Below are 137,797 nucleotides of genomic sequence, written 5' to 3' on the forward strand. Positions count from 1 at the left end.
TAAACTGTCGGAGACACCTGCCTAGTCCACGAGAGTTCTCCCTACCAGCCCATATACCCGCATCCTCCTTCCTCAAATCCTCCTTCGCGATATTCAGAAGAGTCTCAAGTCCCACCTCAAGTTCATGTTCTGCGAGTACATGACGGAGCAACATGCTCTTAAGCACATCTTGCACGGCTTTGACTCCCACCGTCGCGAGTTTTACCACTGGCAGCCCCCAATGACTGAAATCCAGGGTACTATGACCGATAGCACTTGCAAGGGTTTGTGTCTCTTCCTCGATGTTTTTGTTTTCTGCGCTTCTGCTCGTGTGTGGTGAGAGAACATGGCGCTGTTTTTATATTGTTAGCAGAGTTCGATCTGTCAGGTAGGCTGGATATTGTGGTTCGAGATTTAAGATGTTCAACTAGGGGGTCTGTGGGAAGTAAATCAGATTAACGTTACCAGAGAATGCTTAGTTATGTGCAGAAGGATGTCTATGTAGACATTTTTGCTCAGTTCGTCGTCGGAGAAGGATAATGATGCCGTTTTCTAAAATCAGAACTGTGTTAGTAAACGTGTTGTAAAATGGTCAGAGGATCACATACCAAATTACTTATTACAGCAAGGACTTGCTTAGGTGTAACACTTTGAGGATCTATGGGACGTTTCTTTCCTTCCGCCGGTGAGAGTACTAGTGTGGGCTTAGATTGCATTTTGAGTTGGAAAACTGGTGCAATTGCACACTTCAGAACTTTTGCTGTCTGGGCTGAGGAACATGTAGATGGACTGGAAGTAGCTTGTACGTATTAAGTACTTACTATACGAATTTATCTATAATACTGAGTCATTATACAAACATAAGCCCAATTTAACTTTTCATTGCTAACTCTGCTACAGTTGTGGTTGACTGGCTCTCTGCTTTCATTTTAGTTTGTCTTTGCTAGCAAATCATTTCTCTACTGATAGGAAATAACACTCAATGCAGCAAAGCAGTGCAACGATTGCCCTTGGTGTTTTCGTTGACTCACTTCATATTCAATAAATCTAGTTTTCAGGATCCCATTATAGCCATCCCAAGCTCGGAATGACATTTAGATCTATGAAGAAACCACGAACCTATCAGTTTGCTGAAAGAAAAGAAAACCACGACCGCCACTAGAGAGATTGAATTGATCCAGCAATGTCAATGAGTTAGCTTCCGTTGAGAGAGTCAGTTCGGTGTTTTTTATCTTGGCCATACCCACCCTCTTCACCCGTTGAAGTAGCAGGTTCCCTTCGCAGCTTGTAGTTGATTACGAAGAAAGGCGCTCAAGCTTCGACGAATCGTGTCCGCGTCTTGCCTTGGAGGCCCTGGATCTGCACCCCATGCAGCTCTCTTTATACAACTGGAGACAATACCAAAGTTTGCTCCCTGCATACGATTTGAAAGGGCCTCCACAAGAGTTTCCAATTGTTGCAATTCACTGAAGACGACTTGGGTTCTGATATTGTTCTCGAGTGTGCTTCCGAGAGAGTAACAGCCGACCGTGATGGGTTGATGCAAAATCCGTTCTGTTTGGTCTTCATCGGTGTCGATTTTGTCGATATTGGAAAGGACTACCGAAGGGTCTCCGGTCTGATTGTCGTTTCGTATCATGGCTCGGTACCAAGCCATCACTTTCGCACAAATGATTGTAAGGACTAATAGCATCTGAAAGCTCGAAGAACAGTTGCATTTCAGCATGTCAGAGACCAGCCTGACAATGTCCTTGTTGGTTGCTAAAACAGAGTCTATCATTCGTGGTTGACGGGAACTCGGAATGGAGGCTTTGTCGCATGCCCACAAGCACGTTCGAGGAGGAATGTGTAGTGTTTGAAGGAGTCTAAGGGCTGAGCTCATGCAAGTCGTAGCGTTTTCTGAACAAGACGCACTGCCTGTGGACTTTTGTGGATGTTTGCCACTTAAAGGATCAGTCCGAAATGATGGATTGAACGTTGGGAAATAATCTCCCGAAGCAGTTGAATAATCTTCGCCCATATGAGTTGAAGCGGAAAGGTCCTGCTGTAACGCTGTATTGAGAAAATTATTCGGCACGGGTTCGACAACAGCAGGTGCCCAGAGATCCAAGTCGAGGTCGAAAGCGCTTTTACACTCATTTGCGATTTTTGTCGTGAGTTGAGGCCCCCGATCAAATGTAGCATGATCTGGAACCTCAAAATCAAAAGAGTACTCATTGTCATCTCTGAAAATCAGTGGTTTGGTGTCCGTGATGTATTGCTGAGCGACGCCATGTCCAAAGTAGGCCGAGTTCGCCTTTTGCTCTGCATCTGTATTTGCAGAGACTATTTGGGAATGGGCTTTCTCCGCAGGGTTGAATCCCATGTACTGAAATTCAGAATGACTTCTCACCGGGTAGCTGATGTCGAGAGGCGATACAGTGTCTTCCCGCGCGGATGATGAGAAAGCAAATAATCGAAGGGAAGATCCGGTGTGGTATTGGATCCCAAAACTTCTTCTCTAGAACAGTTAAAGTCATTTACAAAGGCTCCGCTGGAAGAGCTCTGCAACCCGTCGCTCTTTGGTTTGTAAACACCAGAAGTGCCACAATATTCCCTGGTCTTAGAAGGCCGTCGAAGGGGTGGTGATGCAGAAGGGGATCTTTTGATAGGTTGCATCTTGAATAATACTCCACAAAAAACGATATATTATCTGCGGAACTGAAGTCAAACAAATTGCCAGCACCATGAAATAGATATGTATTTGCACTATGTATTTATGTATAGAGTACTCGAGAAGGCACTTGCGAGATCGCTCCACCATAGCTGTATTGAAGAGTCCTTGAAAGTGTGCATATTCTGGTCACTCTGTTATATTGAGCCAATCATAAGCAATGATCGAATCGTCAAGAAAAAGCAAGATTGCAGGTTCATGCGAGGATTGCTTCTCGCTTTCTTCTACAACTCCGGCACTCCGAAGTGTTCTCACCAAATCGACGTTCCCTGACAAAGTACAAAGTAATACGCCCATACGAAGTTTGCCAAAAGCCACAAGTAATAGTTGCGTAGCTGAATATTCCAACATTTGTTGCGACTTTGATTTAGAAGATCCGAGGGATCTACCAAGTGATGGAATTCAGTGGGAAAAGCCGGCTGCTGAACTAGGCTCCGATCTTTCAAAAGCATGCATGTTGTCCCACCATAAGCGGTCGCGCTCGTAGATACCAATCTCCGCATATGCTCAATGGGATTTGCTCGTGTACGAAGCCCATCCCACTCGAGGAGAGCATGTTTTGCCTTGAACACTGCATTTCAACCCCAGGACTTCCCAAGCCTAATAAGCATTTCAGCTTGTCTAAGGCGTAATCCTCCTGCAGATGCGGGACAGGGGATAAAGCGAATAAACCTGTTTCATAATCATCGCATCACCAGTCACGTTACGTTCGTTCCAACCGTCTCAGTACTTTCGCATACGATTCAAACCGGCGTTCGTTCAACATGAACAGCGATCGTGGCATGCGTAACGGAAACAAAGACGTGGTTCGATCCCAGAAATTGAAGGAAGCCTGTGATGTGTGCTCAACGTCGAAAATAAAATGCAACAAGGCAAAGCCAATATGCGGCCGCTGCGACAAATTAGGTACCAAATGCAAGTACAGTCCAACCAGACGAATGGGAAGGCCTCACCCTCCGCGACACACGCAATCTCAAATCATGCCCAAAGTGATCAAGGAGCCAGTAAAACGCCTAGCCTCTCTTCAAAACAGACATGAGAGCTTCGAATCCGAGTCCGATACTTCTGTCAATGAGTTGCGTGGTCCACTCGGGGAGATCAGAGCAAAGAGAACGACGACACTTCGAGCAAATGGAACAGACTACAATGATGATTACATCCCTGATGCTCAGGGTTCTGTCATCCTACAAAGACAGCCAGTCAAGTCTCGACATAGAGACGAATACAAATTTAGGGAGTCGTCGAACACTAAACAGAAAGACATGATAGAAGAAGGAAGGATGTTCGATTTCAATGGCCAAGTCAGCACTGGCGAGTCAGATGGATTTTTCCAAAAGGCAGTGGCGAACGACGATATCAGTTTGCTTCATTCAAGCGTGTCGAGCCAGAGCAGACGAACTTCAAGCACGATCGACAAGCTGTCTAGGATGTCAAGCTATGGAGAGAGCTCAGCTTCCTCGAACGCTTGTGAGGAAGACTGTGCTACATTGGCCATAAATACGCTTGAGGACCTCAACAGAACTACTCCAGCCCTCAAACGAGCTGCAAGCGGCACCGTAATCGACGAAATGGAAACAGAAAGCCATGATAGTCCGATGAAAATTGTGTCGATGGCTATCAAGTGTATCTCAACAATCTTGGTATGCCCTTGCTCACAAAAGATGGATGTTTGCCTTTTAGCTGCGACTGTTTGCACCGCGATACTTGATACTTATGGGCTGCTCATTTGCAACTGTACACCTAGGCAGAGCCGGCAGGTGCTAGGAGAGCTCCCCAAAGTAGCAAGTTTAGTAATGCAGTTCAACAAGCGATGCAGCCAGGATGTCAAGGAAAACCCAGAGAATTTGCTTCCTGCACTTGGGGCTTCTCTAAAATCCAGACTTCAGTCTATGACCAACGAGTGTCTAACCAGAGATTGAACAGTGAAAAGGGGTTGGGAATCATAATTCGGCTACGGCGAAAAGCCATTCTATGTCAAGCAATCGAGAAGGCGGGATTGCGGAGATATTTACCATTGAGAACACATTCTTTTGACGGGTTCGAATACACTCAGACGAGGCCCTCCCAGGCAGCTGAGAAGAAGATTGGGGGAGGATAGCTGTGGATATGCGCGCAAAATTTCAGGGGGGAGTCGCCAGTCTACAGCATAGAAATAGCAAGAAGGTCAAATAAATTGGAATATATATAAAACGCGGGCCCCGCTTGCTCACGTGACTAAAAACTTGAGATTTGGACCCGTGAATATCGTGTAAACAAGTATTAGAGTGCAGGTAGGAAACCTCGTTTTTGAAATGGAACACTATGAATGCCGCAAACATGAACATCAATATTGAGCTTTGTTTGTGGAAGTTGATAATTCACCACTTCTACGTAATGCATTTCCGTAAATCTGCCGGTCTTCTGGTTTGAGCCGATCCACCTTGACATGAAACCTCAATCCAAAGTCCTCTGAACACTATACTTTACCATCCTCGATTACTCTCTTCTCTTACCATCCTAGAAAAGTCAGAATGTACCCAATGCAGAGCCTCCTCACTCATGACAAGATTACATTGAAGTACATAGACACTGGTGCCGATCATGGTAGCGAAGACGCGCGGAAGCCATGGATCATCTTGGTATGTATCAAGTTCTTATCACTTCTGCTACTATCTATTTGCACCATGCTTGGTCAATTTCACACAAATCACCGGCCAAGTGGCCTCATTGATGTTACCATTTGGCCAATATCTCAAAAAGAGGTGGCGGGCCAATTTCCGGTCCTGAATTGGTGATACTTCGTACATGACACGAAAGCTTCCCGTGGAATAACTTCAATCATGGTCTCATCCGTCTTTCCCTTACGCCAAGACCACTATCTGTCCAAGAAGGGCACCTGTCGCATTGCACAATCATGTACTTTACACAGTCCACCACGGTTTTCCTGTCAGGCGTTCCTTGCATTTTTCAACGACAGATTAGCACTGCATAATGCAGTGCGGTACCCGTCGTCGTTACAGCGTCTTCTCATCTAGAACCATACTTCAACCGAATAGAAACTCTACAATTTATTGATGCGTTTCATTATTAGACGCTGCGTTCTATCTCTCGGTGTTCTAAGTCGTATTCCATATTCAAGCCCTAACTTTCAAGTCAGCTCCATGGCTTCACAGGCTCTTCGGCAGTATGGAAACGCAATATTCCCGGTTTGGCAAAGACATATAGGGTCGTAGCTCCTGATCTTCGGGGGCATGGAGAAAGCGATAAGCCTAGGCACGGCTATCACGTCTTGAGGCTGGCCCAGGATCTGCACGAGCTGGTGAACTGGATAACTGCCAAAGAAGGAAGAGAATCTTGGGATGATGAGAAAGGACAGATGAGACGATGGAAGGCGATTGGAGGGAGTTTGGGTTGTTCGATTTTGTGGTGAGTACTATTGACCTTGCTACACCATGCATTCCAGCCTTCCTATCCATATCCCTCTCTGATCGTCGTTTCCAATCATGCCTATCCTTATCACATGAAAAACGTCGTCTTTCATTATTCCAAGTGGGAGATAGATTACTTTACCATTTCCATTTCAAATCCCAAATGCCAATCTCACATTCTAACTCATCCAACCACAGGGCGTATGCCTCTCTCTTCACCACTTATCCCTTCACTCACATGATCTTCATCGACCAATCGCCCCTCCAGAACAGCGATCTTTCTGGCTGGGACTCCCAATTCTGCAACCGAGGCATGAACTCAGCACCCGCAGTGTCCGCCCTGCAAGCCACGCTCGCCCTATCTCCCTCCACGGCGCACAAAGGCACCATATCCGCCTGTCTGTCCTACCGCTCGCACCCGCTAAGCTCCGACACCGTGTCAGCTGAAGAAGCCGCGTCTGACGAGGCCTTCTTTCTCGGAGAAGCAATGAAGGGCGACCCGTGGTGGTATGGGAAATTGATGGCTGATCACACGGCGCTTGATTGGCGAGATGATATACGTGCTACGTTTGGCAAGGAGAGCGACAGTACCACAAAGGTGTTGGTGCTGGCGAGTAGTAGAAGCGGATGTTTCCCTGCTGCCGGACCGATGGCGGTTGTCGATCTGGTGAATGGGGGGTCTGAGGAGAAGAGGGCGCAGGGTCTGATTGTTGAATGGGGAGGGCATTGGCTGTATTGGGAGAATCCAGTCAAGTTTGAAAAGATTGTTCTGGACTTTTTTGCGGATAAGGAAGTGATGGATGTTTAATTCAGATGTTTTGCAGCTATCAAGCCAATAATGGCGTGAGTGCTTATGTGATTTCGCAGCTTCTTACAGTATAGATGAACACTGTTGAGCCATCTCTACCTAAGCCTAACTCATCCTATTCACAATTCTATGTGTACAGTTTAAGTCAAGATGCGTAGATATATAGTATATCTGGCTCCCAGTGTATTAACATCGCACAGAAGTTTTCACGTCGCTATCCTTGCTCAACGTGGTATCGAAGCGAGCCGCTGTAACACGCTTGTAATGACAATACAAAAAGATCGTGTCGTTAGGTAAATATGTGAGTGGGTTGTGTATATGCACAGAAAGATTTATGAGTGCGAGCTCGACTTAAAAGTTAGATATCGAGATCCGTAGCTCGAGTACAATGTTGCAATTGGAGGCTAGCCCGCTTTACATGACCCTTCAAGATATGTCGTATTATCGACTAGCGTAGTACTATCGTTGTGGAATTCTACTCAAAGGCCTTGAGTGGGGTTCCTGAGCCACAGCTGTTCAGCTATGGCTAGAATCATGGTTCCAGATAGTTTCGTCTAGAAATGCGTCTGAGTCCGCTATTGCCTGTTGATTTGCGAAGTCATTGAGCTCATCTGGATCCATTCTCCAGTCGGTCGAAAAGAAGGCAGTGTTTCCCGTAGGCGGCCAAGGGACCTGAGGGGGAGCAGTTGTCTTACTACTATCAGTCTCAGATGGTCTATATGGGAACTGTGTGGTATTTGAACTCGAGGTGTTAGAAGATGGTGTATTTCTGGACGGAGGTGTCGCCCCTGAGTCGGAATTGGCCAGGGGAGACAGATCTTGAAATCCGTCATCGCCCTGAACAATCGGCGGGATGCGAGGAATAATATGAGCCCCACGTTTGTTTGTATTGTTGGCCTCAAGAGGCTGTCTCGAGAAATTCTCTACATATGTCGTGCTCCCAAAGTTTGTGTCCTCGGGGAATTTTATACTACCGAGTGCGGGTAAGTTATCAGCAAACACATTTTCGCCAACCGACGTTTGAGGCGCAACCCGCCGATCTTGTATAAAATTCTGGATTTCTGCTACCGTCATTGGGACACCCCTTCGTTCGGCGAGTATTCCATTCATAGGGGTGTTGGGAAATCCAGAAGAGAGCTTTTGGAGCGTTTCGGGTGTGCTGGAAAGCCCGGGCATAGGAATTCCGCCGGCTTCAATGTCGAGCTCCAGTTGGGCAACAAAATGTTTGGTGACTGGATGCCTTTTGGAGAGTGCCTTCATCGCGGCAACGAGGAATTCGAGATTCGCCAAAGTCTGAGGGCGAGGACTTCCAGTTTTATAGTCTTGGATGAAAACGCCGCCAGCAATGTCTAGATAATTTGCGAATCAGTACTCCTGTCCCAGATGATACTTATAATTGCTGTAAAACATCGAGAATTTTGCAGCTCTGAAACATGAGAGATAATGGAAGAGTATTCAGGTAGAAAGAAGTTCGGTTTGGGGAAGTCCGGTGATACTCACATAAACAGAAACCCCACCATGAATTCATCTGGGACAAATAAGCTTAGTCGTGATAGCATTGCACCGAGGACTTACTTTTGAAGCATCGACATGAGTGACAAGACGCATGATGTTTGAAATCTCATCTGCTGCCATCAAACTCCGGGTTCGACTCTGCCGAATAATAGTAGATCCTGTTTTGTGCCTTTCGGCAGTAAAGACAGCCGCGTTATGAAGGCATATGCTAGAAGCATGTATGTTCATATGCAGAAAAACCGTATTCATATCAGAAAGGCCAAATGGTAGTCTCAAATGGTCAGGAAGAAACATAAAAACATTGGAGAGGACGTTGTCCATCTTTCGATGTCTCTTCCAAAATTCGCCATTGGATATGTCTTCCGGGTTTTCGTCAGGACCTTTCCGGTGGAGGTGGTAATAGTTGTGTCCGTAGAGAGCGGCTGCTAGAACGACCCCACCAAAAGGACTTACATGGCTTGCACCTTCTGCGGCCAGCGCTTGTTCTAACGAGATGGTTTTCTGTTCGATCCCCTGCTCGAACGCTTCTTCCGATCCAGGGAGATTTGTCAAGATCTTTACCGTGTCAGAAAATGAGCATCCCAGCAGAATAATTGGAAACAAACCTCACTTTCATCGATCGTCATAGGCCAGCCTGTTCCCGAACTCGCCCAACGATCCCCGTAAAATGCTGCCCAGAAGGTCCTCCGTCGCTCTTCAAGCTCGATCCAGTCTCGAGACACTGGTAATATCTGCTTTACGTCCACTCTTTCTCCATCTAGTCGATGCAGTCCTAGCATATGAACCATACGAACGAACCGCCCAATGCTCATCCATGATCGTGAAAAGTACGTCTTTTTAGCTTCATAGTTTCCAATTAAACCCCAAGTTTGGGCGTGGTAGAGGCTCACAAACGCTTCGCCATGGCCCTATGTTAATTAGCAAGATAACTAAATGACCAAAATCAAATTCAAGCATAGAACAGAAAAAATTACCAACCTTCATCTCCGCTTCTTGTATATACCTTCTTGTGCGTTCATAGAAGAGATCTTCATAACAGGAGTACTCGTCGGACATCGATGCAGCGACTGTCCACATCGCATAAAGTAAGCATACAGGCGGTCGCATATGGGGAGCACGATCCAAGGATGCGAAGAATCGCACTTTGTGGATCATAGGCATAAATACATGGAACGTGTTGAAAAATATGGCGTACCTGCACCTGTTAGCGTAAGTGAAGAAAAGAAGTCATTAAGACCGAGAAAGGTTGGAACGCGGTTTATTTTATGGCTGCATAAATAGACTCATAATACAAATACGGAGGCCTTTTAGACTTAATGGCTGATTCTTTCTATACAACGCAAGGCAGACTTCTGAGAGCGTTCCGAGCAGGTACCCATCATAGAGAGGTAGCAAGAATTCGATGTTTTATGTATGAAATATGAAAGTTATCAGGGACGTACAAATCATTTATCAAATCTTCTGGGGGCAAAGGTTCTTGGACTCCAAGACTTATGAGCTCTTGGGAGAAAGGATCTTCTTCCGATGGGAGACCGGGGGCAAGGGCTTGAAATACAGTCCCGGAAGAACCGAGAATCAACGGTTCATTGAAAAACCCTCCATCTCCCAAACTCATATCCATGTTGTCTGCGAGATTGTCCCAGTCGGCTTCAAGATCTTGACCAGAAGTGTATTGAGTATTGCGTGCCATATTATTCCGTTCTGCAACGAGTCGGGTCTCAACCTGGGCTGTTCTATGTTATTCCAGGCACGTCTTGTAAATTGCTATAAGATGCTTCGTACCAAGTCTCTCTTCCAACTCTTTCATATTCCGCCGCTTTGAGCCCAAGTTTCTGCGGCGCTCTGGGTATTCGCATTGACGTCGTAGTCGCGAGCATGTCCCGCATTGTGGCTTGATCCGATCGCATTTCAGCTTCCTTCTCCTACACGACACACACGATATCGTCTTCTCTTGGCCTTTGGCTCCTGCTGCAGATGAGGCTTCAGATGGTTGTGGTTTTCCTGTTTGTGCTTCACTGGAGCTTGCCTGCGCAGCAGGCGCGGTATACGCGTCCGCGTCGCTGTCAAGGTCTTCAGGCATGGGAGAGGCCACAGATTTGGAAAAAGGGAAAAGGAAATTAATGGATCTTTGGGCGCTGAGGGCATAGAGAAGAAGAGAGCATGCATATATATTATTACTAGGTGGAGATAGTAGAAAGATAGGTATTTAGTCCACCCGGATCCCTCGATCGTCGCAAGATTGCGCTTCTCGCCAGCCGTAGTGTCAGCCTTATGCTAATGCCTGTTTGGGGATAGGTTTTATGTAAATAATGCTGGCCAATGAGAGGAGCTACTAAGCTACTGCACATTGAGAGGTCTCATCCACGGAGTAGACATCAATTACAAGTACAATACTATAGTAAGTACCTGAAGAGGCTGCCGAAGCTCAACTCCCATGACACAACACCAGCTCATGTTATCCTCCTCTGTGTGGATACAGTACTCGGGAATCTATTGGAACCAAGGGCTGCCAATCGAGGATGGGAAGCTCAACTGTCGAATGTCGAGATTCAGAGAACAAAGGAGACTCGACGACTTACTTGGAACGCTTTCCTTCCTTGATACGTGTTTCTCTCCCAGCTCTTCAAACTATGGTACTCCGTCTCCATGCTAGGTTGGCATACCTGTTGAACATTTCTATGCAAGAGCTGGGTAGCGGCTCATGGCATGCGGGTTCTCCGTTTGTACCACTCGTGTCACACGGAGACCTGTAAAAAAGGGGGATAAAAATGGATAGCAACATTCAGTATCCTGGAAATGTCTCGAACAAACGTTGTCTTCGGAACCCCAGACGCTGCTTCTGGAAGGTGCGTTGCACGGTTGAGGCACAATGCTCGAAAACATGATTGTTCTATGAAATTGAAGATACTAAGCTTAAACCTGAGGAACTTACTGGAATTTCATCCATAACCGCGCGGTTTGTCCCCAAGAATCCCCATCAGAGGGGAAAATCGCGCCAGGCGCCAGGTTCGTCGAATATGCCTACAGGCCCGGAAAGCTGCTCTGATTGTTGTTGCACCTCAGCCAATACAGCAAGAAGCTTCTGGGAGCTGCAACGCTCAAACGTTTCTCATAAGACTTTCGAAGGTCCTGGGGTATCCCACGACCACGAGAAGCGCAGAACGATCCTTTCCAAATCATCACACACATCTATGGCAGCCACCATCAGTGACTGTTCTGGGAAGGATTGTAACCATGGAGAAAGTTCTTGCCAGTTTGATAAGTTAGACCTGCCTTCACTATCTCTCAACAACAATGATTCCGATGATCAAAGCACAGGCACCCCGTTCATCAACGAAGCCGACCTCGACCACTCTATGTCTAATGTAAAGCACGTCATCGTAAGTGTGCAGGAAATGGACTGCATATCCTGTGAAGAGAAACTACGCCGAGCAGTCGTTTCTATTCCGGTGATCTCCAATATCAAAATCAGCTTGTTTCTTTCTCGGGCATAATTCCACCTACTTGAGACGCTTGCATACAATTGCGGCATTATCTCCAGACTAATCCACAACCGGACAGGATTTACATGCACAAGGATTCATCAAGCGGGTGCCGTGGTAAATCTGACCGTGGCAGGCGACCCACGGAGACTCATCCACGATTACCCTCATGGAGTCACACATGTGAGCATTGCCAAGGGAAAGGGCAACATTGTTCAGGTTTACTATCAACCTAGAATTATAGGTTCCAGGTACTCTTTACTCCTAAGTTAAACACCCTCTTTGGGTGGGACATTATACTTAGTCAATGATCATCCTGAATAAACAACACTGACTGCGAGTTACACATTCATGTAGGGCTCTTCTTTCCAATCCCTTCTTCCTCGGCAAAAACCTGGCCCCTCCATCTCAATCACAAGAAATTACTTCAAACAGGTCCCACTCAATAAGACCGCTGGCAAGACGCTCATTCCGGTATTTTTGACACTACCTGTACTCGTGCTGGCTTACGCCCCTTTACCAAAGCACCAATTGCTCTTTGGAGCCATTTCCCTATCATTAGCGGCAATCGTCCAGTTCACCATAGTGGGTTCCTTCTATCAGCATGCTTTCAAGACTTTGTTTTACTTCGGTATGATAAAGATGGACATGCTTGTTGTGTTTAGTACCAGTGCTGCCTACATTCACTCGGTCATTGCTTTCGCCTACCAAACAGCGGGACAACCTTTGGCGATTGGAGAATTCTTTGAGACCAGTACACTTCTCGTCACTCTCATAATGGTTGAAAAAACTGTGAGTGTCTTTGCCCACCAAAAGGCACTACAATCCATATCGATCGAGTCATTGCAAACGCATTTTGCGATTGTTGTCAATCCCACATCCGAACAAGAACAAAAGATTGATGTGAGTCTTCTCGAATCCGACGATGTCTTCCGAATATGATTACCGGCGAGAGAAATTGTGTTGCCAAGGAACCTAGAATGTCAGTTGTAGCAGGCTCACTTAATCACACCGGGACCCTTACTGCAAAAGTCACCCGCCTACCGTACGAGAATACTATCAAATTGATTGGATCGATGGTCGATGAAGCAAAATCAACGAAGCCAAAAATCCAAGAGATCGCAGATCGTGTTGCGGGATATTTCGTACCCGCCATACTCGGTATCACAGTTATAAGTTGCCCTCGAGGTATAAAATGTTGCTTTGCGACCTTTGATACCTACATACGACAGGAAGAGCTCGTTTTCACTTCGTTAAAAGTCAATAATAGTCGGATCGGTTCTTATCAATGAAAGATATTGTTTGTTACTTATAACGACGTGGATGTTTGGTTTGCTTCACACCTTCTCTTTCCAAGTTGGAAAGACAACTAGTTGGCTTGGCCGATAAACCGATCCGTTGCTCCTGTTCTCAATTGCTGATTTTAGACACAACAAGGTCAATCTACCATCTAACATTCCAAGGCTGATGGAGCTGTAGTAATGTACTTGTATGGAGTGCAATCTGCTGACACAAGATGGCGGCGGAGGATCGGACCATGGGTTATTGACCCCTGCAAAGCCTAACCAGTACGCCCTCTCATTGGCCTATTTGAAAAAAAGCTAACGGACAATGGAAATTATATCCGGGTCTCATCCTTCACAACATCACAAAGTGATTTTGTTGAAACCTCTCCTTGTCCTAATAAAGCACTTCTTTTGGGTTTCTTCTCCGATCCTCCATTGCTAGTTCTTCGGAAGTTCAAGATGTCCGCTACCCCACCAAACCAGACAGCTACTCCATCGTTAGAAAATGGGACCAAAGCTGCGGCTTCCGGTACTAGGCCTCTGGCGCCAAAAGCAAGTAGACAGAGATTCAAGCCGCAGCTCTCTTGTACGTTTTGCAGGACCGGGAAGTAAGTGGTTCTGATATTCATACGTTCCCCTAAATTTATGATTTTCTCGTCGTGTGCGCAAATCGGCTTAAATCCGGCTACGGAGATTGTGGACCATCACTAACAAGTCGCAGACTCCGCTGTGATAGAAATCTCCCATGCCAAAATTGCATCAAGAGGGACTTATCTGCGTCGTGTACTTATACCCATGCCAACGCCCGTCGTGATAGGGCGACGCCAACTCACAAATCCAGTGCAACTGGCAAATCCAAAGATGTTCAAAGCCAGATATCTCATCTCGAAGAGCTTGTCATTACTTTAATGAGCAAAACCAACCGCAATGGCAATGGCAATGGCAATATCAATAGCAATGCTTCACTGGAAAACAGCACTCCACTTTTGCAAGAGAAACCTAGAGCTTTGGAGGACCAGTGGACGGAGGTTCATGGCGTCAAGGAAGCCGAGAAATTTTTCGGTAGGATTAACATGGAAGATGACCAGCCAAACTATGTTGGGAGCACTCATTGGGCAGCTATTCTCGACAATGTCGGTCATTCTCTCCCAAGTTTTGTCAGCTTATGAGTCTGACTAAGGCGCTTCATGCTGACTAGATACGTTTATAGATCGCGTGCTTGAAGGATCAATTTGGAAACTTTGAGCCGTTTGTCGAGGAAGAGACACACCAGCAAAGCCCAGAGCCAATTTCAAAGGGTCCTGACTTATTAGTTGGCGGCTTGGCAAAGGCTACAAGAAGCGAGATACTGGCGTCTCTGCCCTCGAGGTCATTTGTCGACCATCTAGTGCGGGAATACTTCGAAAGTGCAGATATGGGAGCTGGTAATACTATCAACCCCATTTAGCTGCAAAGGCATATTTCTGATTCAACATACAGCAATGTTCCATGCACCAACATTTATGAAAGAGGTAAATATGTCCAAGATAAAGCATCCGACTAATTCACTTACTGGCAATGACAGTATGAAACTTTCTGGGCGAACCCTACCAACACACCTATAATGTGGATTGGGTTGCTATTTGCAATATTATCCCTGACAGCTTACTTCCAGATGATGACTGAAAGTAGCTCCTTCGGTGACTTTCCCGAAATGGCTCTAAGAAATCCGGTTGAAGCTATTGGTGTATTCAGAGAAAAGACTGTCCAATGCCTCATACTCGGCAACTACACCGAGCCTGGCCCTCACACGGTAGAAACTCTCTTGCTTTATTACATCATCGAGCACTTTCGGAGTCCCGATACACAATTCGGCGCTTGGCTAGTGTTTGGGCTCGTCATTCGAGCCGCCATGAGGTTGGGTCTTCATCGCGATGCTTCGCACTATCCAGCGATATCTGTGTTCCGAGGAGAAATGCAGCGCCGACTTTGGGCCAGCATAATCCACCTGGATCTTCACAATTCTTTGCAAGTTGGACTCCCCAGAATGATTAAAGACGGGATGTATGACACTAAAGCTCCCCAACCCCTTTCCGACGATGACTTCAACGACAATGCGAAGGTTCTGCCACCAACCAGACCAGAAGGCGATTCTACCCCTATGGCATTTTCTAACACCAAATACCAAATAACGCAAATTTTTGGGGAGATTGTGGACCAAGCCAACTCAACATACCAGATTTCTTACGATGCAGTCATGAGACTAGACACAATTTTGCACAAAACCCATGAAGAGACACCCGACATCCTCAAGATCCGCAGTATCGAAGACCTTGCGTTTGGAAGTCCGGACAATAGAGTCCGGAAATTCTCGATTGACCTGACCTTCCAGAAAGCTCGATGTATTCTTCATCGCAAATTCTTTATACTCTCAAAAGCGACGGGGACCTATCCGTACCCATATTCCACGAAAACATGCATCGAAGCATCTATGCGAATACTCGAGTGTCAAATTTATATGGACGGTGAGACGGGACCTGGTAGAATCTTGCATAAGCAAAGATGGAAAGCATCGTCACTGGTCACGCACGACTTCCTCCTCGCAGCAATGCTAATATGTCTTTACCTGGGACAAAGTATTGGACTAGCGCATGAGAACCAGATTGACCACTCTGGAATACGGTTGAAATGGACCCGGGAGAACATGCTACAAACAATCAATTCATCGCACCAGATATTCGAAGCACTTAGTGGTACCTCTAAAGAGGCGCTAAAAGCTTCAAAAGTTTTGAATAGCATGCTCACTAAAGTTGGAGCAGCTGGTTTGGTACCTTCTGGTAAGGGGCCCACAGTCGAGTCTTCTCGCCCAGTGCTCAACAGCGTCTATGTCACGTCAACACCGGGTGAGTCACTTGAGCTGTTCCGATAAGTGCCTGGATAACTGATGGGTCTATATTTAGGCTGGGGTGAAACCGGACAGACATCCCAGAATTATCAACTGCCAGAACCCTCGGTGCCTTGGTCGAACACACCTTATGCGAGCCAGGATGGCCCTGTTGACATGAGCACGATCCACCATTCTCCTGACATCAACGAGAATGCCCCTCCAACAACTGGAGAACTCAATTGGGTTAGTAAAGCCAGCGAATTTGAAAATACCTCATCAAATTATCCATCTATCAAAATACCCACTACCAAACCCATCAGCGATCACTTTCCGCTCTCGTACTAACAACGTATTTTTAGGAACTGTGGGATAACCATTTCTATAACAGCAGCGGCCTAGACCAAACACCACCTGACCTGTGGAATCTCGATTGGCAGAATCTATCATACACGGATCTTCCGGATCCCTCCAATGCACGTATGCAATAGAACCAGTGACTACAGATGACTCCGTGCAGTAGGTTGCTTCAGACCAGGTCAAGGATTGCTAGATTAAGGTGGTGGGGCGATATCTTGGCGAAAAGCTTGATTATTGGTGTATTATGGGGAAAGGCGGGGGGACAGGGGTGAAGCAGCGGGGCGGTCATGTACTTCCGGGAAGTCTTGGCGAGAGACCGGCAACGAACTGCCTTGCATATGCATGTGCATGTGCATGTACATGTACATGTATTCGTATGGTATGGGGGCGCAGCCATATAAAATTGACTACTTATGGCGAATTGGACACGAGATAAGAAGTTCACGTAATACTGTACCTGTAGGTAGGGAGTCCGGGAAGAAACTCTAACGAGTCGCAAGAAATTCCTAATCAAGCTTAAAGGATCTGCGAACATACGAATCTAAGGTTTTTGTGAGATCAGAAATTGCCGGAAGACTTGGCAGTATCGTGTAGGGGGTTATAATACCGGAGAGATCTCTTTGTTGAGTTTCCATTATCAAATTGTATACAATACATGAACAACCGATACATAAACCGCAGCGATTGAAATGTTGTTGGTATATAAATAGAGACCAAACGAAAAGCTCACGGGCAACATATAGACATGCCCTGCTGACGTCTTCCTGGGATACCCCACATTCACTAGCCATCACCATCCCAGTGAAAACAGCATTATCGAGAGCGAGAACAGGGTCAAGCTCTACATTGCCCGAACTATCACCGACTGTTACATTGCTGACTTCAAGAAGACGCATGAACTACAGCGATCTCACGCCCTTTTCCTCCACTTTTCAAGGGGGCCGACGGTGCCATGGCCGATGATAGGGACAGAATAGCCCACCCATAGCTTGAAAGAGGGGTACGGAGTACGAGAACGTACGGAGCTCGAATTTCCCATGTACCCGCAATACCTTCATTTCGGAAGAGCAAGGAAGCTGCTTGAAGATGGGGTTGGGGAGGGGAGGGCAGGAGGATATATATTAAAGCGATGGGATCCCACTGGTTGGTTTCAATCATCGCCCAAGTATTCAACGTTTCTGAAAGACAAGCAAGCTCCTGAAACTCTCCATTGACAACTACCTCCACAATGGCTCCTAAAGCCCTCCACACCCTGACAGCTCTGCTAGCTAGTGCAAGCTTCTCGCAGTATGCCTTTGGTGCCCCTACAGGGACGTCGACGGCGGCGGTACCAACTGCTCTTCTGGGTTATAACCCAGCCAACGTGGTGAAGAACGATGATACAGACGACATCAAATATACCCTTGTGCCTGGCCAAACAGATGCTGCAGTGGTGGGTACGTATCTTGACTTTACCAATGTCGAGAATCCCCAACCGGTAAGTCAAGAGTCGAATTTGTTTTGCCTCCGGAATTCTTGTAAAGCACGAGACCCACGTAGGTCTAAGATCTGTAGAGCACTGCGCTGACACATTATCAGATCCGAGGAAGCAAAGGTGGAACTGATCCAGGACCACAAACGGACGAATATTCTCAATTGAACCCCGATAAACTCGCACCGCCTGGGACAGACCATGGAAGCGTGGATAACGCTCAGTGGCCTTTAGGACTCAGCCACGCGAAGCTGGGGCTTAACAGGGGTGGGTGGTCAAGACAGCAGAACATTGATAATATTCCAGCAGCGACCGCCATGGCTGGTGTGGATATGAGGTTAGAGGAAGGGGCTTATCGAGAGCTCCATTGGCACAAAGCTGCAGAATGGTCGTATGTTTTGAATGGTAGCGTGAGAGTCCAGGCCGTGAATGAAAAAGGGGAGACTTTCATTGATGACTTGAATGCAGGCGACGTGTAAGTGGCCCGTCTGAGAAGCTTATGCATTGGCGATGCTGACGATTTGATGTGTAGTTGGTTCTTTCCCCCGTTCGTACAGGTCTTCTTTGAAATATTGACATAAGCTAACGAGGAGTAGTGGTGTTCCACATTCCTTGCAAGCCCTGGCAGGAGGCGTTGAGTTTCTTCTCGTTTTTGATGACGGCGAGTTTTCCGAGGATAATACATTCCTAGCCACAGAAGTTTTCACCCGTAATCCCGTCAGTAAAGCTCTTGCTCGATAATTCAAGCCATGCTAACTTCCATAATCAGAAAGAAATCTTGTCCAAGAACTTCGACGTTCCTCTCTCTGCTTGGGATAATATCCCATCAGGAGAACTCTTCATTTTCCCAGGAACCAAAGCACCCACAGATATATCCAAGCAAACCATTGTCGGCTCCGCGGGTATTCTGCCGAGACAAGACTCATACACCTATCATCTGTCCGAGCAGGGTGCAACATTTGACCTCGAAGGAGGCAACATCAAAATCCTCGACCCAACGATGTTTCCAATTGCATCCATGTTTTCCGTGGCGATTGTAACAGTCAAGCCAGGAGCGCTTCGCGAAGTTCACTGGCACACTGAAAGCGATGAGTGGAATTACTTTATCGCAGGTTCAGCGCGGATCGGCATATACGCCGCTGTTAACAATGCGCAGACTTTCGACTTCCATGCGGGAGATACGGGATACATCCCCAAGCAAATGACGCATTACGTTGAGAATGTTGGGAAGGATGACTTGATGTTTATTGAGGTGCTTCAGGCGGATCATTTCTCTGGTGATTATGCCCAATGTTTTTGGTTATTGAGTAAAGCTGACTGGAATAGACATGTCGCTGGGGCAATGGCTTGGGTCAACCCCGCCACAGATTGTTCAGGACACATTGAATTTGACCAATACAACGGTTTCAGCTTTCAAAAAGGAGAAGCAGTATATTGTCTCCGGGGATGTTGTTGAATAGCTCGATGCATGCTAGCGGGCAGTGAAAGCCGAGATTGTCTTCTTGGGTAGCCTTCGAAAAGCTACACCTCGACCCTAATCTAGCATCTAGCTGTCTTCTCAACGGTCTTATTAATCTATCCTCTCTGAATATTGGTGGCACAGCTAGTCCGTTAGAACTATCTTGAGAATATTTTGCGAGTAATTCTTACCAAGATTCAGTCTCAAGCCCCAATGTTCTCGTGTTGTTTTAATCGGCTAGAGCCCACGCTTCTGACGTGCCACTGAAAGAAGCTTCATGTGCAACGAGGACGACGACCAGACCTAATATGACAGCAGTGCGACAGTGTTGTATTGCTTTTAGTTCAGCTACTGCACTTCGGGAATTTTGCGATGTCCATGTTGCAAAACTCCAGATCTCCACCTAGAGCTGAACCGCCGCCAGAAATATGTCATAATTGTCACGCGAATCCTTGCTGGGCCTTACACTAAAAGCCCCATACTTCCCATTTCATTCCTGACCTTGCCCAGCTCGTCAAACATATCTTTTGCCCGGCCTTTCACATCTTCAGCTGCTGCCCGTGAAAGGGTGCCCTGGTCATCAATCCTCATGGAAAATGACTCGCCAATATCCTGACCCTGTACTTCGGTTGCAAGGTCTGCAGCATAGCTGGAAAGCTGAGAGGCAAAATGGACGAAGAGAAGCATCTGCATCGGGATAGCAGACGATGGTGGGGGCCTGTAAGATCCAACTCGGAGTTGAGGCACAGAAAATGTTGCCTGTATTTGTCCTGGGGTATGTGCAATGCCTTTCTGCTCCGCGCAGACTTTCATATGCTTGAACAAATGTTGATAGATACCTATGAGGCGTAAGTGACACGAGAGCATAAGCAGAATCGATGAATGGTCTGGAGGGGCTTTTCGGGAAATTCTGCTTGACTCTTGTGCTGGTTCATCGTTGGATCTCTGATTCTGTGGGGTCGAGGCATTTGTTCCAGTAGACCCACCGCTGCTTTCGGTCATTGAATCTGGACTTGAAGCCTGGGGTGATTGTGACCCAAAGAACGTATTCAAGAAACATGGGTATACATCGATGACTGATTGTGTCAATTGGAACAACTCATCGACGCTGTAGCTAGAATAGTCCTTCGTAGCGTCCGTAGGTCCAGGGTCATGGATTGATAGAGGAGGCATATGCTCACTGTGATCAAACAGACGAATACTCAAATCCGAAAGGTCTCGAATCAGATCGCTCTGTGTGGTTTAGAGATTCAGTGCCATGTCCTTCAAAATTTCGGCAAGATTACATATGAAAATGTTAAGTGAGACATTTGGAGTGATTATTTAGAACTCACTAAATATCTCTTACTAGATATGAAAGAGATGTTTGTTGTCGACTTACAGTGGATTCAGGTGTGTCTGTTGTCGCCGCGGAGTCCCAACCATGTGCTAGAACATGAGAAATGGATCGAGGGCCAGCTTGACCAACAATCCAGCTTATATTGGACACTGGCTGGGGTGGGGGCGACTCTTTTGGAAACTGAAGCAAATTACTTTCTTTAGGCTGCTGCCACTGAGGACTGTTCGATATGATGGGGTCCATATCAAGGGACATGGATGGATTTTGACTCCCAACATTGGTATCACCAAATGTGTAGTTAGAAGTAAAGTCTTGACCAGGCGTCAAAGACTCCAAGGGCCACTCATCGTTCATCATATTGTGTCCAGATTGCTCAAAATCGGGGAGCGAGCATCCAAACAATATATTTGGGTCAATATCTACCAACTAGATTAGCCAATGAGCAAACATATGAGTGTCATTTAAGTAAGAAGATCTGCGTTTAGGCATGACAAAGATCCACATTTAGACTCTTAGCGGTTCTTGATCATCCACATGCGAAGCAAGACCACAGTAACATGGTCCAAAGACTATGGAGAGATGTAAATCTTACCGATGTTCTCAAAGTTGCTGTTGACCCGCTTCCGCTTATTGCCGTTCGAGAAGCTCTCATAAACATTCTCGGTTGGAAATGTAGTGGCAGGGATCTGAGAGCTGACAGTAGCAGATGAAGGATCCTCTGGGGAAGGCTTCTTCTGTCTAAAAGGGCTGAAAATGCATGAAGTTCGAGCTTTGACGCATCTGTCACATGTAGCTTCACCTGGACGCCGAGGGCAACGCAGTTTTTGAGAGTGGCATCGGTCGCAGGCCGAACGCCTCCTAATGTCGTCGCCCATGGTTGGACTAGGCGGGCCTCAAATAAGAAGGAATTAATTGAGCAGCAATTTGGCTCTGCAATTGGGTCTTGAATTTTCGGAAAATATCAGTGGCCTATTGGTATTCCACCAATTCGGTGTGAGCGAAGTTGTATCAATGAGGAGCTTCATGTTGCAGCGTGTCCTGGACGTGTCGACAGTGAAGGATTCGGCGTTCGTTTCAACGAAATTCGGTCTTCGCTTGTGCCATTATACAAGCGTGGGAGTGAGAATACTAACGGCATTTCAGCTCTATTGGGTGGCACGTGAACAGAAAGTACTTTTATAGTAATGATTCACAGTTTTATAAATTCAAGTACTTCCTCGCTACCCAAATTTTGGGACTCGGCGTTCAAAGCATGCTGCTTCTTTTTGCATTGTCTTGCTCTCTCCAAATGCTACGATCGTGACCCAACTTTTGAGCTCACGGCATCCGTACGCAAATACTATATGCAGGTCCCAAGTTATTCAGGATCCTGGCCTAATCCTGACAGCCCATGTGGAGCTGTGTTCAATACCCCTCCGAAAGTTTTAAGGTAAAAATATGAACTTTCTTTTGAACATAGACTAGTGTGACCACTGCTTTACAAGAGAGAGGTTTTAGACACCAGTGACTGTATAGGTAACCTGGTCCTCGATGATGGCTCTGAGTCGGTCCAAAAAGCTCAACCCCTTCGAAAGTTTCCGAACTAACGTACATGATTTGTTCTTCGCCGCGGCATACTAATTGCTATGCTCTCAATACATGAACGAATAATCATTCGGCTTCACAAATCCCCTAGGTTACTCACGCCGACGAACATTCACAAGTATCCACGAAAGTATAATACAACAGTGTTGGGTGACCTCACGTATTACCTGAAGATACCTAGAACCTGCCCAACTAATTCATCATGGCTCCCGGGCCTAGCAAAGACAGCGAACCTTCGCGCCGACCGACCTTTTCATATCAGTTACCTCCACCGTCCGGAACTCGAAAAAGTCAAGCAGCGGGGTCTTCTGCGACAACAAACGGTACTGATGTTGATGATAGAGGAAAGAATAAGCAACGTGAAGTTCTTGGTTCACGTTCCCGTACGCAGACCAGCATCGCTCAGCTTCCAAGCATACTTCCTCTCTCCTCAACAAGCAGCATCCGTCCTTACTCAACAATCTCACGTCCCCAAACCGTCCTGCGCCGACCAACGGAGGACCACCCGTTAGGTGACAACAGCCGCACGTTCATCGAAGGCATGATCCCTAAAACAGTGTATAATCGCGATATCAGAACCCAAGCCGGCTTTTTCCCGGATCCAACCCAACATCTTAGCACAGATCAGCGAGACGCCGTTACAGCAAATAGGACAGCAACCCTAGCCCCGCCAGTCTCACGTGCTCCACCACATGTGAGGAGCATCCTCACCAGCCCCATGGATGAATACATGGCGCGCCTGCAGACTCGCTTGCCCACCCTCTCGGCACGCGCCCTCCAAGAGCAAGACATCTAGGCACGCACACAACTGCTGCGTTCAGGCGTCTGTCCGCAAGGCTACGCCTGGGACAAGTCAGATGACTTTGGTGGAGGCTATCTGTGTCAGGGGCACAAGCATTTTGTGAGTAACCAATTGCTGGCCGATGGGCAGGGTGGGGTCTTCTTGTGGGCGGGCTGGCCCGAACCAGAGGAGATATATGGTCCGTATTACAGGGATGAGGGAGATGCGGGGTATATGGTGTATGAAGGGGTGGAGCCGAGGGATGGGTATGCGCCGGAGATATTTCGCGCACTTGGAGGTGTGCAGGTGGAGAATAAGGGTGTGATTGGAACGGCGGAGCAGTTAAGAAGGATGGATATTGGTGGCGGCAGTCGTTCAGGGACGTCTGATTATGTGAGTCGATTACCGGGAGATGGGTAAAGACCGTTTCGGCTTCTTGATGAGTTTCATATCTCAACGCGACTTAGAAATAGCATCTGTATTTGTCAGCGAAGGTTTAATAGTATCTGAAATATGAGGAAGAGAGTATTGATAAGTTACTGCGTTAAAAACTGTCAAGTTGACGTAAATAGACGACGTGAAGGAATCTGGCAGTATGAACCCAACATGAAAATAATGATTAACGATCCTTTTCAGTTCGGATCTGTCCGATCTAAAGACAATAGACACGAGCCGATTTTACGTCCTCTGATCTGGAGTCTGATCTGGACTTGGCAGGATTTGACTAAACTTGGCAAAGCTTGGAACAACCCCGATTTGGCAGGTATTAACAGTGTGCCTCGATTTCCCTCCATCTACACTACGTGACCTGCCCAATACATAAGTGCGAGCCCACTATCAACTTCTCAACTTCTCCAGTGCCGGGCTTAGCATCTTGGCATTCGAGCTGGTGATATTCAAGCAGCTTCCTGAAGCAGAAGGCAAAGCGCGTTGACAAAGCTATTTGCTTCCTAGTAGAAGGACTTCCAAAGTGTATATATAATTGCAATAGACTGGTTTTCTGATCAATTCCCATGTTCACCGCCGGGCAATATGAAATTCTCATCTCTGTACTGTATCGCGGGCCTCGCGCCACTTTTGTCTTCGGCATGCCTCCTCCCCGAGGAGCAGGAGGGACTACCAAGGCTGGCACGCCGCCAATCATCCGGTAATGGTATCGCCATCGCAACTGGCGACCGCTACAGCTCTGGCACCATAGCGCCACGAGGGCTAGGGACACAAACCACGACGCTAACGTCGCTTTTGAACGTCAAGGAAATCGCAAGCGGCTTGAAAGGGCTCGCGAGTGTGTACGGCATCTCAACCTTCACGACTCCGTACACTACCTATAAAGGAGCAAGCATCGCTGGTGGCAAAGTCGGAGGAAATGGAACGTGCAACGACGCATACCGCGTGTACTTGAACTCCGCTATCCACGCGCGAGAGCGAGGAGCCTCGGATGGTCTCTTGTTCTTTATTGGCGACCTGCTGTACGCCAACAAGAACAATGTCGGCCTCAAGTATGGCTCTAAATCTTACACCCATGCTCAGGTAGTGTCAGCTCTGTCAACTGGGATAGTCTTTGTGCCGCTGAGCAATTCCGACGGCGTAGCGTATGATCAGTCTTCAAACAGCTGCTGGCGCAAGAACCGTAACCCCGCGTCATCCACAGGTTCTTCTGATTCCATTGGCGTGGATTTGAATCGTAACTTCGACTTTGTGTGGGACTTCACCAAAGAATTTGCTTCTAGCGCTAGGTCTAGCGTTGCCTCCACCGACCCTTCTGATGAGACTTATCATGGTACGCTGATGGCTCTAGAATTCTCCCAATTGAAGTGAATTGCAAGCTAATTTCCGACTCTCAGGTACCAGTGCCTTTTCTGAACCTGAGACGCAGAGCATCAAATGGATCACGGATACCTATAGCAAAATCCGCTGGTTCCTCGATCTGCACTCGTATGCCGGAGATGTCTTGTATAGCTGGGGTAGCGATGAAAACCAGTCGAAATATCCCACCATGAACTTCCTAAACTCTCAATACGACAGTGTTCGGGGTATTTTGACTGATACGCCAGGTTCTGGTAACGGATATGGCGAATACAGCCCAACTAATGAGAGCAGTGGTAACCTCAATGCCGCAACACGAATCGGTAGCGCCATGAGCACCGCCGCCGGGCGCGACTATTCCGTGTTCCCTGCTTCGAACCTATATCCGACTTCAGGAGCGAGTGATGACTACCATTACTCACGCCATTTTGCTGATACTTCATTGAATCTCGTTCATGCCTATACGGTCGAGTTTGGATTCGGGAATGATGATGCTTCGTGTCCGTTCTACCCCAGTCAATCGCAGCACAATCAGAACATCAAGGAGATTGGTGCGGGGTTCATGGAGTTGCTATTGGCGGCGGTTGATGTGGGCGTTGGAGATCCAGTGACTTGTTAGAGACGAAGATCTTTTGGTGAGAGCCAGAGAGGATGATGCGGAGTGTGTTGGTCATTTTCACCGTAATTTCAAGGACAATACCTAGCATGAAAGCCATCTTAATGTAATGCAGGCCACTTGGCAAGTGAAGAATGTAAAGTGCAGAGTATTCCTCAGGGACTTGAAAACAGGGAAACAAGTGGACCAAAATGTGAAGACTCTTTCCGTGGAAGAAGTCAAAACGAGATCAACTCCAACCAGCATGGAGTCACGCGAGTAATCTTGGTAACGAAAGACAGGTGCTTATCGGGTCGAGGACATAGCACTGTAGACTGATTAGAACTCGATTTTGAAGGAGAGGTGTGGTCGAATTAGGTTGGAAATCTAAGGCGCCTCGCTTATATGAACGGAAGTATACTCTTTCACGTGATATAAACAAGACTCCAAGTACCTAGGTAGCTTCCAAAGTCAAGAACGCAAGTGAGCCTTCATTCCACTGGGTATAAAGGCCCACGAGAAATATTAAGTATCTCAGCGGGGTCAAATCCGATACTCTCGACCAGGCATCGTTATCACGTGAGTCCAGGAAATGCATATGTTGAGGTTGAATATGACCAGACATGACTCGTGGGCTACATGAGATGCGACTCGATCGACGGTCTGAATACTATGAAGAGAGCTGGGCAGAGCTTTTTCAAAGCTCAAAATGAGATGTAACCCCGCAACAACAACACGGGAAAAGCCATAAACCGTCACTTACCGGTACAGTACCCCTCAATAACTCGACTGCGACATGCATGCTTCCCCCAATAGGAGTGAGATGCTCTGTGAAGAGAAGAATAGGATAGCATTAAAGCATTCAGGTGCATTTGCACTTTTGTGTTCCCATTTGACGTTCAGATCAGAAGATATTTCATCTCCCCATTCCTCATGCACATGAGTGTGGCTAGCCTCGCTTCTCCACTTAAAGCTAGATAATGCCCATCCTACAAGCGATTATTCATCATGAAAGCAAAAGTAGTGAAGACGCCGAACACTCCCGAGAACTCCGATTCTTCTCCAACGGGGAACTCACGCCTCCATTTACTCCATTGACATCCTTCGACTGTCCTGGAACCAGTTCCACCATGAGTGAGGGCAACCAGGTGCCGCCTAACGACTCTCTCACCTCTCTCACCCCGGATGAGGCAAACAAAATCATCCATTCGCACAGAAAAGTGAGATATGGTGAGCTCGCGATGTCTTTCCTGAATATCCAGTCCAGCGCCCCCTTCAGAGGCTAAATCTTCTCGTACCTCCGCAGGCACCGCATGCTGGCCTTGCAGGCAACGCAAGGTAAAGTGTGACAATAAACATCCGTGTGAGAATTGTGTGAAACGAGACCATGCCAGTCTTTGCTCGTACAATCCGAAGCAGAATGCGACAAAGCAAACAGCATCTGTAGCAGGAAACAAGAGACCAAGGTCGCCGGGAAGTGCAAGCTCTTCTAGGAAAGAAGATGACAGGTGGCCGAGAACAACCGGTGAGTCCCATAATCTCTAACCGCGATATTGCATATCTTATCCCGGCGAAGGCTCGGAGATGGTCATTGGGTGCAATGTCCACTACCCCAGACCCCACATGTCGTGCGGTATCGTGTCACCAGTCGTGCACTACCATATACTCTTCTATTCCCGAGTTGCTCCGGGGGTTTGCAGCTAATGATAGCTCAGATGAAGATGACCCCAACGAGTCCCGGTATCTTGGCCAAAACAGCATTGCTGCCTTCCTCAGTGAGGAGGCGAGGGCCGGTCAAACATCAGGAGATGGCGAGCAAGATGTCATTCGAAAAGATATAATGCCCATTTTGGGGCTGCAAATATCAACCTCGTCGTATCCATTTATGTCCAAAGAACACATGGACAAGGTTAAGGAAGACATCGCTGCGGCGTTACCTTCAGATAGAGACGTTCTAAAGTAAGTGATATGATATCCAATGGTCTGTCTTCAGGCTTATACCTTGATCGATATCGCCTACTGAGCTGACGCCGCGCCCAGGACTTTCCAAATCTACAAACAGATAGTCCAACCCTTCTGGGGTCTTCTCATAGATATCGAGGACTTCGAATCGAAGTTGTGTATCTACCTCGAGGACCGAAGTGCTACTGCGAAGCATCCTGCCAATGGCGGCAAGGGAGTCTCCTCTGCCTGGTTGGGAATGCTGTTCGCGGTACTCGCAGTTGCAACTAATTATACAGAATTGTCCTATCACAAGCGAGTTGCTACATCCCAAGCCTTTGGTATGTCAGTTGTGTCCTGTGCAAATTTGTTCTGACATCCATCTAGTCCAGGCGTCATTCCACTGCTTGAGGCTTTCAAACTTTTTGATCCGCCCCTCATTAGAATCACTCCAGGCACTCCTAATCCTTGGATTTGTTCTGGCAAACGACATGAAAGCAGAAGCATCTTGGGCTCTGATAGGACTCACTTGTAGACTTGCCCAAGCACTTGGACTTCATCGAGGCCCTCATGAAAATGCACGGGTTCCTCAACCAACAGCCAGCGATCTACCTAGAAGGAAGCTTTGGTGTGTACTCTTGTTTTGCTTTCTAGAATTTTGCTAATATATGTAAAGGTGGACAATTGTGTGGCAAGATAGCTTACTCTCGCTTTCATTTGACCGCTCACCCATTGCCATGATGACACGATGTCAGTTGCCACTAGGACCTACTGCGGATGAAGGCTGGTCATACACCGAGGCAATGTATCAACTTTGCTCGAAGATCCTCGAGTCCGTGAACAACGACAGCAACGCCGATCCGGATTTCAATCAGATTATCAAAGACTCCCAGGAAGTAGAAAATATCCGTCAACAAGTTTGCCCCCAATTTCGACACAAAGATTCTTGCAAGACTGTGCAAGATCGGCTGCAGTATTTTGCCGTCCGCCTTCACACTGCTTTTGTTGTGTCCGTCTTGTGCAGACCTGCTCTCCGCCGTGGAGAGATAATTGGAATGGATGTTGCGCAGAAAGAGATGCTGGCTGCAAAATGCAAGCAAAATCTGACCGAGACAGTGCGCATGTATCTCAAAATGCACTCCTTGAGTGTCATTCCAACTCGGTCTTGGGCTTTCACCTACCACGGCTTATCATCTGCAGTGCTACTTGGCATCCTGGGCGAGACGAAAACAGATCCAGAAGTGAGACAGCTGCAAGGAGACCTGATATCAGCACTCTCAACTACAGCTGCGAGAGACCAGACTTCGATGCATTTACCCCAATCCGAAAAGGATATCGAGTTGAGTGGTCCGCTATCTCGTGCCCTGGCGGCATTGAAAAACATCTATGACCACGGTTGGGTCGTTGAAGGACAGCCCGGGAATAGTCTCGACCCCAACCCCGCGCAGAATGAAAATCAATTTCAATTTCAGCAACAACAAAATGCGGCCCTTGCGATGGCTTCAATGCAGAATGGCCTATTGCCTCCGTAAGTTTCCCCCCATCTTTGAACATGACTTAACACTGATAACTTTCAGCATCGATTATAACCAACAACTGATGCCGTCGGGCATGGCTTCTCCTCAAATCGTCGACCAGACAATGAACATGTCACCGATGGATTTGTTTGACTCTATATTTTGGGGTAAGAAATTTTTCTTTGGAGCCTCCTGAATTGTAGCTAACGAATAATAGATCCCTATCCATACAATGGCGTAGATGTAGATCAGCTCGGGGGGTTTGATTATACGCAACCACCATTATACCCTCAATTCTAATGTATGAATCAAAAAATCAAAAACTTCAAACATAGGCACTGAGCTATTCGGTTTTGAAAAACTCGTGGACATAGAATATCCGTACGGCTTCCAGCTATGCAATCAAAGTGAAGGCAGCCTTTTTAACAAATGTCTCAATAGACCAGGCGAAACCTCCTCCCCTAGTTCCAATGACCAGAACAGCACCCCACAAGTCATCGGATGTTCACTATTCAAAATTCCTTTATCCGCATTTTCATTTTTCGCGGCTGATGGGGCTGAATCCTGTGGGATCCAGCTCCATGATCCAGGTTAGATCGTATACCTATGAACAAATCCTCTGCATTTTCAGTTTTCCCTATACTGTATAAAAAGTGGGTCCATCCCATGGCGGGGAAATCCCACGCCAAGCTGAGTTTATCTTCAAAACGACACTACTCTTGAGTATCATTTCCCCACCCTCTACAGGTCCCTCTTCGTTTCACTTTTTGAAAATCCTGGAGTATCGTTTTCTCCCGGGTATATTTTGCTACAGAAAGATCACTTGGATAGAGTTTGCAGGTAATCTTTGCCCCGCTACGACCCCTCACCCACCTGCTTCTTTCGGACCGGCAATCTGGGCCGATCATCAAACCTAAAGGCTCAACCAGCCATTAGAAATCCGAAAGCCGCATTACAGACACTATGAGTCCTGAGATGCCGATCGATATTCCGGAATCAAGACTGTTATCGCCCGTCGATTGGCAACGTTGCATCTCAAGTGCAGACACGTGATGCACAATGAGGGGTTCCAGGGTAATACAAAGCTCCTGCTCTCGTACCTTGGTCTGGGTTTGCTCTCTTTCACTCGTTGGCTGTATAGACGTGAGAGAAGAGACACCAGCCAGTCCAAGTGCTGGGCAACAGAGTCTCGGGATGCGGGGCGTGAAGCAATACACGCTAGGGCTGGCCGCTACATTGGGTATCGATGTTTCGCAGGCCTTCAATGCTCCTTCTGATGTACCGACATGGTGTGGGAAGCCGTATATGAGTTCGTGAGTAGACAATCTTTTCCCCGCGAAACAAATGCTGATTTGGAAGCTAGAAATGACTCCCTTGATCCAGGAGGGCAGTTCCAGTTCCCCACCCCGCAAAAAGATACATTGCTATACGTGACTGTTCAGCCACGATATAGCATATTTCTTGAGAGCGATGAATCTGGATCTTTCATTGTGGATGCGGTTATTTCCCATACCTTCGGCCAGGCATACAAGAATGCCTCGTTCGATAATCCTGGGACGAACTCAAGCAATGCTTTTACCACCGTAGATTTTGAGATTCACAACGAAGAGAGCGGAGCACTTCTCGTGTCTAGTTCAGTACCCGTCAACTCGACTGGGAACTTGTTCGGGTTTTCATTCTCGTCGTTCTCTCCCCGGTTTCAACCTTACGAGATTTCCATTTATGGAACTTCTCCCGACGGTCAGCAGATATATACTGGTAGTACACAATTATACATTCTGCCCTCACGTATATACGGCAGTGCTGTGAAAATCGACAACCTATTCGGTGGTCTTTACGTCCAAAACGCGAATAACTCCTATTCCGGCTGGTACAGGTAAGTTGGGGGATCATTTTTGACTTTATAAATTTGAAGAATTTTTTACATTTATATGATTGGTTATCTCTGCTCCATAAGTCTTAAGCTTCAGTACTGACTATCAATCTCAAAAATAGTATCTTCCCAAATGGAGGCTACGCAGGCGGCGGCCAGGTGATACCCGACAACATTACCTACACCCCCCTCGAGACGTACGTGGCTCAAGGCTACAACACCATCAACATCGTTCCCGATGGTGGAACACCAGAGCAATCCTACCCCACCGCAACCCTAGCCACATACTGGGACCTCATGGATTCCCTCAACCTCTTCAACATCTACGACATGCGCTTCGCGTTCCAAAACAGCACCCGCATATCCGACCAAGTCGCGCTCTGGCAAAACAGAAGCAGTCTCCTGATGTGGTATACAGCAGACGAACCAGACGGCTGGTCCTACGCCTTGAACTCGACGAAAGTGGCCTATGACCAGTTGAAAGAACTGGATCCCTACCATCCTGTCTCCCTGGTTCTCAACTGCCAGGATTTTTACTACAAGGAATACGCCGGCGGCGGGGATATTATTTTCGAGGACGCGTACCCGGTTGCTATAAATGCTACGTGGTCGATACCCTGGGACACAGCCTGCAATACGACGTACGGCGACTGCGGGTGCGATAATTGTATAGGCGAGTTGACTGACGTGTCGGATCGCCTGGATGATTTTGCGCTGTATCAAGCAAACCTCGGGCCTGGGACGATAGGAAGGAAGCCTACGTGGAGTGTGCTGCAGGCGTTTGGGGAGCAGGATTATTGGCAGAGTATCCCTAGTGCGCAGGAGGTGGAGAATATGATGATGTTGAGTGTTAACCACGGTGCGATGGGGATTACGTATTGGATCTACCCGTCTACGGACGATATCAATGTTGGGGCTGGGGATCTGGGCAAAGTGTTCCAGACGGATGTTGTCAAGGGGGTTCTGTTCGGGGCGCATGTGGTGAAGGGGCTCAAGGTTGGAGGCGAGGTGCTGGTAGATGCTAGTGCGTGGGTCTTGGGCGGGAAGATGTTGGTTGGGGTTGCGAGTGGCCAGTACACGGATGATAATGCGGTGGTTAGTATCGAGTTGCCTGGGAGTGTTGATGCTGTAGAGCAGGTGCTGTACGGGGATCCGAGTTGGGCTGTTGAGGATGGTAAATTGACGAAAAGCGGGCTGAAGGCGCTCGAGGTGAGTGTTCTAGTCTTGAATATCAGCTCTTGAGGTCTTTATCCAGGCCTTGTATTCTGCATTCGTACAGTCTTGACTCTCCGCGCGTATTGGAAATTCGCCGACGAGTCCTACAGACGAATGAAAAACGAGGTCTATGGAAGTCAACACACGTTCAGCCAGGCTCAAAAATTGTATGTGCGTCTCATTGCTACTTTCATGGCCCCTTATGTCCCCCACGAAGGAGCTACTTGCAAGGTACGATCCATCCATCCATCTCCCAGCCGCGAGTACAAATAAACGAGTGGAAATTTATCGCGTGCGTCGTGAAGTGTCACATCAAAGCCATCATCCTCCCAACGTTAACCCCTGGGAAGGTATCTTCCGAACTATCTTACAACTATCCACTAGATGCAAAAAAGTGACGAAGTCTGATTCCATGCCAAAGTCCTTTATGGCGAGTCTTCGATATGGTATGCGAGTATTCATTTTTGCTTTGCAATATCCGTCGAATAACTATTACGAGTATGAGTCAAGTCATTAGCAAAGGTCTTGAACCGAGAGATCGGAGGCAAGTTAATGACTCACGCAAACGATTCAACCCTAAGACATCGGCAGTCTGACCGCATAGAAAGAACCATCCTTAGCATACCACCTAACATCCCCAATATCCCCACTATCAATCGTCAAGCGGTTCCGTTGGGACCAGGTATTATCTAGCTCTCGCACCCAGTAGAAGCGGAACTTGTCGTCGTCAGCAGGCTTCATCTCTTGCGGCTTATCCATTTCCAAATGACCGGCCATTTGTATCTGCTGGGCCATGATTTCGCCACCCGTGTGGCCGATGGTGCCGAAAGGTGGCTGTTGGAAGCCGGGGCCGTAGTATGCGGGCTGTGGCTGGGCCATGTATGGCTGTTGTTGGTAGATTGGTTGGGGCTGCTGGGGAAGCATGGGCATGGGCATAGCGACTGGGTAGTTGACTGGCTGTTGTCCGACCTGGATAGATAGATTATATTAGCTCAAGTTAAACTGGAAGATAAAATACAGCTGAAAGATAGGTATATCCAAAGGCAGAAATGGCCACTAGGTTGAAGACTTGCTTGAGGGTAGAAGACTTGTCTGAAATACTCGGCTGACACTTGGGGCATGTATGGAGATGATGTATAAGGGGGTGGGTATACAAGTGCTGGTTGGCTAGGCTGAACGACGACTGGAATCGTGGGTACAGCGGCGGCTGCAGGCACATAGCCTTCGGGGAAGTAGGCTATGCTGCCCACCATGATGGCTCCATCTGAGCGGGGGATATAGGTATGGAGATTGGGCCCATTGGTCGTATCTCGAGTTTGGGGCTGGAAGTTCTCTTCGGCTACCGTCATGGCGAGAGTATGATTTTTGGGTGGTGGATTGTTGGGAAAAGTCAGGTTGAGAATTGAGGCTGTCTTGGTTGAATAGTTTGAATGAGAAGATGGCGGGTGTTCGTCTGGCAGTTTATGCTATGTCGGCAGAGTTGAAAAGTGAATTGGTCGCTCTCAGCCACTTCAAAGCCAGGAAAAAGAGGCAAACACCTCAAGCCCAAGGAAAGATACCAAAGCACAGCAACAAAAGAAAGAGGTCAAATAGCCGCTATACTCACAATACGCCCACCTCCTTCCAATTTAACCCACATGTTGCTTACCGGATCATAGTAGTTGACTCTCTTCGGTTTCCTCTGCTTGTCTTTAGGCTCCTCTTCCAGATAGACATCAGCCCACGGCCAGCACATCTTGAATCAAAGCTTGCTTCAAGGTTTATTGAGGTAGTAGAGGAGAGATAAAATGTTAATGGCTATTAGAAATGCTGAGGTAGTTTGGTTGCAACGATGGTTGAATGTCTTCCATCTTACTTGAAGGCGTTTATATGAACACATTTCTCGCTTATTACAGTAGCGGCGTTCGGATAGGGGGACATGGACGTGACAACCCAATGGCGGTGTCCAGCGTATTCATACTGTAATATAAGGTAGCTGTAGTCGTGATGTGAGCTGTCAAAGCCGGCCGAAATCACATACGCCTTTCAACTGGAATAATGAATGTTTTCCCGAATGAACCATCACCGCCGTCCGTCCACATTCGTGAAAAATCTCCAAATTCAAAGACCCCCACTGGACCCATTCTTCCTAGTCCACATCTCCATCCAGCCTTCTCCAAACTCTTCAACCTCATCATCAGTAAATTCCTTGATACCCAAGTCATCGAGAATCCTCTTCATGCCTAGATCATCGGCTTCTACTTCTTCAGCAGTCCGGCTCTTCAACTCATCCAGCAGTGAATTCTTTGTGCGCTGATTAGCTCTTTCCTCCTGAATCACATTGTCCAACCAGGACCTCTTTGAAGAATATTCCATAGACTTTTAGATATTAGCTGCTTTCATTTCCACAAGATAAAGAATTCCGTGGCGAGCACTTACATGCATTACAGAAAGACTGTGTTTCATGCCTATATGCGCATTATTTGCCTCTCTCAGAGTATCTACTATCTCCAAGTAATCCGACTCTTCCTTTATTTCAAGATTCGCCCCAACTGTTGCCCCACCAGAGATTGAAGTCGAGAACCTCCGACATGTCCAGGGCCCATCTGCCAATGTATAGCCTCTCGCACTTCGTCTGAATGGCCTTGCAACCATAATCTGAGCTGGCGAGTCTAAGCAAAGGTTGTCTAGGCTCCACAGCTCTGTAGGATTGCCTTCTTCGCTCGCCGAATCTGGAATACTTCGGTCCCGATCTTTGTTGCCTAGTTTACCGGAACTGCGTGGATAGCCAGGATAGTATGGAAAGGGGCCAGAAGATTCCGAAGGTGCGGGATCTAGAAAGTCGATGGGAGGTATGGTGCATAACTGCGTTGCGTCTTGAAGGGCTCTTAGGAAGTATACGAAGGAAGTGCTGTATGTGAAGTAGAGAATGATTTTTCTGGACGACCCACTATGACCACCCATGAGATATTCCAGGTGAACTTCGAATTCGTTTTCCTTACCTCTCTTAATGAACTTCGCTTTTTTGTTGGGAGACCCGTCGGCGCCGGCGTTTCTTTTTTGGTATTGTCTGGAAAGTGTACCTGCCTAGAGAATATTAATGGAATGATCTGCGTTGTTCCATAATGACACTCACCTTTGTCGAAAAAGTCATCTCTTTCCCCTGTATATCCACACCAGAAGCCTTCAACTCGGAATCTATCAGTCCTTCTACCTCGTCTTTGAACTTCTTGTTTGGAGTTTGAGATAACCATCGGCGAACCATGCGTGAATATTCCCACATCTGCGAATCTCGAATAACGCCATCGAGAGACGTCTCGAGATCGAGACCGACATAAGCTGGAGATTTGAGGCCCTCCTCCTCGATTTTCTTGGGATCTAGCATGGCTACATCGGTGAGACTAAAGTCTAGGCCGAACTCTTCGGGGAAGGTAGAATGGTGACCCGACTCCGCTATATAATATAGAGACCATCCTAATGCTTCCTTTGCTGTCTTTGGGAATGTAATTTTTGAAGTCGCCATTGTCATTTTGGTCGGGGCGAGACAGTATGTGTATTGCCAAAGTTTGTTGTTCTCAAGAGAGCAGGAAGAAATGCTGCAAAGATAATAATCGGAAAGTACGACTGCGAGCGACTGTTAGTATTTCTACCAAAGTTAATTTCTAAAATTCACTCATCGATAGGGGTTTCAGACACAAGAGAAGAGTGAGAATTTCCAAATACTTGGGAACTTCAAGCAGGCCTGAGGAAGCTGATGCATCGGGAGATGCATTAAATGTGGCCAGTACTGGCATAACGAAGCTACTGCCACCAGACACTAGATATATCCCACAGAGATACTGACACGAAAAGGTGTACATATAGCTGAGAACGCATATCTTTCATAACGCAATAAGATTATACGCTCTAAAATCAGACGCCCCCACGCTGTCCACCCAACGGACTGCGTGTTACCATCTACAATATATGTACAATATGGCCAAAGCCAGAGGAGAGTTGTCCGTCGCTTATGCATGCTACACCCATCAATGGTCTAAAACATAAATTGAAGGCGTAAAAGGTTGTAGTACAGGGAGGGACCGATATCGGTGGAGGATATGAAGTGTGTATGAAGCAAATCGATCAGCTGTAAGGTCTGGAATCCTATTAGAAGAGGGCTTTTCTTGCTACCTGGAACATATTTAATTAGTGAAACCATCAAAATCAGATGAGAGCAAGACTTACTGCCCATGCGCCTGCAACGCTAGCCACAATACCTCCAGATATCATCATCGGCCTGATGCCCCTGGTGCTCTTAAACACCATCCCGCTCACTGCTCCGGCCAAAATGCTGTTTGCCGAATCATGTTTCCCCCGCATATAGCCAATGTATGAATTGATACCATTGTAGACCATCGCGATAACACCAGCCGAATTTCCCAAGAATGGTCCTCGCCGTGTGACAGCGTTCAGTACGGAGTTTAACCGTAGCTTTGGCGGTTGCCCATTTGATCTTCGCAGTCCTTCTTGTAGCCCCCACGCCCCTCCAATTGTCAGTGCCGACAAGTATGTCACACCAGTTCCATAACATAAGTCGTCAGACCATCCTCGTGATGGCAAGGCTGACTGCGACCCAGGGAGGTCTGAGAGGGCGGATTCTTCGAGTGATAGATAGTCTAGGGTCTGCTGGTTTAAACCAGCAAGAGGATGTAATGATGATGGGTCGGGAATGGTAGGACCGCTAAGGAAGGAGGAAACATCTTGGGCGTCTTGCGGATTGAAAGGGGTGGGTTGAAAAGAGTCTTGCCGATCTGGTGTCTGGGTCGTTGATGTATCTGTTGAAGAGGGCTTTCGGCCGGTGAGCTTATCCCAGAATGACATCTTGAGCGACACAGATTAATACACAGACGCAGATGTTTGAAAGAGAATGTGAAGCTGTGGTGGAAATCTTAATCCGCATTCTTTTGCCTCGACGATGACAGAAATATTTTAGATGGCGCTCGGGCCATCTAATGATCACATGACCAACGGAGATTGAAAATTGAGTACTGTAGTTCTCAAACCAGATATCGTCGGAGCTATGAATGACTTCTCCATGGAACCTACTCGGAGATCTATTAGTACCTTGAATTAGTCTTTCCTGAAGGTGCAATGGGTAAACAAAATCCAGAAACTGCGGTTCTGGCAGCTCCAGAAGCACCTGAAGACGATCGTCTCCTGGTAAAATGGCTGGAGGAGAGACCTATTCAGTCCCAAGGACAGTAAGTAACCTTATTTTCTTAGAGAATTCGACTAATGTCAGCAATGTAGATTAGCAAAGGCAAAACTTGACGATTTTCTCGAGAAAGCTTCGCAGCCTCGTCATGCATCGGGAAATGCCTGCATCAAACTCTGCTACTACATTGAGCAATGTAGAAGTTCATCCTGCGCTCCTATCAGAGAAGTTGCCTTTGCCAGGGATACTCCTCTGCGTTTGTTTAATTTTTATGTTGAATGGAACGAGAAAAACCAGAATCGTTCGATGCGGCAAGTGTTGGAGCTCTCATCGTCACTAATTGCTCGCAATCCCGATCAGCAAGCTTCTGAAGCTTTGAAAAGGGCAGTATTAAAAAGAACTCTATCTATAATCGCTCATCAGAATGCTCAGTCGTTGGTCAAGCCTGCTTTCAAGGTTCTGGAATGTTTTTTGAGCAAGAACACCATTTCTCCCAAAGACGTGATGGTAGCCTATGAGGCTCGGATTCATCAAGTTTCCCTCTCTGATCAAGCGAGAGCAAGGGGCGTTGATGAAGATCTCTGGGACTCTTTTATCTTGGACATTTTTGACTGGATGGTTTTGCCAGACATCTCTCCCGGTGCTGGCAAGTTCCTTGTGACCCTTTTCAAGGCAATGAAGCCCGTCGCTGAGAGTTCCGATGGTCACCAAGCCGACTACAGTACGTTATGGCAGCGTTGGATAAGAAAGGGTCTTGCAAAGGACCCCCAAGCTTTTGAAAATGTAAAGAATTATCTCTTTCCTCCACTATTCAAGATCGACCGCCCAGGTTCATTGGCCTTATTGGAGAGCCTCAACCAGCAGAGAGCAATTCCAAATCTGCAAAGCCAGGATTTAGATGCCCATGCACTTTTACAACTTGCAGCCATGGATGTAGGGAAGAAAGCTGGTTTGGTTGAAGAACCAAGTACGACCCCTCCCAACCTTGATATATCGAAACTCACAGCAAAATAGGCACTATTCAGTTCCAGAAATCATCAAATAAAAAACCAGCTGCTTGTATCGTTCTTCAAGAGGAAGCAATCGGTAGTCTTATGGGCGGTTTCTCAGGAACTGTTCGGTCACTCGCTTTTTCGGTTTTGGTATCATCTGCTTCGTCAATCCGTCCATTCAGTCCAGCCACCTTAGATTTATTCCAGTCTCATCTAGGAGCAATGTACTCTGATACGGATGCTAAGTTTCGCAACGAGACTCTAACCAATTCCAAACACATGATCGAGAGAATCAGAGGTGCAACTGCATTTCTCGTTCGAGAGCTCGATCAAATTTCGTTCAAGCTATCCCAAGGATCGGAACCAGAGCATAAGGTAGCACAGCAAGCGCTCCACGAAGATATACAATCCCTATTGCTAAAACACAAGCGTTTCGTTGAGTGGTACCTGGATTTCTTGTTTGGAGAGCTGATTCCAACCGCCTCGTATCAACGACATATCACGTCCTTAAAGGCCATTATCTTACTGCTACATTCCAGGATTCTGGAAGACTCCCCGGGGCTTCCTCCAATCCCCGTCAACTCTACAATATGGCCCTTCACAGTAGAATTCTTCATTCCCCGCTCGATGCGACTACTGTTGGATCTTCTTATGGACCCTTTTGAAGAGGTAAGAATTGGCGCTTCAGATGTTCTGGCATATGCTTTGCGGGACTGTTTCGTAGGTCAAATATCCAGTGGGGTTTCAAACGACCACGAAAGCCGCGACCTCAGGATAAAAGAATGCCCTGAAACAGAGCCCATACTTAATCTAAAGGTGAACTCGATCGATAGACCACTGGGTCTTCTGATAGATTTCATTGTGCGCGGAAAGGAAGCTTCGAGGAGGACTGGCCGAGCAGACTATGCTGATGGGGTGGCGCGCTCGTACAGACTTTTGTATAGCCTACAGATATCCGGAGAAGACAAAATCAAACTTCTTGAGGAATTGATTTATGATCTGGAAATGAAAGTGGAAATAGCTTCAAACGATCTTGGACAAGCTGTTCTTGAAGCACCGATTCATGCTAGTTTTGCTGCTTTAAAGTGAGTTCGAATATTCTCCACTGGTTGACTTAGAATTCAATTTCTATACTAAATTGATTAGCTTGGTATGGGATTTAGTTGGTCCGTCAACAGATTTTCCTGGTGAGCCATCACGAGCCTGGGAGAAGTGGATTGACTTCACACGACGTATGGTGCATTCGAGCTCTGGTATCTGGCAAGCTGTGAGCGGAATTCTCTGTAATGATTCACCAGAAGGGCACCTACTTGACGATATCGACGGATCTGAGGCTCTTGATAGCAAGGACATTCTAAGTTATAGCTTCAGGGCAATTCATGAGTCCAGGTAAGTTATACATCTTTCAGAACAACCGTCAAAGATAGCACTGCTTATAATTCAATAGCAACCTTATGCGAACAATTGTCACCAAGATCAATCAAAAGTACCCGGAGAACATCGCGTTACCTGCCCATAATTGTTTTGTGGAAATTGGAGATTTGTCCTTCTTGCAATTATCAACACTTCGTCATCGCGGTGCCTTTTCAACTGTCTCATTGACCTTTACTGTCTGCTGCCAACTGACTCAAGTTATAAGCCCAAGCTCTGAATCAACAAACACAGATATGTTGCGCCGCTGGTGGAAGGTATGCTCAAACGTACCACAACTTCGACAATCACTAACCGAAGCAGGGCACGAAAGAAGCCATCAGCTCACAAGCTTCTACAACGAGGCGGTCTGCTGGTATACCAGCACTTATCACGGGAATAATGATTGCCGATGCCCCAAGCCCCAACTTCGAGGAGATTATGGCAGATTTGGAGTTACAGGCACGGAGCCCACTTATCACGGCATCTATAGAACAAAATCTCCCCCAAGTACACGCCTTGAATGGCCTCAAGGATACTTTCAAGAACGCTGCTGTCAGAAAGCGAGCTGAGGGACACGTTCTCGAATGTTTACATATAGCTTCTGATGCTCTCAATTCGGAGACGTAGGTTCATATTTTTCTAAAACACAACTCCAACCCTTCAATATCTGTGGGTTTACTAACATTCCATAGATGGGCTATCCGCAATTGTGGCCTCCTTCTTTTCCAATCCTTAATCAATTATCTCGTGGGAACCCACAGCAAAGAGAAGACAGAAGCTGGTTGGGATGGCGGGGCGACGGCCATTTCATACGACAAATATCCCAGTCTCGGCGACCTTTTGCTACAACTATTAGAGACGGCATCTGACAGTGACTTGAAAGAAGCTAGCTCTAATGCACTGCTTGAGACGATATTCCCTGTTCTCGATATTTTTCGCGAGCCGGCCCGCCAGAAGAACTCCGAGAGCGCATAGTTGCTCGTTTGTTCCGTCTCATAGGTCACAAAGTCTGGCAAATCAGAGAGCTTTCTGCCAAAACGCTTTGTGTTCTTGTACCTAGTGAGGAGTGGACTAATACTGTTCAGAAGCTCATAAAGTCTTGTGGAGAGTCTTCCGCGGACTTTTCGGGAGAGAATCAAAAACATGGAGCCCTTCTGGGGGCAAAGCTTCTGCTGGAGCGATATCTTCCAGAATGTGACCTTTCATCTGACCGTAAGCTTTCAATTCTTGGCTAGACTTGCCATCTGCTTACCGATAATCTCGTATAGTTCAAGTTATTACCCCAACACTTGAGCTCTGCTTTTCTCTTGAGCAGAAGAGCGTGTGCTCAACCTTTGGTTCAGCTGCATACATCGATCTTCAAAACACAATTCTGGATGTTTTAATACCCACATCTGACGCCAATACGACAGTAGGGACTATGGAGGCCACCAAAGCTCTCATAGATAGCGCTTTTCCTCTAAGCACTTACCTGCACCTCACAAACCTCCTCTCTGAAAGCAGCTCCTCTGGCAATAATGACACCTCCACAACTGGCCAAGCATCAATAGTTGCTTTCAAGCAATCTGTCTACCTGTCTGCCTTTCAACAAGATGTCAAAGCTTTGGGAGAAATCGTTGAACTCGCTACTAATGCATACGGGATTACAACCTTGATTTCCACATTGGAATGTATCTCCGAGGTTTGGATGCCAGCCCAATCCGAATACATCGTACAAGAACTTGCTACAATTCATATCAATGTCATGAAGGCGCCCGCGTCGGCTAAAGCCCCTGGAATACGCGCCGCTGCGTTGAGCGGTCTTTGCTTGATGTTTGAATCAGCCAAAGACCTACAATCAACACCATTGCGGACAGCAATCATGGAGCTCGATCATGTACTAGCTAGAGCGACCATTACCAAGTTGCCAACTAACCCAAAATTGTGTGCTGCCGTAGACACAATGATAGGCCTTAGCGTTTTGTCTGAGGTCCTAAGCTGTAAGCCTCTGCAGGAGAATGCGAGGCGCAGAGTTGAAGACTGGGGAAGGTATATGCAAATGAACACTCGTGATGACAAGGTAATCATGTTTTCAGATCTTGCAGAAGAGTCCAGGCTGACTAGAATGTGAAAGGACTTCGACACGCGATTCGCAGCAGCACGATCTTTGCAGGAATTCTTCCGTAGCGATGGCATTGGTCACGTGTTAGGAGATGATTGCCTTCTGAAGGCTTTGCTGACTCTCCATACTACTCTGAGTGACGATGATGAGGAGATTCGAGAATTAGGCGCATCCACTGTTGCGTCACTGACACGAAACCTATCGACACCTCTACAAGCAGTCCAAGACCTTGCAGCGTGGATGGTGGGAAAATACAGCTCTTCAGTTTCTTTTGCACATATAGTTGTCGAGCAGATGACTGGAGCTGATGCATGGACGCGGGTCAAAGCCTCGCTGGATCCCAACGATTCGCTTTTCGCAGAAGAAGATACAAACTTATTCGTGGACGAAATTAGAGATGCTAGACTATGGGCTAAAACTTTCCATGGACTTTCAAAGCCAGCCGTGGAAGACTCTAGCACCAAGGAGAGTCCAGTAACGACTCTGGTAAATTGGGTAACCGCTGGACTCACTGCTCTAGACCCACTTTTGGAGGGTGAGGACGGTCCATTGGGAAACCTTTCAAGACCTGGAACCTACTATCCTTGCCTTCAAGTTCTAATCTGCCAGAACGCATTGATACAGTACATGACCACTCACTACCAAAGTCCCAATAGCTCTATAGACTTAATCTCTGGACGTCAGCCAGCGAACTCGAACTTGCTTCAAAAATTCATCGCCAATGCGGGGAGGAGAAAAATCCACGAAGATCTGGTATTTGAATTGCTGAATCCAAATTCCCTACAAGAGTCTGGCTTGGAGAGTCTTTATCCATCGATTGTGAATATTCCGCGAGACCGCCTCACATTTTCGCTTCGGCTCCGTCGCGCCCGACTCGACCTGCCGTCAGCGGCCGGAGAAAAGAACAAGCACCCTGGCAACGCAGAAAACTGATTCTTTATTTACATCGGGAACCTTGAACAGCTTTTGTTCATTTTCATTTATGATATCCCAAGTTTGTGTACCATTTCTGCGTTCTTAGAGGAATTTTGCCAATTAACGCAATCGCAGAAAGCCCTCTCCTATTCACCAAACCTCTGTCTGCATACTTTCCAATCATCAACAAACAACCCCTCAAAGAACAATCACCACAATGCCACTACCAAATTCAAACATCGCCATCCTATTCCTCGCCATGGCTGCGTTTTCTGTCCTCATAGGCATAGGCGGCTACCAGCTCCTTCAGAAATTCGTTAGTTCTCTTAGCTTGCTCTCCCTACGGCTTTGTACACAGGACTAATTTCTCTCTCTAGGCCCGACGAAAGTGCGTACATGCTGTTTCGAGACTGCAAAGATGGCATGGCTAATTAACTTAATCTACCTTTTAGTTTAGATGCAAAGGCGGCTCGGGACGAGGAGTCTACTGCGACGACTGCAACGACCAGCTCGGGAAGTTGAGCTTGATCAAAGGTTCGCTTGGACGGTTTTGACTGCGGTGCGGTTCTGGATTACAACTACATGGGGTATGGTTGATATGGGGTTTAGTTCGCCCTCTGCACATCTGGGGCACCAGGTGCTCTCGCGGAAGCATACGAAAAAACGGGCGTTGTTGGAGGGAGTTCTGCATAGAGAGGAGTTTGGTATACAAGCATTAGCGTTGGAGAACTTGTTCATTTCCACATCCCGTGTTTGCAGAATCATGCATATCCACTGAAAAGAAAGAAAGAATCAAGAGTGAAATTTGTATGTGTCTCTATTGTCGTTGAATGTAACAATCTTCCCACCAAACCAAAGTTCGCTCCATCGCCTTATTCACTTTCAACTTACAAATTTATTCACATCCTCTTTGAAGCCCAATCACTCATCTCTGACTCTGAATAACACTCCCCCAGTCAACACCAACCTCCCCTGGAATCCCATGACACACCACCTAGTCCACGTTTAAAAGCTGCCGCCGCACTCTCCTCAAGACAAGCACCTCCTTCCAAACACCCGAGCAACAAGTCCAGACTCTAGCTCCAAGACGACATCCCTGAATCCCATGTACCCTTCCATGACAACATCTCTTCCTCCTAATCCTAGCACGATTCTTCTCCGCGCCTGATGCAAATATCTCTTCAACACCGTTGACAATGGAATCCGACCCCTCCAGCCCTTTCACAAGCTACGGCGCAACACGCACAACCTTCTTCACAGTCACCATCACAGCACCTGCAAACACAAATTCAGTCTCAATATACTACCCCTTCCCAGCCATAACGCTCGCGCCACAATACACCACCGTCAGTGGTTCAATCACGGACCTGTTTTCCGTGCTGCCAGTTCTGGTACTTACGGATGTCGTAGGTGTAGTCGTGAGCACCAATGGAGTACCGCTGAAGACGGGGACGTTGGTACAGCATGCTCCTTCTCCTTCTCCTTCTCCTACAGTCGAAAACGGGAAGGGGAATGGGAACTGGACAGTGGCAGCGGATGATTGCTCCACTTCCACTTCTGCGAAGGCGTGGAAGTGCTGGAGCGTGGGGAAGCAAGCTGGTGCGGGTGTGGGGATTGCGGTTGCGGCGATTGTGATACTAGCTGGTCTGCTTTGGATCTGCTGCTGTAAGCCAAGGAAGAAGATGATGAGGGGCGTCGAGGATGCAAATGTAACGGGGAGGGAGAAAGTAGCGTTCGGGTGGGGTGGATGGCCATTTGGCGGGAGCAAGAAGGGCGAGAGTGTGATTCCTAGGGAGGAGGGACACAAGAAGTCGACTATCATAGAAATCCCACCGACCTTCCACGGTGGGGTTTCGAAATACCGAGTTGTGCCTCCTAATCCTAGGGAGGCAATCAGACGAGCTGCCGAGATGCCTCCCGAGCGAGCTGATCCGCCCCCAACTCACCAGCTACCGAAACGAAGGACTGAGATACCACCAGATCCAAGTCCTTCTGCTCTGCCGAAAAGATCAATTCAGAGATCATCATATTATTACCCAAAGACCCACGACTTCGCATATCCAGCAGCGGGCGCGGCAGGTGCTGATACAGCAGCTGCATTTACATCGAAACCCAGAAGACGCAGTCCACAGCGCCGTCAATCAACCAAGGAAGAAAGGAAATCGACGGCTTGGGCTCCGTCAGCTTTGCCAATAATCAGTCCTGCAGATATTCCGAGGCGGAAAAGCAAGAGACAAAGTAGGAGGGAAGATTCAGGGGATCGAGATACTCGAAGAGAGGATAGAAAGCGATATTCTGATAGGGAACATGGCTTCGGTCGAGAACGGGGGCGGGAGCGAGAGTCAAGGGAGACCCGCGGAGAAAGAGATAAGACACCAGAGTCTCGAAAAGAGCGACACGTCAGTAGAGAGCGACGAGTGAGAAGGTACCTAGTGCCACAAGCCTAACTTATTTCTCTAAACTTATTAATGAAATAAAACCTAGTGCTTCACCACCTCGAAAACCAAAACCAAAACAAAGGTCAAAATCTCTGTCCAAACCCAAAAAGCGCTCTTGGGCCAGTAACGCTAAATGGCTTGCCCTTTTGCCCGTTGCGCTGGAAGCTATTCATGAGATCGCAGAGCCGAATGGGGGATGGCATCAATATCATAATCAGAGCAGCAAGGCCAAAACCAAGACCAAGGATCGCAGAAGGAAAGCAAGGAGCGGTTCCTCTGGATCATCGAGTGGGAATGAGAACAGCTATATCGCTTCACCGCAGCCAAGACGCACCTACCGCACTACCTGGGCTTCAACGGGTGATTTCGCAGACGGGCATGCTGAGAGTCGTCCGAGAAGGTCTAGATCTACTGATCGTGCAGCGAGAAGAGATTCATCACCTGACGATTTCACATTCACAGCGAGACGAGAAAGACGGCGAATGAAGGAGGAAGCTCAGCGAAGACCTCGCACTTTCCGGGATTCGAGACCGAGGGATAGGTAAAAGGCAGACTACGACGGGGCAATGTCTTCTGGCGATGAAGGTTTTCATGGATCTGGATCTATAACAGTGATGGAAATAGGCATGCCATGTATGGAGAAGAGGCAAGCAAGTTGCGGCTCCGGCAAATTGTTTAAGACACACACCCATTGATGGAACTTACATGACCGCGAGATCTGGTACCATCGGGGGTATATGCCGCGTTAGCTCAAATCTGGATTTGCTCTTGCTTCATCTAATATCTTGCTAAGCCTCCCTTAAGGCATAATTTCATGTTTTAAAAATAGCTGAGATAGACGCTTAAAAAGCGCTGGACTAGGCAAGGGGATAGATATGTCGCTTGACATAAACCAGTTCAAGTATAAGCAAATGTCAACTGTTTCACATTACACGCAACTTTTCAAAGTGTGCTGAGAAAATTGCATTCCCATCTGCTTCACGGAGGTCCTGGCGAAAGGCCCTAATCTTCGTAAACAATGTTATGGCCTATATAGAGTAATAACTAGGCAAAATATACCGCAAACTTGGAATGTGATGATCCAGTGTGACTGTGTGACAGTACTACTGTATTCCCGACCGCGGGACGCCGCAGTTTGACAAATGTTAAAGGAAGGAAAATTTGAGAGGACTTCCGCTCGGCTCGGAGATAATATGTAGTAAGAAGTGCATAGATACATATGGAAGTAAATCTGGAGACCTGTACTGTACGATCGGTCCTACTGCATCAGAAAGTTGACATGAAACCACGGTCTTGACTTCCGTATCTGTTGGACCGCTATCCCATCCGTTTGCACGACATTGTTGGCTCTTGGATTATACAGCTCCACCACGATCTTCTTTGTTCACACTTGTGTAATGGAAGCAGACTACTAATTGCATACTCAAGTAACAACAAAATGGTTACAGACGTTTGAGAATATCTGGACCTCATCCCTTGGCAGTAGCAGTAGCGGAATTGTGAAAAGCGCTGTCAATGTTTGTCTCTAAAACAACATGAGTTTGTCGGCTATCCTGCCAGCAGTGGCAGTGCGGAAAACAAGTTGTAGAAGCGTCAGCTTAAAGTAAAAACATTCTCACCTGTTGTCTCTTTGGCCTGAACAAAGTCCATCCCTGACCATATTTTGTAGTCATTATTGCCATGGCAGAAATTGATGGACGCAGCGAAGCCCCTCAAACAAGCACTTGGGCACCAATTAGGCAGGTTTCGTCAACTCCGGATCCAATACCCGTTGTCCCTACAATTCAGTCAGATTTCCAGCAGTTTCCCACGATGTGGCCCAGCACAAACTCTGGGGTGCAAGAATCCGTTACCGTCAAGGGACCAACCCCAGTTCAAGGAGCAACCATTGCACTCGGCATCATTTGTGGGATCTTGCTACTTGGAAACCTTCTTTTCGTGATGCTTTACTGCCTCGGACAAAGATATATGGATGAGGAGTCATCTGATACAATGATTTCCAGCCGAAGACGCCATCGCTCAAGGAAACGCACGAGCAAAGAAAATTATGATAATCCCAAGAAAGTCACTTTTGAGGAGCAAAGTTCGGATTTGGAATCGTATCTCGACCCAAGAGACCACAGTCGGGAATTCAGCAAAGGCCCTGCTTTCTTTCGGCCTGCACGAGCGAATATCAATCCAGTCCCACCTGCATATTTCGCTGGAGATCAGCCTCGAAATCTCGGACGTCCACAGATGCCAGATCCAGCAAAATATAACGCTTCGGTTGACGATCCTTCGGATGCAAGTGTTGCTGGCAGTAGCAAATACGATGAAGAACATCAGATGCATGGAGGACGTTCATCAGGAAGCCAGCAGTCTTCGAAATCTTCTGGGACAAAGATTCCCTCCCGCACGAGATCAAGAGCATAGAAGAATTCTGATTGTGGTCATTATAAAGACTGTGAAACAACTGGGAGTAGTGAATGGGGCTGCCTTGGATGGACGGCCGAGGAGATACAGTCCAGAGGGAAGGATCTGAGGAGCTGGAGGAATCCTGTACTTCTACATCTTCCGTTCCATTTGTTGCATCTCTGAGTTGAAGGGATCTTTGTAGTGTAGTATCCATTTCTTCAGAGTTCTTGGCCCATAAATCTGAGTTATTCGAAGAATGAAAACTAGGGCAGATACATAAATAATGAATAGGAAAACAATACCAGCAGTCGACCACAACTCATACACATTCACATCCCGCTGTGATATCTGCTTCAACATTCATCATGTTCACAACATAACAAAAACGGTTTATCGACAATCAATTAATCGATTGTTTGGCCACTGCTCGTAATATGTGAACTCTTGTTACAAAATGATACCCTGGAACTGCCAAGAAATGTTTGATGTGCCCTTGCAGCGGCTGGGGCACAGTAAGTTACATTGAGATGCATGAACGTATCTAGAGGAATGAAAGTATATGCAAAGCTTCAGATTACGGTAATCTGAGCTGGGGATATTTACGATCAGATGTTTGCACATGAGAAGAGATGAGATGAGATGAGACGAAAGTAAAAGGGGGAGGAGGGAGCAGGAGCTCAATCTCAATTAAGGTTGGCGGGATTTGGCCCGTGCACCGACAGCAAGCGGCGGCGGCGTCATCAAAGGCATGGGCGAACCACCAAACAACACTCACCCACCACTTTCAACTCACAACACTGACTCCCACCAACCCTTTGTGCGCCGTTTGCCATCCTCATCGGCTGCTCAAAGACCTGGCGACTGTGAATCATGTGGAACGACGAGGACAATAACCCCTACGGGACTAGCTTTGAGCGTCGCGACTCAACAGCCTCCTCTATAGTAAATCCGGCCTCCCCAGGCTCTCGTGAGTTGCTCTATCCCATTGCTATTGCAGAGCTTCAGGATGTGGAAATCCATGGTAGACATTTCCCTAGATGACAATACTGACATCGCCACCGATTGGCAACTTGTAGACCAAGCGTACAACGGCCCTCGAACCCCCTCTACCATAAGTGACAACGCCGATCATGACACAGATACCCACCCACAGCAATACCAGAATGATACCATTGATGCCGGAAGTGACGAAGAATACGAGGGGGGTTCAAAGGCAGCTCCCAGAAGGAAGAAGGGCGGTTATGACAGTCGTATTGAGCAGATCCTCTATGAGAACCCAGAACTGCCCATTCTGATTGTCGATGCTGGCAAGAGCTCCGAGAGCGGGGGGAAATACATTGTCTACACCATCAGAACAGGAGTAAGCTCCAGGATCCCGTATTGCAGGTCTGTACTGACCATCCTACAAGGACCTTGAAGTCCGTCGAAGATACTCCGAATTCGCTTCCCTCCGAGATGCCCTCTCACGATTACATCCTACGTTGATCATACCCCCTATCCCAGAGAAACATACCATGGCCGATTATGCTGCGAACCCAACAAAGGCAAAGCAGGACCAGCAGATTATCGATTTAAGGAAACGCATGTTGGCAGTGTTCCTCAACCGGTGTAGGCAGATGGATGAGGTCCGGAACGACGGCGTTTGGTGGAGATTTCTTGATCCAAATTCGAGCTGGGTATGTTGGATCTGGGATGAAGCGGTTCTATGCTAACTTTTCAAGAACGAGGTTCTACATTCTCATCCTATTGCTTCTATCCCCAAATCTAACATGAAAGCCCCACCACTTGACCCCGCCAACCCCTCCCCCGCCCATGCTTATCTACCAGTACCTGCATCATCTGCAAAGCTCAAGGCTTCGTCATTAGGGCCTAGCAATGCACAAGGTATGCCAAATACACCCTCCGAGTATGCTGCAAGCCCTTCGAGCGCGGCACATACAATCCCAGGTCCACAAGTGTTTGGAAGATTTCCACCAGATTCCCAACATCTAAGCGAACAAGATCTCGATCCGTATTTCATCAATTTCGAAGCGTCAACGAAGGATTTAGAGTTGTTGCTTACAGGGTCCATCGAAAAGGTCAACCGTCGCACGTTAACACACCTGTCTTCTTTATCAACGGACTTGGCAGAACTTGGTGCTAGGTTCAACGGATTCTCGCTCTCAGAGCCTTCCCCGTCATTAGCAGCGGCTATTGAGCGAGTCGGTCAGGCTGTGGACTCATCGTACCTAGCAACAGAAGAGCTATCGGGGTCATTAGGTGCAAGTTTTGCTGAACCAATGCGAGAGAGTGCCCAGTTTGCTGGTGTGGTTCGAGGGGTTCTACGGTACCGTGTGCTCAAGCGAGTTCAACAAGAGATGACGAATGACGAACTAGCCAAGAAGAGGGCACTTCTTCAATCTTTAGAACAAAGCGAATCTGAAGCGAATAGAATCGAGCAGTACTTGACTAGTAGTGGTACCGCAAATCTGCCTAGACGTTCAACTTCTTCGGCGAGAGAGCCCCCGCATTCGAGAAGAGAGAATAATCAGGAAGACACCGCATCCATTGATTCCGACTTCCCTCCCACCCACGGCGACTCGCCGAGTACTCCTTCAGCGGCACAAGGGGCGCCGCATGGAGAAGGGGAGCTTTCTCCAGCTCACCGCAAGAGCGCAAGTGGCAACTTTATTACGAACAGGATCTTTGGCCGGCTCAACCATGCCATTCACGGAGTCGTTGATGTAGATCCAGAACGTACGCGAAGGGATCAGATAGGCAAGACTAGAGAATCGATTGGGCAGTTAGAGCAAGCTCAGCAGGCATCTGAGCAAGATGTCAAGGATGCAAGTTCGGGTATCTTGAAGGATATGAAGCGCTTTCAAGCTGAGAAGGAGGATGATTTGAAACGGTACATGGTAAGTTTAAAAAGCCCAGCGTGCGAATTGATGCTAAGAAAGAATAGCTTGCGTATGCTCGAAGTCAAATCGAATGGGCCAAGAAGAACAAGGAGACGTGGGAAGAGGCCAAGGCGGAAATCAATAAGATAGATGAGAATTGATGACGGTGAGAATGCCGGTATTCACGGGTTGGGGAAGTAATATGCGAGAGGAGCTTTGGGATTATGATTCTGTGTAATTATCCAGACTGCTATGCAGTAATAGATTATCGATGAATACTAAGATCTACCCACCAGTACCACATGGTTGAAAGGGAAGAGGGTAAGGTGCACTAGGTGGCCCGTGCGATCCAAAATCCGGGGTACTGGAACTGGACAGTCGTGCATGACGTATGAGTTCTTTCTTGCGAATCTCCTCTCTCTTCCCCTCATTCATGCCGTGCCATGCTCCTTTGGCCCATTGGGTACAAGTAACATTCTGTCTTATATCCTCAACTCACATCAACTGAACTTGAGCCTACGGACAGACACCTCAATTCATATCTAGAACATCTTTCACAATGGCCAACATATACAATAGCCAGCTCGTACAAAGTCCCTTAATCCTGTTCTAACTATATCAAACTGATCTTGAACCTTAGGATGCTTTTACCCTCTACCACAAGAACCAAGAGAATTCCTCTTCAACCTTCAATGGACCAGCTCTCCCTGCCCTTGGACACGCCTTGGCAGGTTCAACAGGAGCTGCCATTTCCAATCTTGCCATCTACCCTCTCGACCTCATCATAACCCGTCTGCAAGTCCAAAGACAGCTTCGAAAGTCATCATCTTTTCCAGAAGAAGGCGAATACGAGGGCGTGCTCGATGCCTTTTCCCAAATCTATAACAAAGAAGGCGGACTGTCTGCTTTCTATACGGGAGTTTTGCAAGATACTGGGAAATCTATCGTGGACTCGTTTCTATTCTTCCTTCTCTACAATTACCTACGCACGAACAGACTTCAGAAGAATGGAACCAATACCACGACTTTGCCGGTGCTGGATGAATTGACAGTAGGAGCACTAGCAGGAGCATGTTCCAAGTTCTTCACAACCCCAATATCCAACATCGTCACCCGCAAACAAACAGCCTCGATGCTCTCTGCCCGCAACAGCTATCCCTTCGCTGAGCCCTCAGTATCTGACATCGTCAAATCAATCAGAGCCGAGAAGGGCATCCAAGGCTTCTGGTCCGGTTACTCAGCTTCCCTGATCTTGACTCTGAATCCGAGCATAACTTTTTTCCTTTACGAATTCTTCAAAAGGAGCCTAGTGCCGAGAACACAACGCGATGATCCTGGAGCGAAAATCACATTTTTGATGGCAGCAATCAGTAAATCCATCGCCTCAACCATCACGTACCCGTTCTCCCTTGCCAAATCACGAGCTCAGACATCGTCTTCACCGCCCGTGAACGTCGACTCAGCTAGGGAACTCAAGAAAGATGTCTATGTTCTTTCCAATACTAGCGATGCCAAGAAAGCCGGTTCCGACGCTGAGAAAATTGCTAGAAGCTCTACAGTTTTCTCAACGATCTTAAATATCTACCGTACGGAAGGTGCAGCCGCATTATATGAAGGCATCCTCGGCGAGATACTCAAAGGGTTCTTCAGTCATGGTATTACCATGCTTGTCAAAGAAAGTGTTCATAAACTTATCATTCAGACATATTACATGATTCTCAAGGCGTTAGACAAGTATCCTTCTCCTGCTCAGATTGCGGATCAGACGGGTGTAGCGGTTAGTGAGGGTTATGGAGTTGTTGTGCAGAAGGTGGGGAGTGTGGTTGAATCTGGGAAAGGTGTTGCTGGGGATGCGGTCGAGAGAGCTGGTGTGATCGGCAACAATGCTACGGAAGCCGCCAAGACGGCGGGGTCTGCGGGTAAAGATGTCATCGCAAACACTGCGGAGAAGGTTGGTGTTGTGGGGAATAAGGCCAGTGATCCTGGGATGTCGGGGGAGGAACTTGTGAGCAAAGACGCTGGGCATTTGTTGGGGAACGCACAGGATCAGTTGGGTGATAAGCTTGTAGGGGGAGGAAATGGATTGAAGCCTGAGAAGGAGTAAGTTAGTAACTTTGACCTCGACAGGGGATAGGACTTTCGTGGTTCTGCAACAGGATTGCGCTATCAGATTGGATTTGAAATGGTTGCATGAGATTAGGAATCAGTTCACGGCTTGGAAGCTATGAGAAAATTGGAATGAATGAACGCTGTATACGATTTGCTTTACGTTACTTCTTCTTACCTGTATCTATCTACTCTTTTCCGTACATAATACCATTCATCACACATCAGCATCGTTGCCTTTACGGCTAAATATACTACTAAGTCATTTTGATTAAACGAGTTGAGAAACCAACCAGTACACCTACCTTTCCTTCTCCGTACTTTCGTTTCAGAAGGATCGCCGTGCCCGTGTTATCTTTATTTGTAATTGAAAGGGGTTCAATTCCTGGAGCTAAGAAAAGGTAAGGTGAGAAGAGGGTTCCTCTTCTCAGGAATATTTATTTACGGTATAGGGGTACTCGCTTATGCCAACGCCAACTGCACTGCAGATGCAAGGATAAATCAGGTACAGTAGACAGGCTGCCAACGCCCTGCCGTGCCCTGATGCCACGCCGCTCTGGATTCAAATAGATGGCTTGATTGAAAGGAAAGGAAGTCTTATCTTTTCATCTTCCTGGATAAGCATCATATATCATATATTCCCAGCGTGATTTTCAGGAACGAATTTAGCGGGAAATGGTAACTAAGTCTGACTGCGACTACAATGATAGATTGTACCGGTCCACACGCCGTGATATCTGGGGGTTCATATGCAAGCTTGGAATGTGGGAGGGCTGGAGGATGAGGTGTGCGGAGCATGGTGTGCGGTTTGTGCGAGGGGGGTTTGGGGGCGTGCCGATGATGGTGAGGGTGTCGAATATTGATTACATGAGTGTGCGCTCGACTCCCTGCGGATTACTTGATCTTTTAAAAATACAAACGGCTGAATTTATTATGATTCGTGGGATTTGAAAAGGGAGGTGACAGTAAAGTATATGCAGAATGGCAAGAAAGTATCTTTGTCTATTCTGCTACGAGGTATAACGATCATTGGTACAGAAGAGGCAATGTGGCGGAAAGCCACAAGCTTCTCATATCGAGAGCATTACCGGATAATCCGATTTCAAGTCGAATTTGGCCCACTGGGTTGAAAAGCTTGTTCGCTGCTTGATCACCTTCCGCTTCTTTGAATTCTTTATCGTGTCCTGATCGATATGAGAAGGTTTGGAAATATGAGACTTTCTTAATGATATGAGTGCCCGTACAAGTCAAGGCAGGGTACATCTTGCCGTATGCTCCCCGAGAATACATTGGCTTCCGTATAGGGGTTTGTAGGTGTGCATCGAGGCCTTCAGCGTCTTGAACCTGACTCCTTCCAGAAGTCGCACTTGAATTGCCCCAGACTATGGCATATGAGTCAAGGGAGCTTGACGTATGTTTAGTCCATGTCTCGTCTTCAATGATTGAAGCAATGTAGATATCATGATTGAGTCCGTCCGAGAATCATCCACAAGATAGTTTCAACCTTGTCAGTATACGGCGTTCCAAGTACCAGCACATCGGGTCCTCTTGAAGCCATCAACACTGAAATGCCACCCCTGACTTTTCAACTGTATTTCCACCAGCACCAGAGAAACCAGTTCCTTCACTTTTAATCTCCACCAAGCCCGGCTTGATCTGATCCTTCGACTTGCTTTTGCCCAATGCAGCACCTCCCTTTTCGGTTAGATCAGCTTCGCATACATAACATTGAACGACGTTCTGGTCAACCTGCGGCGCATGAGGATCATGAACACCCGTTGGCGTCATAAACTTGCCAACACAGCTCTTGCAAAGAACATGTCCGCAAGGCTTAGCGAGCATGGCCTTGGAATTATTGCTTAAAACCTTCTTACACGACGGGCAAATGCGCTGGATGGTTCCTGTAGAAGCATCCTTCTCTTCGGTGAACGCCAATGTGACCAGAGTGTGAAGAGAGTAGTGATGAGGCTTATTATCTTGGGATGCAGGGCAAACAGGAGATTGCTTAGACTTCTTTACAATCGTATGCAAAATGTTGTTAGTATTTGACGATGGTGTGATGGAGGGGACCCAGAAAGAAGGCAAAGTTGTCTTTGAAGCCTGTAATTTGCATTAGGAGGAACAATCGTATTGAAGTTGGCCACATACCTTTTCGTGGTCGATGGCTTTCCTTGCTTTCGTCCTCTCCTCTCGAGCAATGCGAAGCAGTTCGTCTTCATCGAGCACGAATTTTCTCTTTTCTCCCCTCTTTCCGTCCACAACGTCGTCTTCCACAACTATCTTTCCAGCTTCCCTGCCAACGATCTTGCCAGAGGATGTACCTCCTAGCTTTGCTTCTAAGCCCATTTGAATCTTCTCAAACTCTTGAACGGATCTCTGCTTTGCTTCTTCCTCTTCGCGATTCCTCTCTTCATCAGCCTCTCTGTCTTCGTTCTCTTTTGTCTTCTCAACCCGCTTGATCTCTTTCTTCTGAGCCAAAATGTTACTCAATGCACATTCTCTACAGAAGATATCTCCATGAGTACAGGAGACAGGTTCCCGAGCAGGAAGAAGGCAGAGACGGCAGGAGGCGAACGGCAAGAAAGAGTCCCTTGAAAGACGAGCACTTGTGGAGTTCCATGCCGACTTTGCAAGATTCCGCTCGTGGGATGTAAATACCGCACGCGAGGTATTGCGCTTGCCTGTGCAATGTCAGGGTCGTACTGAGAGATACGGTTGATTAATCTTACTGTGTGACATTTCAGCTGGATAAGAACACGTGTCTTGGAAACGTGATCTGGTGAGTCTTGGGTGGTGGTTGGAGAGTGAGGTGGCTGGCTGATGGCGTTGAAGATTGAAGAATGAGCGACGTTGATACCGTGGTCAGGGTTCGTCAATTTCTTCAACTGGTTCAAAAAGATTCAAAGGTAATAGTTCCCTCTTTGAAGTTATTCAGTAGTCGTTTCTTGTCTTTTAAGAAAGAGCGTGGAACGGTTGACGAGTAAACAATGAATCCGTCGTTCAAATCCACTCCACTGCAATCCAGAAAATATGTCGGGCTGCGGCGAAACAATCTTCCGCACAAACCAAACCCCTGCAGATCCCATGCCATGCTTCCCCTTCCCGCCCGCCTCACCATACGTCACTATTTTGAGATTTCTCTTGAATTCATCCACGTCCACGTCGCCTCACCACCACCACATTCGTTATTTCATGGCTTCTCCCCTATTCCTCCATCTGGAGCGCGATATACGATAACGCGCAGAGGCGTCATGTCAACTCCTCCGCCTCCCCCTGCGACTCCCAGTCTCAGCCTGCCATGGCGATTCAGCTCTTCCCTGATCATGGGCCTGACGGGCTCATTATCTCGAGGCTTTCTTTTTGGATTGAACAGAACCGAGGTGGTTGGATTGGACAGGTTTCTTGAAACTCTTGACAGCAGGAAGAATGTTGAAGGGAGGGCGCGGGGTTTAATTACAGGTACACTTTGTTGCTGCAGAACTACAAGATGATATGCTTATTGACTGGTTTTGTATAGTGTCAAATCACGTCAGTGTGTATGTTCTACACTGCGCGCAATCAAAACGTTATGAATAATTCGAAGCTCATTTGACGTGTTAGCATTGACGATCCTTTGATATGGGGAGTTCTTCCCTTCAAATACGCGTTCAGTCCCTCGAACCATAGATGGAGTTTAGGAAGTTATGATATCTGCTTTCAGAACAAGTAGGCTGCCAATTCCTAGCTCAAGTGTTTCTTATATTAATCAATTGCTTGTAGATTTCTCTCCTCATTTTTCAGCTACGGTCAAGTCCTCCCAACACATCGTGGCGATTACTCCCCAATCCATGGAGGGCTCTTCCAACCCACCATAACGCAAGCAATCCGACTCCTATCTTCCCAACCCTTCACAAAGACTTTAAGCACCGAAACATCCCCTACAATCAGCGACCCCTTTAGTGGTGGTTCTCTGACCTATTCCACGACTGGCACAGACATTTTCCCAGCTCCCTCGGCGTACCCATCACGAAGACATTCTTGGGTCCATATATTCCCCGAAGGTCGAGTACACCAGCACCCCACCAAATCTCTCCGCTATTTCAAGTGGGGAGTTTCCCGTCTAATCCTTGAATCCGAACCCCTTCCCGATATCATACCTATATTCATAGACGGAAACCAGTACATCATGCACGAATCACGTGAATGGCCACGTTTTGTACCTCGAGTTGGAAGAGACGTAAAAATTGCATTTGGTGAAAAGGTTGATGGGGAGAAGGTGTTTGGGGAATTGAGAGCACGGTGGAAAAGGCTAGTAAAATTGCAGAAAGATGCGCTGGTGAAGAAGGGCCTGCCGACAGATTTGGAGATGGGTGATTTGAGTGAAGGGCTGAAATACTGCAGCGAGGCCGTTGCGCTCAGGAAAGAAGTCACGAGAAGGATTAGATTGGAGGTACTGAAGGTTAGGAGGGAATTGGGATACCCGGATGAAGATCCAAAAGAAGGCCTCGTTGAGACGTGGATTGAAGAAGGCGGAAAGAAAACTGGAAAGATGGAAGATGGGAGTTATATTGGGGAGACGTGAGATGTGTAAGATATTCCTAATTCGGACTCTGGTGGATAGACGAGTGGATAGACGAGTAGAGGTAGACAAAATTCTAAATCATGATGAAATTCAGACGAGTTGTCTAAAGGCAAGCTGTCAACATTCAAGATCGTGTGGTTTGTGATTTGTGCAAAACGCCTAGAGGTTGCCCCATCTAAGATATTCCATTCTATCCCTAGTCTATATATGAATTTTAGGACGTTGACTCTACCGCTATTTTCAGATCAAGCGTCCAGACTCACGTCTACCCAGTGCCCACATCATCTTAACATGCCAAATTCGGATCTGGTCGTAAAAGCTTTGTTCAAAATGTGGTCATCAGCTCTTCTTTCTTCGCCCGATAGCCTCGACCACTTGCTCCAACCACCAAACATGAATCCTTGGATCGCCTGTCAGTTCCGGATGGAAACTCGTACCAAACACATTGGCTTGTCGAACAGCAATGATATCCCCAGCTTCCGCATCCAGCTTCTCCTCCATCCCATCGTCTTTCACTGCCGCAGTACGGCCCGGTAGCACTCCCATGATCTCCACATCGGCCAGCGTGATGTCTTTCGCCACGCTCTCGTCCATAGCCCGGGATGGAGCGATGACTGTTTCTTCGGCTTTGGCCTCATCCTGTTGGATGCCAGAAACGCGCGGAAGCAGCTTCTCTACAATGGGAGCTCGGATGAAGATTGCTCTGAAAGGCTTTTGGCTTGTCTCGACATCCTGGCCGTCGCCATCTGCTTTCTGTAAGAAGGGTAAGTCGAGGTTGGCTTGAAAACTCTCAACTTGCCGGCCGAAATGGTTGCGGTTAACTCGCACATCAAGGCCGCCTATAAGCTCTTGGCCGCCTCTCTTGGTCTGGTTCGCAGCTTCGGCAAGTAATATCAGACCTGCACAAGTTCCCCAAGTTGGTTTTCTTGTCACTCTGTTAAACAAATTAGCGGTAGTTAAGATCTTGGACTGGGAATGACTCACTTGACGAAATGTCTCAGAGGTTCTAACATGTTGGATCTTTGAGCCACCAAAGAGATCGCTGTACTTTCTCCTCCGGGAATGATCAGAGCATCACATGATGTGAGTTCTGCTTCAGTCCGGACCTCTTTGAAAATCCATTTCTTCTGGGAATTATTTTCTTTGGAGGCGACAATCTGACCGGCTTCTCTTAATAATTGGATATGTTCGTTGAAAGCTCCTTGCAGAGCCAACACGCCAATAGTGATGTCCATTTTAAGACCAACCCCTTGGGTCGTATCTGGTGATGTATGGAAAATATCCGGAGTCTAAATGTTACGGAAAGTATTATGTCTGGTGACTTGCAAGACAAGCCTTGAAGCCCGGGGCCCCCTAAAAAGCTTAGCGGATTCGTGCCCGCATGGCATGCCCCACAAAGCCTACCCACCGGCTTTCGGGACAGGATCCTCAACATGATTTGATGTCTCATTTTTCTCTCCTCTTCTCCAACTCTCTGCCTACCTTAATTTCTATGTTCGCCCTCGTGCCTCCCCGAGAGGGTCTCTATAAATATCACATACAATAAATCCCTCCCTCCTCCCCGTCGCCGTCCTCCCGACATGTCCGCCCTCTACTACATCGAGACCCTTGCAGCCGGCTACCTTGCCCTCACCCTCGTCCTCTACATGCTCTCCCTCCGCCTCCAAGCCGCTGGCTTCTACGCCCGCCTCCTCGTCTCCTACGTCGCGCTCCTGGCCTGCGCCAGCTACGGCGTCTTCATCTCTTTATTCCTGCGTCTATTCGGCTATGGAGGAAACGCACAATGGTTCGTCGCGCGGGCTTTTAAACACATCATGCTTTACAGCACCGGAGCCTCCTTCACCGTCGAAGACCCCCACAACTACCTCTCCACCACGCGCCCCGCCGTTATAATTGGCAATCACCAGACGGAGCTGGACGTGCTGATGCTGGGCTGCGTGTTCCCGCCCTACTGCACCGTGACGGCCAAGAGCTCGCTGAAGCGCGTGCCGTTCTTGGGGTGGTTCATGGCGCTGTCCGGCACGGTGTTTATCGATCGCCAGAACTCGACGAGCGCGCGGCAGGCCATGGCGGGTGCTGCTGAGGAGATCAAGAAGCATCAGAAGATTGTCTATATGTTCCCGGAAGGCACGCGGAGTTATGCTAAGGAGCCCATGCTGCTGCCGTTTAAGAAGGGCGCGTTTCATTTAGCGCTGCAGGCTGGGGTGCCGATTATACCGGTCGTTGTGGCTAATTATTCACATGTTTTGTATGTGCAGGATAGGAAGTTTGTGGCTGGGAATATTCCTTGTAAAGGTATGTATGATTGGTTTTGCGCAGGAGAGGAATGGAAATGTTCTGATTCTGTATAGTGTTGAAACCTATTGAGACGAAACATTTGAAAGCTTCGGACGTCGATGATTTGGCTAGGGATACACGGGAACTTATGCTCAGAGAAATGGTGAGCCTAACAGCAAAGGCACGAGGGGAGCCAGTAGCCATGCCAGCGGAAAATCCGATCAACGGGGTAGTGAAAGCAAGTGGTGTGGAAGCTACGGTATCATAAGGTCTAGAAATAGATAAGGTAGATAGATAGTTTGGGTAAAGGATGCAGAGGCACGGGTGACGAAGTTGATGACTTTTCATTGACTGGAGTATGGGCTTGTTTTATACCCATCCATAGACTTTCAATCTGGCAGCAAGCAATGCAGCTTGTCCAGTGGTATGTTTAATAAACAGAAGTCCTTTCAAAATCGATTTTGACCATGCCCCGCCAGAAGGCCAGGGCCCTCCCAGTACTAGTTAATGTAGAAGATTTTATAAACTATCCTGCTAGTCCCGGTATAAATAAAACTTGTTGATACTGTATAATCAGCAGCAAGATTCCAAGACTATTCGAGCTTCAAAATCAAACACAGGATTTCAAGCGATGGTTATAATATAGGTATTTTCTGCACAGTGGAGCTGAGACGTGTGAATTATGCGGGGAAGTGAACCCGCTTCCCATTCATTGGCCGTCGTTGACCTGACCAGGTACATAGCTAGTTATTCGGTTACCTAGAGCTCGAGCTCGAGTCCAAAGAACTGAACTTCTTCGCCATAGGTACTGGACATCAACACTTGACGATTGCAGGGATGACGCCAGGTGCTCTTGATCCATTCCTATGTATGATCCGGGTTTTGGCTTTTGAGATGAATGAATAGCTCCTAGATGGCTTGACGGTAAGCTCTTGGGCGATTGATTGGCTTGGTCACATAACATGTTTTCGGTTTTTTATAGTAGCTGTGACAGAATACGTAGGTAGGTACATACAGAGTATTGAAGTTCACAGCAGCAGAGTGTACCTAGGTATTTCTGGGGAGTTTCTATATCTGGCCTTGAAGAAATTAGCCTGTAACGACGGGAGATATGAGGTAATGAATACGTTGTGGATGGCATTCGCGTTTGGGGTAACCTTCTGGCTTGCACTTGGTCCTCCCTTTTATAATTCTGTTTCGCATGGTTTTTCTCATTCCTTGGCTCTTCTCATTCCCAGTGTTATTCATATATCGTCGAGTTGGCTTCTCTACTGGTGATATCGAATTGTTTTTTACTCGATAGTCTGTATAGTACTTTGCGAGAATAGAGCATGGCTGAATGTATGGCAATTCTAAGAACCTGGGCGAGTGGCCCTGATCCTACATAGTCGAGTCCATGTCCCTGAGTATTTCATCAATCTTGTCATCTCCTTTGATTCTTTGATTGAGATGCATACGGGTAGCACTGTCTTCCGTTCTAAATGGAGTCTTACCAGAGTTCAGACTATCTACCTTTCAAGCTTCTATCAGGTGGGCAAAGGTTCTCTATTGCACTTGCACTTTGGACTTGAACGTCCCTTCTCTAATGCGGAAGCGTCTCTCTACCCTCGAGCGCGTGTTCATATTCTTTCATGATGCCATTCCATCAAGCTTTCATAATCACCAGCAATCCAGTCACCATCCAATACATACCACCACTTTCAATCAAATCATCTCACCATACGATTGTCTCTACCCTTGAATTAATAGGTGGGTGCGAACATTCCCGCACTCGCAATCATGAAATCTTATGTTTCAACCCTGCTCCTGCTCGGCTTCATCGCAGTTGAAAGTTCCCTGGCAGCCGCAGATGCAACTTCAACCAATGTCGATGAGCCGCCTGATGTCACCATTACGCCTGGAGGTACAGGCGAGTGTCAAGCACAATTCGATTGTCCACAACTTCTCTCCTATTACTACGCCCAGCAAAAGGGATCAGAAGTAACGCAAGTGGCATCATATTGTAACGGTTTTCTTGCTGGAGCCACGCCTCCCGGTGCACGAAAGTCAACGCTCCTCTTCTAAGTAAATTGCTATTTTTTATGTCTTTTCATGTTAACATATTGCAGGACTGTCTCCATGACTACGACTCCAACAGACAGACCAAACAGGGTCCGAGCACATTGGACACCTACTGCCCAAATGGCTCGTTCGCTTTCGGTGGACCCCGCGTGTGACAGCAACACCATGGATAGTGAGAGCTACTATTCTGGTCTCATAAGCTCTGCTTGCTCGTGTATAGCTGTTGCACCAAGCATCGCAACTTCCACCCTTCCACCTATCGCAAGCACCTTCACCTCCGGCTCTGCATCTACAACAAGTGTCGGAAAGCCGAGAATCATTGGTTTCTTCGAGACATACGATGAATGTCGCGACGATTGTGCAAGACTAGTCATTGATCCGCCACAATATGTGAACTATTCAAGCATCTGTAGCGATATCGTTGCTACGACCCTCAAATTCGTTGATGAATCGTATGTCGTACCCTAGAATCCCCATGTCTTTTGATTGCTCGAAATCAAGACTGATGATAATGTTCCGTACAGAGCCTTAGCAAATGGTAGTCCTTATACAACTATGACTATGGATCATGATCGGCATGATCTTAACATACCTTATATCTGTTACCGCAATAGCTATAATCGGGCTTTCATATCTGCTTGCTCGTGTGCAAGTTTCGATGTCACTCCAACGACTATGACTATTGTTGATCCACCCTTACGAGGCCATCGATGATGGCACCAACAGTGACTGAGTAAGACCAAATCTTACCCTGCACAGATCCAATCTATGGTCGGTTGGGTGAAATGGCAATTCCGATGATGCTACAGACTGTGGACTAAGTTTGGAGTGGTGAAGAGTGCACGGAGGAAAAAGTTAACCCAGAGACTTAGGAATTGTGTGGATGGGCTTGGTCTGAAGAAGAGAAGTGCCCTTTGAATTAGGAGTGGAATAGAAATGATTTAACTACTCGATGGCACTCTCTTATTTCCGTTGCTCGCATCCCCACCAAATCTTGAGAGGCCCCGTGCATGTGAGTTTGATCATGCTCATAGGAATTGGTTTCTGGCTAATGAAAACTTTAGGATGTGAGTAACTTGCAAGCAATAGATATCTTCTATAATCAATCACAAGCATGAAAACCCAAGCAACACAGCCTTCTATCCCCAACCCACCCCCCAAAACCCCTCTATCCAGCCAGCCAGCCTACCCATCTACTCCTTTCCCTGCCAATTATAAACCAACCTGACCCTCAGCTCATCCTTCCCCTTCGTAACCAGGATCCTCCTCACATAATACCTCTGCCCATCCACAAGCGCAAAACCCCACACCTGCTGCGCGGTCCACCCCTTCTCCTCGTTCACCACCCGGCTCTCGATATGCACCTCCCCGTCCGGTCCGCCTTTCTCGGGATCCGCTTCTAGCCAGTCGGCCTTTAGGAAGGCATCGGTGATTTCGTCGTACGCTGAGGGAGAGAGCCAGCGGCTGCGGCCGTTGAGGTTCCCGAATATATGGTCTTCGTGTTTGCGCTCCTGCCACTGGGAGGGATTAGTGGTGTTTGGATTGGGATGGGAAAGTAAGTGAAAAGGATGGGAATGGGGAGATTGGGGGAAATGGGAAGCTTACGTCCAGGGTTCGGGTCTCGGTCGTGCCTTGGATGCCGCCGGTGGCCGTTTGGCTAATGTCGATGTGCGTGGTGCCCTCTTCTGTGTATTGTTTTGCGTGCAGCGTTACGGTTGCTAGACCTATTGCCTTGCGTGTCCACCAGCCGACGCCTTGCAGGGCGAGGACGGGGTCGGTGTCGTCGGATAGGGTTTTGTTCTGGGGGTGGGTGTTAATTGGTGTTGGGTGGGGGGAGAGGGTAATTGATGCAGGTGACTTACCATGACCCATTTCCCGGAGAGGTCTTTAATGCTAATTTCAGCAGGGGCGGCCATTGTGTCTGGTGGTGGTTATGGTTGTTGATATGAGTGTGAGTGAAGTTAAGGATACAGTACTTGTAAGTAAAGTCTGTAGATGGATAGATGAGTGCAATGCGGGGTATCTACTTCAAATGTCTAATTCTACTTGTACCAAACCAATTCATCAAGAAGCAGGAAGGGAAGTTGAGGATTCTTATAGCATGTCCATCTCATCTCATGTTAATCACAATATCTCGGCGACGTACCTTACTACTTACTACATTAGGGTGCCGAGGTGGTCTAAATTGTAGAGCACAACCCCACCCCCATCTTTTTCGGAGGCACAAAATAATAACAGCATACTTGTAGCATGTGAACCCCGCCTTCTTTAAAATGGCCGGAGTCTTGGCATTGGAACTTGACTTGGCAGTCTTGGCTGAATGGACGGAGCGGAGCGGATAAATAGATCGGATGCACCATCCACATATCATCCATGTCATGTTTTTGTGAACCAATCAAACAGCTCGTTTTACGGATTGTAAAAAAGCCTCCGACATCGCGAACCAAAACCAAACCAAAAAGTTTGAACAGTAGAGCAGAGTTGAATCTGACTCATAGGGTTGTCAAAGAAGGGTCGAAATATATCAAAGGGTGGTCGTTTATCTCTTCTCACTGCTTAGGAGTGAGTTAGTTCGGTCTGCTGCCATTAGACAAGATGCTTCTCCCCCAATTGAGGATGCGGGCGAATGCCTCTATTCTCACCTCGAGAAGAAGCTCAAAATATATGTTGGTATCCCTGAATTACATAAATCAATTAACTAACAATCCATAGCCGTTCCCTCTCAACAACTTTACCTCTTCGAGCCTCTCAAAATGACGAACCCAAGCTCAATAAAATCTCCGCCAACATCACCCAACCAAAATCACAAGGAGCTTCCCAAGCTATGTTATACGCAACTGGCATGACTGAAGAAGGGTTAAATAAAGCACAGGTGGGTATATCGTCAGTATGGTATACAGGAAACCCTTGCAATATGCACCTGTTGGATCTCAACCACAAAGTCAAGGAAGGCGTTGAGAGAGCAGGTCTGATTGGATATCAATTCAACACTGTTGGTGTATCTGATGGCATGTCCATGGGTACGAAGGGTATGAGATACAGTCTGCAATCAAGAGATCTGATTGCAGATAGTATTGAGACGGTCATGGGCGGTCAATGGTATGATGCCAATATTTCAATCCCAGGTTGTGACAAGAATATGCCTGGTGTGATGATGGCTATGGGGCGAGTGAACAGACCTTCCCTAATGGTTTACGGAGGAAGCATCAAGCCCGGTTGCTCCAAGACGCAGAACAATGCTGACATAGATATTGTCTCTGCGTTCCAAGCTTACGGTCAGTTTATCAGTGGGGAGATTACAGAGGAAATGCGTTTCGATATCATCCGTCACTCTTGCCCTGGTCAAGGAGCTTGTGGAGGAATGTATACTGCCAACACGATGGCTACAGCTATTGAAGTCATGGGAATGTCGCTTCCTGGCTCATCCACCAACCCTGCCGACTCCAAGGCGAAATACCTCGAATGTCTCGCAGCTGGTGGAGCCATCAAGAAGCTCCTGCAAGAAGATATCAAGCCCCGTGATATCATGACCCGAGAAGCGTTTGAGAATGCCATGGTCCTCGTCAACATCACTGGAGGCTCTACAAATGCCGTTCTGCATCTTATCGCCATTGCCGACAGCGTAGGCATCAAACTCACTATTGACGACTTCCAAGCCGTCTCGGATCGTACTCCTTTGCTGGCAGATCTCAAACCATCTGGCAAATGGGTAATGAACGACCTCTACAACATCGGTGGCACACCTGCTCTCCTGAAACTGCTTGTGAAAGAAGGCGTCATCAGCGGTTCAGGCATGACTGTCACTGGACAAACCCTCGCCAAGAACGTCGAATCAGCCCCAGATTTCCCCTCCGATCAAACCATCATCCGTCCCTTCTCCGAACCCCTCAAATCCACTGGCCACATCCAAATCCTCCGCGGCTCGCTCGCACCAGGTGGCAGCGTAGGCAAAATCACAGGTAAAGAGGGCCTGAGGTTTGAGGGCAAGGCAAAGTGCTACGACGCCGAAGATCTCTTCATCGAAGCCCTGGAACGAGGCGAGATCAAAAAGGGCGAGAAGACCGTCGTCGTTATCCGTTACGAGGGACCTAAAGGCGGACCCGGCATGCCTGAGATGTTAAAGCCCTCTTCCGCCATCATGGGCGCGGGACTCGGCAAGGACGTAGCACTCATCACGGACGGCCGATTCTCTGGGGGTTCGCACGGCTTCTTGATCGGACACATTGTGCCTGAAGCACAGGAAGGAGGACCGATTGGCCTGGTCAGGGATGGCGATACTGTTATTATTGATGCGGAGAACCGCGTGTTGGATCTGGTGGTGCCGGAGAGCGAGCTGGTAGAAAGGAGGAAGGAGTTTGTGGCGCCGGAGCTGAAGTATAAGAAAGGGACGTTGGCCAAGTACGCGAGGAATGTCAGTGATGCTAGTCATGGGTGTATTACTGATGGGGAGATATGACAGGAGAGGAGTGTTTATAAAAAAGTTTGATATGATATGATAGCTGCTTTGCTTTCTTTCTTCCTCTCACACGGCGTATTTTGGCTTCCTTGTTGTTATGCTTGTATATATACAAAATATATAACGAACCTATAAAAAAGCCATCCTTTCTATCATACCATACTCTACTTTTCCATCTAAAAACTCTTCTCCATTAATAATATTGCACGTTATACATACATACATCTCTCACTCCTTAACGAAAGTAATCCCCCTAAGTAGAATACACTCTAAAGCCCCCATCCCCTACTGAAACCAGTCCTGTCTTCCGCATGCAACTTATGTTGCCATCTCCCCCCTCATAAACACCGCACAATCATTCATTGATCTCACCTCACGTTTGTTTATCACTGTATACATGTAAGCCCCCATCCTATCCCATCCCGCACCCACTCTCCCACAAACACCCAGCAATTCCTCAACCACCAAAAGTCCACAAAAAGATTGGATTTTCAGTGACAGGGAATAGAACCCTGATCTCCTGCGAACAGCATGGCACCCCCAGACCTAGGGACGCCAATTCCAGTCCCTCGCCCGAAGGATGTTGGGACCGGAATGAGAGGCAGAAATGCTAAACCATTACACCATCACGGAGACTTAGGCTTTTGTTGAAGGGCATATGTGGTGGCTTGGGTTATGAAGTAGGATGAGGGATGGAAGGGGGAGAGGGGGGATAATCACTTCCGGGGAGAGTAATTTGAAGCAAGCAGGGTCATTTGAAGGAGTCGTATATCTACGGAGTAAGCTTCTCTATTCTCATTCGTGTATATCCTGGTATCATCCCTTCTGTAATCATCAAAACGCCATCTCGCTTGCCTTCCTCCCCTAAGCCTTCCTCCATATATATATACATACAGTACAACCTCCTCACTTAGGTAAATACCTAATCCCCCTCAACGGACACCGCAACCCCTTCCCAGCCGGATCAACAGGCACAAACTCCCCACCCTGCAAGCTCCCCTTGACATTAAAGCTATACCACGCCTGATTCAGCATATTCCCACTACAGCCCACCACGGCCTCGAACCCCGTCACGTTATTAAGCGCCGTCTGTATATCGGCCAGCGCATACGTCTTGGTGCTCGAAGGCGTGATGCCAGCAGCCGCGAGCGCCGTGTAGGTATCAAGGGTCTGGAACAGGGCGACGGTGCGCGTGAAGAAATCTACGACTTCGTCGCCGGGCACGTACGAGGAGGAGTAGCAGGAGGGGGCGAGGGTGTTGATGCAGGTGCCGTGTTTGTTCCACTCGTGCTCCCAGAAGTGCTCGAGCGTGCCGGCGTTGGGGAGCCAGTAGGACTGCATGGTGGTGAGGAGCGCGGGGGCGCGGGCTGAGATTAGAGTGGTGATGTTGTAGTATTGGGGGGCGGATGTGCAGTAGGTGGGGTAGGAACCGTCGCAGAGGTCGGGCCTTTGTTCTTTAGTTTTTGTTTTCATTTGGAAGGGCAGGAGAGGTACCATAGGCCATGTAGAGTCCAAGAATCATCGGGTCCTATGCTTGGACTTGTATCCCAGAATTGGGTTTGTAGGAGCTGGCCGCCGGGGTAGATGAAGCAGCATGAATCGGGGGCTGCGGTGCTGTTTTGACACGATATTGGAGAGTTGCTTGGGCAGCTTGAGGAGGAGAGGGGGTTTGGGTTGGATGTTAGGGGGGTTTGGGAGATAAGGGATAGGTGGGAGAGGGTGTTGGCGAAGAGGGATGGAAGTTGCATTTTGATGGGAGATTTGTGTGGCTTTTGAATGTAATGTAGAGAGTGAGAGATGGTTTGAGTGAGGAGGAAAGATGTTGTTGATTTACCTAGGAAAGAAGGTAGCCAAGGTCAAGAGAGCATGTCCATGTCTCAAGATGTGTAGATGACTGACTGGTTGAAGCTAGGGTGGGGCTACTGGAGCTTCCGAGTCCCTGCATTATCGCAGGGCAGGTACAGCAAAGCAATCCCTGAAGACATGACTCAAATCTTATCTAAAATCAAGGGGTGATTCCCAGGACAAATATGAAGTGAAAGTTGGGGATTTTTTTGAACGGACTTGTGGAAGCATGCGATATTGTAATGGTAATACGTAACACAAAATGTTTATACCGAGTTGTAAATTTTACTACCACAAGAAATCTTGATCACATATCGAATTTGACTTGCCATTCAGTATTTAGTATTCAATAATATCATAAGGACACTAGAACTCCTTATATGATACTGCTTATGACAAGTACTACCGTAATATACAAAGCTCAGATGATATCGTTATTCGGATCACGTAAAGAGCCATGAATTGGTTTGTATTTCTTTTATGTAGAACCACCCTTCCTTGTTTATCAAGGGCTTCAATTCTCGGGAGACCATCTATCTCCTCTTCGACCAAGCTTCTACAAATTCCGCTTTATCCTTCACTGTTAAGCCCACCCGCTTGACCCTACCTAAACGTGCCAACGCTTCTCCAACTTTATCCAACACTCGTTTCTCCTCCACATTAACCTCGCCCGCTTGATCACTTAGACTCGTCAAAGTATCGGAGCTACTCGTCGTCGCTGAGTCCTCCCCGAGGGTGTCCATAAAATTCGTCAAATACCGATCCTTCTTCTCTGCATCTGTTGGTTTGGATGTATTGTATACAACTTCTGCAATCCGGACACGAATGCAATGCGTAGCTTGCGAAAGGAGGTTCCAGATGAATGCCCAGTATTGTCCAGGAACTGGAGTTGTGATATCTGGAGGAGAATATCGGAGGCTGATTGGGAAGATCTTCGTTCCTGGTGGCGTTGTGAGGAGACTTGGGCTAAAAGGCATAATACCTTTCCCATTCGTCGTAGTACATTCTGGAAACACGACAATAACTCTCGTTGGGTGTTCAGCCAGAAGTGTCTTCAGATCAGTCATCTTAGCTCCTTTGGGAGGATATTCCTTGGGTTTTGCAAGCGCTCGGAAGATGGCGCCAAATAAAGAGACATGTTGTACTTGGCGTGTATGGGGGTACGAGACCGTGAATATGGGATCGAATATGGCGGCTAGATAGAGAGAATCGATGGGCGATGTAAAAGAAGATGCGATAATATTTGTTGGTTCAGGTACCCGGCCCTCATGCTTCTTTGCCAATGATCCCTTCTTCACGCCATCGATTTGCAGGTCAATCCACCAGAGACCCGGGATTCCCAATATCATCCAAAGTATTGCTTTCTTTGCCAGGGAGCCGAGGGGAAAGCATTGTAGGAAGAGGAAGTATGTGGACGATATAGCAATGAAGAAGGGCAGCTTGAAGAGGAAGAGGAAAATATGAACTGGCAGATAAATTCCTGCAGGTTGCGACGAAACGGGGAAGAATGGGGCTATTCCAGATCCTGGATGGAACGCATTAGCTGGGATGGATTCCCAGAATGGAGTGGAGTGGAGTGATACGAACCGCGATCTCGGAACTGGGAGTACTTCTCCATCATGTACTATGTGTGTGGTGTTCGGCGCAAAGGTAGACGCATGAAGAGAAGACGCAAGGTTGGCTGGGATTTAGGAAAGATTATGGGGACATGGCAGCGGTTCTGTCTCAACTCTTGCGTGTGTGGTAGGTACATGTATATGTATGTTGATGAAAGCGGAGCTGCAACAGAAGAGCGTCAGATGTTGTATTTTGGATACACTTCACTTTTGATACTTCGTTATCATGGCATGGCCTGCAAGTCATCATCAATCTGGCAGTTTCACACCATGCCATGTGATAAGACAGGGATTGGGTACCGTTCCGACCGGCTTTTTGCCGCACCGTTGCTAGGGAGGGGCATGGATAACGTAATCAAAACTTATCATGCAACAGATGTAAACAACGCAACTTAAAGCAACATACCGAATATCGACGACAAGCTCAAGCTCCACGACATATCCAGTTTTCACCACACGATACCACGCGCCAAACACCTATCCTTTTAGACTCCTCCGTCTGTTGCCAACATCTGCATCTGCATGTTATTACGTTTTCATTCTAGTAGCAATCGCTGCGATTGATTGATTATGGAGTGTTCCGAAGAGAACTCGGTATGAAGGCTCTTGCCAGTCATCTCATCGCCATCATTTGACTGACTTCTCACGTTCATCGTAGTATATGCGCAAGTCGCAGTTGCGCCCTCCCAGCAAAATTCAATCGCCAGGCAAATTTGGCCTTTTCGAGATTTCCGAATCCGATAGTAATGCGCGGTCGAAACCCTCCTCAAAGATGGCCCCGCCACCGTCCCTGAAGCACAAAATCGGCACGAATTGTAGGTAACCCATGTTGCCGAATTTTAATGGATGGATACTGATGCAATCTACTTAGATAACGAACCGGAACCTAAACAACGAAAGACTTTGGTGGAAAGAGCAGGAGAGCCCAGGTCACTCGTGGCTGCCACACCAAGTGCAAGACCCGTCGTGAGAGGTACTTCACTCGTCGGTGCAGGAGTAAGTTCTTTTTATCTTCAAACAACATTTATCCCCCAACACAAACATCATTCCCGGCGACTCCAATGGCCCAAGTGCAGCGGTTGTACCAGGAAGGTAACCTTGGTCAACTATCTCGCAACGGGGAACTCAACATCACAGATCACGACCTTTGGTCTGTTTTTCTAGCAACCCTTAGCTGCATATATCTGGAGAAAGAGTGGCAGAATCTCATTGATCACCATCATATCGGTACTGGGAATTTGCAAGACGTAAAATTGAAACTGTCTTGCGTACTGCACCCAAGGTCTTACAATCTCCTGGCGCAAAAAACGATCCGACTTTCAGACCTCAATCACATGCTTAATTGGAGTGCTGGCGAGACGTTCTTTGCTAAGAACTTGGCTCCGGCTTCTGGAATTCAAGCCTGCGTATTATCCGTTGAGGTAGACTCGCTGCACTGTTCAGACTGGATTGCAGCTTCTTGCGCATTTCGTTTTACGCCTTTGGATGGGACCTGGCGACTGACTCAATTCACGATTCAAACCTCAAAACATTTCACTAACATCCCTTGCAGAGGTCAGAGATAACAGGCCCGTCTTCCAGCTTCACTCGAAACAAAACATTTTCTTCCTCCGTATCATCACGCACACCATCAGTATCTGCTCGCAATATGTCAAATAGCAGTTTCTCAAACAGCGTCGGTCCGGGTCATAACCGTTCTATCTCAGCCCACGCAGGTGGCCGTTACCTGGCACCAGCATCATTCAACCAGTCCATATCGTCTCGACCAACGACCGTCATTCCAAACTCGAGGCCATCTTCATCATTAGAGGCCACTTCTCCCGACGAAGATATCCCATCCCAAGGCGGGAGACAGGGTATGCAATTATTGCCTTCAATTCAGTCTTCTGTTACATCATCGCGAAGACCTACGGAAATGCAAGACAGAAGATCACATTCGTCAAGTACAATGAACCAGTCCAACTCTCCACGTTCCTTCAAGGATACCAGAGAACTCACCGTGAGTACGGCAATGAGTCAGTTGAGACTAGATGATGGAGAGTCAAGTCAGCCGCCATCAGCTCGATCACTATCTCACAACCCTTTTGTCAGTCATGGCAATCATTTAGGAACTGACGGCCCCGAGGGTGCTCTGGTGCTGTTTGAAGCCCCAGAGGACAGCTTAGTTGCTCCACAGTCGCCATCTATGATTCCCGTGCGAAACAAACGCGTTTCTTTGCCTGCTACTCCTTCCAGAAACCTAAAGACCTCCCCCCGCAAATCTACGCGCATGGCAAGCAATTCTAACAATGATCCATTTCTAGCTTGGGATGTCCGCGGTCGACTCGAAGACATGGAAACCATGTACCGTGAAATGAAAAACAAAATGGCTGGCACCAATGTCGAACGCAGTGGCCTCGAAGAGGCAGTCACAATCTACAAAACCCGAGGTCAGTGCTCTCCCTATACAACACGAACTTATCTGCTAATCATCCATAGTCGCCGAACTTGAAACCCTTCGTTCGCAACTATCATCAACCAACACAACCCTACAAACTGACTTAGATGCTATGCGGATAAAGTCTGATATGCTTCAGCAGAAGCTACTAACAACCAATTCTAGTCTCGATGATCAATTGAGAGCTCATCGCATAGAGCTGGACGATGCCAAGCGAGAACACCGAAACGAAGTGGACCGCGTCAGACGTGACCACACTGACGAGGTTGACCGCCTTATTCGTCTACATCGGGATGAACTTCACGAGCTGGAACGTCGAACGACTCTTGAACTTGACAACAAAGTTCGAGATGTAGAAAAGCGGAGCCATGATAATCTTGAAGAGGAGCGAAATCGCCGGTTGCGGGAAGTTCAAGAACTCGAGGTCCAAATCACAAAGGGAAACCAGAATCTGCATCTAGGGCTTGAGCAAAAGGAACGCGATCTCCAAATTATGCGAGCGGAGCTCGACAAAGTGAAGGGCGAGTTAGAGCGAGAGCAAGCTCTAAAAGAAAGCGCGGAAAAGAGTATTACGGAACTCAAGGGCGCCTGGCAAAAGACAGGTGTTGAAACATCTACTATCATCCAAACTTTGGAGAGCACCGTCTCCAGTCTCCGAGCACGCATACACTTTCTCGAATCTGGCAGCCAGGCCCAGTCTGATAGTTTTGCCGATATGGAATCTCGACTACAAGAAGCGATCAGATCTGCCGAAGTTTCAAAGCAAAAGTTAGTCAAGGAAGAGTCGCTCAGACGAATTCTGTTCAACCAGGTCCAAGAGTTGAAGGGAAATATTCGAGTTATGTGCAGAGTTCGACCAATTTTCAACAGCGAACAGAGTCAGGCGGCCAAGCTTAAATACCCAGACACTGACAAAGAGTCAAAAGAGCTAGAGATACTAGGCAAGGAAGAAAAGAGCAGTCTCGGCAACGTTACAAGAAAGGCACACTCTTTCTCGTTCGATCGGGTTTTCGCACCAGAAAGCACCAATGAAGAAGTTTTCGGGGAAATTTCTCAGCTAGTTCAAAGCGCGACAGACGGATACAATGTCTGTATCTTCTGCTACGGTCAAACCGGATCCGGAAAGACTCATACCATGTCCTCTTCCGATGGTATGATCCCTCGTGCAACACATCAAATCTACGAGACAGCAACCAATCTTCAAGAGAAGGGCTGGACCTATACCATGGAAGGCAGCTTTGTTGAAGTATACAATGAGGAGATTCACGATCTTCTTGGCAACTCGAAGGACTTTGACAAAAAGAAGCATGAGGTTCGACACGATGAGCAGAAGAAGCAGACAATTGTGACTGGGTTGAGGTCTGTGTCTCTTGATTCACCAAATGCCGTCGAATCGATTTTGAAGCAAGCCGATGCCAATCGCAGTGTTGCAGCAACCAAGTCGAACGAACGTTCATCACGTTCGCACAGTGTGTTCATGCTGAAGCTTTTTGGCCGCAACAGTGTCACCAATGAAACCTCCGAGGGTACGCTTAACTTGGTCGATCTGGCTGGTTCCGAGAGACTGAAACAGTCTGGTGCTGAGGGTGATAGAATGAAGGAGACTCAGAACATCAACAAGAGTTTGAGCTGCCTAGGAGATGTTATTGGAGCTTTGGGTCAGGGCAAAGATGGTGGTCACATACCTTACAGAAACTCCAAGGTGAGAAGCTTCCCATGGTCTTTAGACACCGTACTGACTTTCGCAGTTGACCTACTTGTTGCAATACTCCCTCGGTGGCAATTCAAAGACGCTCATGTTTGTAATGGCAAGTCCATTGGAGGCCCATCTGAGCGAGACTTTGACGAGCTTGAAGTTCGCTACAAAGGTAGGAATTCCCACATGCAAAATCACATTACAAGCACTAACTCAGATTTAGGTTCACAACACTCATATCGGCACCGCAAAGAAGTCAACAAAGGTCCGTGAGCGGAGTAGTGATGCGTGATACGGATAGGGTGGTGGAGAATAGCATAACGGTGTTTGATTGTCATTTCGAGGCGTCTATTGGATTAATGCACTTCATCGGCTTCGTAAAGAATTCTGAAGACTGGGCGGGGTAACTGTCTACTACTACAAGACGCGGTAGTCATATTGTATACAATCGGCGTTACTAGTGGAGGGGCGTCTTCTCTTTTTTGAAATGAACATGCTTACAATCCAGGGCTTTTTGTGTGATTCTAAGTCTTTTCATTTCGGTAAGAAGTCAAGCGGTTTCTAAATTTAATTCACCTGGAGGTTGAAAGACTATCCAGAGCTTAGGTGATGCAGGAAGTCGCCAGAAACTGGGGTCGGGAGTTTCTTCAATCTTGATGTATGTTGGGAATGTGCCCGGTCAGCATGTTCCAGCTTTGCAGACCCAGCGCAATTCACCGTCCATTTATATATCATTGCCATAGAATATCCGTTGATAATCACTCAAGTGACTTGACACAATCAAAGTCATGCCTCGGTTCTTCCTCACGTCAGTCTTGGTATACTCTACCTCAGTGATCACAGAATCTCGCACTAGCTAAAAGGAAAAGACAAACTACTAGTCTGCTGTTGAGGGATGAATGTTTTCTGCCTTTGATTACATGGAAGTGGTTATCCTTTTGTGGCAGTGTTATTATGTTGAGTCACGAGTGAGTCTCTTTCGTCCTCACGTCAGCTTCAGTTTGACATCCAGAATCAGATGAAGGGGATGTGAGTTCGTGTAACGTTGCGCGATCGCACCTGCTGGAATAATTCAGGCTCGAGGTATTCTTCAAATCAAGCCACATTTCATGATAAAGAGGAAGAAGGTTCAGCCCTTCCCGAGTCTTAACGAGTCGATTTTCAAAATGTTCCTATTTAGTTTCAAGCTTCTTATAGCAAGCGATATTTCTCGCAGCTGATCAGGTTCAAATAGAGGTGTTTATGTTCACCCAGAGTGTCGATTATAAGCATTGCTTCTCAGAACACATCACTACTATACTGTTAGAAGTATTGTTCTAAAAGAAGTTACATTATTTGATATATCTAATGCGCCCTTTACTAAGCCTTCGCCCCTTATATGAGAAGAAAAAGTCGATAGGTATGTCGATATCCGCAGAGATCCGGGCTACTATATGCCTAATCTAGCACAGAGTCAGATATCTGTGCCAGTTTCATTCATGTCTTGATCTGGATTCGTGTTCTGTTTTGAGGCCGCGTCGTCGGAGCCTTGCTGTGGCAGCTTACAGGTAGTAAGATGTGGAAGGAGGCTTACATCGTATTGACCGACCACAAAATACTACGAGTGATATTTACACAGTGATATCTCAATCAATCATTGGCGTTGAAGTAATTTAGCTATTTTTGGTGTTTCCTAAAGAGTGTCCTTGGCACCTCCTGACCCATATGAGCCGCACTTTTGGCGTTTTCTGACAACTTTTTCTGAGGTGGCTTACAGGCACAATATTGACCTGCTGAACTGAACGTGGCGGAGTGCAAGAGGAAGAATAATCAATACAGTATTGCTGTATGACGCCGCTGGAAAGCGAAATCGTCTGAAAAGGATTTCAAATTCTTGGAAATGACTGGAACGGGGCCAGTTCACTTATAGATACTTGGTCTTCCCCTATTCACTATATCCCCAACGTCCAAATCTCCAATTTCTCCGCCCATCCCCAAAAACCCCCTCAAAACACAAGATGCCCAAAAGCTTGATGTGTCTGGTCCTCATAGCCTGCTTGGAAATTGCAACGGCAGCTTCTTCACTAGAAGACCGGCAACAGTTCGTAATGCAGCAGCCATCTACTTCTACGATCCCGCCATGTGCAACTCCTACTCCATCACTCCAAGAACTGCAACAACTCCTTATGCTCGCGCCCTCAGAAGTAGATCGAGAGGCAATCCTGCTCCCCAACCCTCCCAACGCATGCAACATCACCTTCCAATTTGTGAACACCACCCACGTGCCTCCTACCGGGGGAGAGATCGTTCTTGCCAGCGTGGACAAGTTCCCAGCTCTCATCGGGACTCACGTCAGTGCTGCCATCGGCTTCGTTGACGCCTGCGGCCTAAACGTCCCGCACTCACACCCCCGCGCCAACGAATTCCTAACCGTCGTTCAAGGCCAACTGATCGGCGGTCTTGTCCTGGAGTCTGTCCCCGACTTAACCGGGCGAGTCAACAGTTCCGTCCCGAACCCAACAGTTCCTGAGCCCGTGGTCATGGCCAACCTGACCCAATATACCGGCATGCTCTTCCCGCAAGGCGAGGTGCATTTCCAGTTCAATCCGACGTGTGAGCCGGCCGTGTTTGCAGCTGCGTTTGATAATGAGGATGCGGGAAGGGTTCAGATTGCTAACACTTTCTTCTCGATTCGGGATGATGAAGTTGTGTCGGCTGCGTTGGGGTATCCGGAGTCTTTGGACGCGAGACAGATTGGGAGACTGAGGGGACACATTCCGGATTCTTTTGCAGAGCTGATGGATAGCTGTGCGAAGAGATGTCATATTCCTTCGTCTTAGACGGGAATGAAATTTCAATTGCGAGATTGGTGTGACTATAAATAGAAGTTTGCAATTGGTACAGGATGGAAATAGAGAAGACGGCTTTCTGGGGGATGGAATTTCGAGTTTTGATTGGTGGTGGAAGATTACATTCCTTTATATCTTTTTGCTTGAGTGATACCCCTCTTCACATAGCATTAATATAACATGTACTCGCTAGATTTATGTCCGTTCTTTTAATACCTAAAAGTATGAACATTTCTTTTGAAGTCGCTGGATTTAATCAGTCCCCTTCCCCTTTTCCTCGCTTGGTTGTTCTATGCAGTTGGTCACATGCTCGGACAGCATGCACAAGGCAATTAATCGCAGCAGTATAATTTCCACGAATTGTGTGACCAAACATATAGGGCATGACATAATGAGTATCGAAGTTCAAAACTCGCTACCCCCAGAAGAATATTTCCCGCGAAATCGTAACAACGTAACAGAGCAGCGGGTTTTGCTTGGTTGTTGGAGCTATTATGATAGGGGTTTCTAGCGTGGTCCTCACATGAAAGGAGAAAACCCAAGCGCGCAAAATAGTATTGTTGTCTCTTGGAAGGAACATTAAGATGAGGATTTGAGAGTGATCCACTGATCCGCAAGTGGAAGTCTTCTGAGAAGCGTCACTATTTGAGGTTGGACTAAAATTACTTCCTTGAAATTTTTGAGAAATTGAGAGAAAGCTGATTAGGAGACTATGGGGGATTTGGAAAAATCGTTACTGTCCCTATGCTGGACACGAAAAGCGGCATGTGCTCTCATAAACTTTTTATGTCCTATACTACCTGGAACGTTATAAATTATATGCCGCATTGATACTATCCACCGGGAGGCTTCTTCTTTTTGTGAGAACGAAAAAAGAAATGCCTGCAGAGAATACACTGTGGAGAACCGGTCCGTCTGCTCAAGTGAGCACTATTCACTTGAGTATTTTCCAGCTTTATGTTCTACTGTCTCGACATTGAATAAAGATTATCGTCATCTCGCCGAGTTGAAAACAGTGGAGGTTGGTTTAACTCAAGATATAAAAATCGCGCTCGAAGCAATCTTCCATGGGGAAGGAAGCTGCAAGCACTTAAGCAGTGCATCGCGAGGACATCCAATACTCAGCTAGGGCAAGTGCACCCATGCACCCATTTGCTTGACATATGGTTGTGTTTATACTTAGTTCTTGTCTGCTGCTCGACCAGTACGCGGAGCATGTTTCCGCGATAATGGTTGCAAGTGCTCCAACTGGATGTAAAGGCTTCAGATAAAGCGAAGTAAGATAGCTCTTCTCGCAAATCAACACTGGTATTTGCATTGCAAATGAGAGAGCTCTATAAAAAGAGTATCTTCATGACAACACAATGCAACACAATAGACACTTACCTGCGCTCGAGTTTATTTGGAAGAAATAAATGTGTTCAGTGGCAAGCGTAGCCTGTTTTATATCCACTCCGCGAATGGCTTTCCTATACTCCGTACGTCCCCAGGTTTCTCGGAGCCCTTTCTTTTCCAACTAGCAGAAGCATACTTAGTCGCAAGTCAAACCAAGCGGGAGCAGTTCAAACACCAGCATAGCAAATAGACCAAATGTTTAGGCAGGAGCCCCAAGATGTACATAAACTCGCATAATGTTTCGTCGGCCGCTGAAGGCTTCCAAGAAAGGATAGGCCAGACAGAAGATTCGATTTGAGAAATACGCCTGCTCACAAGAAGAGGCGAAGGCTAGAGACATAAGTCAACAGTAAACAGTACTACCAGTCCAGTAGTTCATGCATGCATCATTATTGACCAATCGTAGGGCCATGACACAACCACTATTTGTCCCTTTCTCCTTGAAGGCTTCCGCGGCGCCACTAAGTAGTGAGCCACAACCGTTAGAGTGTATTAAGTGCATAACAGCGGCCCGGGACTAATGAGAAAACAGTACTTCTCCTCCGTACTCTGAACTCTGAAAGAAGGAGCCTCCATGGAGATCTGACACCTTGCCGATCTTCTCCACGAGGATTGTAGATCATCGGTAAGGTCGGCACGGGAAGAAGAACAGTACGGATGACTTCGACGGTATATACTTAGTACTGTACGCCACCTCATGACCTCCGTACTCGATCTCGCATTCGTATGGAGTGCAGGGGTCGCCGATCTGACAGCAACCTCTTCCGAAGAGGACCCTCTTTGACGCATCTAAGATTTGCGCCAGGGGGTTGATAAACCTTATTCGCAGGTCCAAATAACTCTGTATGGTAGGATTTAAAGAAGCATTTGATCGAAATAGGGCCATGTGACATAATTATCAAAAGACTACAAATGCCTACCGCGCAGAAGTGGGTTAAGTTTCCTGCGCTTGCCTTGTTAATTATTCCTCATTTCGACAAGCGTATAGCTTTCATTACCTCCAAGCCGAGTAATAAATCACTAACAGTATAGCTTCTTGAAAGATTGCCCTAACTTGCGGAACTAGATCCGAATCCGGGGTCTGTATGATTACGGTTCTTGACGGCACGGGCACAACACGGGCACAACACGGACACGGCACAGAAGTGAGCTATATCCGTTAGAGCCGTTATGGCGATCCCGATTCGACTATTGTTTCCCCACAATGTCAAGCGGCAAGTCTGACAGGCCGCACGGAGGATTTTGTCTCATGCTCCCTAACTCAAATATCTAAATAGTGGACTTGCAAAGTACAATGAGTCCTACTAGAGTACTAGTATCCTCTTTTAGGTGCGTGTTGCGAGTGGGAGGGAGCTGAAGGGAAGCGGCTTTTGGTTCGGAGATAAGTTCGAGTGTCGATCAGATTGTGATGGCGCCACAAACAGCATGTGCTGAGGGGCCCCATGTATAAAAATGTTTCAACATGTTTCATTATGTTTCTGAAACTAAGTTTGCAGGCAACGCCTGCATGTTGTTAAAACAAAAAAGGCTTTCTCTTCAATGACACTAAGCGAGATTGGGAGTCGCTCCCTTTTCACTTGCCACATCAAACTTCTGTAAGTTGTTTTCAGAAGGCTTGTTCTGAAGGGCTCCTACAACCATAAAGCGTCCCCGGACGCCCGGAGAGGCAATTATACCCTGCTATGACACCTACTTATACAAATGTCCCACGACTAAAAGATCGTCCCTCGGTTGAGACCCGGTTGGTTCGTTTAGCGTGTAGCTCCTGTCAACTCAAAAGCTAAATATCAATTGCCGTTGTAATTGTCCAGGTAAGGCGAGGCTAAAGCCTTCAACTTCCGCTAGCACCCAGCGGGACAGCAGAGCTAGTATTTTGATAGTATGGTTTCTGCTCTTGTAATGGTGTCATGACTGGTCACGCTCTTAGTATTATCATTAGGATCTAATCCAAATCAAAGGATAACGAAAACTTATAAAGGAAAAAGATCATCGATTATATCAAGGTTAACCCTTCTCCTAAAGCCTGGTCTAGCCGTCTCTTCGCGACGGCACTTGATGTTATAGCCCGGTTAAAGCTGTCTCTTTTGGCGAAGCGTTACATTGCATGTTGAACGCAAGAACTTTGTGGCTGTGTAGCCGTTCGCGCTTCACGCATTAAGGCATGCCGTTGACAGTCTCAATGACATATTAGGGCTAGTTGGAGAGGGTGCACTTCTTGCATGTTTTGAGGGTATATTGAAATCGGGTATAAAATCCTAATTGCATATTAAAATTATATTTAATGTTGGAAACATAGTTCAGAATTCCCCTCTGAACTGCTCAAGTGCTGGAAGCTGCACCATTGGTGGTAATAACTCAATGTAACATAAGACATGCGCTTGCGAAAGTGTGTGACGGAGATCTCTAAAAGTTCTGGGCTCCTTTTAGGCTTTATGCGTATTCGGTTTTATCTCTTTCTAGACTTGTCTAGACTGAGACTTTGTGGGGCTGGTTCATTGGTGCTGGCTTGGCATTGCACTGCTCTGTTTTGCCCTGGAGCTTTTTGCGATGAGATTCCATGTATCATCATGAAGTCATCTTCAAAATATTTGTCATCTTCCAGTGTCTCATAAACTCCCACTCTTCGAATTACGATGGAAGACATGTCGTGACCGCAGTCCGTCATACTCATCATCATAATCTTCACCATCTTCCTCGCTCTCTCCTAAAGCACCACAGCGTTTGTCGTCTCCGTAATCGACTGCGATCTCAGCAAGAAGATTTCGATCACTACTACCCCTTGCTGACCTTGCATCTGATTCTGCACGCGCATTATTGATCATCGCTGGAAGTTGGCGTCGGCGTGCATTAATGAACCAATTTGAAATTTGATCTGGTTATAACCATCAGTAACATGAACTTGATTCCAAATGCAACTATACAAACAATGATGACTTACTGATCTGTAAGCCGGTCTGCCTCATCAGATCCTGCTTCTCGTCTTCCGTGGGGTATGGATGTTGCAAGTGAGCTAAGAACCAAGCTCTGAGCTTGTCAGTTGTCGCCTTTGGCAAATTCCCTCTCCGTTTCCTTTGCTTGCTATCATGTCCGGGATCACCCATGCCATACTGGAACCCGCTTTCACCATACATAGCATGTTGACTGTTGGAAAAAGGTGTTCGGTCATGAGAAGAGCCCGAGTACGACTGTCCTCGACGCTGTTGGTAACCATAGGAGATTGTCGGTTGATGGTACGATGAAACAGGAGGGTCAAAAGAGGAACTTTGCGCCTGGGGATACGTTCGGACTCCAGAACGGGAAGAATCTAGAGCATATTCGCCAACATTGTTACGAAGGGAGGGCGCTTGAGGGGGCCCACGATCGAGAGTCAAAGCAGGGAGGCTTGGAAGGGTTGGCCTCCAGTCGGACCTGTTCATACCCGAAGACTCAAAGACGGGGTTGCAATCGTAATGTGGCGATCTCACAGCAGTATGTCCTCGTGGTTGCAGATACGGACTGCTCCGACCAGATGAGGACCAGGATTCGGTAGAATGCAGTGTACTTGCATGTCGTGTTGAAGAGGTTGGGGAGATCGTTACACTTTCGGCTCTTTGATTAGGTCCGCTCGGACTTCTGTACCTCTTTCTACCTGTACGCTCTCGGAATTCGATTTCATTGTCCTCCTCACATGAAAGCCTCCGACGTTTATGTAGAGGTGGCGATTGAACGTAGACAGGGGTGTTGGACACTCCCGATGCATTCTTAGGGGAATAAACATCATCTCTGTACTCAGAAGCCGGGGTCTGAGTAGATACTCGGCTGTTGATAATCTCGGGAACAGCCTGTCAATGTCAGTAAGTTATAGTAAATAAGCATTTAGTAGTAGACTATACCTGTCGAATAGAAGGCAATTCAACCCAATTTTGCTGTGACCTTGGCTGCCGCTCTTCCCCAACCATGATTCCAGGAGAAGAGAAATTTGGCGGTCGCAACGCCAGCGCCGGCACACTGTTCACACTTATAGGAGTTGGATTCGAGCTTTTCCTAGGGCGAGATAGAGATAATGGCATCCCCGGCAAAGACCAGTGTCTTCTGGGGCCTGTATTTGATATTGTTAGCAGACATACAACCATTTTTGTATTTTAGAAGGTGAAGAACGCATATACAATGATTTGATAGCGCTACATGAGGCTTGGGTATTAAGGAACAACGTATACGTACCCTCCCAAGATCGACCTCCCTTGAACAAGTTCGAGTTTAGTTCCGCCGACAAGGACGGACTTAAGGTTATAGTGGCCAGCGTTGCGGCTTCTATGAACGCACGAGGGGAGAGGTTCTTTTCTTTTCGTAAGAAGCCGACTTTCCAGCTATTGCCGTTAACTCGTTATTGTGGTTGAGTTGTATGCTGGCACTAGATAGATAGGAAGCAAGTGTGCATAAAGGTATCCGGATCTCAATAGTCGATCACTCGTTCTAGCCTTGCAAGATAGCATAGAAATCCATAGGCCGTATATGCCAGGAGTCTTCCCAGTGCCAGGATAGGTTCGTTGTGTTATAAAGTCCTCCTTTCGGGCAAAGGATTGCTAGATTGCGAGCGTTATAACTTCAGTACCAGTATATCAGTGCTTGTCTAATGCAGAAACAATGAAGTCGAATGGGCCGTTGCTCAGATGCCGGCAATGAGTATTTTGGCCGACTGCAATAGGATCGAGGTGATAAATTACGAGGGCGAAGGTTTAGTCAGCCGTGGAATTGCATATAGCGTATTGAAGTGCCGTCAGAGGCTGGGGGAGGTGCGTAGCCTGGGAATGATTTTAGTTATCTCGCTCCCGCTCTTAGTATGGGGGAATCGTTGAGGCTCTTGATACAAGAGACGGAAAAATGAATCGTGATAATCGTTGAAAGTGGCGAAGAGATGTTACTAGAGGAGCCTCAGGGGAGTTGTGGTATATGTATGATGGCGTAAGCCGAGGAGGGATGTCAAAATCTAAAGGACTGGAGTCTATGGAGTACAAGTAGTACAGTAGCTTGATTAAGGTCGATTAGATTGGTGCTCGATTTTTGACAGGGTGCTATAGCATGAAAACTAGTGCATTGATCGTACCTTCAGACTATCCCTCTTAAAGTTAGGGAGTCACACACTCGGCGACCAGGTCCTCGTCCCTGACTAGGGATCTTTCCTTCCTACAAGATCACAGCTGCAGCTCAAGCTAAAAAAAAATTCCCCGATGGAAACGTTGCTGCCGAGCAGGGGCGTGTTTGGAATTGCTACCTGCCGAGCAGATAGGGCTACAGTACCGGGTGCGGTAGAAGCTTTACGATTTTTATCAGAGAGTCTATTCTCATCGCAAACACGCGTTCAATAGGGATTTGGGATCTGGCAGTATTGGCTGGATATTCTTCGGTGAAGAGGGGTGGCTGAAGAAATACTGAGAAGGAAAGTATGAAGTGTGGGTATTGACTAGGATCGTGCGTTGTCATGATCCGACGAGGACGAGGTAGTGCCTTACAGACTAGTACTACAGCGCAAGTTGTCTCTTATAGGGCTTACAGTATTCGAGAACACTGTAGGTCGGCATATACGTATGCATAGCGTTTTGCTAAACCATGTCATTAACGGGTTTATTCCGCTTCTACTCTCATTTGAACGTGGGACAATAAATTGAATTCCTAGTTACGTAGCATATCATTAAGATGCGCGATCTAAGGGACCTATACTATGATAATAAATTTATATATCAACCGATTTCCTCATAGGAGCAGACTCTTATAGCTCTATCAATACAAAGCGGAATACATATGGAATAAGTACTATGTTTACTCTTCCTATATGTAATAGTCAGTATGTTTTGCTCTACTTTGTTATATTATATCTTCATTTAAGAATAGGGAACTAACACAATAGTAGCAATCACTATCTCTACAATATTGAATCTTTCTTGAGATACGCTCATAATATGTTATTAATAAGCATTGCAAGTCTTGCCTCCATAATTAATAAATTGGAACCAGAATATTCATATTTATTGCTGCTGGACTCGGTCAATTCTGAATATTCTTTTCGGGCCCGAGACTTGGAAGCCACAATATCTTAATCAGGCTTGGTCAAAGTCTGCCGTTGTCAAGGAATGTGGCTAGTAAACTGTAATAGTATATGGGCCCCTAGTACGGAGTATTTCTACAAAGCTATCAGGCCTTGTAGGGAATGCTGATTGGGGTCGTTCGGAACCTTGGACTGTGCGTTCCGCGGATGCTAGGATCAGGGTCGATGTTTGTTATCCACAGAGAGCAAGAACCTTGCAGGGTGTAAATAAATTGCGTATCCATCGCAATTTGCTATCTATCTCCTTATCGTGTGATGTATTCCAGAAGAGCCGGAATCATGCGGCTTATCCCCAACCTGCCTGCTGCCTGAGTCCCTGACCGATCTGTCCAAGGGGGGCATGTCGATGCGAAATCAACGTTAAATACGCCCTAGAGTGGTGATGATCTGCACCAAGACCTTCCCGCCAATTCTCGTATTTCCATAAATTCCCGAAACTACTACATCTATTGGCGGTTGAGGGTTTCTCCAATGAGAGGGGTAGATTAAACATGGTATGCCGATGGATCCTAAGTGACAGCATTTAATTTGCAAGGGAGTCTATTATTGACAAGGGTTCATGAAATTCTAGACAATTCTATAACAATACTTCTTGTACTTTTCTTATTATAAACTTCTATGCTTCTATTCTTTTTGCGGAATTAAGAACCAGGCATCCTGTAACTTTAGTGAAACTTCAGTATTTAGAGGGTAAGCGGGTGGTTATGGGCCACCAACAATTGGCTTTGCATGACACGCGTCACTCCACTGTTGAAAGCTATTACCTTCTATCTGTTTGGGTTTATACAGTAGGCACGCACTTCAGAGGGTAATAATGATCTAAACGTTCTGGTAACAGTGATGGTGATGTTGATGGAACGTGCTCGCTTAATAGAGATAGAATTTGTGCATATATCTTGTGTTCCCCAAGATGTTCGTTGTACTTTGCGTGAAACCATTGAAATTGGTTCCAACGTTATGGCCTCGTGCTAGCGGGAAATAAAGGATCGGACGAAATGTTTCCACGCACCAACAACCGCGAGACTGCCACACGGTGGACAAGCCATGCAGATCATTCGTGCTTGTGCTCTGAATGCTGATTTTGAAGAGGGTGTTCCCTAATGCCGTGGACCTCGATGTCTTGAAAGTCTAGTGACTCGTGATGAGAGCTCTAGTTCCGTATGATACGATCTATTCCACACTGACCCGAAATGCGGATGTGGCTTGAGATTTCAGACTCTTGCTTGCTGATCATCAATCAGCAAGCATATCGCTGCGCCGGCGAGTTCAGCATTGATAGCGATTGGAGGGGAAATTCCCCGGCGAACGGCATAAGGTTTGGATTCTAGTGTACCATAAATTGATTATTGCTTCTCGACTGGGGACTGGCGGTGCAACGTGGAAATGGACAAGGAAATGAAGATCTGGGGTGTCGTTGTTGTGAGGAGTGACATTGACATGGGTAGTGAGATTGACGAGAGACCCTGACCCTGCAACAGCCAATAGGCCCATGCTGTCAGATGGTGGACCTGTCCTGTCAATCGAGATCTCTAACGTTTCCCCAGTCTATATGTGCATCCCCATAATGGTGCCAAACCGACCAACCCAACCCATGTGCCAAGAAGGTGAGGCATGAGGCATGAAGCATGCAACGACAGAGAATTCTTTCGCAAGATTCTCCACTTACGGAGACTTCGGCTGATTTTTCCACACAGCTGCCATGGCCTAGGGCGGGTACGCCCGTTGATATAGGGCACACGGAGTATCTTGGCTTGGGCTTGGTGTTGTATCAAGCCTTCTCAAGTTGCAACTCGCAAAAGGTAGGGACCACGATTATCCGGCATGAAAACAGGACAACAAGCACCGCATGGCCGGTCACACGTTAATACCGAGTACCCCCCTCTCACAAGCATCAATAACGTTTGCTGCAGACCCAGCAGATTGGGGCTTTGTGAGAAACACAACACCGTGGCGTGGGTGAGGCAGGTCGCCAATCTAGCAGACGGTCTATCCACGACAGGCGCTAGGCTAGGATACTAAATACGCGGCCCAACCTGGGTTTTCGCGCAACTTATCAGGCATCAAAACGGGTTCCTACAGTAATCTACAGTCTGGAGGTACTTGTACATGTAATACCTTTCTTTATGGTCTATGGTATTCTCCGAATTCCTTTTTCTTTCACCATCCTGCGCTTCCCCGTCTTCGTCCACCTCCTCGGGCTCTATTCACGAATTGTCAAGTTTCATAACTCGAGCTGGGGTCCAGTGCTAGATGGCACAACCAGCGGGCTCATGCAGGACTGGGAATCCCAGCATTGAAATCGCTTTTTGTTAAACCCTTGCTTGACGAGTTTCGTTTTGCCTCAACCCCAGCGTTTGTACTGTTTGGTAAGTACAGGAGAGAAAATAGGCCCATTTCAAAACTGCAACAATACCATATATCTCGTCATCCCTTCAACTGCTTTCAATGGTATAGTTACCATGGCCTGGGAGTCCTAAGACATGACCTTTTAATAGGATCTAGCGGATTTGAGAGGAACGATTCCTTGGTGGCTGGTACTCCAGAGCGCCACAGGGACACAAGATATGGCAGATCCCTATACCTGAAATTGTACGTTACACTGCGATGCTGCACTGTTCCAAAAGATCATACGAATGCAACAATCAGTAGTGCAGCATGCAACATAATGCAGAAGTCTCATGGAAACCTGCATTGCGGTGCAAGAAGTACGTCCCCTGGCATGCACTTCATTGTCTTCTCTGCAAACGAATGGCTGGACATCGGATGACCCGCCAAATCGATCCAGCAATACCCAGCTATTATTGAGCCTGGGTGGTTGCAGGTGCTCCGCCTGTCTGGGAATCCCAGCTGCGCCATTCTTAGAGCTGGAATTTGATCCAAGAACCAGATTGGTGGCATGAGCTGCTTCTTGACAGACGGCAGCTATTGGGAGTCCAAACGTGTGGGCAGATTACCTGAGGAAGGCAACGTTTCGTGCCCCGAGTATCAGGTGTTTGTGGAACAATTAGAATAGCACTGCCACTGCTTTTCATCCACACCACATTTCCTGAACCAATTTCAAATGTGACAGGTACAGCTACTTGTCACTTGACTGACATTACAATTCCTATCACTGTGTCCAGTCTTTCATAAGGGTTTTGAATGGACGTCCATTAATTTTTGAAGCATCTTCGGTATCTAAGCTTCATGACGTTTGCCCCGGCTGACGGCATGGTTAGTTCGTTTCACAAGGCAAGTGTAGGGGTATCTTGCAGATCAAATAGGTTGATTTGACTTGAGGTATGGCTGAAATGTTTCTTCCTTTGAACTTTAGGAGTTGGGCAGGCCAACGGAACCATTGATAGTGTGACACCATCACCAAACGATTCTTCCAGTAGTCTGGGAGTGTATTCGTTTTAGGAAGGTGTTTTCTGCTTCTGTGCTTTTTCCCCGTCCGCGTTAAGCTGACGCCAAGTTCAGATGTCACGTATGAGAGAATTAAGATCGCCAAATTCTGTAAGCACCTAGATCCTGAATGAGTTTATAGGATCGCGTTGAATCTGTTTCAGACCTCGTTATTGTGCCCCAGTCTATCTCTCCCAACTCTCCTAGCAAGTTTTTTGCTTTGGGGTTGGGATCATGCAACCCCCTCAAGTTTTGACATTCAATAGAGAGTCTCCATCTGGAAATAGAGTTGAGTTTATCTTAATTTAGATGCTATCACTTGCTACTTTTTCTTTTCTCGTATCTCTATACTGCATTAGCTTGCGTTATCTTAGCCTCGCACTTCCTTGAAAACCTCTCGCTATCCGTTTATTTGGCAGGAAGCTAAAAAGACTAGCCACGAGTCTGACACTCACTTGGATCATAGCCCGGCCCTCAAAGTATCTATTTCTAGCCTGATTAGCGTCTTTAGCAATTTATACTCCTCGCTTGTAAGTTGGTCGAAGGGGGACACCAGAGCCAAACGGCACTGTTAGAAGTTACTACCTTAGTTATTGCCGGATCATTTTCTAATTGGTCTTAATACTGCCTGAAACATACCCGGAAGATATGAAGATTACGATTAGATGTCATTGAATCATTGGATGTACTTTAGTGTCCATTGACAGAAACCAAGCCGAGGCTTCTAATTGTAGATTTGCGCGAGTCTCGAGCCGTCACGACATAGCGTGGCGCTTTTTCTCATCCCCGCATATCTTACACGATAGCTTCATAGTCTAAAGTGTACTTCCGGGGCAGTTGTCACTTAGAGGGACGCTTCAGCGCCGGCGTCGTGCTCTCGTAGTTAACGTTTAGGTTCGTTCTTCGATTTTGGGGCAGGTAACGTCAATATATTTAATTGCCGAATTGAGCAACTCCCAGGTAAGTCTGCCTTTCGTTTCCTTTGCTTGATATTTAGGTTTTCATAGCGCTGGCAAGTTCGACGCCGATATTCCATTCCATAAGAAACTATCATCATGTCTGATGATCTTCCACCACCAGCAATCCACCAGCAGTGACTACCAGCACCGCTTGATCCGTGGACCAAACCGCAATGGAAATAGTTTACCATTCGCAAATATTCTACGGAAAGGCAAGTGGGTAGTTCGATTTGCATCTATAAAATCAATAGGTCAAGATGTCAGATCGATTCCATCCAAGTTGTACTTTTGCGCTTCCTTCAAGAGCAATGACTTCCCTTATTCGGCGAGTGTCCCTCTGTTGCTGCAATGCATTTTCTGTCAAGTTTTAACTCAGAGTCTACGCTTGGTTATAGGGACACCGTTCGATTCGTCATATTGATCCGTGGTAGCAGGCAGGTGTCTGGTACTTCGAAATGCTCGTTGAGTATCTCCACAGGGCCAAATAATGTGCGCTCCACGAACCATGTCATATCTTTGCGTGGACTAGAAGAGCCTATACTATTGCGCGGGAGGGGGGCGTGACTCACTGTGGGTCTGGGTACGAGTCCTTCGATATGGACGTCGATTTGATATTCGAGTCGAAGGACAGCCTGTCCTGGCATATACAGTATCTCCTCGAACGGAGGGATCTTACTGCTTCGCGGATTTGCAGTGACCGATTCTGCGCAACGGAGGTATGGATTCCTTCTTTTGAGCATGAGGGTCCAATTTCTTCCCGAGTATAAGAGATGCCAAGCAGGATACGGAAAGATGTTGATCCTGCTCTATCCATTAACGCTGCGATAATTGTAAGCTACACTATGAATGAGAAGAGTTTAGCAATGTGGGATCCGATCCTTTGCAAAAGAATCAAAAATAAGAATTTCGATGCTATGGTGACCTAACAAAGGCCGTATCTGGTGGTATTGAAAATGAGTCACTTTTGACGCCCACCTTCTACCATATCTTCTGCCAATAGTAGTTTCTGGCAGGCTTGTTAATGTGTATGATATTGGTCAAGAAGCTGGGCTGGCTGGACCCCCACGCAATAGCACGGTGCTCGCTTAGGGCTAACTAAGCCCCCTTTTCATCCCCCCTCCTACATCGCTGGCGTCCCTTTAGACTTATTTGTTTTATGATTATCTGATGCCTCAGATTGGAAGTATTCAATAGGCAAAGAATGGAAAGTTGTTGGACAGTTACCCCACGAAGGAAAGATAAGCAGTGTGCACGTGATGGTAAAAGCCGGCTGTTAGCTGTCAAACGCGGGTTAATAATGATCCTTGATCCTCGAAAATGACAAGACAGGGTAGGGTATTCGTAGGTGTGGCAGAGCAGAGCGGCTCTGCAGTGCAACCTCAATGACGATGCTGGTTGCGTGACTGGATGCCCAGCTCATCCATTGACCAGTGTATGAAGGTGGAACTGTACGGAGAGGAGATCCAACCAATCGATGCAGATGTAGATGCAGCTTTTTGTTCTGTCTCCCTTGTTGAATTATGTAACAAAGCATTCGGCGCAAGTGAACGCGAAAAAGTGATCATCAAATTTTCGCAATCTAGACCGCGTGGGGGCGCTAGGATCTAGAACTACGATGTTACTTTACTATACGAGGATTTCTATGCAGATCTCAAATTCATACCGTACAGCTCAATGAATACCACCACCACCACCACCACCACCAGACATCCCCAGCATCCCCAAGCACACATCGCAACATGCATCGCTATTGATCAACGTCTTTGTGAATTCAATTGACCCCTACCCCTGCCCTTGCCCCTGCCCACACCGACCGACTGACCCGATCGCCGTCAACAATGGATGAGGCGAGCAAGCTGGTCTTTGAGCTGCAAAGCAAATTGACCAAGCTCGATCACAAGGTCTGGCTCTATCGCAGAGACATGGCTTCCGAATTCACAAAGTATGCCGAAGGCCTATTGCGCGACGTGCCTAGGGATGTCTCCGAAACTGTCTCAAAAGCCCTGGCCAGATCTATTAAGGAGTATAAATCTCTGAATCTCGACGCGGCGGGCGCTGTGGAGTCGTGTGCCGCAGGCACCAGTAGCCTCGAGATTGGGGCTGAGGGCGAAAGGCCGTCACAACCTACAAAGTTGAGCTTGTCCACACGAGAAGAAGTAGTCGACGAGAGTCCCGGAGGTCCACACGACAGGGAAAAGGCTCTTCAAGGTCTATTTACACCAAGCTATCTGCCCCTCCTCGACGCTACCCATCATCGGAGCGAGCGCAAATCGAGCAGCGATTCTCAAATATCACTGCAGCTGGAGAATAAAGAGAAGGAAATGGCAATGGACAATAGGCAGAATGCTGCAGGCACCGAAATCCGATCATTGACAACCTCCCCCAAATTACAAAGACCCCCCGCACCGAAACGAAGAAACACGGACGAAGTCTCAATAACCTCGGATTGGAGCAGCGATGGGACTCGGCGAAGTGCTCTTCGGCGTGTCTCCACATCGTCGAACAAGCAGCTTACAAGCCCACGTCGCGTGCGGTTCGAGGTTGAGGGTGAAGAAGTCCTGCCTACAGCTTCCCCACTTCCCTCCCAGTTGATCCTCTCTACGGATAAACGTGAGCGTTCTCAGTCACCAAGCGATGACTCAGATGAGGAGGGCGGATCAGAGCAAATTGAGGATGTCGACGAGCCTTCACCGAAGAGAATCTCGTCATCGCAGGCACTCAGAGCCCTCTCAAGAAACCCCGTAGCCGACGATGGTACGCAGTGGACAACCGTTACAGCGCCCCCGGACGGCTCAGCATCGGTCGCTGTACCTGGTCTAACATCTCAGGACTCATCGAGTGAAAATCTACCGAGGGCCAATGGCTCGTCAGGTTTGAGGATGGGTGATGGCTACGGTCTAGAGGAATATTCGAGTCGGGGCGAAGAATCCAGTCAGCAAACTTCCGAAAGTGCTTCTCAGAGCAGAGCCAAACGCGAGAATTATGACTCAGAGACCTCTTCTGATGGCGATATGCTTGATATGCCACCATTAAGGTCGATGAAGGGGCAGAAGAGCACCCAATCCCCCACCTATACGACAAAGCTGGAAAATATCCAGTCACCGACAGCCTCTTCAAAAACCTCTGACTTCCCTCGGGCCGACAAAGAAAACTTCGGCAAGTCAACGAAAAATGGAGGTGGAGCTATGCGATTCACCGAAGAGGATGATGAACAACTCTTTCACTTTGATGAAAACACCGATCACTTGGTGCATCGTAGTCCACCAAAAGAGCAGGACGAACCAGAAACGTCATCTCCGACCTTTCCAGTAGACGAAAAGTCTATCGCCGAGCCTGCCAATCTCAGCCAGTACTCGCAATCGCCAGCACGTCCGATTGTCAAGCCAGGACGGACGCCTACTAGATCAAACGACGTATCTGGTACGTTCAATGGTCATCCATTCAGCACCCCGATCGTAAACCCCGAGATCCACGCTCAAGCTGCGTCACTTGGCGACGTCAACAGCTTTGTTGGGAGCATACACGGCCGTAGCGGCGTCGACGAAGGCGACATGTACAGCTTCAGGCAGAGCGGCGGGATAGGCAGTTACTCCGGTACTCCGAAGAGCATGACCGAGAGATTATACATGGATGAATTGAAGGAGGCTGATGAGACGCGGGAGAAGGAGAGGAGCAAATGAAGTAAAATAGTAAATATATGCATGAGATAGGATGATTTTCATGAAATTCAATTTAGTATGGGTGGGTGATTTAGCGACGCATTTTAAGGGGGGGTTTTCTGCCTGTTATTCTACATGCATGCATGGATGGTGGGCGTTTTGGAGATTAGCCTTTATGATGCTAGGAAGACAGACAATGAGTGGACTTGGATATGAGATCCAAGTATATAGTACATATAATCAGATCAGATAAAAAAAGTCGCTCGCGCAAGTGCAAATGCCGTTGAAATAATTTGAGCTTCTGTTTTTTTCAGCACTTGCTTCTATTGATTTTTGTTCTTCTCGTTTGTTAGTGGGTTCACATACCATGCAATGATCGAGTGTTATTCGAAGGATTGAGCAGGCAAAAGCAAGTAACTAGAGTACAATACACCGCCGAACTTGAACGATCGTCAAGATTTACCTGCCTTTCTCAATCAGCAACCTTACTAACCTCCTCACCCAGACAATCGCCGAAGTCTTCGGCCTACTCGGAATATAATCATTTGAAAGTGAATTTAAGATATCATTATAGACTCCTTCAAAGCGCATTCAAAGAATTACGATCAAGTTGACGTCCCAGTGTGTCTGTTGTTGGGGAGGCCTGTTTAAAAGTGAGGACACGGATAGTTTACGCTCAATATAGGATGGGCTGAGCATCTCATGCAAGCGCGTATGTGGCTTTGGCTTGGTGTTGCTTGTTCGTGGTCCGTCGTCAAATAGTATCAATTGGGTTTCGAAGGCCTGGATGATGCTCTGTTTCCATACTTTTGCGGTCCCTCGCTTGATGCTGAACGAGATGATATGGGCTGGGGCTTTCCAACGAACGTTGCTGCAACTGAACTCTTGATACTAAGAAATACTGACGACGATCGTTGTATAGCATCTGATGTTGCCGGCTGTCAGTCATGATCGATGGACTTGTTTGGGTGCTGGGAACTGCTTCCAATAGTGGAGCGAGATGATCCAGGAACAGATAGCCTCTGAGAAACCACCGGAGGATGGCTCGCGACTGCCTCGTCGTCAGATGGTGAGGACTCCAATATTTGACGAACGCGTCTCTTCCCCCTATTAGACTGTCGGGTTGCATCGGCAAATTGCTTCGATTTGACCGTGAATGCTTGAGGTATGGGCTGTCCGTTGTCCACCTTGGCACGTCGCGGTGAAGCATCATATAAACCGAAGACATCCGAGCCGGAATGGTTCTTTTCATGCTCCTTATTCTGGTCGGGAAGGGACTCCGTGACTCCGTGGTACTAGACCTGTGATCCAAAGGTATGGCGAGAGTGTTTACTCACGTGTTCTCCAGTGAATGTTGAAATATTTATAGATCGGAAAATACTTGATTGGTATGGATGTAAAAGTAAGCAGAGTTGACCAATCTCATGTGCAGAGCTAATTTCTAAGAGGAGATATTTCACATGTTCAATTTAGTCAGTACCATTCTTGTCGTTCTGCCTAAATTTTATAACTTTTGAAACCTCCACCTCTTAACTCCACCACAGACCATAAATCTCACCATACTCTCTCAAACCACAATCGTCATGGAATCCGGATACCAAACATCAGCATCATAATGAATATTGTCGTGCCGTGGTTCGAATACTGTACATCTTCCTTGCTGGGACTATATACGCCTTCTACAACCAAGGCGATTCATGGAGTCATGTTCCGATACCATGGGCAACAAATCTCAGGCACTATGCTCTTCTATCTTGCAGAGGTTTGGTTCTGGTATCATATATGTAAGTTCATTACTTATTTAACCATTCTATGTACTAATAGTGAGAAGTCCGCGAGGATAAGCCATACCTTGGCATAGACCCCGATCCCTTTACGCCAGCGAGCATCACCCCGGCCCAAATATCTGGCCTCAAACCACAGGATCTCCAACTTCAACAGACCATTGTCCAATGCCAGCGTTCTGTTGTAAAACCTGGCGTACAGCCAAGCCAACCTGCCGATCATCTTTCTGGCTCTTCACTTTCACAGAACCACCACCACCCTGACTCAGAGCTACTGAATCATCGCTCCATCGCTCCTCATCATACTCCTCCATGAATCACTTCGCGCATGGGAGGTTCTTTTGTTTTAAGGGAAAATGTACACCGGGCCAGTAGACACACAAACCCTTTTCAAGGTAAACGAATAGATTTCCTGCCGGCATCTCGGGATTGAACCTCTTCTATTCTAGCATCAGTTTATCATAACCCCGCGACTCTTCACGTCAAGTCTTCAAAGACTAAGCCTATGTGTGCCTTTCGTCTGCAACAGATCACATGTCTCATAGAGCCCCGCCGTCATCCCCACCCGCAGGAACAACGACTCTCCCCATCCCTCTCATTCAAAATATTCTTCCTCTGTTCCATCCACCTCAGCCCTCGAGATCATGTGCCCCCTTTCTGCCGGAGCACAGATGAATAGCTCGCCATCGTTTGTCCTGCTATCGACACCGGAGCCGTTGGGATATCCGACGTCGGATTGATGCCTTTCCGCTGAAGGAGACGAGACGGGTGATGAGGTATGTGACGTGTTTCCTGCCCCCCACCACCAAAAGACTCTCCACTCGAAGACCAGGAACGGCTCGAGTTACCAAGGATTTGCAGGAATACCGCAACCATGAGTGGCATTGGTGACCTCGAGGCAAGCCGGGCCTAGTCACCACCACCAGCGTTGCAGCGATAACCACCCGGTGCATCTTCCTTCACATCAATAAGACATCCCGGTACTACAATATGATGGCCTTGCTTGTTTCGGAACCGCCAAATCAAGCATCCAAGAGCTATAGCAGCAAGTATTCCGATGATCAATCCGCCGACAACGATTCCAACGATTGCCGCAAGAGGTAGTGATGGGCTGCTGGAGGGAGTTGGCGATGTTGGTGGCATCGAGAACGAATAGGTCTGGAAGTAGGACGCTGAGGACGGTACTGAGCTCGGTGTAAATGAAGACATTGTTTTTCTAGATTGAAAGCCGTTGTCGACAAATGTTGTTAGTGAAGGTGAAAAAAAAACTAGGTACTTATACGAGTATTGCTACAGTAGACAGCAGAGAGAGCGTTGTAGAGGAAATCAATGATCAATCACATCTTAGCCATGCATGCGAACTTTCCATTGAACCTTAAAGACAAGACAAAAGGAAATCACGAGGCCAAAGCAGAAAGGAGCGCTGTCAATATAAATTGCTAGTCGTGGTGGCTTGAGATATGTATACGCAACGATAATACACATAGGAGCGGACGAATTGAAGGCATTGATTCATCGTGTCCCGGACTTGGCAGGTGGTGGCTGAGAAAACAGAAAACGGATACGAACTCCAGCGCCAACAATAAACGGTCAGAGAGTATACCGTTGCAGCTGATTATTGATATATCGCTACGAGTTGTTCACTGACTGGATACTCAAAGAGATGGTGAGGCATCGTATCGAGGGCGATCACTTCAATCGGGAGGTAACACAAGCTGGGGGATGGATGAAGATTAGGACGCTTCAATTAAACACGAGAACACGCCTAATACCTATAGATCGTTGAATGAGCGCAACGAAATGGGGCTCGAATTGAGACTTTTTGGGGGGATCGGGTGTTGTTATATGCGTGGAGAAGAATGGTAGTCGCGTCTGCTGCAACGCATTGTGCTTTCAATCGTGGGCGTGTTGATGAGAACAGACAGATAGTGGGGGAATTGCCTCATTGCAAGTATCAGAATTATACTGCTATTTTACTGCATTACTCGTGCTATCATCTTCAAAAGCCATCTTTGAGCAGATAGACCTAGGTGATGGAAAGTCGCGTTTCAATGTTGTTGCAGTCGCGCCAGTGTGTGCCTCAGGCTGCAATCACTTAACCACCCCTCCACATCACATCAGATCAGCCAATGAAATGACTTGGTTCTCGGTTAGGATTTGAGCCAGATTGGCGTCCCGAAAGTCAGCGCTTTTGAAAATGGAACTTGCGGCCACCCAATACGTACTAGCGTTGTTTTATCTCCAAGTGATTGTGAGTTTTGGCGTGCACCTTATAAGACTCCGCTCCCCTCATTCTTTGCGTCTTCTTTCATCATAGTCACGAACAGCCACATCAACAATAACCTCATCTATTTCCATCAATCAACCCGTGATTTCATCACCAAAACTCCTCTTACAACTCCCCCACATATCATCAATATGACTGGACGTAAGTATTCATCGCCTTCTCTGTTATTTGTCGCGTTCTTGACCATGTTGTCGTCGCCGCCACCTTTTCCACGGTCGGAAAATGTGGTGATGGCTTCAACATCGCGCTTGCTCGCCTCAACCACTCACATTCGACATTCACATCAACAACCTTCCTCAAACCTCAACTGCGCTTTCATATACACGCATGCTAACGCTTCTTCACAGGTGGAAAGGGCGGAAAGGGTCTCGGCAAGGGTGGAGCCAAGCGTCACCGCAAGATTCTTCGTGACAACATCCAGGGTATCACAAAGCCTGCTATCCGTCGTCTCGCGCGTCGTGGTGGTGTCAAGCGTATCTCAGCCAGTAAGTTGATCGTGTCGCCGTCGCTTTGTCTAATACTAACACGCGTCTGCAGTGATCTACGAAGAAACCCGTGGTGTTCTCAAGACCTTCCTCGAGGGTGTCATCCGTGACGCCGTCACCTACACTGAGCACGCCAAGCGAAAGACTGTTACCTCCCTCGATGTTGTCTACGCCCTCAAGCGCCAAGGCCGCACCCTTTACGGTTTCGGTGGTTAAGTTCTTCCTCACCTCACACACCACCTCCGTTCGCTCTCACCTTTCGATACCTCAATCTTCGACACTGGTTTTACGACATGGATGGATCTCGATGGGCATATGTTACTTTTGATAGTCTATTACAGACGGTCTAGCATGCTGTTTACGGCAGGGTTTCGCTCATCAAATTGTTTTCCATCTTCTCGGCATTCATATCTCGACATCGACTGGTCCTCAATCTGGTCTCGGCATACATTCCTCTGCAAACCTTTTGATAGTCTTTTGAAGACGGTCTAGCAGCCTGTTTACGGGCGGGGCTTCTCTGGAACTCGTATGCTTGAGATTTCACTCGCAGGTTGGGTGTTTGGGTGGACATGGCAGGTCCTCATGATACATTTGATTTTCGGCGTTGGGGATCGGTAGGCTCCTGGTCTGGACTGCATGGGCGTCTGGAAGGATGGATTGCAAGAATATATACTTCTGCATACGCGATGAATAAATTGGCCACAGGCCGCAATACCCTACCTATTTTTTTCTTGCTTTTGACTTGCTTGTGACTTGCTTGATTGTCGTGACTTAACGCAAACAGGTCGCTAGATGACCACAGGTACTGCTGTTTTCAAAAGCCAGCTTCCCACATACGTCCGTTGATTCACCATCTCTCCGTAATAGCAACACCTCTTTCCATTGAAACTACTACTGCTACTTCCCGCCTAGGCTCAAGCTCAAACTCATGGTATACTCTTCGTAGTAGAGAACCTACCTTCTAGAAATGGAGTAATCATGAGACTGCAAGTATCTGATCTTCATTGCGCCACCCATGCCCCTTCAAATTCGTATCTGTGTTCTCCGTCAGCCTTCGTTGGAAGTTTCTCCCCATGGAATTGGGAGGGGATTTCCAGCTCGTTCGTATAAGAGGAGGCGGATTTTATTCGAATGACAAAGGTAGGAAAATATTACTTGGGATTTGTATGTAATGCGACACATAAAATATTAGACTATGGATCGAAGGAAAGCGATCTTTGCTTGCTGTCGCACGAATGTTCCATGGTCAGGGAGACAATATTCGAGGGGGGAAATCTCGCTCTTGAACTTTCAGTAAAGGCTCCATACATCGTTAGAAGAGAAGTTTGAATGCTGTCAGAGATGGTTTGCATTACAAGCCGGAATGAACTCACTGTCAGATTGCTGAGTATGCCCTACAGTCTAAGTAGTCTAGATGCCCCCCCCCCTGCTGGGTGTGGGTGGATGGGATTAGCTTAGGAATCACTCCTTCACATGCTCACCTGCCATTAATCTCCATTTTGATTGTCCTGCGATCCTCAGTTTGAAGGAATCCAGTACGCACATACTTCCATGCCAAAACAATCTTGGGTAAGTCCGATCATCATGCGGTCACTCACGAAACAGTCTGAGCCTTGAGGAGCAGGTCACACAAAAAATTCTCCAAATCGGAGCCTCAGATGGATAGTAATGAATTTCTAGGTAATGAGTCTTACCACAGTTCGGTTCTTCCCAGCTCGAAGAGCAAATCAAGTCAATCTGACGAGCAATGAATCCTTAGGTACAAAGAGGAACTTCATTCCACCAATAAACTCAAGACTTAGGCAAGGACAGTCGAACAAGCGGCCGGCTTATGTTCTATCTTCTTCTTACCGAACCAGCTTGGAGCGTCATGAGGTATGGATTCATCAGGTTGAACCAAACAATCCGACACCCTGTGGGGATTGACCGTAGGCGTAGAATACTGCGCGTAACCGTAAGGTGGAGGGAACACCTTCACTGTATGTGCCAAGTCCTCCTTCGTCAGTTCCCGAAGCTTTGGGTCCTACAGAATTGTTAGCATACTCATCTTCGCAAGTCATATAGGACGAGTGAAACTCACTGTTTTATCCACGGCGCCGAATACCAACTGCGCGTCCATTTTCCACTCCTTTGGTATGCCCCATCGCTCGTCAACGTATTTGTCAACCTCAGGATTGAAGTACTGGAGATTGGCGCCAAATCCATTTTTCTCTAACTCATTCCAGACAAGATGCTCCTGTCTGAGAACAGCTTTGTGCATATGCTTGTAGACAGGCTTCTTGAACTCGGGCGGGCCTTCTGAACCTTCAATTGCCAGCTGTGGGCGTGGGCTTGGGTCTGTGTAGAAGAGGATCTTTTGTCACATGTCAGTATCGCCGTTTCCTTGAGGGGATAGCACCATACCGTGCCATAAGCTTTGCTGAGCACTTGAACGCGTGCTGGATCTTTCTTCATACGCTTCTTGCTGGATGCAATTGTTCGGATAATCTCTGTGAGTGCAAGGTGTTCCTTTCCAAGCAAGATCACGATGCGAGTTGTGTCGTCTTTTACCGGGGTCCTTTCCAGGGCCGAGGCGACAGCCTTAACAATATGATCGTCGGAGATCGGAGACGTATTGGTGATGTTGTAGGAACCGAGGCGGTATTTAAGGAATTTGGGGATGTGGCGATCGGTGGGTTGATGGTGCTGGATTTCCCAATCCATGGGAGACAAGATTGCAGCTTCCATTGCTGCGAAGGAGTGTTTTCGGGAGAGATGATGGTTGACAATTCTCAAGACCTTGAAGAGCTTGAGAAGAGAGTCGGCGGACTTAGCGATGTTGGCGGTAGTTATGTATGTGATTTGTGCAAAGAGCGTTTGTGAGTGGATTGGGGATGAGAGTGATGGAGATTCAGATGGAGATGATGGCTTAGCACCAGTCTTTCCAACAAATCGCTTTCTACCCTTTGTTGAAGTAAGAGCGTTGGACAAGTCGCGACTTCCTTTCTCAACACGGGAACAGCGTATTCTGGACCCAAGTCACAACTTTCCTCCCAATTGAACTTTCCTGGTGCAATCATGGTATTTGAGTTGCCTCTCCTTCTCGAAGCTCAAATCATGGCATGCTTGCATATTTACTCTCATGTTGAAACTGGCAAAGAGTCCCCGCGATCGTGACGGGGAGGAAAGAAAGTCTTACGTGTATGAAAACTATTGCGCCAACATCTGACGATGAAACATGATCGAATTGATAGACGACATACGCGCTGTGAAAGTCTGACTGAATTTCGAGTTTGAACTTCATTCAAGAGTCTCGTTGCAAGGGAATGACCGCGGGAAAGTGGTTTGTTGAATATCAAAAAGGGGAAGGAGCCACTCGTCTCGCTTACCTTATAGTATTGTAACTTACTGTTTTGCTGCAAGGAAAGCAAATTCGAGGCTTTCCCAAGTGGAAGACCCAAAGAATGTGCATAAAACTCCAATTAAACATCTCATGACTTTGAAAAAGGATGAGCAACAGAAAAGGAGGAGTTCTTCACTGACTCATAAGTGACTCAGCCCCTGAATCATGCCATTTACGTACAGTAAGGAGCGTAGCGGTGTTGTTCCGCTACAAATATAAATACACAATCAACCTCACTCCACAGTCCACAAGTAATCATCTCATCAACATGTCATTACTTGATCTTCCTTACGAGCTCCTACTACAAATCTTCGACCGCCAGTATGACTTCAATGCCCTCAGCCAGGTATCCCGGCAATTCCACCACCACTTCAACGATAAGCTATATCTCTACAACATCAAATACCGTAACAGCAGAGGCCTATTCTGGGCTGCCGAAGAAGGTCGTGTCTCTGTAACCCGCAAGTTTCTGAGCTTGCTCGAACCCAATGTCAATACCGACACCGAATACCCCTACGATAAATGGATAATCTTCACCCATCCTCGTCAGCACAAAACATGTCTCGATCTAGCAATTGCAGGTGGCCATTTGGAAATCGTGCAGCTGCTCCTGGAGCATGGCGCAGACCCATTGAGGATAAACGACAAGGGCCAAGCGCCACTCTTCCTGGCGCTGGTATCCGGACACGACGGTATAATCAAACTCATCTCTAGTTATATCAATGAGTTTTCCAATTATGTAATCGATCTGGAAAAAAGATACACGCCTCTCCATATCGCGAGTCGATACGGCCTTTCACACTATGCTCGCTACTTCCTGGAACATGGTGCAGATGTGAACGCCAAAGACGCGAACGGCTGGACTGCACTCCGTCACGTATTAGCGACGGATCTCTGGCCGTGGCCTCTCGGGGTTTTTGAAAATGTAACGACGAGAGCAAAGATATCTAGCCCTATCCAGATCTTGGAAACCATGCGAGTTCTCATCGAATTCAAAGCAAGCCCCGGGATTTTTCTCTCGCTTGGTTACCAGGGCGAATCCCCTCTAGTGACAACTGCATATCTTGGAGCGCGCAATATGAACCCGAAGGTGAGAGCCCTTTTCAGTATCCAGGGAGATACTCCCTCGAGCGAGATGGAAGTGGCGGATACGGCGAGGTTCAGCCCTGACGAACTTAAGTAAGTACCTACGAGTTCCTTTAAATAGCACTGCCAACTAATCTCAGCTACCTGCAAGGAGCCTAGCAAGCAACATAAGTCTATCCCGGAGCTCTGCAAAACCACTGATCAGAAACGAACAACTTCTCTCGAGTGCAGATATATCCTCGATGCCAGCGCTACTCGGAGACACAGTTGTCGCTCTACCTCCACCATCTCCATCTTCACCTTCTAAGCCCATCATCATAACCGCTAATCTGCCATCAAATCCACCAGACGTCAACAGCAGACTCCTACCACTTACCGCCCTAGTAGACAACGGATTAATCTCATCTAGAAGGAGCTATGAATTTGAGGACTGGATTAAAGTCATCATAAAACCCCCACAGTGGCCTCCGGGCTCTCTTACGTACTCATATGTCCCACATTAGCTTCTAGCACATATCTACAGTACCCACAGCAAGACCATCATGAGTCAAAAAGAAAAGTGATATCAAATGGACACCCCAAGTCAAGTACTGCCACTGAATTCCCCGTGATCTGACCTGCATCATTTAAATCACGAATTCCATCCAATATCACGAAAGAGTGCGTTCTCCACCCTTCCCACACAACTTTATCAATCCCTCATTGCACATCATCTTACACTCATCACATCACATCATATCACAGACACCGCATGCATGCATATGCAGAATACCACCGATTCGATTAACCTCTTCTAATATGCATCTCCTTGTATCCCACCCAATCCAGATCAGATCCAGGAAACCTAACTAATATACAAAGATATTTTCAAAAGGAAAACTTGATAGCTGTGGGGATACGAGGATGATGAATAGGGATATGTTACAAATGTAAAGTCCCGTGGGTGTAAGGTTGTGTAGTGTGTATGTATGCTTGCTTCGCTTCCTGTTGATATGATGTTATACCCTGATGCACCATTATGATGGATAGTATAGCCTCGAGCGCCTTGCAGATGCATTGTATCTATCTGTCTGTCTGAGGAAGGAGTGTCAGCACAGATCAGAAGCATCACCGATATAGCGTGGAGAAACTTACCCACATCCACATACACTTCCAGCATCAGTTCAACGGCCCCTGAACCTCAACCAACTCGACGTCAAAGCAAATCTTCCTAAACTTCTTCGCCAACCAAGGTATCTGCAACCCATCATCCGGTTCAACCTCTGCAGAAAACGGGAGCTTCTCCCTATTCGCCTCATCCCTAGCTTTCTGACATGCCGCTACCACCTTGAGAAACGCCGTCAGATCATCATACCTAGCAGGTTTGAGAAACTTTATGAAACGCCTGCAAGCTTCATCATTAGCCAGTGTAACGTCCACCCAATTCTTCTTCTTCTTAAGAAACTTTTCCTTTTCTGGACCCTCAACGACGCGGCCCGTTTTCTCGTCCGTGATGAGATGCGTAAGAGCTCGTTTGATGAAATAGAACCTTCGTGGGGATCGAGGCCTGTATTCGGCGAGTGTGAAGTTGGATACCTCTTTGGTGCACTTGAGTTGCTTCGTGATGTACACCATGACGGATTCTCGACCCTGCTCATCCCAATCTACATGGCCGCTGTAGAGCTCTTCATGAGGGTCATATTTCTCGTGAAAGACGACGGGGTGTATCTTCTGTCTTTCGTGAAGGAAATCCCGCGCGAATTTGTTGGCGCGTGTGCGGTCGAAGAATGGTCCGCCGATGCTTATCTGGGGGCGGTCTTTGCCTTTCTTTCGGTCTTTTCGATAGACTGTGAATTCATAAATGGTCTCGGGTTCGGTTTCGGGAGAGCAGACGCTTGATGTTGTTGCTGTTGTGGGTATAGTGGGAGGATCGCGGTGTGTGGATAGGTTTTTTATACCCTCTACGACCTTGACATCGAGATCGTTTGAAGCCGCGGGATTTGGTCTGGGAAGCCCCTCAGCTGGCTCATCATCAGGGTCTTCCTCGCTGGGCTCACTCTCCCCATCACTGCTCTCTTGGTCGTCATTCTCGGCCTGTGAAGCATGCGCACTGGTAGGCTTGGACGGTTCGGGAAGAGGATCGTCGTCAGGATCTTCTTCGGATTCCTCAGAGCTTGGGTAGGGATTAGGTGGTGGGGTAACGTTTATGTTTGCGAGGAAGTCCCGTCCGCGTGCATCATCATCATCATCTCCAAAGACTCTGCAATACTTCTTGGCTGCCACTTCATTGAAATGGGCATTGCGCTGTTGAGCGGTGGCGTTCAAGGTCTTTCGAATTGCGGCCCTATTTGCTCTGCGATCTTGGCCTTCTGGGGTATCGTCTTCATCGTTGCTATCCAATTGACTAAATTTTTGCGGAGGTTGAGGTTGGGGATTTCCTTGAAGAAAAGAGCTCATCGGAGGAAACATAGCTCTCCTTTGATCCTTCTGGGCGTGAGTCATAGCAACCTTCTGTTTCTTTCTCTACACAGTTCGTTAGCGATAGTTGCATGGTTGTTTAAAATTCGACACTCTTACCTCTCGCTCTTCCATGAAAGCCTCAAGTTCGGCATTCAAGTCTTCATCGGTAATTCCCTTCCCATTTGCCTCTGCGGCCTCAATGATTCTGAGCCTCTGTTTCTCGCGTGCTCGTTCATCGGCCTTTTTGCGAGCTCTTGCATTACTCGCATCTTTCCTCTGCCTGTCCTTTACAGCCTCGTCTTCCTGGTCTCGAGCCCCTTGCTCTCGCAGACGCTTCTGTTGTTGGGGATCAGCTATGATATTTGCAACGGACTCCGAAGCTGAGCTAGAGCACACTGATGAAGGGCCATGTTGTTCACGGAAGTTCGCATTCGGTCTCTTAGTTGAACCGCTGCCGAATCTGGAGGTATTAGTTGTTGACCGAAAGAAGGCGGAGCTCTTTGGTTTTGCCAGTCGGTTATGAGCAGTTGTTGGTTTGCTGGTGGATGAATTACGGTTCGTGCTGGGATTAAACATAGAAGATACCGGACGGGGAGGTTGCGGCGCCTTGGCTGCTTTCTGAGGAGGACTTGGCTCGGGCTGGGTTGATTTCGTTCTCTCCCAGCGGTTGTCCAGGGCTGCTTTGGTTTTATTTACCCTTTCTAAAGCCCTCTCTGCTTCAAAAGCTTCTCTTTCTATTCGATAATTAGAAGTCCCCTCGCGACTATTATGGAACTTCATAGCCTCAGCAGCAGTCGTAGGTCCAGAGGGCTTCTTCGCAGCACGTTCATCGATATCGCAAACATTGTACTGATTACCGTAAGACTTTGGCAATGTCGACTCCTGGACTGGATCATCGCTGGCCTTTGTCAGTCTCTTGTTTTTAATGAATCACCTTTTTATGCTTACCTCAATTTGGGGGGATCGTCTCGAACAAAAAGTGGGTTTTCCGCATCAGCAACCTCTGAATTGTCAGCAGGGTTCGCAGCAAAGCGAGCTTTATCACCGCTGGAGGCTAACTTTGGAAAGCTTAGTGAGGCTGCTTGCTTCTTAGCTTCTTCTTGCTTCGCTTTGATTTTCGCTATCGCCTCCGCTTGGACTTGAATGCTGTCCTTTTGCTTCTCCCTTTCGCGCTCCGCGTCTTCAGTAGCTTTCTTCTCTCGCTCGGCTTGAATCCTTTCTTCAGCTTGCTGTCGAAGTCTCTCGGTCTGTTGAGCCTCCGCTGCCTCATGCTTCTTCCTCTCTGCATCTCGGCGGACTTTGTTCTTCGCTTCTTCGATTTCTCGAACAATTCTTGCCTTCTCCGCTGCTTCCTCTCTCAGCCTAACTTTTCCTAGCTCGGCCACCCTTTTCTCCTCTTGCTTCATCAGCCTCTCGGTCTGGGCTTCCTCGCGCTTGCGTTGGTTCTCAGCACGTTCTTTCTCTTCGCGCTTCTTCTTGCTCTCTGAATCTTCGGGCAGCACCTCACCAAAGATCTCCAACTGCAAGGCTTCTTTCTTGGCATCTTCTTCTTTCTCAAGGATCCTCTCAGCAAGTTTCCTTTGCCTTTCAAACTCAGCTGAGGGCATGTCTTGATGTGATGTCTCTACCGTCGAACTCCGACCTAGCTTTGGCTTGCTTTGAGCCGCAACGTTTGGCTTTGACAGTGAAGCCTTGATGCCACCAGAAGGCCGTTTGGCAGGGGCGATGCGGTCTCTCATAGGGATTGATCTGACGGGAGTTGGTGGGGGCCGCATGCTGTTGCTTATTTCAGGTGAGATGAGATCAATAGCTTCTTGCTCCAGATGTCTGCGTGCATTTGGTGGAGGGGTTTGTACCACTGATGCTTGTGACCTCCGTGTGTTGTTGGTGAACATGTCATTCTGTGGCAGCTGCTCTCGCAGCTCCTCTCGGATATCATAACGGCTCGCTTCAGATTTGACTGTGTTCTGAGCCATACGGGATTGTCTGCCTTTTTTAAAAAAGTCTTCCATCATCATCGGACTTTCCGCATCGGATAAACCCTCTGCGTATGCCTGCCGGTTTTGCTTGGGAGTAAATTGCGGCGTACTAAGGGCAAGTGGCACGGCAGGTAACGGCGTGTGGTATACACTTTTACTCCTCTCACGATGATTGGTCGAGTTTGGTTGAGGCTGAATTACACTCCTACTTCTGCTCCGAGATCCGCGATCAGCCCGCACTCGGTGTGAACTGCTGCGACCCCTGTGGCTTGCCGGAGTATGGGGAGCAACACTTTGTCCTCGGGCTCGATGGGTGTCGGGGGTTCGTGGATCCAACTCATAAGACCTGGACTGTTCACTTTGAGGATGTGGCAATTGTACGGCGTTACCTGCTTTTGTAGGCACATAATTGCCGGCAACACTGATGGCGTATTGTGGGGACTGTCTTTGCTCTGCCCAAATGGGACTTTCCAGCCGTGCGGCCTGGACAGGATGTTGTTGAGAAATCCCTTCATGCTTGCGGTGAGAAAGCCTTGTTGGCGTCCTGTACTGCGTAGCCTGAGATTGCTTCCGAGAGGGTGTTGAGTATTGGTGCTGTGGTTCCTGTGTTTGCGCTTGAATATAACGGGTTTTCTCATTGGCGACTGGCGCGGCTCGATCGTTAAGAAATCTCTCTTGGTTTGAGAGGGGTTTGTTCTCCCAAAAGCTTGGATCCAACTTTCTGCTCACAGGGCTGTCCTCAATATCAATGTCACGAACTTTAAATCCAGTTTGCCTCGATGCAGAGTATTGCCGTCCTGCCAATCCATCAACGTATTGTGCTTGACGATTGTCAATAGGCGAACGCCGGCGCCGCGACTGACCCATGTTCTCCGGGACTCTTTGGGGTGCTTGAAAGTCACCATCCTCATAGATAGCTTGATGGCGTTTGGCAGAGACATTTTCCAGCATTGACGGAGTCCCATTTCGCTTGCGCTCAAAAGGTGAGGGTGCTAAATCCTCTTCGGGCCATTCGCTGGCTGCTGACATTGGAAATCCGTCAAGAGTTTGTTGATTGATACCCGAAAGATAGTTGCGACAATTGGGATTTCTCATATGATCTTGTTGAAGATAGTATTTATCCGTTTCTCTCTCGGCGGTCGAGGCTCTCATGTTTTGAGTATGTCTCATACCTCGCCCCCCATAACTTTCCGCATCACCCTGGGGCGAGTACATCATGTAAAAGCGGAGAGTTGAATGGGTGCAGGAGGTGTTGTTTGCTAATTCATGACTCTCCAGAAGAGGAATAGACCAGTGGCAGTTCCACTTCCGATATGTCGATATAGGCTCGGAGTTGAGAAGAGAAGTTAATGGAGATGTGTTTAAGTTGATTGTATGTAGCTAATGGGTGAATTGATGTGATGAATATCTCCTCCTACAGAAGGCGAAGGGTCGTAGTAAAAGGATGGCACCAGAATGTGGCAAACTCAACTGGTCGCAAATTGATTATCGAATGACTGAAAGCGAGGGGAATCGAGGGTTGATGACATCGATCATCAGAAGAGTAAATAAGTAATTGAGATGAAGAAACTAGTTGTATAAATGAATGGTTAGATGTGAGGAAGCGGGAAGCGGAAGCAAGTTGTGTTGAAGTATTAGAAGAAGTCGTGGAGTGAATCTATCCGAGGCCAAATAGGTGAGGTGGGGGCAAAGTGTGCCAAAAAGTGACGGACGAACTGAGAATATTAGCAAGGAAATGGAAAAAAAGAGCTTTCGAATAGCTAAGTAAAATGTACTTGCTTGTTTAATCGAAGCACATGAGTGGAGTGATCATGTACTTGCACACCAAGAGGGTTATCAAAAACTCTCAAGTGCTCGGCCGCGAGCAAAAGTAAATTCCGGTGAAAAGTAGCAGCTTAAAATGTAGAGAGATCAAACAAGCGAGTGAAATTATTGAATTGACCGAATTTTGGTTTGAGGAGAAGATTCTTTGGTTGAACATGGATGGCACCAGTATGCGCCAATACGTGCCGTTGCTCGCTTTTTGCCTGTTGCTCCTCTCTCTTTCAAGGATTAATTGCCATCAGGTTCCTTAGCTAACTTCGGAGTTAGTCCTTTCGATGTGAAGAAGCCCTCTTGGAAGATGGTGCCCGGGTGAAGAGAGATTTGACCTTTAGGAAATGACTACGTTGGCAAGAAACACAAATGGGCGGCGACTAACCAAGTTTTGGGTAGACAGGTAAATGATAAAAATATCTTGATTGGCAGCAGCTTTGGTAAAGCCGTGATTGATGTTATTTAGTTGGGCCGAGCCAAAGAACTGCAGAAACATGAGATAGAATATTTGGCAGATCAATGACTGCAAATGAATCCAAAGGGTTGGGTTATAAATGGACACGTAACTTTCAAACAATCCTATTGACCTTTTAGCATTCTATAGAGAACAAACCACACGCCCAAAACAACTGACGCATACTAAGCGAATCGTGTAGGACGTGTTTTTGAGGCCAAATCAAAACCGTGGTATATTTCCTATGCTGCAACTACTTCCGCGCTTTGCCCCTGAATGTTTTCAAAGGGTTTACCTTTCTTCCCATAGTTTTCTTCCCTCGTCCCTTCCCCGCCTTAGGTTTTCTGTACCGATTCTCGCTCGTCGATCGAAGTCCAATAAATCCGACATCTCCAGGGGTAATCGCCTTCTTGCCTCCTTCCGGCAACAAATAATTGGGCACGTGCTTCAGATGAGACTGCACTCTCGCAGGTCGCAACTCCCCATCATGACGGAGATGGTGCAAATCGCCCGGGTTTTCTTCGAAATGCCTCTTCAATTTCTCGCTCTTCATTAGCTCCTGCCTCAACTCTCTGGTCCTCGCTTCTCGAATTGCGATTCGCGTGACAGCTCGGAGAGCATCGCCCATTCGATACCTGAATGCGTCTACATGCTCCATGGGAAAGTGATATGGTTTCACGTCCTTGCCTTTCTTCGCCTGGTGTTTCATGATCTTTGCCAAGACCTTCTCATCATTCGCTGAGGATGCAATGCTAGTTGGCATGTGCTTCTGATATAAGTTGGCCGGAATGACAAATGACAAGGCCATTCCAGTCTGACCGGCTCGAGCTGTGCGGCCAATCCGGTGGGTATATGACTTGGATGAAGTTGGTAGATCAAAATTCAGCACGCATGCAACATTTTGGAAATCAATACCTCTTGAAATCCCGTACTCCTTATCTTTCTCCGCCGTCTTTCGCTTCTTTTTCGATGGCTCTTTCACTTCATCGGGGTTTCCTCCCTTCTTATTCTCAATTGGCGCCTTCTCGGTTGCAGGAGTAGACTCGTCCTCCGCCTCGTCGGCTTTTACTTCGTCCTCATCGCCTAGAACTTCGTGCTCGTCTGAAGCAATGATCACATCGTAAACATTTTTGTTAAACTCTTCCACGACATGGATCCTGGTATTGACGGGTAATTCAGAGTTTAGAATACAGCTCTTGATCCCGAATTGCTCCAAATATAGTTTCAATCTGTAACATCTATCGATATCATCAACAAATACAATGATCTTGCCTTTGATGAGCTTGAGTTTGAGGATGACATAGATCAGTAGGAACTTTTCGTCTTCTCCACACCTGTACCGTATTAGTATGAATTAATTTTCCCAGTTCTTTGATTCATAAGCTGATCTAGGCTGAAGACCTATGCAGCGTCTGTGTCAAAATTAGGACAAGGCGACTTACTTGACGACAAACTGGCTAACTCCTTCTCCCTCAGTCTCTGCTTCCTCAAGCTTCAGTACCGTTGGGTTCCGACAAAACAAGCCCCTCAAAGTTTCTACCTCAGTCGTCAAGGTAGCACTCATCAGGATTGTTTGCACCCCCTTTGGCATGATCTTGGCAACGTTCTGCAAGTCCTCATCGTATCCGTAAGATAGAACCAAGTCCGCCTCATCAATAACCAAGTGTGCAAGGTGTTCGAGGGATAGAGCTGATGATTCGAGGTTCGCGGAAGCTCTAGCGGGGGTGGTTATAACAATATCGGGGAAATCTGCGAGGAGCGACCTTTGCACCGCATCTGAAACTTTCTGGGTGAGGTTGATAGCTCGAATGTCCTTCGTAGCGAAGGCCGCAAATGATTCGACGGCTTTAGTAACTTGTTCGGCGAGTTCGCGAGTGGGTACGAGGATGAGAGCAGATGTGCACTGGGTCGCTGAAATCTCTTTCCGCTTCAAGATTAAGTGCAAAATGGGAAGCAAATACGCTGCTGTCTTTCCGGATCCAGTCTTCGCTCTCGCCAGTATGTCTCGTCCTTCCAATGCTAATGGTATTGCTTTGCTCTGCACCACTGTTGGCGCGTGGAAATTCTGCTTCGCAATGCCCTGCAGCAATCTGGAGTCGAGCCCTAGATCTGTAAAAGTAGAAGGCTCTTCTTTTTCCCCAAACTCCTCTGCTGGGGTAGGCACATCATTGGCATCCAGCTTGCGCTTCATTTTCAGTAGTCGTGGGTTTTTTTTGAGGTGGGTGTTGGTAATTCGAGATGCAGAAAATCATAAAATAATTTTTACCCACTTATCGAATTTGATAAGGATTAGACGTACACGTGACCTTTGCGAACTTTATACATTACTTTACAGTTACATAGCAGATTAATAGAAGAACTACGAAAAGAAATTGAATAAGAGTGAAGCTGCATAACTCGATAGAAGCAAATTATCCACTGAAGGAATTTATTATGGCCACGTGATCAGTATAGCTCCTTTCATTTTGAGACGAAGATTCATTCGATGGGAGGAACATTACACCACAACAAAGGTATTCATTTACATGAAGATTCGAAAAAGTCGTAACATACTCCCTTCGCTCAACTCTTATCCAGAATTCCGACTCATATTTCCGCAATGCCAACGGCCTCGACAGATCAGTCGTCACTCCGCCGTGTGCTAGCAAATCCGATATATGGATCAGTATATTCGTTACAACCTACCGTACTCCATCAACAGCGTCCCGCAATATTCCTTGTGGTGGGTAAGCTGTACTGACCTGAACAGAACCCATGGGCCACGGCTGGATGCGTCGCTAGCGATTGGGCCCCGCTACGTCTGTAAGGCTCCCCTTCCCCTCCAGAGCTGCCTCCACTTGCTTGTGTTCAAGTTCACCGCGACCATGGTTACCTCCATTCCTTGAGGGCGATTTCACTATCGGACAGCTAAGCTGCGGGGTGTTTTGATGCATTGCTCTAGACTCCACTATGCAGCTCGGCCCGAGAGTTCTGATATGAGAACTCGGACCAGAGGCAAATAAGTGGTCATTCTATTCGGGCTAGATACAGCCGTTTTTGAAGAGCGATCCGAGGAGAATTCTCCACGGGGGCCCAGCAGGAGCTTCTTTGTGTCTCGTGATGACATGCCACCCCCCTCCGAATATTTGGACGTTGTCATCGGTATGGGAAGGAGGTACGCCTTTTTTTTTTTTTTTTGGAACATACTAAGATATTAAGGCTTCTGATCGTTTGCCTGGCGGCTACCCCAGCTATGAAAGTCGTTGGTGTTTGGTCCCAGAACGTCCAGTGTGTTGGGAATACATGGAGATCGGGTTTGCCATTGTGATGCTTTGGCTAGACTTGGTTTGAATGTGAAGCCTGGAGTGGTACGTGTAACTCAGGTTCCACCGAAATCGACTAGCCTAGAGGTTTACACTCTCCCCCCAGATATCCACTTATGGGGCAAGGTTTCGGTAGAGCAGTGCATCAGGAAGCATATCGATTTTAATATGTCGAGGACTCAAACCATATTATGGAATCCCCTATGAGTGTGCTAGGAGCTCCCAACCTCCTCTCATATTCGCCACCAACCTTCTTCGAGCCGTTATGATCGAGCTGGGCGCCATTCGCGGTAAATTGAGACTGGGTGCTGCTGTTCGTCACAACGCTGCAGCTAGATGGCGCGCCAACGATCTCAAAAGCATAAAGAGAAAGTTGGCTGATGTTCGGGGACTTCCATCACAAGCCGTGCGTGTCGAAGGTACTTGAGCCTTGTTGTAGTTTCCATACACACATCGGTGGGTGTGATGAGCAATGGGACTGTTGATATCCAAGCTTCCTGGCCATTGCAGATGATTCGAACTTGAGCCAACGTTGAAGCTTGCGGTGTTGTTCTGAGTCTGCAAACATTGCAGCGCCTGCCTACTTGCTTTCAAACTACACCTCAGGCGGCTTCACTTGACTTTGATCAGATGGACGCGTGTTGAGAAACACCCGAGTGCCAGGATGCTCCAAAGCATCCCGCAGGCTCTGCGAGACGAGAGAACAAAGCCGCAGATCTCCACGATGCGTCCAGATCGTTAACATCGCATGCAGGTCATTAGCTATATACGAACTTCTCTTCTCGAGCTCGAATGGCGGATGTGGCCTACCAAGTGGTGGTAGTTGCTGATGATCATGTTTATTGGAGAAGAGGACGTCCAGGCGTCTGTTCGCCAAGCTCATTTGTTGAAAAGCCACACAGACAGGCCCAACATGCATGCCAGTGCAAACCAAGGTCGAAAAACCATTCCAGGCCTGGACCCTGGAGGGTTGTTATTTCGCTCGTCTTCTTTTGTTTGACCAGTGTCCAAACCTGTGTATGGGTGGTTGGTGTTGCGGGTGATGGAAGGCTACGTTCGAGCGAATAGCCCCTCATCTCGACAGACATGCCGTCCTGTTCCGCCTCCGAAGGGGTTGAGCGGATGTTTGATTTTTACGATAAGTCAGTAATCGTTTTGCTGCAGTTTAAGCGTGCTCTTCCGTCCTGTATTCGACTGGGAATGTGCTGGGAATGGTTTCCCGCAGCACATTTGAACGAGAAGGTAACTATGCGATGTGCGCTAAACATGTAGGAACGCTGCATAGGTAGTTTAGAATCATCTTTAACGGCCGAGGCATGTTGTTCTTTCTACAAGTTCCAACACTTTGAGTGCGTGTGCCATCTAATTCCGTTGTGGCCAGGGGGGTACCTCATGCACAGTCCATGCTATCATGATTGTTGCACTGCTCAGATCCTCAGGTTATTCTGTCAAAAGAAGTCAGGGGCAAAAATGGATAGCTTTCTGCCCTCACTCTCGTCTCGTCTCACTTGATAGTTCAATTTCATTATCCAAGCGGTAATCTCGATCAAAGAACGAATCTAGATTCCATCGTGGATGATCCGATTCGCTGAAGAAATCAGCCTCAAACTCGTAGAGCATGCTATGTATGAAGTGTCTCGATGGGGTAATGTCTTACCATGCCATGGTTACTCATTTTCCTCGCATTATTGCCGTCCTGGTCCCTGCTGTACGAAAATACTACTTTGACAATATTTGATGACGTGCAGCATCTATGATCGACTTTGTTGTATGGCTTGCTCGCCGAATTTTCATGCCACGATTGACTACAGTACGAGCGAGGCGAACTCGAATAAACCGTTTCCTGGGGATCTGGGCCACCCTATGTCTCGCTCTAGATAATCGCACTCTCCGTCGTTTTGATTGGTATGAGGTCTTATTTGTCTATCTTTCAACGCAAGTATACAAATGAGCAGAGGCTAACCTGATTGATGACAACGCAGGCGCAAAAGGCATATGAAATATACCAGGGGGTTGGGTACAGGATGGTTACGATTAGCGCGTTGAACTTCCCGGATGATACGTGGAGGACACTAGGTAGCACTGCTGTTGATGCCGGATCTCGATCGAAGGCCTGGACTGCGCCAGCTTCACCCCGCAGGAGCCGCTTGTTTGTTTCAAGAAAGCAGGTTTGTTATTGACAGGTATGGCTGACGATTATGCGCATGCTGGGCAGACCGAATTTTCCAGCTAGGCGCCATGAGACTAGCTCTCTATGTACGACCTTCGTTTCTCGTAAAGATATAAAGGAACTGCCCGATCCTTTCACTTGTTTTTGGGCAACCATGTCTCGATCTAAGATGATCAGAAAACAGCGCATTCCCATTCCTTGCGGCGTGGCAGGTTGTACTGTCACTTGTCTCCGTCGGGGGGACATGCGCCGCCATGAGAAGGAATTTCACGGCCACAAGGTGTATTGCTTAATGCCGAACTGTAACTTTCGGGGTGCAAAACGCAGATACAGATTTAAAGCTCACTTTCTTAAATACCATACCCGCCACCACCTTGGTACTCTACTACACTCCATAACATCATGCTTTACTGACTCATTCTGTGCAGTAAATTTGAACATTCCCATGAACGACGACAACTGGCCTGAAACTCCTCAACCTTCTGACTGTCAGATGCCCTTCTATCATCAGGCTTTTGGTGAGTGACCTTTATGGTAGTAAATCGTACTAGGAGGACAGTTTCTGACTTCAATATAGGTGGCAACGATTCCACTAATCTCAACCTCCCGCTCTCGATGCCTGTAGTTGGAGATTCCTGCCAACAGCAGCACTTCCAGCCATATGGTCAACAGAGCCCATTCTCAACCACGGACTACCCTTTTCCACAGGAAACTGTCTCGATAAATACCTTCAGCCTGTCGCACAAAATGAACAACATGCAGATCAGCGACCCAGAGTACTTGGATCTAGATACAGCGACTGATGTAGTAATTATATTTACCGACTACCGTGGACTGTCTCAATCTCCGTCGGAGGATCCTCCAAGCCCCTTGTGATATCAACTCCAGCACACTCGAGCAAGTGAAGGAGGGATCGGCACGTAGGAGCTCCGCGTTGTTGGGTATCAGAGGCGCTGGGATGTTGTATCTCGTCGAACTTGTTGTTTTCGTTTCTTCGGGAAGTATGGTCAGTTAAGGATAACTTATGTATCGTCATGGAGGTTTCGAAGTGTGCTATGGTCGTTTTTACTAAAAGTCGTCACTGGTGTCAACTTTTGTTTTTTATTGCGGGAAAAATATCATTCAAATAATTATTACACTTGCAAGCATCATTCCATCAGCTCCCTGTGAAATAAGGCCTCTCGGTCTTGCAAACGATTTCTGTGCCGCTGCCCTAGCATACCTAGATGTCGCGCTTGTGGCAGCACTCGATGCGTTGCTAGAGTCTCAATCTGTAGTCCAAGATAGTAGGTTCGTCGATACAACAGAGCTTCCAGAGAAAATCTCGCATTCCGGGACCGTTGGTAAGGATATTGATGAATCTTTTGGCCCCGCGTACCAGCAGGCATGAGAAATTCGGATGATCGTGGAGGAAAGCCATATGGTTCAGATGTAGACAGGGGCTGCGTGTAGAAGCAGGTTCCAACGTGTTCTGTATGCTGCTGAACCACCTAGGGACTCGCCATAGCCAATCACGAGACTCCTTTAACCCTTGACAGATGCGGTGCACCAATCTGTAAGGACTTTGATGTTGATCAACCGTCAGCTTGTCTATTAGGCACCCCACAGCGGGCTACTAGTTGAGGGTTAGGGTCTCAGCAACCTTATCTCACTAAAGCTCCTCCCGCATCACAAAAACATAGAATGCTTACAAGGCGCACGCCACTGAAGAGTCGCTCCCGCGGGGAACGGCACACATCTTTCCGGGACGCTGGGCATGACAACGAATGACCAGCTTTCCATATTGGTACTTCTGCCGGTACCGCAGATGCACCCGAGCTCTTACGCCCGACTCGGGAGCATTCATTCTGTAGAATCTGCATAAGCCAGTGCTGCTTCCCGCATCCGGATTTATGCCAATTTGACGTCGCTAACGTTATTTGTTCTTAGCTTAAGGGATCTACGTAAGTGGTATATCAAAATGGTCTTTGTCCATCTCTTTGATGCAGATTGTAACAGCGGCATCAAAGCAAGTTTCTGGAGCATTTTGGCAGTGCTTTAAAATAGGCAGCCATTGTCGTAGACGTGCGAGCAAAACTTAAATTCATACCAGAGATAGAAGTGAGCAGTGGATACTATGGCGTTTTCCAGTCTGGATTTAAGTACGGTAGAGAGTATAGAGGGGGCCATCCACACCAACTAACATCTCAGGAACTTAATATCAAATCTTCGTATATTTTCCCTCCAAGGTATAGTCGCCTCTAGAAGTGGTAATACAAGACATAACAGGTAAGTCGATATAATGAAGCAATGGGAGCCGGGGTATTGTTCGCCGCTTCAGTAAAACCCAATCTCAAAATATATGAGATGACTCACTCCATAATAGCAGAACGCCTTGCACTATCTCGGCGCCAATCTTACGCCTATTGGTGTGGCCGCCGTGGTCGCACCGTTTCATGAGCGACCCATGGTCACTAAGCCCCCCTAAGTCCCTAAGCGAGCCAACCACCTTCAACCCAAAAGCGCACACAAATTATGTTTCCTCTCATGTCTCTGAATTAGAACGCTAGCTCTACATCATAAGAATTTGTTTTAGGTGTTGTTGAGGATTTGCTGAGCTGCTGTCGCTCTTTTGGCAATGTTCGATTTCGTTGAAGTCCTCCTTTCAAGTAAGTATTTGGTTGCGAGAAAAGCAATGCGACTACAATCACGGAAATGAGACTAGTGGACTTTTAGTTTTAAGGTTCGATTTCTCCAGTTGTGAAACTACTCCCCTGTCGTTTGCTCTTTCTCGGTATACTATCATCCAATAGAAGGATAGGGGAAGGGGGGGTGGGGGGTGGGGGGAAGGTTTTTTCTACATGTTCCCTAGGGGCCCTCCAGGAGGTCAATAAGCCCAGTATTTGTTTCAAAAAATTTAGTAGCAGGGGTAGTATAGTAAGAGGCAACGCTTCACAACAAGAAATTAAAGCCGTAAATCATTAGTTAGACATGAGCAGCAGCACGGGGTGTTCATCGCTACAAGTGATGCACCCCAGTTGTTGGCAGCTGCAATAGCCTTCCGTGCCATGATGATTGTCGGGCTACTCCATCGCTGTCGTGGGGGTGGAAGTCTCTTGCATCACACTATACATCGACGGGATCCTTATCAAAATTACGCTGACCGGCATTGACAGCTCACTTTACATTTAGGCAGACCTTCGCCTTACTGAACAACCTCACAAATCATTATGCAAAGCTTTTCTCTCTATTCAAGATGGAGAGTCCTGATCTCTAGCCATACTGTTGCCTGAGGAAACAAGAGCAGCGTAAGGCACTGGACAAATTACACCGCTATTTTGGTATAGGAAAACACTTGAGATTTAATCATCCTTTTCTAATTGAGGCCTTGATTAATACGAAAACGACTACTCTCGTTTGTCCAATTGCCGCCTTGATACTCCGATGTTTTTTTTTAGGGGTGGAGATTACCAGGCTTCGGAGGCCGAAAGATATAATGTTATTGGATACCCATGGGCATGGTCAAAGTACCAGGAATGAGACTGGCAAGCATCAAGTAGCTCAAGATCATCAGGGCCAGACGTATCTATTCTGCCTGCAAACATTCGCGGAGGCGCTCAATATATTTATTCGTGCCGCGGAGAGTCTGTCTATACTTACTAGTTTGCAGTGAAGAAATGAGCTGGCATGATGTGACGTAGGAAATAACAAAGGACCGGAAGTTCATCCCATGCAGTGTTCTTCACTAGGAGTCTAGCTTGAGAGCAGACTTATCTGTTCAGCGAGTATGTGGTCTAAGGTGTTGACTTTTCTATATAAACTTAAAGTCCTCTCTGAGTATTTGTATCATGGAACAGAGAGCTCAGCATTATCCACAATGAGCCACGAACAAACCACCGAGGATCGTGTACCTTGCCAAGTCAATGGCTGCTTTGTTACCTTTGTCGGTAGGCCTGAGATGCTACGGCACGTTGAAGAGGTTCATGGCGGACCCAAGCAGTGTACAGTGGCGGGGTGTAGCTTCACAGCCAAACGCGCAGCTCGCCTTACCAAGCATAAGGAAGAGGCGCATGGATTCAAAGGTAAGTTACTCTAGTTCTGACTACTCCTGATCAAGTTTAGCTGACATTTGACGTCTAAATAGTAGTTTACTATCTTCCAGAGACGCCCCAAGAGAATGTCAATTATTCTCAAAGTGAATCTAGTATGATCGGTTCACCGTCTCTTAGTAAGTTATATATAACTGCAATCACATCTGAAAACCAAGTGAACTAATAAGACGCAGATGGGCAATACACATCAAGCGACGCCCAGTACTCAGAAATTACAACCAATTCTCTATCTCAGGACAAACCGAGCTGCTCCACTCACGCTTTTAACTCGAATTTATACTCTGCATCGCTCCAGATGAATCAAGTGGTACTTGCCGAGCCGTATAACTCTCATCCACCCATGCTTCTTTCTCCACAAGCTTACATCAACGCATTGGCAAACTCAAACGCCGTCTTGGGGGCGGATAATTTGTGGTATACGGAGAGCTGTACCACAAGCGTAGATTCCGAAATGCATCACTGTAGCTCGAATGGTAACAGGCTCGATATGAAACAAGACAGCAATAAACATCATTAAGCTGAGGAAAAGATCGTGATCAGCGAAGAGAATGAAGATTGTGGACAGTGGTTTGCGAATGGATGATAATTTCCTCTTGTTATTATCCAAAGATGGTTGATCATCCCAAAAGTTGTTGTTTCTACTGTCTTTACCTATCAATGAACTAGTTTAGCACCCGTAAAATTGCAATAAAATAGACTTTGGGGAACACATGTCTCGTAATTCTGCCACTTAACTCCTACTCGCATTCGATACAATCCTCAGCCTTTTAGACATGCATTTGTGCTAGGGCTTGCACCCTGCTTTCTTTTCAGGGCCGGCAGTTTGATTATGAGACCTGTGCCAGCCTTTGGCCACTACCGCCAGTCGATGCTACTTGCCCAACGAACGTCGAGCCTATCCTTATTTTCTTCAACAGCGCGGAACTGCTCGTGTGACGTGTCACGACTTCATCGAAATTAAGTTGTCGGTAAGTCTCCCAGTCTCCCCGACTTGCATGCTACCGAACGTTCTACCCCCGCCTCTCATCTACTAATCCTAACCTTTCAACATCTCTGAAGTGGTTTACTATCTCCAGGGATGTAACAAGGCTGGTACGCGGTGCAAAAGATAAGATCATCACTCGGTGTGGAAGCGGTACATTAACGAGCTTCGCGCGGTCTAAAACTTTTAGTGGGCCGAGAACACAAAAGTCTCTTATGGGAGACATGGATAGTAGGCTCTTTACCCCTTGATTGCATGTTATCTTTCGGTGAGCCTTTGCAGGTTTGCCGTCAATACGCGGCTTGAATTTACAGAGGCAACCGTCATTTTAGAAGTTAAAATTTACTTGCCTAAATATAGAACTGCCGGACACGGATTTATGTATATACAATCCAATCAATCGAATAAGATAGCGGATGTGTATAAAGTATGGATGATTTCCGAGTGTCTGGCTCACTCAACGACCCCAATTTCGGGCTTTCCGGATTATGTAACCACCACGACACCACCTTCGAGGCTGGACTTTTACATTGGATTTCTTCCACTTGACTTTCTAATTTTGTGTGGTCTTGTGAGAGAAGAGTCAAGCCTGGAACTTGATAGCTTGAGCTACGGTTACGAAGTGGCCGAATTTAGCTCAAAATCCTCAATAAACAGGTAGAACGAAGGCTAACGCGGGCCTTAAAAAAACGGAAGACTTAAGGAAACAAGATTTTTTGTTTTAAATTCGCTTGACAGCCTCACATTCTGAGACCTGAATCCTTCTGCTGTAGTGTGGTGGTACATCCGTAAGGCTTTGCTGATCTACACCCCCCTGAAAACAAGCGAAGCTGCAGAGGGAAAATTTCGATGGCCTTTTACTACTTTCCTTCTACATCATATCCGTCCAGAAGTTAATTCCTCTTTAAACCTTCACAAAGTTGCTCCAGACGTATTCCTGCTGGTGTTCATTCTTTCCTCCAGCCACCTGCGGCCACCGCTGCGACCGAAAGAACAGGCAGCACCTTTTCCCAACAAAAGATGACCTTACGAAGGACTACCTCAAACACACATCAACACACTTCCTGATCATGAGAATGTTGTGTTCAAGCTATTTTGTCGACGGGTTTTACTCATTTCTCATTGCGTTTCAAATGCCACAGCAGCTTGCAGTAGGCATACATCTACTCCCAGGACGACTTGCTATAAACCAGAAACTCTAGACACCCCAACAGGAAATTGACGGCAAAGCTCTTATCTCACTGTACCCTATACCATACTAATATCTGCTATCAGTAGTTTCAGGCCATCCAATAACCCAAGTCCCGGTATCTTGAACTCGAGTCCAACAAAGATCTGGCCGCTAGCCAATAACGATTTTCAAACCCAAAACTTCGACGATAGCTTTGCCCGATCGAAGCCTCTAACAGGACCCAACTGATATATTTTATCTGCGTCTTACAAAACTTCCAGATCCCTACCGATGTTTACATTCCCGTACTCATCTTACCAACATCAACTCTCCTTTCAACCCCACTCGAAGGAGATTTACTCATAGCGGTGAACAGAGGCATGGTAATGGAAACCACATAAAAGCTACATGTCAACGAGTTGGAATTTGAATGAAAGATAGTCCAGTATCACAGAAAAGAATAGCCGATTCTTCCCAACAGTTGTTGCCATTCCTCACAGTGAAAGGGAACAGTACTACAAATAGGGAAGTTTTCGAAAGAAAGCTCCCCCCATAACATAGAGACAATTATTAACTTCTTCCATCGAGTTACTAGACATCTCCACATAAGACGCTCCTCTATGAGCACGCCTAAACTCATCTCTTTGCTAGCCCTTAATATCGCTCAGTTCGCAGCTACACAATGTCCTCTTCGACCAATACCACTACGAAAATCTATATGCCTTCAAATTACAAGACAATATCCCCTGAATATGTCCTTTTAAGATCCGCACACGTACACATTACCCATACAGATATAAATAACTCCAAGATCATAACCTCACCATCAGAGCTAGTTGCGTAGCAAGCTGGTCGACCACCAGCGTCCATGGCGAGTCTTTTCACAAAAGTAATCAACGGGACAATCATTAGATAGGCTTTTAGGAGTTGGAACAGATAGCGGAGGCAATGTATTAGGTCTGTGGCCGGTTAAAGTGAAGTAACGCTGCGTAAACGCGGGCCCCTCTGATCCCCTCTTGTAAATCTGCATCAACGCACTATAGAAGCTCGAAATCTTTTGCAATAGACAGCGTAACAGTAGCCAGATTTTCAATTTTATTAGGTTTGAAAAAGGTATTAGCATCGCTGATCTTTACCCCTTATAAGCCTTCAAAAATAGCGCTCCTTCTTGCAAGTTCTCAGCTTTGCCCAACCCCCACCCCCCATTTCCTTTCACTATAAAACGGTAGACCAGGCGTCCTGGAATGTTCCCCGCCGGCTTTTCCGCCCATCGACATCCGCAAGCACTTTCAATATTGTTTACAGCACAGCCTAGCGCGTACCGATCGACGGCCACCCAGCCTTACTCTATGTATACCAATAATACCACCCACACCGAAAATCTTCCCTGCCAACCAACCCCCTTAAAATGTGTCAGAAGCGGTCCAGCCCGTCCGGCCCGCCCTCCTTTTACTCCTTATGAGATTCCCAAACCCTGTGCCTTACAGTATATACCCACCAGAGTGGATCATGCCAACCATTCAGGCTTCAGTAACACGCAGCCCCTGGACCCCCTCACCGTGCCTCACGAACACCTGAAGAGTCAAGAGCAAAGTGAAAAAACTTTTCACTTAGTATGCCTCAGAGTCTGTCCGCAAGGCAGATTAATATCGGTTATTGGAAAAGTAAATGGTAATGGTTGCAAGAAGCGAATATGAACGAAATGCAGGCTTCTAATTGGTCACCATGGTGGAGAACCAACAATACGTGGTTGCCTTTCTTTGCCTCGCCCGGAATAGGCTAGCTGGCACGAACACGTAGGTAAAAGTCGTAATTGGAAAGGGAAGGTGAGAAAAGGTGAGGAAATTTGAGGAAAGCAGGCTCACCGCAGTTTCAGCTTTAGGGGCTCAGGGGTAAGGTCACGGTGGAGGCCGTCACCTGTCTATCACTTGATGTGATTTTACCGCCGCCCCCTTGCCTACCATCTCCTACCTCAAAGGCAGAATTTTGGCAAAGACCCTCACCCCAAAACGAAACTTTCATACCCTAAGAGCACTGCTAGCACAGCTACGAGCACCCACCGGAAACCCGACCTCAGAACGGAGCTGCTTGACTCTATCGCATAGCGGCATAGCAGGAAATGTGCTGCCCTGATACACCCTCGTTTGTAGTGCCTAACCTCTCTTCAATACTCCGTAACCCTAAAAAAACTCCCTTTCAGATTTGCGAATAGCCCTTGTGTACAGTGTACTTGCGAAAAGACCAAACCCCCTCCAGTCCAGCTGCTACCACAAGCTGCAAGCACCACCTCATCACAAATTCGAATTTCGCTCATACATGAAATTGCAATGGCAGAAGAAGGATTCAAAATATCTCAAACATGAAAGGCAGACATCCACGGCAGCCGAACGGCAGTCCGTTTTCCAGCCAGAAACGAACGAGCTGATGGTGAACCACAGCAGCTCGCTCAGTAGTTTACGAAAAACAAACGGCGCACTAGCTACCAGGGCAATGTACAATCATAGGTAAGAGAATATCCTTATTTTCCCACTTAGGTGCTCTGAGCCTATGGACCCTCCAAAACGCTCACTTGACCTGGCTTCTGGAGCTTTGATGTCTACGTTACCAAATCCGCAGATGTGCAGCCTTCTCAAAAGCTAATCACTGATGGAAAGCACTTTAATTCATTCTTCTCTAGAACATATTCTCAGGACATGAACGATTGAAGAGAGGGGCCTCGAACCAAACGTATGTTCATCCCAAGACAAGCGACCACTCGAGAAAACAGACATTCCTCTACCAGACATGCGTCACTGTTCCATCCGGATAATACCCAGCTCTCGCACATCTGTCTAGAACATTCGGCGCTACTGCATTGAAACAATAGTTCTCCAACAACCCCTTACAAATCAAAAGAGTATCACTCGTCTTAGTCGCATCCCAACACTTGTGATACCACCCCTCACCAGGCTTATACCGGTATACAAAGTAGACCAAAGTCATGAGAGCAAGGAGTATCGCTAAAGGAATGAAGATCATCAGGGCGTAGCAGCAGACTTTGATCGATGAATGCTTGTCCTTTTTGTCTAAAGAAGCAATGACTTCTGGTGAGCTGTTGATGGTGACGACAAAAGAAGCGATGGTGGGGTCAATATTGGGTCTCGGTGTCTGAAATGTGTTGGGTGGGACATTTGGAGTGCCTGCTGGTGACTGTGCCTCGTTGTAATTTCTGTCTGGTCTGATACTGACCTTTTATAAGTAAGCGTCCGCCAACCCAAACAGCAATGAATTCTCGGGTGTCCAGAGGCACAGTAAATATACACCACTGGCATCACAACCATCACACGACGCCAACTATCACGACGCCATCCATCGCGACACGATATAATACACTGCAAAATAAACTCCTAGAGAAACCCCCGTACCAACTCCTGCACACAACAAAAAAACAATAATACAATAAAGTATGCAACATACATTCTGTAGTGTCTTGGTTCTTTTATTTCTTTTCCTGGCAGCAGGGCATGCTGCGTGAGCTGAATCTGAGAGGAGGGGGGATACACTCTGGATGGCAGTGTCATTTGATGGGAGCTGCCCTGTGCTGTTTGAGGCAACATCGGTGGAGACGTTCGGAAGACCGAGAGGAAGGGTAAGCTGTTTGTATTCCGGTGGTTCTATGTGCCGAGGGGAAGATGCGCCATCGAGAGCATACTGTGCCGGGGTTTGAGTCGACTCAACAGATGTACTAGGAAGGATAGCCGGTGCTTCTTGCAATTGCATTGAAGGAATGCTGAAACGTGGAAAAGTCCAGCGTAGGGGAGAGTCCTCAGATATTGGAGGATCTGAATGTACATCACTTGCAATCGATCGTATGTCAGAAACCTCTGCACTGTGACCCGGAACTGGTGGTTGGAGAACACAAGCTTCAGCATCCTCATTATCAGACGACAAATCATCTGCAAGCAGATGGCACACATCCAAACCATCACAGTATATACCTAGACCAATCGGAGTTATTCGCTCGAGCACTGGATTCGAACGATGCGGATGTTGGTCAATGCTTGGGTCAAGAAAACCAAAGGTATCGATTGGAGAAATCGAATGCGCATGTTCAGTGACGACGGTCCTAGGTTCTTGATTCAGGAATAATGAGGGGGCTTCCTCGACTTCATCGTCGAGATCCGTACCAGATGATCGTGTGAGGGCTCTGCGTGGAACGGCGATTTGATCTGTGGGTGGCAGAGCACTCTCGCAGTGGTCAATGGGTGAGTGATTATGGCGGCGTTGGAGGATACCGTGGCGTTTGGGCATTGCTCTCGATTGAGGGCCTTCGATTGGAAAGATGAGAGCAGAGACTGGGGTAATCAAACGTGAGTGGGAGGGTGTGGGCAAGAGAGTACTGATACAAAGATTGGATTAATCAAAAAAAGGGTGTGATGGATCGAAGAATGTTGATTGATGAAGTGATGTATTGTTAAACAGGAAAAGAGAATTGGCGAAGGGCCTTCGAGAAATATTATCGGTATTGTTACCTTCGCTCTTGCCAGGCGTGGACTACGTGCTGTCAAGCAGCGTTCTAATGTACAAGTCTCCACTTTCCATCGCCCCTTCCTTGTTCTCCCCATGCTTTTATAAAGTATACTCTTTCAAAATCAAGCCAGCTTTTGCTATGTACGTTGACGCATCCGCTTAATAGCAGGAACCACAGTTTCAGACCTACCTGAGCAAAACGCAGCACCTAGAAATGAAATATAATAACACAACAAGCAACACCTCTTCGGCATCAATGGCTTAATTCCACCTGGCGTTCTCCCTCTCAGCTTCAAGTCGAGCAAGTCGTGCTTCCTCGTCATCTCCAGTGACTATGTGGTCACCGCCTCGACGACCCTTCTTTCTCCCCTTTCGCCCATCCTCTCCCTCATCACGACTGTGCTTTCTGCCACCCATGCCTGCAGTGAGTCCAGCCATTCGCTGAGCCTCCTTCAACAGGCGCTCTCGGTTTCGCTTTTCTCTTTCCAGAGTATGAGGATCCTGAACCGGTGGTGCGGAGGAAACTTGGGGTTTCTCGCTCTGGTTTTCCTTGCCGCGTTCTCGCTCACGATCCCTGTCCCTACCAGAGTCGCGACGGGATGAGTGATGGGGAGCTTCCTCGTTATGACGATGGCGGGCGCTGCTAGGTCTTTCTCTCTCGCGGTCACGAGCTGCGGAGGAGATGCGGTCTTGGCGTGGGCCTGTTGGAATGCGGATATCTTCGGATATGGAGATACTCTTGTTGCGAGAACTAGCACCTTTAATTTCAATTCCACCAAAGCCGTTGGACATGGCTGAAGGCCTGCGTGGTGCCGTTTCCGGTTCGACGGGAGTCTTGACCACTCCTGTCTCTTGCTTATCTATCTTTTCGGTCTCAACTTTCAGTTCTTCGGACCCTCGACGGCTGTGGCGGTGTCGATGTTCACGGTCCCGATCTCGATCACGGCTTCGAGATCTATCATCACGATGCGACCTATGGCTAGAGCGATGCTTATGTGAAGATGACTTGTGGTCTCTGTCACTACCCTTCTCCCTCTCCCGATATTTGTCCCTATCTCGGCGACTTCGATGGCTCGCACGTTTAGATTCAGACGGGGAAGCAGATCTGGATCTATTCTCTTCGATGCGTGCTGTCTTAGTATCATCGACCACTTCATCAACTTCATCACCACGACCTCCTTCCTCTTCACGACGACGTCGTTCCCGCCGGCGTTCTCTTCTCCGTTCGCTATCCCTCTCATCTTCGGAGCGGGAAGCTGATCGGTGTCTGTGTCGGCGATGATGTTTCTCTCTGCTTCTGCTTCGTCTCTTTTCGAGCGACGCCGACCTGTCCCTGTCTTTTGAAGGTGATCTTGTTCTCTCCCGATCTCTACTTTCCTTTTCTGATTGCTCGGGCGGTACACTTGTACGCTCAACAGTGTTTGGCCTTGAGCTAGCACGACCTGCTATTGAGAAACCTCGTCCTCTGATGCTAGAGTTAGATGCCGCACGCATTGCTTTGGGACCAGTTGGAGCATTTATCGGTACATCAACAGGCTTCACATTCGGGGGCTGCATGGCGCCAAAATTGCCTCCACGGGAATGGTTTTGCGCAAAGCCGCCTCGAGCAGCACCATAGGAATTTACTGAGTTAAATCCAGAATTGTACTCTTGAGCGTAGGAAGCATCATTGTCTTCCAGTGTCTGAATAGCCATGCCTTTATCACCAAGGTCCAGGACAGTGGCAGCTTCTTCTGTAAAGTCTGATGGACCCTCAATTAAAATTGCATTCTCCGTGCCTTTGTCGCCATTTTGTCCATCGGTGTTACTATCGTTCTTGGGAGTTGACTCCTCAGCACCTTCAGACTTTGGGCGAATTTCTCTACCAAACTCATCGGTATTACCAGCAGGAGCGGGAGTGGCATCTGCCTTCGGTCCTGTAGGAATGGATCCTGTTTCACTAATAGGTCCATTTCTTTGCTGGCCTGATCCAAACTGCTGGGGATACTGCTGTGAGAAGGCTTCGTTTGAACCATACCCATAGCCACCCCGGCTATAACCGCCCCGTCCTCTACCTCGACCTCGGTAACCTTGGGAGTAGTCATTGTGATGGTTTCCTCGGCCATAATTACTTTGGTTATATCCTGCAGAGTGAGAGGAGTACCCAGAGTTGTTAGATCCATAATCACCGTGACCCATGGCTGCTGCGTTTGGATGATTGAAATTATCTGTTCCAACATTCCAATTTTGTTGTCCGTTCCATCCGTTATTGAAACCTGTGCCCATCCCTCCGTCGAAACCTGCCATTCCCATCCCCATGTTCATGCCTTGCATACCCATGCCATTTGCGCCAAAGCCACCACCGTTCATCATCGCATTCTGCATCGACATTGGGTCCATGCCCATTCCAGGCATACCTTTAGGCTGTTAGTTTAATTTCGTTATTAAACTGTCATAGACTAAACATACCCATCATTGGAAAGTTTCCGAAACCACCTGCTCCCATGCCGTTCTGCATGGCCATCATCTGCATCATCTGGGTCATATCGCCGCCAAATCTCATGCCTGGAAACCCACCAGCAACAGAAGGGTCGAAGCCCATTCCCGCGCCAAATGCAGGAGTCTGCGAAACGCCTTCGCCGTCCTTGGCATCGTTTTCGCCCTTCTCCTCTGTCGTGTCCACGTCACCGTCTTCCATCGATTCCTGGCCAGGCGCAATCTCCTTTATAGATATTAGCTAATGGCTCATAAAAGGGCACAATCATATCCTTACCTCTATGGACTGGTGCGGAATATCTTGCTGAGCCGCTGGATCTTCATCGGCAGGCTTCGCTGGAGCTTGTTCTATCTGTTCTGCCGGTGTGGCTTCTTTGTCTTGGACTTCAGCGGGAGGCGCATCTTTAATAATCTCCGCTGGGGTTGGATCAACCAGCGCAGGCGTCTCGACTACTAGTGGTGTAGCTGGAGGTGAAGCTTTTGCCTCCTTCAATCTCGCCGCCTCGCGCTTCTTCTCCTCGGTCCTCAAGAAGACCTTGATAGTTGTCCGTAGCGACTTATTCGGCTTGCAGTCTTCCGCCGAGACAGGCGTGTGTTCGCAAACGGGACATGATGATGGTAGGGTAGACTGGCCTGCATCTGGTATTAGCAATTGCAAGCTCGATGCAGTCTGCCGTGGATACTTACAAGTCTCGCAGATCGCCTGCTCGCAGCATGGCAGGCGGAACGCGTTCACAGCCAGCCTGCTGCAGATGGCGCATCGGAGCTTGATGGGAATCTCATCTTGGGTTAGTGAGCTGTGATTTGGTTAGCAGAGGCTCTCTGCAGCACATTACTTGGGGGGTTGACGGACTCGATGAGTTCAGCCAGCGCTGCGGTTGTGGTGGAAGCTGACATGGTTGCGCCAGCTCCTTCAATGATGGGAAAGGGTTGTTGACGATGGTCGCATGCTTGTGTGCAATTTTAAAAGAAGAATAAGAAGATGTGCTGAGTCGAGTCGCGACTTGGGGAAGTCATGTAAGAGGGGTCATGATCATGATTCGTGATAAATCTGTTTGTCTTTGAAATCCAATCTACTTTTTTTTTTTCGAGGAGGTTGACTTGGATTGTCGCGATAAGTAAGATATCACACTAGCGCCATGCAGACATAGAGGCACGTGATCCCAGATAGAAATCTTCTTCCTCGTCCTCAGGAATTTCAAATATTAGAAGGGTTGTCTGGTCGACTTGTAAATCTTGGACGGCAGGTATTGAATGTTAGAAAAATTACGAAAAAAATTGATGGAAGTGCATTATGTTCTGGTTCTAACCCCTTTTGCTTGAACTATCCAAACCTCGCTAAGACAGACCACGCAACGACATGTCATCACCATCTATCAATCTGTCTTCTCTAAACTCTTTGCAGATGATCTAGTCAATTGGATAAGCATTCCCTAGGCGGAGTGCAATTATACATAACCATGATATTGGGGCAGATCTCCTGGCTGGATTGCTTCGTTTTCCTCATCTTTTTAGCACCGCAATTGATTCTTTGGGTTGGGTTCATCCCTACACTCTTTTGCGGGTTACGGGCCCTGCCATTTCTATGTATGTTCTCCCATTTTATTGCCAAACTTCTTCTATTCATGACAAAACTTTTGTGCGAATTACATGATCAAGACTGTCTCTTATGATACTTATAAATTCTGTCTTGCTCACCTCCTTTTGCTGATTTTTCATAGTAATAAAATTACCCCTAAGTTTCCTCTATGAACGCTTTTTCCTTGCCCGCCACCATCAAACTCCGTTCGTTCAAAAAGCATTGTGGTTCGAAGATATAGTCATCCGATGCGTTCGCTATGCATTCGCATATATCCCTGCCAGTATCGGCCGGGTATTCCTTTCGAAACCCGTAGCACTGCCCTTCTTGCGATTCCGGATGCTTCGACACGGTTATATACGTTCGCCTATACATTGGCATGAAGTAAAAGAAGTAAGTCTCTAAGCACCCGGCCCTCACACTCTGTTCAAATCACTGAAACCCCACAGAAAAACTTTACCGGTCTCTGGATAATAAAAGACCCCACCAATAAACCCGACATCACAATCTACTACTTACACGGCAAGCTCCTCCCCCTTTTCCTTCGCCCTCCATTTCCCCTCCCTCCACACCACATAAACCCCCCTCACCATCTAACAAGCCTCCAAACACAGGCGGAGGTTTCTCAATGGGCTCCTCCTACTTCTACCTAGAATTTCTCCTCTCCCTTCTCACCCTCCTCTCCTCCACCTCCACCTTCACCAACCCCGCCATCCTAGCCCTAGAATACACGCTCGTGCCCGATGCCGCCTACCCAGTGCAACTCGAGCAGGCAATGGCGGGGTACCGTTACGTGCTGGGCGTGATGCAGGGGCGCGCGGAGCGGGTCTGTGTAGCGGGAGATTCGGCCGGTGGGACGGTTGTGTTGAGCTTGCTGTTGCGGTTAGCAGAACTCGGTAAGAATGGAAATGTGAATGGGAATATGAACGGGAGTGGGGACAGTGGAAGCGAGCTGGATTTGAGACCTGGAATGGCAGTTCTGATCTCGCCTGTAAGGATACCTAGCTCTTTGATTTCACTCTACCCCTTTATTACATTTCGTCTCACGTGCTCTACCCCGTCTTCCAGATTTGCTCTACCCCCTTCTACCCCCGAACCTCTCTTAAACAGCAACCAACTAACCGTCTCCTAGTGGATAACCCTCCACTCCCCCACCCTCCACAACATGCCCTCCGACTACCTTGATATCTCCCGTCTCCATCTCTACGCCCTCCAATACGCCGGCCCTTCCACGCCTCTCTCCTCCCCATCCATCTCCCCCGGAAAATGCACCGATATCCGCAAGTGGCGCGCCGCGTGTCCGTGCGCGGGTTTCTTTGTAATGTATGGATCGGAAGAGGTCTTCGCGCCGGATATTAGCAAGTGGGTGCAGTTGTTGGAGGGGGGAGGAGTGGATGTTAGGGCTGTGGTAGAGGAAGGTGGGATTCATGCGTGGCCTGTTGTGGAGCTATTTTTGGCGCGCGGGGAGGAGATGAGGGTCAGGGGGGTGAAGGGGATAGTTGGACAGATAAGGGAGAGGATGGGAAGGAAGGAGGAGTGGGTGGAGAAGTCTGTGATTGATTGAGTTCAGGAAACCAAGTCTGGGATGTGAAATTATGAATGGGGGTAAGAATATGTTGGGAGATATGTTCTTGTTTCCGGTTTTTGGTTCTGGTGAAATATGTCCCCGTATAGTATATGCATCTCGAGGATACTTTGAGCAATAGAAGCAGGAACATTCCAGCACGTTCATCATATCCAGCCTACTTAATCCACAATCTGCATTTAGATGTATCTGTTATAAAGCTGCAGCAATCCGAATAATAACTCGATGAAGTAGGCACCGGTACTTATAAGTCTTTTCCTTATAAATTTAAAATATCCCATATCCAAACCACTTATCGCCTACACCCTATACTGAATTGCCAGAGCTGCTCATGCTCATGAACTAATCACGGGAGACTGAGAATATCCACCCGCCCCTAGCATTCGATATATCGTGTGGCGAGGCAATGAATGGTCAAAAGCGTGACGGAGGGATTGGCTCTTCCGTACCCAAGAAGTGTATAACTGGTTGCGTGATCCTTGAGAATAGGACAGCTGGAGATTCGCTACATAGAAGGATTCATAGGGATCGCAATTTAGCTGGAAAGAGGTAGATAGATCAACGATATATATATTTTTTTCTATCCTTTTATCCGTAAAAATGTCTCGCGGTTAAGAGAAAGACAACCAGGCATAAGGCGCAACGCATAACGCCACCGCATTAACCTTATTCTTGACCCTAACTCCAAAACTTCGCCTTCGCTCACAAACCATAAGAGAAAGCCTCGCTTTTAAATAATCAAAATCAAAATCGCAATTTTCACAACTTTGATCTCACCACACCCTCACCCAAAAACTTCTTAATGTAATCCTCCCACCCTTCTCTCAACACGCCCCCATTCTCCCGAGCATGCACATTAATAGGCAAGTCCCTCGTCCACATCATAATCCTGCGGTAAACATCACCATCCCTACACCCGAGCACACTACTCAAACTCGCGTCCGAGAAATTCCACGCGTCTGTAAGCGCAATCGCATCGGGCAGCAGCTGCTCGAGCAATGTGTTGGTTAGGGAGCGCATAGTGGAGAGTTGGGTGCTTGTGAGGAAGGAGGTGAACGAGGAGGAGGTGGGGACGAGTGGCGAGGACGCTGTGTGCAGGTGCGAGAGCAGTAGGAGGTTCGTGAGGACGGGCTGCAGCGCGGCCGGGGAGGCAGACACGCGCGCGATAAAGGCGCGTAGGATATACAGCTCAATGTGCGCGCGCGCCGCGACGTGCAGCGCAACCGCATGGGTATTCTCTGCTCGCACTGCCGAGCCCTCTTCAGCACACAGCAACTCGTACGCCTCGTTCACTAGTATAGCAGCGCGGTGTTCGAATACCTGCACCAGGACGGAGGGTTTCAGGAACGCGTCTCCTGCGTAGGAAGCGAGAAGAGTGGCTGTGGAGCTGCATATGTACGCCATGTCTGGCGGGAGAGCGGGGGCTGCTATGCCTTTCATGAGGTATCTCGAGACCTGTTTCCACAAAACCGTATTCTCGCCCTCGAAAGTACAGCACCCCGTACTACTTGCCACGATTTCAGGAAGGCCAGACATGGTAAGGTATCCCTGGCCACCGCACAACTTCCGTGCGTCTTCCGCGCCGTCGGCTGCCGTTTGCGTGCACCACGCCTTCAGGCCCGCCATGATCATGTGGACGTATGGCAGAGAAGCATGGTCGCCGCGGGCCTGTGCTTCCAGGAGCTTCTGGTAGGTAACGTTGGCGGCCATGGAGGCGAAGAGGATGGCGTAGGCTTTGGAGATTAGGGTTAGGAGGCGGTAGTGCTGAAGCTTGTATGACATGATGGCTGGCTCATCGGGAATGCTTCTTTGGCCTTGGAGGCGGACGGCTGAGTACCGGGTGGAGATGGTGAGGGCTTGGGCGAGTTGGAAGGCGCTGTTGCGGATTATGGTGGAGCGGGCGCCGACCATGCCGCCATATAAGAGCTTCTCGCGGAGAGGGTCGGCGAGGTACGCGCCATCTTTGCTGACGGTGTTGTAGCGGCTGAGAAGGTTGGTGCGTGGGATGCGAACGTGGTGGAAGATAGCATAACCATTATCTGTTCCGTTGTATGACATTTTCAATCTGCACGCAGTCAATACTAGTCTGTTAATGACTGTGGGGGCAAATTCACCCCATATCTCCCAGTTCAATATCAGGCAGTGGCTTGAAGTCTTCCAAAGAGCGAATTTGCATAACGAAGGAGTGTGTTCCATATTCCTTGCCATCAATGATCATTTGAGCAATAACAATAGTGTGAGTAGATGCAAAGCCCAGCGCTCCTGGCCAGTACTTGACTGCCGAAAGATTTGGGGTATGGATGACAAACTCATCAGTCACTTTATCCAAAGTAGCCGTCGTTTGAAGGCCAGCAACGAAACTTCCATGACCCAACTCGGTTTGCGCATACGAGCCAATAATCTTTCCCGACTCAGCAAGAGGTAGCCAATACGCAAGTTGCTCAGGGTTGCATTGAAGCTTCAACATAGGGATAAATAGGAGGCCGGTCAAACCAAAAGGATTAGCGTTTGATAAAGCCCACTCATGGTTGGATTGGTGGAAGATCTTATGGCCATAATCCATTCCATCGTTGACGGTCACTCTGGCAGCTCGCAAGCCTTCAAGTAGCATATCTTCACGGTCCATATTGCCATAACGTGGTGGGAGCTTCCACAGGTCATCAGTCCCAAGGGCCTTTTCAATACGCGCGAAGGCATTATTCTGGCGGGTTACGGCTTCTTTTCTAAATAACGTTGTATTAGCAATATGAAGGCCAGTCAGAGGAACAGATGACTTGCCCGCCCAATATGATCTCGGTGAGTAGGCTCGAGTCAAATGTTGCTTGGTTCCTGGACCGCTCCATTAACATCGGCTGGGTGGGAGTTGGAGTTGATACGGAGGCAGATGTGCTTTGTGGATCGCTGCTCTGGGCAGTCTTGTTTTGAATATGGCTACGTGGCACATACGTCAACCGTATGGTGGACTTGTCTCGCGCCATGGCTGATTAATAGGTAAACAAATGTTGACTTGAAGATAATACTTCAAAAGTGGCCGGTGTATCAGCTACGGGCTGTTTGGGCAAGAGCAGAACGTATGTCTTCGAAATAGTAGGAAGCAATACGTTTAAGAGGATGAAGTTGGTTATTTTGAGATGAAGGGTTGAGAGCTTTTATAGTCCGTCCAACACCACATAAATTAGATGTGATTCCAAAACCCCCTAAATATCCATGTGAATGCGTCTAAAGGTCAACCACATGGATCATTGTTGTTTAGGGGAAGTTCTGCGTGGGTTGCTCCACCAGCTGTGATATTCACTTGATGCCGCAGAAGATCAGAATATTATAGCGGGCCTTACTATGACGGCCCGCCAAGGAGCGCATCCTTCTTAATCTCGCGGGACTGCCTCGTAGTACCCTATACGCCCCATCTTTGATCCTATTCACGTAACACATAAAATAATTCTCTCCTGGGATGTTGCAAAGGCAATGAATGACATGCAAGATATCAATACCAACAGCCCTATTCATTGGTCCCAGAACAAGCCGCTGAAATAGAAGAACACATTTGAGCATGGAATATGTATGTAAGCAATGTGAATAGTCATCGCCACACCAGGATTATGGCTTTAAAAGATGTGCTATTGTTGGGAGGCGTATATCTGATACCCTTGCATGAAATGAAAGAAGACCGATGTATTCTGATTTCCCGCTCGACTTTGAAAGGGATGAAACTTCTCACATAAGGTTGTTTCAGCCCAACCAATAGGAGTATAGCTCTCGTCACAATCAGAACTATGAGCACTTGATCTAGGGCTGTCCCCACTGCTCGGGAATGACAAGTGTACGCCTGTAGGGAATCTATCAACCGAACCGGGTCATATTTGGTCCGTGCGCCGGGAACTCCAACTTCGAGTTTGCTCCTTGTCGGGCTCGCCTCGTCTGGGTAGTAACAAGAGTCAAGATTGGACAAGGGACAGCTTGCACCATGAATGAGATCGAACGAGTACGTTACACAACGCAGACGATCGATATTGATGAGGCGCAGTGCATGAAATTCGTCCGTATCGAAATCTGACGACAGACGTCTTCTCCAATAGAAGGCTTGACTTCAGATGATGCATGCAGTAACAATTGTTGTATACCTCCGTATAAGTCAGAAGTTAAGAGATAGTTCTGCAGATCTCTCACTCCCTATCCATCACATCAGGTATCTCGCATAAAGCAACCTCTTGATCCATACAACAAAGCCTTGTAACTCCCTCGATGCAAAGGCATTTAACCCTTTGCCAAAAAGAAGCCCTGCGAAAAAGGCTTCCGGCGATTATCGCCCTTTGTACTCGTACGACCTTGCAGCCAGGCTTCCTTCTTGGAGCGAGAACGAGCAGAAGCCTTTGGTGCGAGCATCAAGGTGCTGGACTTGGTCACTCTGTAGGTGGTGGTTCCAACTCGGCGGTCCTTTGGTGTCTTAGACACTGGAACCTCGTCGAAGAACTTCATTTTCTTTGGCTTTATTTGGGGCTTCGTTTCGTCGGGGTCGGTGGTCGAGATGACATCTTCGTCTTGCAAGAACTCGGCGGGGAGGAGGTCTGGGATGGTGGGTTTGTGTAGTGACGAAGGGACCATTGTATCCGTAGTCTGGCTCTCGTTGTTGTCACTTGAGATTTGTATACTGTTGGTTTGAACGAGTTCTGGTAGAGTGCTTGGAGGTTGTGGCGCCGAGACAGTCTCCGTAATGATTTCCACTTCAACGTCTTGCTCCTCACCCGGTTGATTGACCGTTTTGGTATATGACAAGCTCTCTTCTTCCACGACACTGAGATCGGGGTACAGGGCAACTTTCGAGCTGTCCTTTTCCTCAACGACAACTGCGAGAGGTTGAACCGCCGCTTCTGATACATTGGGGTCCCCCATCCGCGTTCTGACCGGCAAAGGGTCCAAGATCTTCCGAGACTCGTCTACACCTTCCACTTCCACATACTCTACCACAGGAGGAATTATGGCAGGTATTTCTACAACGGGCCTTGTGGTTGAGAGCGCGTCGCCTCCAAATGCGCGTGGTGTATTCCTTTTCCCAACTCTGGGTTTCTTCGATGTAAGCGGGGTGTAGAATTCCTGTTCCTCTTCGCTGTCTTGAACCCTCGAGAGGCTACCTAGCTTGCGTTTCGGTGTTTGTGGGACATAGACATTGATGCTTTCCTCTTCGTCCACTTCTTGGTTGGCAGGCTTGGTGCCTCGTCGGCGTGCTAAAGTCATTACAATAAATTAGCAATCGAATCATTGTTGTTCTCCCATATCCAGTAAAGAAGAAAAATAAAGAAAGCGGCTGGCCTCCCCCTCCCCAAATACCGATCCGGGGTCACACCGAGCTGTACCAGAGGGGACCTACTCTTCTCTTCTTCAACCTGCTGCGCCTGGGGCGATTGTTCTTGGTCTTCTTCGCTTGGTGTATCACTGAACATGCGCGTTTTCGCAGACTTGAAGATTCTTGACAACATCAGGAAGGAGCAAAATCTTGTATTTATGCGGGTCGGCGAGAATATGCATGTCGTCGGGGTAGATCCGAGAATTTTCCATAGTGACAGTACTCTACACGCTACAGTAAGCGGCAGAATATTTCGACGCTTCACCGCCTTCACTGACCTAAGCCTAAGGTACCTCACCTCACTCCTAAGCAAGAAAAAAGAGTCCGACTTATAATTGGCTAGGATTAGATTGAACTTGCAAAAACACCCATTCAAACGTCCTCCGCTTTCTAATATAATTTATTTCATCTACAAGCATTCAGCAGCTACTCATCAACATCTTCTTCAATCTACACAACCTCGAATTCTTCATCTGCAAGGCACCGCGACACGACAGACAGACAGGTACGAAGATTAGCTTGTCGATACGCGGCAATGACTTCTTTGAGGAGGTCAATACCCTTACTTGCGAGATGTCACAAGTCGTTAAGCTTCAGATCCTTTCATGCATCCCAAAACCTCGCCGCCGCCGCCAAACCTAAACCTTCTCCCAGAATATCAAAAGCCACAACTAGAACACGTGTCCAAAATGTCCAAAATACCGAAAAGAATTACATGTCAAAGGACGCCCTCCCACCACTCGCCATCCTTCAATCAGCAGCCACAGCCGGCGTCATGGATCTAGAGCCAGCGAAAGCCTTCCAGTTCCTAGCCGAATATGTGAACTCATATGTGGAACGGGGTGGGCCTTCAACCGGCAAGGGATGGGAGCAAGAACTGTGTAAAGGTTAGTAGTCACCTGCTCGTGTCATTTCATTTAACTTATTGCATACCTCTAGTACATGGTGTGACGCTGCCGCACATGGTGACCCTATCCAGCGTTCTCAGAAGGTGTCCCAGCCGTGCTCAACAATCACTGGGCTCGACGCTAGTACTCGCTGCATCCCAGATGGGCGAGAAGACGGCAACATTTGAGCTGGTCCAGTCTAGCATCAACAAGAAACAGGTTTTCGAGAAGTCAGCTCATATACAGCACTTACGCTTACTAGCCCAGAAAGGGGATGATGCCGAGGCGATGGCGCTACTGGGCAAGGTGGTGTTCGCGCAGGGGAAAGAAGACGAAGCTCTGGGATGGCTGCGCAAAGCAACGCGGCCGCCAGTTGGGAACTTGGAATTCCCTGGGTCTGGCGACGCGCTTGTGTGTGAAGGTCGGATTCATTTGAAGAAGGGTGATAAGAAAGGAGCGGAAGAGGTGTTCAAGAAAGCAGCCCTGCAATTGGATGAGCCGACAGCCTATTTCTATCTTTCGCAACTCCAGGAACCGAGCTCGTGGAAACAGGAGGTTTATTTACTGAAGGCTGCTTCGTCGGGGATTCTAGAGGCGATGCATAGTCTTAGTGCGCTGGAGCTTGAGAAGATTGAGAAGCAGGAGAAGAAACCGACCTCTTTGGCTGATTATGGGATGACGAGAGAATGGTCTCAAGTTGCTGCTGCCGATGGATTTGGGTTGAGCATGATGAATATGGCACTGATGTGCAAAGCTGTTGGACAAGATGAAGTTGGTATGGAATGGCTCGAGAAGGCGGAACAGAACCCGGACGTTCGTGAGCAGGCGAAGAAGCTAAGAAGGGAGTGGGCGGAACAACCAAGCCAACTCACTTGATTGTGTTATATTACATGTTTGTTTGTCACACCCGGCGAAACAGCAAAAGAAGTGAGTTGATGACTCCATACAGCTACTTTTAAGTTCTCGGAGTTAGCCGAATTGTATTAAAGATGATCTTACATATGGGAAACTACTGTAAAATATAGGAAAGCATATAGCTCAGGACTATGCCTCCTTTTCAGGGGCCGAATTCAATGTACATTTTATACCGAATTATGTTTTTAGTTTAGGCTCGAGACTATATATAAAGAACCTACCCCGCCTGCTGTCACAGAATCCCTTCACAGTCACATCAAGTGAAATATTTACTTAATTAGTCTCATCATCACATGGAGCCTCGAGAAATTCCTCGCGCACAACGTAAGACCAGCAACAAAGGAAATTAAGGGCCAGAATGCACTGTAACCCTTAAGTGGAACCCCTATGTCATATAAACAGGGCAAGATTAGGCATATTAATTACTTGCTCCCAAGGCCACAGCATTGACACTTCCTTGCTCGAGATGCGTATTTATTACACAACCCAAGTGTGGAATTTGGAAGAAGCAGATCATAACAAAAAGAAATTGAAGACACAGATATTCCCGGTTCTAGTAGTAGTCTCGATGAGGATCCAATCCCGATCTTAGGGTAGCTGCCTAGGCTAACAATGAGCTTTCTCCTGTTGTAGGTGCGCTAGATTGAATCACTCCGCTGGGCAAGGTAGTTAAACATGCTGTCAAGTTTATCACTGCTGTCAACCTCTATGTTCAGTCGTCAATGTTTACTTGTGGGAAGAAATATATGTGCGAATAGTAACTATCGATTATCTCCATGGCACACACTCAATATACTTCGACGAGTAATTTCCGGCTATGCGTCTAAATAGTATCTTAACTTTGTCAATTTTTTTTGGCTATATCGTAATTCGATGTTTACCTTCAGCTTCAAGGTTTCAAGCTGTTTAAATAAGCTTATAGTCTATGACTGAATATGTGAGACTGGAGAAAGCCGGATGAAGTGAGGCCAAGTTAAAATGGATTATGGAGGAATATAGGTAGATATGATATGTGAAACCATAAGCAGGCATGCAGGAGGTTATCACAGGAATCCAAAAAGCACACATATAAGGCTTATCGCATCATTTTGGGCGGGATTTGGCGGGATTGAAGATGAAAACTAAGCATAAAATTATAGCCATACAAAGCACAAAACTCATCTCACATTACTTGCCTAGCTATACATATGGTAGTACACATTAGTGCAACCTCATTCTGACCTCCCCTCGTTGCCTAGCATTCTTGCCATGCTGCGACTCTATCACGTGAAATCTAAATGGCGATTAACGTTCGAATAGGGACGTCACAGAGATGATGAGATAAAAGCTTGACGCTAGCATAACAGGTAATATTCATATAGTGTTTTGTGTAGAGTGAGGTGAAGAGTTTTATTGTTCATCACGCTTATGTAAGCAGC

The 137,797-nt window shown here is 47.4% G+C and overlaps 31 protein-coding genes and 1 non-coding gene across 32 annotated transcripts; 19 read left to right on the forward strand and 13 right to left on the reverse strand.

Annotated features, from left to right (window-relative positions):
- Nucleotides 1-5,662: 5,662 nt before the first annotated feature.
- On the forward strand, nucleotides 5,663-6,907 carry ydjP (AB hydrolase superfamily protein; the record flags this gene model as incomplete). The annotated part of the gene is made up of 3 exons (XM_031150809.1): nucleotides 5,663-5,667; nucleotides 5,825-6,097; nucleotides 6,298-6,907. The coding sequence occupies 3 exons, from the start codon at nucleotides 5,663-5,665 to the stop codon at nucleotides 6,905-6,907; spliced, it is 888 nt and encodes a 295-aa protein (XP_031004724.1).
- Nucleotides 6,908-7,423: 516 nt separating this feature from the next.
- On the reverse strand, nucleotides 7,424-10,502 carry ctnA_0 (Citrinin biosynthesis transcriptional activator; the record flags this gene model as incomplete). Its single annotated transcript, XM_031150810.1, has 7 exons — nucleotides 7,424-8,256; nucleotides 8,408-8,435; nucleotides 8,483-8,977; nucleotides 9,028-9,330; nucleotides 9,401-9,617; nucleotides 9,865-10,150; nucleotides 10,205-10,502. The coding sequence occupies 7 exons, from the start codon at nucleotides 10,500-10,502 to the stop codon at nucleotides 7,424-7,426; spliced, it is 2,460 nt and encodes an 819-aa protein (XP_031004726.1).
- Nucleotides 10,503-13,649: 3,147 nt separating this feature from the next.
- fsa6_0 (Fusarisetin A cluster transcription factor) lies at nucleotides 13,650-16,544 on the forward strand (the record flags this gene model as incomplete). The annotated part of the gene is made up of 7 exons (XM_031150811.1): nucleotides 13,650-13,798; nucleotides 13,912-14,347; nucleotides 14,401-14,614; nucleotides 14,670-14,701; nucleotides 14,755-16,072; nucleotides 16,130-16,299; nucleotides 16,416-16,544. 7 exons carry the CDS (start codon nucleotides 13,650-13,652, stop codon nucleotides 16,542-16,544), a joined length of 2,448 nt encoding a protein of 815 aa, XP_031004725.1.
- A 1,097-nt stretch (nucleotides 16,545-17,641) lies between these two features.
- oxdC (Oxalate decarboxylase) lies at nucleotides 17,642-19,344 on the forward strand (the record flags this gene model as incomplete). The annotated part of the gene is made up of 6 exons (XM_031150812.1): nucleotides 17,642-17,890; nucleotides 17,992-18,359; nucleotides 18,417-18,431; nucleotides 18,481-18,601; nucleotides 18,654-19,161; nucleotides 19,211-19,344. 6 exons carry the CDS (start codon nucleotides 17,642-17,644, stop codon nucleotides 19,342-19,344), a joined length of 1,395 nt encoding a protein of 464 aa, XP_031004723.1.
- A 4,735-nt stretch (nucleotides 19,345-24,079) lies between these two features.
- Nucleotides 24,080-25,472, forward strand: suro-1 (putative carboxypeptidase; the record flags this gene model as incomplete). The annotated part of the gene is made up of 2 exons (XM_031150813.1): nucleotides 24,080-24,827; nucleotides 24,892-25,472. 2 exons carry the CDS (start codon nucleotides 24,080-24,082, stop codon nucleotides 25,470-25,472), a joined length of 1,329 nt encoding a protein of 442 aa, XP_031004722.1.
- A 956-nt stretch (nucleotides 25,473-26,428) lies between these two features.
- LHYA1_G005870 (uncharacterized protein) lies at nucleotides 26,429-26,993 on the forward strand (the record flags this gene model as incomplete). The annotated part of the gene is made up of 2 exons (XM_031150814.1): nucleotides 26,429-26,678; nucleotides 26,716-26,993. The coding sequence occupies 2 exons, from the start codon at nucleotides 26,429-26,431 to the stop codon at nucleotides 26,991-26,993; spliced, it is 528 nt and encodes a 175-aa protein (XP_031004742.1).
- A 55-nt stretch (nucleotides 26,994-27,048) lies between these two features.
- LHYA1_G005871 (uncharacterized protein) lies at nucleotides 27,049-29,206 on the forward strand (the record flags this gene model as incomplete). Its single annotated transcript, XM_031150815.1, has 6 exons — nucleotides 27,049-27,407; nucleotides 27,489-27,730; nucleotides 27,777-28,017; nucleotides 28,066-28,917; nucleotides 28,967-29,073; nucleotides 29,124-29,206. 6 exons carry the CDS (start codon nucleotides 27,049-27,051, stop codon nucleotides 29,204-29,206), a joined length of 1,884 nt encoding a protein of 627 aa, XP_031004743.1.
- An 894-nt stretch (nucleotides 29,207-30,100) lies between these two features.
- Nucleotides 30,101-32,021, forward strand: LHYA1_G005872 (uncharacterized protein; the record flags this gene model as incomplete). The annotated part of the gene is made up of 3 exons (XM_031150816.1): nucleotides 30,101-30,219; nucleotides 30,270-30,782; nucleotides 30,902-32,021. The coding sequence occupies 3 exons, from the start codon at nucleotides 30,101-30,103 to the stop codon at nucleotides 32,019-32,021; spliced, it is 1,752 nt and encodes a 583-aa protein (XP_031004740.1).
- A 549-nt stretch (nucleotides 32,022-32,570) lies between these two features.
- Nucleotides 32,571-33,729, reverse strand: LHYA1_G005873 (uncharacterized protein; the record flags this gene model as incomplete). Its single annotated transcript, XM_031150817.1, has 3 exons — nucleotides 32,571-32,963; nucleotides 33,149-33,460; nucleotides 33,643-33,729. 3 exons carry the CDS (start codon nucleotides 33,727-33,729, stop codon nucleotides 32,571-32,573), a joined length of 792 nt encoding a protein of 263 aa, XP_031004741.1.
- A 2,390-nt stretch (nucleotides 33,730-36,119) lies between these two features.
- Nucleotides 36,120-36,833, reverse strand: tim23 (Mitochondrial import inner membrane translocase subunit; the record flags this gene model as incomplete). The annotated part of the gene is made up of 2 exons (XM_031150818.1): nucleotides 36,120-36,143; nucleotides 36,198-36,833. 2 exons carry the CDS (start codon nucleotides 36,831-36,833, stop codon nucleotides 36,120-36,122), a joined length of 660 nt encoding a protein of 219 aa, XP_031004745.1.
- Nucleotides 36,834-37,103: 270 nt separating this feature from the next.
- On the forward strand, nucleotides 37,104-40,547 carry TRM732 (tRNA (cytidine(32)-2'-O)-methyltransferase non-catalytic subunit; the record flags this gene model as incomplete). The annotated part of the gene is made up of 7 exons (XM_031150819.1): nucleotides 37,104-37,213; nucleotides 37,263-38,134; nucleotides 38,182-39,244; nucleotides 39,306-39,548; nucleotides 39,607-39,847; nucleotides 39,894-40,195; nucleotides 40,265-40,547. The coding sequence occupies 7 exons, from the start codon at nucleotides 37,104-37,106 to the stop codon at nucleotides 40,545-40,547; spliced, it is 3,114 nt and encodes a 1,037-aa protein (XP_031004746.1).
- A 7,743-nt stretch (nucleotides 40,548-48,290) lies between these two features.
- Nucleotides 48,291-50,460, forward strand: vsp-6 (Sorting nexin-41; the record flags this gene model as incomplete). Its single annotated transcript, XM_031150820.1, has 5 exons — nucleotides 48,291-48,387; nucleotides 48,458-48,780; nucleotides 48,830-49,096; nucleotides 49,142-50,317; nucleotides 50,365-50,460. The coding sequence occupies 5 exons, from the start codon at nucleotides 48,291-48,293 to the stop codon at nucleotides 50,458-50,460; spliced, it is 1,959 nt and encodes a 652-aa protein (XP_031004744.1).
- Nucleotides 50,461-50,858: 398 nt separating this feature from the next.
- Nucleotides 50,859-52,403, forward strand: ANT1_0 (Peroxisomal adenine nucleotide transporter; the record flags this gene model as incomplete). Its single annotated transcript, XM_031150821.1, has 2 exons — nucleotides 50,859-50,885; nucleotides 50,940-52,403. 2 exons carry the CDS (start codon nucleotides 50,859-50,861, stop codon nucleotides 52,401-52,403), a joined length of 1,491 nt encoding a protein of 496 aa, XP_031004739.1.
- A 1,559-nt stretch (nucleotides 52,404-53,962) lies between these two features.
- CSU1 (E3 ubiquitin-protein ligase) lies at nucleotides 53,963-55,144 on the reverse strand (the record flags this gene model as incomplete). The annotated part of the gene is made up of 3 exons (XM_031150822.1): nucleotides 53,963-54,505; nucleotides 54,554-55,086; nucleotides 55,135-55,144. The coding sequence occupies 3 exons, from the start codon at nucleotides 55,142-55,144 to the stop codon at nucleotides 53,963-53,965; spliced, it is 1,086 nt and encodes a 361-aa protein (XP_031004737.1).
- A 512-nt stretch (nucleotides 55,145-55,656) lies between these two features.
- On the forward strand, nucleotides 55,657-56,966 carry TAZ1 (Lysophosphatidylcholine acyltransferase; the record flags this gene model as incomplete). Its single annotated transcript, XM_031150823.1, has 4 exons — nucleotides 55,657-55,864; nucleotides 55,923-55,941; nucleotides 56,006-56,110; nucleotides 56,165-56,966. The coding sequence occupies 4 exons, from the start codon at nucleotides 55,657-55,659 to the stop codon at nucleotides 56,964-56,966; spliced, it is 1,134 nt and encodes a 377-aa protein (XP_031004738.1).
- Nucleotides 56,967-57,305: 339 nt separating this feature from the next.
- On the reverse strand, nucleotides 57,306-58,201 carry PDX2 (putative pyridoxal 5'-phosphate synthase subunit; the record flags this gene model as incomplete). Its single annotated transcript, XM_031150824.1, has 2 exons — nucleotides 57,306-57,900; nucleotides 57,951-58,201. 2 exons carry the CDS (start codon nucleotides 58,199-58,201, stop codon nucleotides 57,306-57,308), a joined length of 846 nt encoding a protein of 281 aa, XP_031004750.1.
- A 345-nt stretch (nucleotides 58,202-58,546) lies between these two features.
- Nucleotides 58,547-59,511, forward strand: SLC1 (putative 1-acyl-sn-glycerol-3-phosphate acyltransferase; the record flags this gene model as incomplete). Its single annotated transcript, XM_031150825.1, has 2 exons — nucleotides 58,547-59,261; nucleotides 59,318-59,511. 2 exons carry the CDS (start codon nucleotides 58,547-58,549, stop codon nucleotides 59,509-59,511), a joined length of 909 nt encoding a protein of 302 aa, XP_031004749.1.
- A 2,986-nt stretch (nucleotides 59,512-62,497) lies between these two features.
- On the reverse strand, nucleotides 62,498-63,220 carry LHYA1_G005882 (uncharacterized protein; the record flags this gene model as incomplete). Its single annotated transcript, XM_031150826.1, has 3 exons — nucleotides 62,498-62,821; nucleotides 62,910-63,104; nucleotides 63,167-63,220. 3 exons carry the CDS (start codon nucleotides 63,218-63,220, stop codon nucleotides 62,498-62,500), a joined length of 573 nt encoding a protein of 190 aa, XP_031004748.1.
- Nucleotides 63,221-63,899: 679 nt separating this feature from the next.
- LHYA1_G005883 (putative dihydroxy-acid dehydratase, mitochondrial) lies at nucleotides 63,900-65,760 on the forward strand (the record flags this gene model as incomplete). Its single annotated transcript, XM_031150827.1, has 2 exons — nucleotides 63,900-63,970; nucleotides 64,017-65,760. 2 exons carry the CDS (start codon nucleotides 63,900-63,902, stop codon nucleotides 65,758-65,760), a joined length of 1,815 nt encoding a protein of 604 aa, XP_031004747.1.
- A 490-nt stretch (nucleotides 65,761-66,250) lies between these two features.
- LHYA1_G005884 lies at nucleotides 66,251-66,393 on the reverse strand. Its single transcript has one exon. It is a non-coding gene; the product is annotated as a tRNA-Glu (tRNA).
- Nucleotides 66,394-66,666: 273 nt separating this feature from the next.
- RNTR_1 (Ribonuclease Trv) lies at nucleotides 66,667-67,508 on the reverse strand (the record flags this gene model as incomplete). The annotated part of the gene is made up of 2 exons (XM_031150828.1): nucleotides 66,667-67,207; nucleotides 67,255-67,508. The coding sequence occupies 2 exons, from the start codon at nucleotides 67,506-67,508 to the stop codon at nucleotides 66,667-66,669; spliced, it is 795 nt and encodes a 264-aa protein (XP_031004752.1).
- Nucleotides 67,509-68,138: 630 nt separating this feature from the next.
- Nucleotides 68,139-69,223, reverse strand: vps66 (putative lysophosphatidic acid:oleoyl-CoA acyltransferase; the record flags this gene model as incomplete). Its single annotated transcript, XM_031150829.1, has 2 exons — nucleotides 68,139-69,130; nucleotides 69,193-69,223. The coding sequence occupies 2 exons, from the start codon at nucleotides 69,221-69,223 to the stop codon at nucleotides 68,139-68,141; spliced, it is 1,023 nt and encodes a 340-aa protein (XP_031004751.1).
- A 770-nt stretch (nucleotides 69,224-69,993) lies between these two features.
- On the forward strand, nucleotides 69,994-73,646 carry klpA (Kinesin-like protein; the record flags this gene model as incomplete). Its single annotated transcript, XM_031150830.1, has 6 exons — nucleotides 69,994-70,036; nucleotides 70,093-70,217; nucleotides 70,774-71,650; nucleotides 71,700-73,360; nucleotides 73,407-73,526; nucleotides 73,578-73,646. 6 exons carry the CDS (start codon nucleotides 69,994-69,996, stop codon nucleotides 73,644-73,646), a joined length of 2,895 nt encoding a protein of 964 aa, XP_031004735.1.
- Nucleotides 73,647-75,351: 1,705 nt separating this feature from the next.
- Nucleotides 75,352-76,173, forward strand: SR1A (Spherulin-1A; the record flags this gene model as incomplete). Its single annotated transcript, XM_031150831.1, has 2 exons — nucleotides 75,352-75,375; nucleotides 75,448-76,173. The coding sequence occupies 2 exons, from the start codon at nucleotides 75,352-75,354 to the stop codon at nucleotides 76,171-76,173; spliced, it is 750 nt and encodes a 249-aa protein (XP_031004734.1).
- Nucleotides 76,174-80,183: 4,010 nt separating this feature from the next.
- Nucleotides 80,184-81,689, reverse strand: hth (Homeobox protein homothorax; the record flags this gene model as incomplete). Its single annotated transcript, XM_031150832.1, has 3 exons — nucleotides 80,184-80,449; nucleotides 80,516-81,398; nucleotides 81,450-81,689. 3 exons carry the CDS (start codon nucleotides 81,687-81,689, stop codon nucleotides 80,184-80,186), a joined length of 1,389 nt encoding a protein of 462 aa, XP_031004733.1.
- An 8,151-nt stretch (nucleotides 81,690-89,840) lies between these two features.
- Nucleotides 89,841-91,682, forward strand: LHYA1_G005890 (uncharacterized protein; the record flags this gene model as incomplete). The annotated part of the gene is made up of 1 exon (XM_031150833.1): nucleotides 89,841-91,682. The coding sequence occupies one exon, from the start codon at nucleotides 89,841-89,843 to the stop codon at nucleotides 91,680-91,682; it is 1,842 nt and encodes a 613-aa protein (XP_031004730.1).
- A 4,181-nt stretch (nucleotides 91,683-95,863) lies between these two features.
- On the forward strand, nucleotides 95,864-96,433 carry hH4-1_1 (Histone H4; the record flags this gene model as incomplete). Its single annotated transcript, XM_031150834.1, has 3 exons — nucleotides 95,864-95,873; nucleotides 96,080-96,217; nucleotides 96,270-96,433. The coding sequence occupies 3 exons, from the start codon at nucleotides 95,864-95,866 to the stop codon at nucleotides 96,431-96,433; spliced, it is 312 nt and encodes a 103-aa protein (XP_031004731.1).
- Nucleotides 96,434-107,625: 11,192 nt separating this feature from the next.
- Nucleotides 107,626-109,563, reverse strand: dbp9 (ATP-dependent RNA helicase; the record flags this gene model as incomplete). Its single annotated transcript, XM_031150835.1, has 2 exons — nucleotides 107,626-108,706; nucleotides 108,815-109,563. The coding sequence occupies 2 exons, from the start codon at nucleotides 109,561-109,563 to the stop codon at nucleotides 107,626-107,628; spliced, it is 1,830 nt and encodes a 609-aa protein (XP_031004732.1).
- A 14,295-nt stretch (nucleotides 109,564-123,858) lies between these two features.
- Nucleotides 123,859-126,969, reverse strand: LHYA1_G005893 (uncharacterized protein; the record flags this gene model as incomplete). Its single annotated transcript, XM_031150836.1, has 5 exons — nucleotides 123,859-125,993; nucleotides 126,046-126,298; nucleotides 126,350-126,705; nucleotides 126,760-126,869; nucleotides 126,926-126,969. 5 exons carry the CDS (start codon nucleotides 126,967-126,969, stop codon nucleotides 123,859-123,861), a joined length of 2,898 nt encoding a protein of 965 aa, XP_031004736.1.
- A 1,310-nt stretch (nucleotides 126,970-128,279) lies between these two features.
- mug180_1 (putative steryl acetyl hydrolase) lies at nucleotides 128,280-129,215 on the forward strand (the record flags this gene model as incomplete). The annotated part of the gene is made up of 2 exons (XM_031150837.1): nucleotides 128,280-128,642; nucleotides 128,784-129,215. 2 exons carry the CDS (start codon nucleotides 128,280-128,282, stop codon nucleotides 129,213-129,215), a joined length of 795 nt encoding a protein of 264 aa, XP_031004728.1.
- Nucleotides 129,216-129,995: 780 nt separating this feature from the next.
- ACX1_1 (Peroxisomal acyl-coenzyme A oxidase) lies at nucleotides 129,996-132,214 on the reverse strand (the record flags this gene model as incomplete). The annotated part of the gene is given in 3 exon segments (XM_031150838.1): nucleotides 129,996-131,301; nucleotides 131,351-132,073; nucleotides 132,084-132,214. The coding sequence occupies 3 exon segments, from the start codon at nucleotides 132,212-132,214 to the stop codon at nucleotides 129,996-129,998; spliced, it is 2,160 nt and encodes a 719-aa protein (XP_031004727.1).
- A 2,898-nt stretch (nucleotides 132,215-135,112) lies between these two features.
- Nucleotides 135,113-136,340, forward strand: LHYA1_G005896 (uncharacterized protein; the record flags this gene model as incomplete). The annotated part of the gene is made up of 2 exons (XM_031150839.1): nucleotides 135,113-135,464; nucleotides 135,517-136,340. 2 exons carry the CDS (start codon nucleotides 135,113-135,115, stop codon nucleotides 136,338-136,340), a joined length of 1,176 nt encoding a protein of 391 aa, XP_031004729.1.
- Between the last annotated feature and the right edge of the window lie 1,457 nt (nucleotides 136,341-137,797).

The sequence above is a fragment of the Lachnellula hyalina genome, assembly GCF_007821495.1.
Source record: "Lachnellula hyalina strain CBS 185.66 chromosome Unknown contig00081, whole genome shotgun sequence".
Taxonomy (NCBI): Eukaryota; Fungi; Ascomycota; class Leotiomycetes; order Helotiales; family Lachnaceae; genus Lachnellula; species Lachnellula hyalina.